This window comes from Mixophyes fleayi, chromosome 2 (assembly GCF_038048845.1).
Source record: "Mixophyes fleayi isolate aMixFle1 chromosome 2, aMixFle1.hap1, whole genome shotgun sequence".
Classification (NCBI taxonomy): Eukaryota; Metazoa; Chordata; class Amphibia; order Anura; family Limnodynastidae; genus Mixophyes; species Mixophyes fleayi.
The window spans coordinates 143,236,253-143,380,431 of NC_134403.1; the positions used below are offsets into that span (position 1 = coordinate 143,236,253).

Genomic DNA, 144,179 nt, shown 5'->3' on the forward strand with positions numbered 1-144,179 from the left:
CTTAAAAACAGCCCCTTTAACCCTCCTCCACCAAAAGTTACAGTTGGCAAAATGCAGTCGGGCAGGTAACGCTCACGCAGCATCTGCCAAACCCAGACTTGCCCATCTAACTGTCAAACAGATAAGCGTAATTCGTGACTCCACAGAACACGTTTCCACTGCTCCACAATCCAGTGTCGGTGTGGTTTACACCACTGTATTCGACGCTTGACATTGGTTTAGGTGATGAGGGTTGCATGCAGCTGCTTGGCCATGCAAACCCATTCAATTAAGCTCCCGCCACACAGTTTTTGTGCTTACAATGATGCCAGTGGAAGTTTGGAACTCTTCAGCTATGGGATCACAGAGCTTTGGCGACTTTTACACACTATGTGACTTAGCCGTCATTGCCCCCGCTCTGTGATTACATGTGGTCTTCCGCTTCATGGCTGAGTTTCTATTGTTCCTAAACGTTTCCACTTTCTAATAATATCACTTACAGTTGACCGTGGAATATACAGCAGGGATGAAATTTCACGAACTGTCATATTACAAAGGTGGCATCCTATCACAGTACCATGCTTGAAGTCACTGAGCTCTTCAGAACGACCCATTTTGTATCACAAATGTTTGCAAATGTAAACTGCATGGCTGGGTGCTTGATTTTATAACATCTGGCATTGAGTCTGATTGAAACACCTCAATTCAAAGCAAGCCTATGTGTGGTGAGGGAGTCTCCCACTAGAAGTGAATTGTGTGTGAGCAGAGAGGGACATCTAGCAAGATCAGGCTTGCAGTTAGTCCACGACCCAACAGTGGCTGAGACCTTCTTCATCCAAAGGAAAAGAGATAAGTAACAACACACCAAACACTGTGACACCATTAATGCTGCATTAAGAGAACACTATAACTATAATTCTACAAGTTAGATCTCTTCACATAAATCTGCGCACACACACACTATATGGTCAAAAATATTTGACCACACCTACAACCGACTAACCACCACTCTGCTTTCAGCATCCACATCAGTGCAAATACCAACAGGCTTTACTTGGTTCTGAAACTTGGGTGAAGTAATATTTAGTTTTTCTCCAGATCTTTGATGCAGTGACAATCCAGTAGGCTGGGGAATTTTAGCCCGGCTCAGCAGTCTATTAGGAAAAGAAAATTCAGATGGCCCAATAACACAGCCCAAGGTAGCCAGCCCACTATTGGACCAGCCCGAGTGGCAGATGCCACCCTGTCCAGACAGCTCCTCCCAGCAGGAACTGTAATCAATAGTCAGTCCCGTATCCAAGTATCCCTCCCATCTTCCTGACCCTGGTCCATATAGATTAGCTTCAGACAGAGTCTCTGCACATAGGCCGACCTTGGTTCTGCTGGGCCTTAAGACAAGGGTCACACACAATGAGATAGGACAGAGGGGGAACAACGGTTTGCAAGTCATTAAAGATAGAGAAGGTTTGGTGTCACATGCTCAGATTAACCACTATATTTTAGAAAATGTCTATTCTTTAACCCAGATGAAACACTTAAGAAAGCCACCAATTCCTGGTACCCTTCTCTCATCACAAATGGTATATGACACAATTGAGAATGAATGCTAGATTGAGCATAGACTGAGAAAAATACTGTAAGCAGTGTCTATGCTGCAATGAACAATCACCTTGCGTTGTCCCAAATGACTATGTGAATGGTTGAAGGGGAATGTGGCTTGATTGCCCATGCACAAGTTTACATTACCAATAGTTTTTCTCTATCCAGACTTTTTTTCCTTTTTTGGTCGTTCTTAATTCCAGTTCCTCTATTAGTTAGACAGCCACCCTTTAAAGTCAAATTATGTTGGTGTATATGATGTATGTGGACACCCAAACATTATAGCCATATGTGCTTATTGAATATCTCATTCCAAAACCATAGGCATTAATATGGAGATTGGCCCACCATTGCTGCTATAAGAGCATCCACTCTTCTGGGTAGGCTTTCCACTAGATTGTGGAATTTGGCTAGAGTGTTTCACATCCATTTACAACGAGAGCATTAGTGCGTTCGGGCACTGATATTGGGCGATAAAGCCTGGCTTGTCATTAATTCTCCAATCCATCCCAAAGGTGTTCGATGTGTTTGAGCTCTGGGATCTGTGCAGGCCAGTCAAGTTCCTCCACACCAAGCATGGAAAACCATTATTTGATTAATTTTGCTTTTTGCACTGGGGTATTGTGTAAAAGTAAAATAAATTGTTGCCCATACCAAATGTAGGCGTTGTAAAAAAAATAGAGGTTTATTACATTTTTAGTTATAATAAAGTACACAGTTCAGTGTCAATATGACCTGAAACAGAAGATTCCAAAGCAGACTGATATACTTGTTGCAGTCCAATAAATAAACTTTAACAATCAAGGGTGTGCTTTATAAATTATGTTCTCATATACTTACTTCAATACATGGTACAAAGAGTTCACAACAAGGCAATAAAAAAGCAATGGTGAATCACTGTATTGATTATCTCAGGAAGAGAGCCTTGGGGTGATGCATACATGTGTTAGCCTGGTTTAGCACTGGCCAAACTGAGGAGCGGAGTCTAACGGGCCAAGAACGGCCGTAAGGCAGGATTGACTTTTGCAATTGGGAACACGCAGGTCACAGCTCTCTAATCAGTCACTACGCGGAACACAGCAGAGAGAAAGGGAAATCCAAAAGCAGGTCAGCAAGCCGAGGACTGGTACACTGCAGGTAGCAAGGTACAAAATCAGTATGCAGAAGGGAATTCGAATAACAGGCTGGGAACTGGTACACAGGCAATAGTGCAGTACAAAATCAGGATCTGAGAGAGAGTGGTCAAAACAAGCAAGGAATGGCACACGAGGGGTTAACAGGCAGAAGCACAATCCAAGAAGGAATCACAAGGGAAGCCAAGGTCTGCAGCAATACAGCATAACAGGGAGTTAGTATGAATACCTGTTGCTTTGACACAGCTGCAATGTCAGAGTGAGCTTTATATTCTCTGCAGGTTTGATTATGCCACCTCCCAGTCACGATCATGTGACTGCCCTAACCAGGAAGTGCTGACCTCTACATAGAAGCAGGGGAAATCAGCAGTACAGGATTGTGTAGCAGGTAAGTTTTGTGAAAATCACCTTTTTTTCGCAAATCTACATTTTTGTCCATCTGCAGCAGCCATTTTGATTGTCAAGTAGTGCATAACATCTAATAGTACTTTTTAGGCTAGTCTCAAAATAATCAATATGTATAATAACGAAATATATATATATATATATATATATATATATATATATATATATATGAGCACCCATCTGATGATGCATGCACAAACAAGTACTTGCTTTGTACTATGCTTTATTTGTTAGGATGGCAGAGTAGCTCATAACAAAGTTCCACACACTTTCTTGAACCCTAATGCTAAGTTAAATACAGGCAACTTCCTGGTCACTGACCAAATTGTTCAGCATTCACATTTACGAAATGGACATCTCAGGATTAAATACTGTACACTCCTCCCAAAGCCCTAGCTAGATGGACAGTGGACACTCCCACCTTGTATTTATAGAGTTCTTATCATGTGCTCTGCTTGATTAGCCTCACTGCAGACACACAGTGTCAGCTGCTGTTAGTTGTGGATGAAGATAACTTACATATTTTTAAATAGTTTGGAGTTAAGTCTCATGCTATACTATTATTTTGTCACACATATGTCCTCTACCTGTGTATCTTTAAACCAGGTGCACTGCTGTACAAATGTGTAACTCGGTCTGCAGCCTTGTCCTGCAGACTCTCGGTTAAATACCTAATGTCAGGCACCATCCTTGCACCTTCCCCGCTGTGCAGTGACACCTCTTTCTTCTGGAACTTCTGTCCAGCCAGACCCATTGCTTGTGCGCATGCGCGTTTTATCACTAAACAACGGGACGCATTTCTCTTGTGTGAGGCGGTGGACAGTGAATTCAATGACCGTTGGGTCAGCCTAATTAAGCCCCTATATAAAGAGAACTCTGCCATCAATAGGGGGCCAGAGTATTAGGTCCCCCTAGCTCCAGCAATTGTATACTTACCTGTTTGAGTGTCCATTTCCCCTCTCCCAATTCCTGTTTGATTCTTCGGTTGTGACTTTGGCTTGGCTTCTGAATTCCCTACCTGTTTCGCCAGTGATGGACTTTGAGAACCACAACCTGAGTGTTCCACGCAGTAAAGCTCATACCCCCTTGTGGGGGACCCTGGCGAATACCGGGGCCGTGTTAAACTCCGCGCCTCTTAGCTCAGTAGCGCTAACTACTGGCAAACAGCTACAATCCTTATCTCCCTTCTGGCAAACATGACAGTATACTCTATTCAGTATGGGTAATCAAAGTGAACTTATGCCCGCGAGCTTCTCCTCCACCTGACACGATGGGTTGATCAGCAAGAGTCCAATCAAGCACAGTTATTACAGTGTTTTCAGGGGGTAGTTTCTTGTCTAGATTCCCTCCAGGGTACCCTGGCAACCCATCAGGCTGCTTCTGTTAGATCAGCCTCACTGATGCTCCCAGCTGTAGCAGTTACGATCGCTTCTGCTAGGAGTATCTGTTTTTCTCCTCCAGAAGAATATGAAGGTGATCACAAAAAGTGCCACGGCTTCCTGGAGCACTGTGAGATCTGGTTCGAGTTGGCTCCAGAAAACTTCTCATTTGAGAGGTCCAAGGTTACATATGTTATTTAACTTCTTAACTGACAGGCGCTTGTCTGGACATTACCTTTCTTGGAGTACAATGTCATAATTCTGCTTCCCTCATTAAAACCTTCCAGAACGTGTTTGAAGAACCTGGATGCGTATCAGTGCTGCGTCCAGTCTGCTGAACCATTACCAGTTACCTCACATCTCAGAGCTGTTTGATCGAATTTGAGGGGCTAGGATATTTTCCAAACGTGACCTTAGGAGAGCCCATAACCTTATCCAAATTTGCCAGGGTGATGAGTGGAAGACTACCTTTAAAACCCAGGATAAGCATTATGAATACGTTGTGATGCCATTCGGTTTATGTAATGCCCCAGCAGTCTTTCAAGGTTTTATCAACAAGATCTTTCGGGATTTACTTTACCACACTGAAGTGATATATCTTGACGAAATCTTAATCTTCTCCCGAGATTGATCTTCCCAACGAACTCATGTGAAGCAGGTGTTCACCCACTTACACCAGAACCGCTTCTACTGCAAGCTGAAGAAGTGTCTCTCTGAACTTCACCAGGTGACTTTTCTGGGTTACTTGGTACTGAGCACTGGTCTACAGATGGACCCGGAAAATGCGGAAGCGTTTCTCAATTCACCAAAATCCATACGTTTGAAAGCTACCCAGCGCTTTATTGGCTTCGCAAATTAGTATCAACAGTTTATTAAAGGTTTCTCCACCCTCATAACCTTTCTCACACGGAAAGGAAGCCTATCCCAAGTCTTGGTCTCCTGAGGCAATTGCTGCATTCAGCATCTTAAAGAAAGCCTTCTCCTCTGCTAGTCATACAGCCTGATCAACTTAAGTCTTTTTTACTGGAGGTGGATGTTTCCTCAGTGGGAGCTGGTGCCATCCCATCTCAACAGTCATCCTCTGAGACTTTTCACTCGTACGGGTTCTTCTCTAAAGAGTTCTGTCACAGCAAGAAGAGTTATGGAGTTATGACATTCGGGGCAAGGAACTTCTTGCAGTCAAGGCAGCCATCATCATCAGCGTCATCTCCTGGAAGGAGCCAAACAACCAGTCATGGTTTTCACTGATCACAAAAATCTTACTTCAAACAGCACAATGTCTCAATACACATCAAGCTCGGTGGTTATTATTCTTTCCACGCTTCAGATTGATCCTGAACTTCCGACCAGGTACCAGGAATTCCAGGGCCAACACTCTCTCCCGGTCATTTGATAACTCCAACCACATATCCACTTCTGAGCTCAAACCTATTATTAATGGACTGATATCACAAGTTCTATTATAAATTACTCCAATATTATTGCTTCACTGGAACGTCAGTGAAGAGACCACCCATCGGTCATTCTTTTGTGACTCCTCACCTTCGCAGTAAGGTCCTAAGGTGGGTCCATAAGTGGTGAAGAACTATTCCCGTAACCTAAATCTCTGAGTACCCTGAATGAAATTGGTTCTTCATTTTATAGGTCTCTTCCGCATTTCCCAGGTCATCAATCCTATCTCCTACAAACTTCATTTCCCCTCATCTCACAACATCCATCATTCCTTCCATATTTCACTATTGAAACTTCTGATCCTCAACAAGTTCATCAAAGAACCTACCTTTCCATCACCTGTTAGGACTGATATTGGAGACAAACATGAGGTGGAACAAATCTTGAATTTATCTTCTGGAGTAAAACTCAATATTTGATCCACTGGAGAGGTTATGGTCCTGCGGAGAGATCCTGGGTTGATAAAGAAGACCTTCATGCTCCTCATCTGCTGGGTAAATTCAAAAATAGATTCCAAGATCTCTCCAGATGAGGAGGAACCGTAAGATCACTGTCAGGCACCGTCCCTGCTGTGCAGGGGCGGACGCCTCTTCCTCCCAGCTTAGCAGCAGGACGCTACTTCCACCCAGCCAGTCCCAGCGCTTTTGCAAGTATGCAATGGGACATGATTCTCTTGTGTGAGGCGGTGGTGAGTAATGTCACTTACCACCGGGGCAGCCTAATTAAGCCTCTATGTAAGGAGGACTCTGGCACTGTTATTTCTCAGCATTGAGGACACCATTAATCCTGACCAAGCCCCAAATCCATTTGCCGAAATGCAGCCCCAAACTTGCAAAGAACCTCTACTATGCTTAACTATTGACTGCAGATAATCATTATTGAGAAATACAGGCAAGTAATTATCCAGCATGCATTACCATCAGGGAGGCGTCTGACTGGCTACAAATTTATTCTGCAGCAGGACAAAGACCCAAAACATACAGCCAATGTCATTAAGAACTATCTTCACCGTAAAGAAGAACAAGGGGTCGTGGAAGTGAGGATATGGCCCTCACAGAGCGCTAATCTCAACATCATTGAGTCTGTCTAGGATTACATGAAGAGACAGAAGGATTTGAGAAAGCCTACATCCACAGAAGATCTGTTGTTAGTTCTCCAAGGTGTTTGGAACAACCTCCCTGCAGTTCCTTCAAAAACTGTGTGCAAGTGTAGCTAGAAGAAATGATGCATGTTTATGATGGCAAAGGGTGGTCACACCAAATATTGATTTGATTTAGATTTCTCTTCCGTTCATTCACTTTGCATTTTGTTAATTGATCAAAACTAAACTATTAACACTTCTATTTTTGAAAACATTCATGCCTTGCAGCATTTTTTTCACACCTGCCTAAAACTTTTGCACAGTATGGGTTGTGTGTGTAATATATAAAATAAAAATGCTACACACCCTTATTGAAATAGCAGTAATAATTTGCTTGGTAGCACTTTTTGCGCAACAAAGTCCGGATTTGTGGAAATGCCACATGCTATCACCATTCTGTGATAATGGACCAATTGCCAAATATCACACCATGTGTGCCCAGCATTACCAGAAATATTTTATCAGTGCCCCATCAACTTTTTTCTTACACTTGTCTACCCACTTCCTCAGTGGGAAAAATATATGGTTACTTAACTGCTTGGAAGGCTTTATAGTAATATAGAAATGGAATGAATATTAATATTTTATATTCCCTAAATTTTATCAGTTTAGGATGAAAAGGTTTAATCATCTGGTCTGATCATAATTTAGAGAGTGAACTGATATCACAAGTTTTTATGTCAGCACCCATCTTGTCTAATTTATGGCTTCCTAATATTAATCTCAAAATTATAGCATGGAGCACATTTTTATTGATCAACTTTGCCAAGAAAACACAATGGGCATAGTCCTGGAAGAAACAAGAACCAAACAAAGTAAATTTGTGATGTGACAAAAGTATTTGTTTTACCCTGATCATTTGTAAAGGATGACAATGAATGGAAAATTTTATACCACTGCTGCAAACAACAAGACTAGTACAAAGTCAGAACTGATTGGATAAACAATGTAAAAATTAAATCTGCATGTTTCAGAGTATGATATGTTTTAGGCTCCTGACAAAGTAGTTATGTGTGTCAAAAAGTATTTTCATTAAGAGAGTAACATTTTATTACATACAGGTATAGTGCAACTAAGATTTTTTTCAGGATCTTAAAAAAAGAGCACAAGTTATCTTTCAGTGTTGAGTATTCCAGGCAAACCTTGATATGGAGCACCCTTATATATAAAGGGAAGGGTATAGCAATAGGTTATGAGACAAGCAAGTGATGATGATGAATTTGAGGCCTATTTATCAAGCCTTCAGTTTCCGCATGGTTTAGGCAAGTTACGGAGCTATTGAACATTAGCCTAATGAAGGAAATATCAGATATTTCCTGCATTAGGCAAACAAGAGAATAATGAGAACAGCTTACCTTTTTGGAGCTTGTCCACATTACTAATTGCGTTAGCAGTTCTAGCCTATGGGGAGAGCATCGCAGGAGAGGAATCTTCTGTTCCTTCCCTTACAGGCTGGACACCCCTCACCTCCTTCCTGTTACTAAACTTCCTCTGTACATGTGCAATAAAGACACCTGTTTAGAACCTTGAAGTTTCTAACCAAGTGGTGCAAGTGGTGAAAGAACTCTGTCGCCATTCATGCCAGGGCAGCCACTTATTGGATAAGCTGTGCTAGCATGACTACTATAATAAATAGGACAGAAAATGCAATCTTTATCGCTGTGCAAAGGAAGGATCTGATACGAGCGATGTTGCAGAGTTGGAAGCAACAGGATTGGGCAAGAGATTGAATATGAGAGGCGAAGGACACCCAGATAGCAGAGTTGGGGCACAGAGGAGATTGTGGTATTGTCAGCAGTGATAGAGAAGTCGGGAGGGGAGGAAACTCTTGATGGATTGAAGACAATAAATTCAGTTTTGGCCATATTCATTTTGAGAAAGCGTATCCAGGAGGAAATGGCAGAAAGGCAACTGGACACCTGAGAAAGGAGGGAAGTAGAGATCAGGAGATGAGAGGTAGATTGGGTGTTGTCGGCACAGAAGTGGTACTGATGGCGGAAGGTACTAATGATTTCACCCAGGTGAAATCACAGGAGGTGTACAGAGGAAAAAAAAAGAGCCAAGGACAAAACCCTGTGGGATTCCTACAGGAAGGATGGTTGTGGGGAGGAGGAAGCAGAGATAGAAACGGAGAAGTAGCACTTGGCGAGGTAGTAGGTGACAGGACGGTGTCAGAAAGGCCAATGGTGTGAAGGGTGTGGAGTAGGAGAGGGTGATCCACAATGTCAAAGACTGCAGAGAGGTCCAAGAGTAAAAGAAGGTAGCTTCTATTGAGTGGAGGCAGCGAAAAGCCACATTGGAGAAGATCAATGAGTAACTTATCAGGTAGTTGCCTAGACGGCTGCAGACAAGCAACTCAAGTATTTTGGAGGCAAGAGGTAGAAGAGAAATGGGGCGGTAGTTACAAAGTGAGATGGGGTCAAGATGGGTTTTTTTAAGAATGGGTGAGAATAGCATGTTTAAAAGATAAGGGGAAGATTCCAGTGGAGACTGCGGGGGAGAGTGAGCAAAGGAGGTGAGAGGGGACAGTGTTCAGTGGGCAGGTTGAGGGTTGAGAGAATAATATATGATAATGGACTTCGTCACCCATAGTGAGCTGGAGGGAGAGGAGGGTAGGATTTGCAAAGAAGTGATTGGAGGAGATCTTTTGTCTGATATCCTCCTTTTCACTTCCAAAATTGAGGCTAAGATCAAGTGTAGTTCTGTCCTAGGAGGTAAGTCAGAGGCGATCATACCTGTCATCCCCCGCTGCATTCCCCTTCACTATCAAGTCGGACTTCATCAAAATCCTTGAAATTGGTTTGGTGGAGAGAAGGCGGCTCTGAAGTGTTGGGAAGAGACTGGCGACAGACAGAAAATTGGACTGTGGAGCCTCAGAAACCTTACCCTCGAAGGGAAAGCACTGGTGCTGCGCAACGAGATTCTTTCCGTTCTGCAGTACACGGCCTAAGCTTGGCCACCTCTTGCTGCTGTCTGCAAGACCATCACAAGGATAGTCTTACACTTCATCTGGGGCTCCAAGATGGACAGAGTGAAGCGGTTGGTTATGTACAAGGAGCCCCTCAAAGGGGGGGAAAGGGATCCCGGATATCCCCACCATGCTGCGAGCCTTCTTTGTGTATAACCGCATCCGCAGAACTCTTTTTCAAAAGAACATTTGCTGTACTGGGAAGTCCATGTCTCGCTTTTTCTTCCTGCCTCTTTAGCGGACCCTTGGTTGGGACAGCTCCTGACCTTATAACTGGACTACACCTTGGTTTTACCTGGATGTTAGACAATTTGTGAGGGAGCACCATCTGGAGGAACTTAAACCAGACTTGTGGAAGTCAAAAACTGTCCACAAGCTCATCGGAGTGAAAGACACTATGGAGTTTGTTCCAGGGCTCCCTGTTGCTACAGCACAACACGTGTGGGAGAATGTGGCCTCTGAGAGGCTGACTAATAGACATAAAGACAGTGCATGGATTGCTATCCAGGGTGGTCTGCCTCTTAGGACATTCATGCACTCCCAGAACCTGTGCAGATATGTTCACTGCCCCTTTTGTATCACCAGAAGGGAAGCACAGCATATTTTTTGGGACTGCCCCACTGCACAGGAACTGTTGGATGCCTTGGAACATGAACTTAAGGACAGTGTGCCCAGGACTTGCCTTCCATGCCATTCGGTATTTTATGGATTATTTCCTGGGACCCAGACCATTGGAGCAATCCAGGAGGCTGGCGCTTTTTGAACTGTTTTAAGGACGCTATGTGGCTTGCCAGGAATTGCCTCATTTTGAAGCGGGAGAAAATGACCATCCAGGACTGTTGCAGGCTGATCCATAGCCTGCTAAGAGACTATAACACCATTGACACTCCTGAGGAAGATGATTGATTGCTGTCTCCCTTTTCCCGTGTGTTTTTTTATCGTTAAAACATGTGGCTTGCGTTTCCTCTCCCTTACCCCCTTCAACCCATTTCATTATCACTGTTTGAAGTGTTATTGAATGTCATGCCTTATTTATGCACCCTTCCCATATTTGTGTCTGTCCTCAATAAAGCTTCGGGCTGGTGACTTCCCCACCCCACCCCTCTCACATCCATTGTTTTTTTTTAAATATTATATTGTTTAAGTTTGCATGGTTTGTGCAGTACTCAATGTATATTGTAGGATACTATATCTTGTACTTTATGCCTTGTATTGTACTAAAATGTATGAATGATTATGTTTTACAGTGTACTGCGTACACTTGAATGTAATGTATTGTGTGTTTTTTGTGCCTTTACGCAAATAAAGTTTCTTTTTCAATCTGTCCTAGGAGGAGGGTATGGTGAGTACCTTGGTCCTTTGACAAAAAGGCTGACAGTTAAAAAAAAAAAAAAAAAAAAAAAGGCTGGGAAGAAGTCCACCACTCAAAGTAGCGACCAGGGAGTGCCAGAAAATCACATGGGAATTGGTCACCCTCACTGTGACAGAGTAAAACGCATGGCATGTTACTCTCACTTTTTTGTTTGCACCATCTGTCCATTGCACTGGCCTTTTGGTTGGCCGGATGACTGGGGCTGTGTACAATTTGTATTTTTTTGCAGAGATGCCCCACTGAACCTCCCAATGTTTTCTCCAGAAGATTTGTTTCTCTGGGGGAAATTTTGGCAGAACTCAGGGTAAATGGAAACCGACCCCCCCCCCCTATGACTCTGGGAATGGGGAATTAGACAAGGGCCTGGCCAAGGGCAGGCTGAGCTGGGGGGCATCTGCCCCCGCTGGGCCAGTCCCATATTAGGCTACCTTGGGCTGGGTCATCTGCATTTTTTTTCCTTTAAAAGTTGAGTCTTGCCCCCAGGGCTATAATTTGCCAGCCCTCCTGTGGGCCTGGCATTACCGTATCTCATGCACTTTCTGTGTTTCCACTTTTTAGCACTAACCAGCGTGATAGAAAGCACCATCCTTGGATTTCAATACTAAAAATAATAAATAGTAAATACATCACAAATATGCATTTGCTATCAGTTCCTGTATATTTCAACAGGGTTACACCTATGTCTAAAAGGTTTTTATAACTTGCAATTCTCCCAGCATACATTTTAATTATAATAATAAATAAAAAAATTCTATTACCCCATCTTAAATTTTACCTTAGCCGAGCAAGCAAGATTGCACCTCCCACTTCTTGCAAACATAGACTAATACATGTATTATATATAGATAAATATATTATTCAGTAGCAATTACAATGAAAATCCAGTCACGCTATAAAAAAGATGGTTTCTCTTTAAGATATAAACTTAATATATGATTGTACTAATATTTGCATGAATGTATTCTAAGGGGCATATTCAATTGTTCCTCCGGCCGCCGGAAAAATGAGCGCTCTAAAACTATTACCGTTTATACGGTAATTACTCGCTGAATTTCATCTCGCAGCGAGTAAACTACTGTTTTAACGGTTTTTGCGCACAATATTACCGTATAAACGGTAATAGTTTTAGAGCGCTCGTTTTTCTGGCGGCCGGAGGAACAATTGAATACACCCCTAACAGTATTATTTCAAGCCTGGATACTACTGCATGAGATACATCTATGTCCATATACATCAATCTATGTCCCATAGATTGTAAGCTTGCGAGCAGGGTTCTCTTACCTCTGTCTGTCTGTATGTATTACCCAGTATTGTTTTATTAATGTTTGTTCCCAATTGTAAAGCGCTACGGAATTTGCTGGCGCTATATAAATAAATGATGATGTATGTATTTCCCTGGTTATCTCCATGAGATGTAATAGAATTGTTACATGGAACCTTCACATAAACAAACTGTGTCACACAAAATAATCCAGTCCGAGCATTTTGCATAAGCCAATACATTCGTCTTCAACTTTCAATACAAACTCCACTGATCCAAGTTCCCTCAGTCTTGTGAGGTGACTTCCTAAGACTCGCAAAACAATCCCTTACGGTGTTTGTATTACCACAGCTGGGTTCTGTCTGGCTTTAAGGGCTTCTACAAACTGCACGACAGACATCATAGCCCCCCTCCACCCCCATCTTCCAAGTGATCAGCGGAAACTATGAGGGACTGGTAATGGTGATACACCGGAGGCCGCGCTCTGGGCTCAGCCATGGGAGGAGGGGAGGCGGGACCTCTCTCACTCTAGTAGCAATCAAAAAGTTTGGAAACGAAAGTTTAAAGCGGGAACCAAAATTATCGGAAACAAATAATAATAATAAAAAAACCACCCAAAGAGCAGCACGATCTGCATGTCTCCTCCCCCCGCCTGTGTGCACCTCGGGTGTAGGTTTTACTGGCATGATGAGAACTTGTGAGTTTGTCTTCTTTCCCCCTGACTTTTTTTTAAGGGGTTTGTGTTTGGAGTGTGACATGCCTAAGAGGAGAAAGTGAACTTTTACACAACTTGGCGATTGTTCGTGGTCACAGAAAGGAGACTCCGCAGGAGCAGAGGAGGTGATGGCGGCGGCAGATGGTGGAGACGGGGACCCTAAGTGCCAGGTGGCAAGAGATGAAGAAGGCAAAGTGAGGAGAAAGAAGAAAAGGAGGAAAAGTAAGAAAGAAAACAAGGCGAGGACGGTTCGCTCCAATCTGCTGTATGAAGCTACGGGCAAGGCAGCGGCAGAGAACCCCAACCGACAGTACGCCGGTAACTCCATCAAGACCACCAAGTACACGGCGCTGTCCTTCCTGCCCAAGAACCTCTTCGAGCAGTTCCACCGCTTGGCTAATGTCTACTTTGTCTTTATCGCCCTGCTCAACTTCGTGCCCGCGGTCAATGCCTTCAAGCCCGAGCTGGCCCTGGCCCCCGTGCTCTTCATATTGGCTGTTACCGCCATCAAAGACCTCTGGGAGGATTATCGCCGCTACCGCTCGGACAAAGAGATCAACCACATGGACTGTCTCGTGTACTGCAGGTAAGAGATGGAGGCTGATGAGACACGGTGTAAGGTACGTGTTGCTATGGGCACCTCACCCAGCCACGTTCATTGTATAGTAGCTGGGAACGTGCTATGGTGATGACATATGTTTACATACGTGGAGATGGATCCACGCGTGACTTTATTACATAGACTTGTGTCAGCTGAGATCCATGTGACGGGATCATGCTAAATACTACAGTGTAGTGTGGAGCTCTCAGCTGAGCTATGGTTTCATTGAGAGGGTTAAACGGGAGCCCACCCAGATCCGCCCCCATGTGAGGCTCTGGACAAGAAGCTGCTTCAGTAGAAGCTGCCACGTTTTGTACCTAGCTTGTAAGTGCTGTCCATTCATATGAGAAGGGAGGGACCCTCCGGTGCCGCCTCTCTCCTTCACCCCCACACTCACTGACCTTATCGTCAGCCTGGGACACTTGTTTGTTTATTTGTCTGGGGAGGGTCATTCATTACCCGTCGTGTTCTCAGCACCTAGCACGTGTCACTTATTGTGTTGTGTCACTCATTGTGTTGTGTCACTTATTGTGTTGTGTCACTCCCCTCCTGTCCAGGAGACAACCTGACAAAAACCTCCGCTGTGAATGAGCGTCTAGGAAAACCAAACACCCTGCAGACAGATGAATAAGCACAACAATGAAGTGTATTCCTCCATTGTGTCTTTACCAGGCTTTTGTTTCTTGGAATAATTTAGATGTTGGAGGGTGAGTGGGTGGTAGACCTAGTTTTTGACATCCGCCTTAAAGTGTTCGCAATAAAATTGCAGTGGAAAGTCTAGTTGTACACCAATACTAGTATTGTCCAAGCAGCTAAGCTTGAAATAGACTTGGTATTTGCCAACTCTTATAAATTGTGTTTCCACTTGTTTGACCCAAATGAAACTTGGCAGTTAGAGGGAGACTTTCCAGTGTTTAAGACAGTGGTTGTTATCACGCCAGTGCAATTTCTGATACCTGTGTACAAGATGTACTTTGGATAAGTTACTTTATTAAAAGTTGCAAGTATACTTTACATGGCAGTTGATTATTTAAGTATATTTATATGGGTAACATGTTTGCGTTAGTACATTTTTTATGAATAATACTATATTGGCTTTATTTAGACATATATAGGCACCACTGTCCTTATTTGCCGAACTTGTATTTACACTATTCTGTTCTTGCTATTGGAGAAATAATGATTTTTAGCAGGTGAGATAAAATAGTAATGTAGACTTTATCTAATATTAAATGGGACTTATAAATACAGTGCTTTGAATTCCATTATATAATAATTGAGTCTGGGAATTTTCATTCACCATAATTGAAAATGTACAGAAAGGGGAAGGGGCTTATCATTTGGGGGCACATTTATCAATCTTATCATAAAGTGAAATATAGTTTTCAATCCTTATCGCATTGATAAGGATTGAAGTATTTCTCACAATTACCCCGCCTCTTCGGAACGCGATGTCTACGGATCTCCTCCTGGTCCTCTTCATTTTTCTTCACACTGGAATTGCGCATGTGCACAGTCATCTCCGCTCTGTATAGTTGCAGAGACAGAGCGGTGAGTGACAGGGAGGGATCATGTGATCCCTCCACACATGCGCTGTCCAGCTCTGCTCTTCGGAGCAGAGCTGACAGCACTGAAATCTTTCAATTATGATAATGTTCACCGGCGTACATTATCATGACAAGTTACTGAAAAAAAACGTTTTTTCGAAACTTGTTAGATTGCGGTTGGGAGCAGTCACCATACTGTAGAATGGTGACTGCTCCCAAAAACGAAAAGGAATGCAAAGCAGTATCTGCTGCAGTGCACCCTTCTTAAATATGCGGGACACACAGGCTGTTTTTTTTTTTTTAATGGTAAGTGCATGATAGTGCACTATCATTATTTGTTAAATATGCTCCTTGAACCTTCCACTTATATAATTAAGGTGTCCACCGCCTATGATGGGGGGATTGAAGGAAATGATCGCCACTAAAACACTCCTGCTTGTTCTACTCCATATCTGATCTAGCAAAAGACGCTATTAAGGGGAATATATTTTGGGGCATTTTTGCACATTAACTTTTGTGATGTTAAATTGTACACTGGGCTTTTTTCACAGTGTATACTTTTGTATTGCTACATTATTTGTACTTGATCTTTTTGTTTGTAACCCTCACATAAACATAGGCCTGACATGTTTTAATACTTTAAAGAGGAAAAATTGAAGCTTGTCGCATTAGCTTCTGTTACTGTACTGTGATTATAAGGCGCAGCTATTATTACTGCTCTTTATATAGTGCCAACAAATTGGCTCACTGCTATTCACAGTACAGTGTTCTGCTAGCAAACCCCTTTTGTAGATCTTTAATTAGCTCCTGGCTTTTGCTCTATAACCAAGGTGGTCAGTGACAAACAATGATTCCATTGTGTGACTCAGGTAGAGGAATGCCCTCCCCAACATGCACAGGTAATAGAAGCTGCCTCCTGATGCATGAAGACTCAAGCAAGACTTTTCATTCAGTGGTCTGAAATGGGTTAAAACAGGTCTGATATACCTTAATTGTAAAAATGGAATAACTTCACACAGTGAAAATATTACAGTGGCAACTATTTTCTTGATAACATTTTATCATTCCTATATTTATGTTACAGTTGCAAATTATTTGTGTGTTTTTGTAAGGAGAAGAGCAGTGTTGGGCAATGGCGGAGGGTTGTATGTCCAGAGGAGGTCCTGTGATGTAATAAGTTGGCTGCCCCCATTCTGATAACATTGGGAGCAGCCTCCTGGGGGGCTGTTGGTGTAGATTGTATGCGATCTTTGGTCTGGGATCACAAGTATTACAGTATCCCTAGCCTATAGTGAATGCTTTGTGTATCTTTCCTAAAAGCACAGATGGCTAAATAATTGGCTAATTTGCATGTGTATATATTCACCTAGGATAATAATAAGCCCCCCTGTGGGAAGATCCATAAAACTTGCATTGTTGCTAAAGCTGGGTACACACTACACTGTTTTCGTCCAAAAATCGGCTCAAACAGCCGACATACGACCGCTCGTTCAAAAGTCGGGTCAGTGTTTGCAGTGACACGATGGTCGAAAGTCTGCCCAAATGGACGATTATCACCTCATTTGGTTGGTCGTACCGTTTAATATTTTCGTTCCAATCTCGTTTCCGCTGTGTAGTGTGTATAAACTTCCGACCGTCCACAACAGTGAGTACGAAATTAGTCATTGCTCACGACAACATGGCTGTAAAAAGTCGCTAAAGGGACGTCCGCTCTTCCCTTTATCGTCCTAAACAAGGCTAGTGTGTATGCAGTCCATGGACCGAGCGATCAGAACATCGATCGCATGTAAAATCGCTCGGCATAAAAAGTTGGTCGAAATTTCTGTAGTGTGTACCCAGTTAAAGGCTTTAGGACAGGTTAGATAACCACTGCCATAGTTGAGGTATATAATGGTTTTTATTCCATTCCTACCAGTTCTATAATGTTAAGGACCATATTAAAGTCCACTACTTTTTATATAGAATACTGCTGTTAGGTAAAGGGAAACATGAACTTTATCGTCAATACCGGTGCCAGGTGATAGTATCTCTGCACTCTGTGGTGTTGGACCAGATGCTGACAAGACGAGGACAGTTTATTGAATGAGTCTGGTATAGTGTTCGTCTAGTAGGCTAGCCCCCAGGATTAAGATATAATGGTCATCAAGAATAGGGAGAGGTATATTGTGCACTTCCCACTAGTAAATGGGGTCAGTTTGTACATACACCACTTGGATTGGAGACTGAAATGTATACTAGCCACAAAGATTCAATAGTCTGATTGGGTATTCTTTGTATATCAGCCATCTGATTTCATTCTGTATTATTATATAGCAATCATATTGGAGCTTGTAATGTGTACTATCTATTATACTGAGTTTTGTAAAATGTGTGATCCTGAGTTTTATTTTCGCCTTCACTTGTGGGTGTGTTGCAGATACTTCTCTGTGTGATGGTTTCATTCTGGCATTGGGAGAAGACACTGAGGGGCATATTTAAGAAAAAACGGTATTGCACTATCGTGCACTTACCGTGTAATTTGGTCCAGAAAGAGTCCAACGCAAATTTATTAAAGTCCCATCGCACTGATGACTGATGAAAATGACTGCTTTTCACTTCAGATCGTTTTTGGGAGCAGTCACCATTCAACAGAATGGTGACTGCTCCTGGCCGCAATCTAACAAGTCCCGAAAAAACATTTTTTTCGGGAACTTGTCATGTTAATGTACGCCAGCTGAAGCTGGCGTACATCATCCGAATTAAAGAAATCTAATGCTGTCAGCTCTGCTCCGAAGAGCAGAACTGGACAGCGCATGTGTGGAGGGATCACATGATCCCTCCCTGTCACTCAGCGCGCTCTCTCTGCAACTATCGTTGCAGAGACAGAGAGGGGATCTGTGTGCGCATGTCCAGTTCTTGGAACTGGACATGCGCAATTGAAGAGTGAAGAGGAGACCCGGAGACAGCGCTTCCGAAGAGGCAGGTAAGTATGATTTTTTTTTAATCACTGAAACAGCAGTTTTTCGGAACTGCTGTTTCTGTGCAGGGCTGTACATAAATGTGAGAAATAGTTCAATCCTTATCATTGCGATAAGGATTGAAAACTACATTTCACTTTATGTGAATATTGATAAATGTGCCCCTAAATACTGTTAATCTTACCTATTGCTTTGTTTACCTTTTCTTTGTGAGCCATATGTCTCTACATTCTAACCTTGCTCAATTTTGGATGGTTAAAGTTACTCACATTTGTATGGCCAAGTTTTATGAAGTTAATAGATTTATTGCCTAGCAATTTTATAATGTTGCATCCCTCTTTGCCTCCTTTATACTTGAGTGTAAAATGAGATATGATATAAGTGAGTGCAATTGTTGCAAAACATAACCAACTTTGGCCTTTATAGAACCCTTTATGCAGGGGCATTTAACATTGTTCATATGTGCTGCGGCAACCTGGTGCAGCTTAAAAAATCTGAACACATTTGTGACTATATTAGAATGTGCTATTAATTGAACATCTTGTGAAAAACAAATTAGACTGTTTATCACAACTATCACACCTTTTGATTCAATGCACACACTATAAAATCCATATCAGACTGCAGATAATCATGCAGTCTATAATACACACATTATAATATACATTTACTACATAGTTAGTGTAAGCTTGCAGGTAAGATTTATGGTAATTTTTTGGTCTGGGAACAGACACAACAAGTGGCTTGTCTACCTGCGCACCATCAATGAAAAATGGACGTGAAGAAAACTGTGTGGTTGTGGTTTTATTCAGCCAATAAAATATATGAAAAATGATCATGGTCCAAAAACTATAATCAAACAATTCCTACCAGATCCATCTGATTTGGTATTCAGTGCAGAGCGAATTCAAGTGATTTCTATACAATACAGACAGTATCTACATATTAATAGCATAAGTACGACTTTTATGAGTGACTTATTTCTATGATGCCGTTGTTTGAGCAGGGCACGTGGTCTTGGTCTGTAGACTTGCAGAAAAATATTGTCGTTGTTATTGATTGCATCGTTTTGGAGTAATGTCGCAAAACGTCCACCAGCCATTTACAGCGATGTATTACCATTGTCCTCTGTAAAATATGACCGTTGGCAATACTCATGTGCACCTGCTGGGTGCTCTGAAAACTGTGACCGTTACAGGGGAATTCAATTGACCACAAGATTTTTTTTTTCCCGCAGCGTTAAAAAATAAGATAAAAAATAAAATAATCCCACGCGGGTTTTTAACTGCTATAGTGACCGTTTTTTCGTTAACACAGCGTTAAAACTCATGCAATTCTATTGAAAAAGAGGTAATGCTGCCCTCGCCCGTTAATCATTGGTGTTTGCGGGTTTTTAGGGGAGTGAAGGGGAGTGTTTAACGTGGTCGTGTATAACACAAAAAAAGGATTGGCATACATTTTCATACATTAGATTGCATTGCACTACCATTCTATTTCATAATATCTACATTACAGTACTTTAGAATATTTTTTTATTTCACTATTTTTTTACTATAGAATCATCCATATCATGTCAATACACATTAGTACATACATATTTCACAGTTTAAGGCGGTTACCGCTGGGTTTCCCTACTTCTAGTGACTAATATACAATGCAGGGTGCATCCTTGTGACTTCCTACGCAGAGGACAGGGACCTTCCCATTGTTAGACAAAACCCCTCCACTTGTCACATTATATGACTGATGCTTCCCGATACCATGCCCCATATTGAGTTTCTCCATATCATGCCCAACATGAGTTTTCTTTCCTAAATAGTTGCATCCCCATATTGATTCTCTCATACCATACCCCCCAGCTCCATATTGTTTTGCTCATGGCATTACCCCCAGTTCCCCGTATTGCTCCAACTCATACAAAGCATGTTGCTCTCATGGACTGAGTGGCTTCTTACAACGGAATGCCACAATTGTTACTTGGAGGTAAACTGGACTTGCCATAACCCTCATAAAGCTACAGCAGTGCTTGTGTAGGTTCCTTTGAGTATACGTACCATGCGTGAACACTTTCAAATCATACATTTGTACAGTCTACTTTTACAATGGTGGGGCTAGCGTTTTCTTGTAGATAACACATTGCATGAAATTTGGAACAAGTTACAGCTCCATTGATTTCGGCAACCAGGGGGACAGTTCACTATATGGCGAACACAGCTTAGATTGTTGTAAAAGTAGAGCTTGTTAAAAGTCATAACTAAAGAATTGACCGTATGCACTGGCATTTTTTTAAAATGTTTAATGGACCTTGAATGATTTTTTTTTTTTATCTTTTGACTTGTCACATTTTAGAAATGTTTTCTGTTTAGTAAAGACTTATAGCGAGTATAACGCACAGACCTGGGTGATAACTGCTTAGTTATATACCTTTTAACGAGGGAGCTGTGCTTGGAGAAGTGTTGAAAACATTTCTTCTTTAACCTGTTAAGATACTCCTAGCTATTACTGGAGCTGATAGCAAGGCTTCTAGTCCCTTAAATCTATTATTGAACAATACAGTCTTTAATACATTTTCCACAGATCGTGTGGTTTGTTTTTTTTTGTTTTTTATTTTGTTTAATATTATCAATTAGTACAGTAACATTTATATCCACCATTCTTTGTTTGTGACTCCACCCCCACACTTTTTATTTCCCTGTTCCTTAAGTTGTTTTGCAACACCTTCAAATATATATGCTTTAATTTTCTTAACTATCCATAGCATAAAACGCTATTAATACTATACCAAGGTTTAACCCTTCATTTAAAGCTGCATTTATTTTCTTTGGTTTCGGAAACACTCAGAAAATAACAAGCAGGTTAACTTTCCATTTAAGGTTGTATTGGTTAATAAACACATCTCTTGGTTAACTGAATGCACTTCAGTATACTCTATGTTTTAGAAATATACACTGTCCCTCTATTTATACACAAATAGAATTTCATACAGCTGTCTCTTAATATTTTCTTCAGTCATGGTTTTCTTACTTACATCCCCCTACATCTTCTTTGGTGCTAGTCTGATTGCAGAGCTCACCCTTCAGTAGAGTTGCCATTGTTTCACTTCCCTCAGCTGTAATCCCATATTGTTCTCCTGTTAAGCTTTTTCAGGTACAAGTGAAATGCAGTCATTGAGCACGTAATTCAGCTATGTAAAGTTTGTGACAGGGATAAGATCCTAAAGGTTTGAATTTTTGTTATGGCGTGCCGTGTGTGTGTGTGTGTGTGTGTGTGTGTGTGTGTGTGTGTGTAATGTGTATGCAATTTATTTTGGGGACGCCTCTTTATTTTTCTAAAGCTTAAGGGATATTGAAAGTTTTAAATATTGCGCCCATGCATTGAGCTACCACTAATTATTCTTTGCATTTATGAGTAGTGGTCTTTATAACAGACTTGTATATTGCGATAATCAGTTTTTTATTTTTTGTTCTATTGATTTTGGACATCTGTTTTGATATTTGACGACAGGCATGCATTGTAATCTGTGGGATATTAGTCATGTTATAACGCCATATTAGGTGAGATTGCTATTGTTCAGTCTTTTAAATGTTGCCCTTGCGCATGTATATGTTGTGATAAGCATGGCTGGCGCTACCACTAAGTGGTTGCCTAGGGTGCCAATGGGTAGGAGGAGCCTAAAACAATGAACGGGTGACGTAATGTCATTCATCCAGTGTTTTTAATGCCCCTGCGGTGCCCCATATGCACCGTCGGCTGCTGACATGATGGAGAAGCAGCTGATAGCCTCTTACATGTGAAACTGTCTCCTGCTGCTCCCCAATGTCAGTGTTAAAATGAAAGCGCGATGCCTGGCTACGATGTCATCAATTTGTGACAGCTACTCACATGACTCATCATCAACATTTTTTTATATAGCTCCAGCATATTCCGTAGAGCTTTACAATTGGGAATAAACACCGTAATGAAACAATATTGGGTAATATAGACAGGGAGGTAGGAGGGCCCTGCTCACAAGCTTAGAATCACCTTGTTTTGACCAGGTTCTATACCACCCAAATATCACACATCTATTGACCTCCATGTCAAGTAGCCCACCTTTATATGTTAATTGCTTAATAGCAATCTTAACATCACCATATAGTAGTATAAATACAAACAAACCATTCAGTCGTCCTAAACAAACACAAGGTACTAAATCTTTACTTTAGAGTACATAAAATCCTTACATATAATATATATAATAGACTATAGTTTAACAAGCTCAATAATAGCTTCTTGCAAGCTCATACCTCACTCTGCACATGCGGTTCCGCCTCCTGTGATGACATAATCGCGGGACAGAGTGCGGGCGTATCGGAGCTCCTTCACACTCCTATTTATTCTTATGCTGGATACAATTAAGTAAGGTCATTTTTTGATGCCTCAGTTCCTTTTTAAATGTCATTTTATTGGTCAAATTATGACAGTTGTTGCACTCAGATTATGAATTTTCATATAAAAAATATATTTTCAAGATTAACCTCTGCTTTGTTAAATGGCTCTGAAATAAATTATGTATCCAAAAAATATAACTACCATTAGAATGAAGCCACTACCACACTTAAAGGTAATAGGAAGTGACAAATCAGGCATTATAAAGCAATGTTTATCTGACATATTGGTTGTTGAGTTATTGAACACTGATGTCCAATGTTTTTTCTTTTTAGCTAATTACCTCTATAGATTCAGCCTATTGCTTCATAGTTTTGAAATGAAAAAACAGGGTCACCATATCTTCTCGGGCCATAAAATCCCACCCATACTTCCTTTTGTGATCACAAATAAGGTAAAGTTATAGAAACCTATACGAAATTCACTTTGGTACAATATTTTATGTTAGTAATGCAGCTTTAAATTGAATACATCAAGAATTTAAATTGTGGGGAAAAAAGTGTTGACTTAAAGATTTCAAATGGGGGGAAAAAAGGAGTACTGTCCTGGGAAAACAGACACATTGATGTACATAGAACCCTGTATTCTAGCTTCAATGACAGATGCTGAGGGAAGGAATATTCCACTGCTTTAAGGTTCAGACAAAGGGCTAGATTTACTAAGCTGCGGGTTTGAAAAAGTGGGGATGTTGCCTATAGCAACCAATCAGATTCTAGCTTTCATTTATTTAGTACCTTCTACAAAATGATAGCTAGAATCTGATTGGTTGCTATAGGCAACATCCCCACTTTTTCAAACCCGCAGCTTAGTAAATCTAGCCCAAAAAGTTTGTTTAGTCCTGAGCACTTTAAGGAAGTGATAAATTAAATCAATCTCCAAAATAAAACTTTATTATATTTTTATTGTTCTTTCTCCCCCATTTGTGATAAAATGTTTTATTGTGGGATTTCTAAATAAGTATGAAGAAGTCACCACTTCCCTTAGGAATGTGTTGGTAAGATTGAACTAGGGAATAGGATGATACGTAAATTAGGTTGCAGACATTCCTCTACTTGCAAACATCATACTGTAAAAGTCCCTTTACCAGACTTCCTTGGTTTCTGGTTTCGCACAATGATTTTTCCCTCCCATCATTATTTTCTTCCTTACAACTTTTTCCTTTTTTATTTCTCATATTTGTGTGCGCGGCAGAAGTATATTCCAAATCTATAAAAGTTGATTTCGTGTGCTGCTTTCTGTATTTGGTTTTGATGATGGTGTCCCTTTTTGTTTTTAAAGCAAATAGTAATTGCTAAACCGTATTATTTTGCAATTGTTTTGTTTTTAAAAAAATAGTAATAATAATTTGACTGACACACACACACACACACACACACACACACACACACACACACACACACACACACACACACACACCTATTTCAATCATTGTAATAAGGTAATTTTCATTGACGGGGCGATCTGTTCGCTTTCAGCGTTTAAGTATCTATACATTAGTGTAATGCTGTGCCACTACATATGCATCGCTGCAAATTCAGCAATGCATATTTAAGCACCGCTGAAATGCAACATGTCGGAGCTACTCTGGGAGCCCCGGCGAAGTGACCCCTCTGGTGCAATCTATTTTTCCTATTTACAGGCAGGCTAGCTCTGCTGGCGAAAGGAGGAAGTGCTATGCGCATGCGTTTAGCACTTCCACTTTAAGGGATTCTGAAGCCGGAGAGGCTTCAGCAGCATCCCATAGGAAAAGACAGGTAACGTCATCTCAAGGCTCCATTCTGCGCAATGCAAACCTTTTCAAAGCTTCATGCATTGCAGAACTTCACAGTCCATAATAAGCTATGGGGACTGCGAAGACAAACGTTAAGTGGGTTATGGCAGGGGAAATCTTTAATTTCTCCTGCCATAAGCCCTGCATGCATTTGTGATGGCCTTTTAATGGAATACTGTTGTTTTCTCTGTTTTAATGGCTCATCACACTTCAATGCATACACCCCAAGTGCAAAGTGATGTCCACGTTTTTCAGTAACTTTATTGATTGAATAGGTATGGCCTAATGCATTAAGGCACGCTAAAAAAAATAGAGTGTTTTTAAAAAATCAGACAAAACGCGTGTAAGTTGGGCATACGCGAGTCCATATTTAACTACAAGCAGATCTGAAAAAACATCTCTTGTTGAATACTGGTTTTGGTATGCTCTGTTCTAACACAACACACTGCAAGATACATCCAATGCATGTGTGGAATATAAAGTCCCAGCAGAACGTGAAGTAAAAATAAGTTATTGTCTAATGATATTAATGTAAAAAGTTTTTTTTTTTGTCCATTTTGTTTTTTAATGAAATACATTTATCATGATGATGTTACAGTTGCTCCTGATTGCAAAACATGTTGCAGTATGCATACACAGTCGTCACTTACACTTGCCTTATAGCTGGTGCAAGTGATACAACATAAAAACAGGTACCTTTAGAGATGCCCAAAACTTGAATCGACGTTGTTGTGTACGCTCGATATTGTTACGCCCTTAACTCTACAGTGTACTTTGCCCTCGAAGATGAATTGAATGTTCTTGCGTTCACTAGCATATAGTCTGTTTCTGGGCTTGCTCAGTGCAAGTCATGTATCCACATTTTCGTTCCTTAATGAATCGGGCCCGTTATGTCTATTTACACTAAGGTCTTATATTTGGAGAACTTTGGGTTTGAAGTGTGTGGGTGTTTTTTTTTTTATTTTTTTTTATTTTATTTAAGTCTTTCGCTGTAATGTTATAGAGATGCTAATGCATATTTTTTTTAGTTTACGCAGGATTATTTATTAAACAAAGTAACAATGATTGAGTTTGAAATTAAAATTTGGTGTATTTTCCTTTTTTAAATGGTGAAGCTAAATCATATTATTTTAACCGCCGTTAAAATGGTGTAATATGATTTTTTTTTTCTTCAATAGTTCAGAGGTGTAATGAAAAAAAAAATGCAGTAGCACAGATTTCAAGTAAGTTATATTGTCTATAATACACATTCCGCTGTAAACACTAAGGGGCCTATATATTAAACCTAATTTTCACGTGAATTCCCTGAAAACTACTGTTTTTGGGGAATAGACGCCGATTGAAGTATTTGCCAAATCTATCAACAGTGCATCGCAGCAGATATCATAGATATCTGTTGCTTTGCAGTTTTTTTCCTAATACACAGCAGTCCCCATAGATGTCTGTGGGGACTGCTATGTACTACAATTTAACAATGAATTAAAATGCTTTTACATATACGGTAATGTATGCCAGCTCAGCCTGCCGTACATTGCCATTTCTGCTATTCTTCAGCACTGTTCAGCTCTGCTCCGAAGTGCGGAGAGCTCTAAAGTGCATGTGCACTGTCGCACACTACTCTCTGCAACAGTGAGGCACAGGGATTCTTGTGCGCATGCTTGAAGTTTTCAGATGGAGCATGCGCACAAGGCTGCTGTGGATCGCAAAGCAGCTTCGGGAACGAAGAGGTAGTGAAAAGGTAAGTTTTTAACTTCACAGGGACAGCAGTTTATTAGGCTGTCACTGCTGAAGTTTTTTCATTAATATGAGAAATAGTTTAATCCTTATCAATGCGATAAGGATTGAAAACTATTTCATTTTATGCGGTTGTTGGTAAATGTGCCCCATAGGACCTGATCATTAAGGAAAGCAAAGCAAAAAAAAAAGAGTAAGTTTGCTCCTGGACAAATGGTTACAATGCAAGGGGTGCAAATTAGTTTATTTTGCACATAAGGAAAATATTGGCTGCTTTTTCATGTACCACACAAATACTTGATAGCCTTATTTTTACACTGACATTTTAAATTTACCTCCCCTCCAATGCACCATGGTTTTTCCAAGGTGCTAATTTACTCCTTTTTTATAATTTGCTCTCCTTGTTGACTCTGGATCTAAAAGTTTCTCATCCTTCATCATCATCACCATTTATTTAGCGCCACTGATTCCGCAGCGCTGTACAGAGAACTCATTCACATCAGTCCCTGCCCCATTGGAGCTTACAGTCTAAATTCCCTAATATAGACACACACACACACACACACACACACACACACACACACACACACACACACACACACACACACACACACACACACACACACACACGCAGAGAGAGAGACTAGGGTCAATTTTTGATAGCAGCCAATTGACCTACTAGTATGTTTTTGGAGTGTGGGAGGAAACTGCAGCACCCGGAGGAAACCCACGCAAACACAGGGAGAACATACAAACTCCACACAGATAAGGCCATTGTCAGGAATTGAACTCATGACCCCAGTGCTGTGAGGCAGAAGTGCTAACCACTGAGCCACCGTGCTGCCCATTTACCATACATTTCATCCTTGCATTATAATGAGCTGGGAATTTGTTAAGGACATTTATTTGATATTGGTAAAGTATTATTTATGCTGTCTTATCTTTCTGCTTTATACTTTGTATGGTAAATGTTTGCTTCCATTTCTTATTTCTGTATTTTCTTTCATTACTGGTATTTTCAGCTGGTTGTTAGATTTTTCCACCTGCAGACAGATTAACTTGTTTTACCAGTAATCTTTGATTAATGCTGTTAACTGATACCATTGTTTTCTATTGTGCCATGTTATTGAGGTATTCTTGTACTTTAAACTTCCACTGATCTACTCAAGCAATTCCAGGTAAAACTCTTGTCTTTTGAAAAATAGGCAGACATTCTTACCATTTGTTTAGAGAGATAATGGTGCATCAGTAAACGTATTGAATGATGTGGCCTCCAATACCACCTCTATGCTGATGACACACAAATTTATTTTTCATCCCCTGACCTCTCTCCCACCTTTCTAAAGCTAGGTACACACTACAGGGTTTTCGTCCAATAATCAGCTCAACCAGCCGACATACGACCGAACGTTTAAAAGTCGGGTCAGTGTGTGCAGTGACACGATGGTCGAATGTCTGCCCAAATGGGCGATTGGCGCCTCATTTGGTTGGTCGTACTGTTAAATATATTCGTTCCAATCCCGTTTCCGTTGTGTAGTGTGTATAAACTTCCGACCGATCCACGACAATCCTCCGATACTTCCTCGACCTGGGGGGTGTGTATGTAAATTTGTGATGCCTGTACCAGTCCCAAGTGATGCGGTATCCGCACATCACAGGCTTGTGTTTTGTATAGATGTGTATTGCACCTGTCTGGCTGCAGACCATTACACTAGTATAAAGCACATGTGTTATTACCCTTTGCATCTATGTTGTGAATCTATTCATATTTACCCTTTATAAACTTTAACCTTTATAAACTATTCAACTTATAAAGTCATATTAACCTTTGTGATTTATTCTGGGCATTTTACAAATATTACTTAATACAGTGTTGCTTCAGTGTGTACGAAATTGCATTCATTGCTCACGACAACATGGCTGTAAAAAGTCGCTAAAGGGACGTCCGCTCTTCCCTTTATCGTCTAAAACACGGCTAGTATGTATGCAGTCCATGGACCGAGCGATTGGACCATCGATCGCATGTAAAATCGATCGCCATAAAAAGTTGGTGGAAAATTATGTAGTGTGTACCCAGCTTAACCCAAGTATATAGCTGTCTTTCAGCGGTAACTACCTGGATGTCTCAGTGCTTCCTCAAACTCAACATCTCCAAATTCGAGCTCATCATTTTTCCTCCTGCCAATGTTGCTATGTCTCCCAATATCTCCCTCTTGGTTAACAACATAACTCTCTCCTGTCACCAAAGCCCATTGCCTTGGAGTCACCTTTTACTCTGTCTTCAGCTTTTCCCCTCATATCCAGTCCCTCACCAAATCCTGCCACTTTCTCCTTCACTGCCTCCTGTGACCTGTAGCGCCCCGAAACTCAATTTAAATAGACCAGACATCTCATTTTAACACTAAATTTATTTATAAAAAAAACCCAAAAAACAGTAATACTCCTCATCCACCAGGTTCTTCACCTGTAAACAATCCAATCTTTTAAGATTTAGACAGGGATCAAATATTTAAAGTTTTAACTCATACAAAGTAATCTGAGGGTTCATGGCTGTCCAGAAACACCCCATAAAATATTACAAGCATGTATTAAAAAAAAAAAAAATTTTTTTTTTAAAAATCTTTTCGTGCAGCTTGAAAAAACCCAAATAATCCTCCAGAAGATGCATGGCAAAAAAAATTGTGGCCTCCCTGCCATCGTGGAAACAGACCCAGACTCTCTAGCACTGGGACTGATTAAGGGTTTAGGGGCTGGGAGCATGCTGCCCATTTTTTTTTTTACAATTTGTTTTTATTACATGACCCTATACATGTAGATCAAGCAAAAGCGTAGATCAAACATAAAGTCAGGTATATAAGTTTTAACCTTGCAGACATTGCTGGTCAGTTCACAACCATAACTTGTTACTGCCAAACCCATGAAAAAAAATAAAAATATATGTAAATATATGTGAAATGTGTCGGCAATAGGAATTTCTTGACAGAAGAGACAATTGTAGTGGGTTCATAAAGACAATTTTAGAAGTTTCTGATATAATCTGTGACCATAAGAAGACACAAGGCTATTTTTAGTGTGGTTTTATACAGAGAGTGGAATATATAATTCACAAAAGTCAGATATCACAAATAAATGATGGTATTTAGTAAGCGACTGAAAATTTAAATTTCTGTTGCACACATAAATTAGTGAACCTGTTCAGTATGCATACAATTTTGAGCAAGTCTCTTTCTGTAAGTTGAATGTCTTAAAAGAGGTCAACATAAAGTGAACAAAGTGTGTTGGTAGAGGTCATGCTGTGATTCTGATCATTCCCGCACAGAGCTCTTGTAGTGAGTGGGCAATTCCTTATTGTAAATAACTGGTCCTAACGGCAAAATGAATTGTCTCTGTTTATACAGATTTTACAGGAATACATATGACATAATACTCTTATAAATTTCTGTAAAATAACTTTATAATTGGTGAGTTGTGATGTCTGAACTAAGCAATAATGGTTTTTACCCGATAACACTTTCAATATGCAGCTGTTATCTAGGTGTTTTGCCTTCAAAATTGTACATTCTGTTGAAATGTATTTATAAAAGGCTATAGAATCTTCCATACATAGTCTGACAATTACCTTCTTCTGTATAGGCTTTTAAACAATATATAACACAAGTTAACCCGTGCATGATACTCATGCATTCTAGTCAAATCAAGCTACTTAGGTGTTAAAAAGGTTCTTGTCATGCATTTGGGGCTAGGCCAGTCCTCCTCAGGGGAAGAGCGTTACTTCCCGACGCAAGCGCCATTTTTTAACGTGGTTTTGTCCACATGTCACCACCTCATCATTTTTCTCCATCACCTCATCCTTCATGTTTATCGCCACATCTATCCAGATGTCTATCCAGACACAGGGATCTCTCTCAGCGGTCCTGAGTATCACACTCCTCTCGCTCTGTCACCCCCGGCAACCACCAATCACTCCCAACTGTCACCCTCGGCAACCACCAACCACTCCCAACTGTCACTTCTCCTTCAAGAAATATATATATATTTTTTTTAAATTGTTATAAACACTTTTAACAATTAACAAATTAAATTAACAAATTAAAAACATCTTAGTATACCAAATTTCAGCCCTTTCTGATTTTTTTTTTTTTACACACACACTAAAGAATTTATTAGGTGAGTGTATAACTTCGCCCAGCAGGTGGCGCTGCAGCTTGGTTGTTTTTTTTCACACACAGACACATGCCACTAGGCTTTTATATAGTAGATTGTAAACTGCATATATAACTGCACAATAAATTTAGTCATAAAACTCTTCAAAATAAGAGGCGATATAAATGAGTGGTACTTTGTAATTTACATAATAGTAGCAGGATCAGACATGCACAATAGGTGCTTCTTGAAAACCAAATTGTCCTCCCTTTTATCAATTTTGTTTTTTTCTCTTATCTCACATGTTTGGGGGAAAAAAGTTGTATTACCCGTAGTTCAAATCTTATGACTTATTTTAAAAATGTAATATCAGAAAGGTTAATGTAATTTGCACTGTTATCTATTCGCTGCAGATTGGGAGTTCTGGGGCCTCTAGTTGGTCACAGAATTCCTTGGTGACTTTGAATATCCTTTTCTACAGTACAGGGCTTACTTCTCAATGTATTAATAATGTTGAAGCTATGCCATCTTTATGAATAATTTAACATTTACTACCTCATCTGCCACTTGTGTTTTTCATTTTTGACCTGCCTACCCCACCAGGCCATACCACTTCTCCTCAGAACCCCCAGAGTTGCACTTCTCATGTATGGTCCTTGAAGGAGAAATGCCATCACCGTGCTCTAGCACTGTATGAGGAGTGCAGCAGTGACTGACAGCGGGAGCAGAGGCGTTACATGGGACGAAGAGCTCTCCCTCCTCCTTTATCTACTTGGTCAAGAATGATTAGTCTGTATATCACTGTGTGCTCCCTCCTTAGGAGTGCAAAAGTGACGGCATAGTGGGAGACTGCTGACTGGGAGTTGATAACCTACTATCTACTGCTTCTGCAATTATGCTTCCTGAGAGGAGTCTCATCACTCTTTATAATAGGAATGGAGCTGACTTCACACTTAAAACTATGTGTTTGGGGAATCCTTTACTTTGCTCCACATATCTTAAGTATGTAAACTCTTAGATATGATATTTTTGCATGGATGTATTTTTACATGTATACATTAATATTTTCCTTTTGTGACATAATGACACATTTGCAATTTTTGACAGTTACTTAGATCATTTTCTGAACCTCTGCCAGACCATAACTTCTTTAACAAGCGGCTTCCTTATAGAGAGGACTGGCACTACCACTAGGTGGACCTGGGTGGTTGTCTAGTGTGCCAAGCTGGGTAGGGGAGTGCTAGAGGGGGTGTGTATGACGGTACCTGGGGTTTGCCCAAAAAAGGGGGGAGGGGGCAACAAGCCAGTTTCCACCAACCCTACTTATAGATTCTTACACCAAGAGTGACATTAAATAATACAACAATCAATAACTTTACAGTGTATTTTTTTTATTGTTTTGTTTTAAGCATTTACTCTTGTATAAATATGTTCTTGTTTTAGTAATGCAATGACAAGCTTAGAATGAATGAATCAATGGAAAGGATTTTGTGATTGAGAACCCATTTACACGTAAATATAAAACAAATATTTTTCATAAATTTGGAAGTATGTGTGAATGAGTTAACATGCATATCTAAAGCTATATGCACATTTTTCAAAAAGGAAAAAAGGTAAATGTCCGAATTTAACTTTTACAAGCATGAAAAGCTTTCAAAATCTGCAGTCAATATTACACTGCATTGTCAGATGTGTGTTAATCTTTATGTGGAAATGTTTACCCAATTTTAACACATACTAGTACATCTTTATAATGCACTATGTAATGCTTTTCTAATATGGTTTATAAAGGCAAAGCTTTACAGAAAGTAAAAGTGCATATAAATCTGCTTACACTAGTTTGTCAGATTTTTGTTTTTAACAGTTATGTTCTATATAATTCGTACCATAAGAAATAAGAACATGTTCACACATCTGAGGTTTTGTGATGGTTTTTTATCTTTGTTATTGTGGAATTGCTACATTCCGTTATCTGAAAATACAAAGTATTTGGCTAGTAGTCTAAAGCACCTTCTGCTTCCTGCCATATACTCTGACAGGGCTGTATGAAAATAAATAGCAAAGATCTGTCACAGAAGTAAAAATATTATGACAACTACTGGCTCCATGGCTGTTAGAAGGTCTTAGAAAAATAGTGAAATTTTGGATGAACAAATGTAGAACAATAATAAGCAGTTTGAGATATGATTTCCATTTTTGGGATAAAGTGAAATAAACATTGATGCCACCTTGAGCCTGGTCTAAAAGTTGACTAATGCTAGTACAAAAAAATAATGATTTTACAAGTACAGCAGATGGGGTTAAATAGTGTGCTGCAGTTTTCATCATGTGCAGATCCTTCTATTTCCTGACTAGTGTGTATGGCATGACCTGGACAGCAGTAGCCAGGGCTGCCAAGAGGAATTCAGGGTGCCAGTACAGCATCTTCATGGGGCTCCCCTTATAGTTGAGCATGGCAAAAACAAAATTGCGACGTTGCATCATACAATTGGGGGAGTGGCTGTGCATCATTGGGGCGTGTCTAGCAGGTGAAAAGCGTTAAGCCACCTGCCTACAGAAAAAACCCTACATTGCTGTGTACACCACTGGCAGAAGTGTGAGTGCCCACCCGTCGGAGTGTGACATATGTCCCAGCACTCCTGACATTCAGGACAGCGGGACAGGGACCTCATAGTAGAGGCCCAGTTAATGCTGTGGTAAATAGTCCTTCCCAAAATTCATAACATACCACATAGTAGAGTCCCTAGTTCATATCATACCACAATAATGCCCCCCAATTCATATTATGCCTCACATAAGTGCCCCCAATTCACATTCACAGGGGGGAATACAATGGAAGAGGTCCACCAGAGGGGGTGTGGCCAGCCACTAGAGAGGCTTAACCAAACCACCTGAGGGGGTCTGGTAAGCACATGAAGGACATCTAACACCGTAGTGTAGTATTTAAAGAATGCAGTGTCTTTAACATTGGGCAGAACAGTCACCAAAAATTGGGATTGTCTCACTAGAATCAGAACACTTGACACACTGTCCTGCTCTCTCCTACCTGTTCTTGTCACTTTCACCACCTGTGGCTGCAGGTTTCTTTAGTTGCGGCTTGTCTGGGTCCTGGAATGTTGGGGGCCCTATTTGGGGAAAAATATGGGTACATTTAGAAAATTCCAACCAGCCCCAGTGTTAAATCAATAGCACCCACGATTAATAATTAGGCCTTCCTCCAGCCCCAACATTAAAATAATAGTATTCCCATTTAATAAAGAAACCTGTTTCCCTCCCTCCAAACAGCCCCAGCAATAAATTAATAGGTATATTTATGAAATGTAAATACTATTTCCTGCAACCATCACTGCCATTAAAGAATTCATAGTCACATTTAATAAAGAGACCGCATTCTTCCCAAACTCACCCCCACATTCAATAGCCCCTAAAGCACCCATCATAAATTAATAGTCCCCACTATTAAATTGCTCCACCATCACCCCACAAACAAAATAGTACCCATTTAGTCACCACCTACCTCACACATACTACATTGCCACAAGCCCCCTGTGCCATCATACACACTACATTGCCACAAGCCTCCTCTGCCATCACACACACACACATTACTGTGCCCCTTCATCATCACCACGCTGTGCCTCCTTATGATCACACTGTGCTCTCATGCTGCTTCCCCCCCCCCTTCTCCTGGCCCCCTTCATCACACTTCTCCCCCAATCTCCTTCATCACACTGTGCCATGCTGCTCCCCCCCTCTCCATCACACTGTGCCAAGCTGCCCCTCTCTCCTTCATTCATCACACTGCGCCATGCTGCTGCCCCCCCTCTCCATCACACTGCACCATGCTGCTCCCCCCCCTTCTCCATCACACTGTGCCATGCTGCTCCACCCCCTCCTTCATCACAGTGTGCCATGCTGCCCCCCCCCCCCCCCCCTTTCTGGATCACTCGGTGCCTTTCTGCTTTCCTTCCCTTGCCTCCGTTTCTTTACTTACCTTTGTATTGCCTTTTTTCATCTCTTTGCTTTTCTTCTCTTCTGTCTTTCTGTGTCCTCTCTGCACCGCTCCTCACTGAATGTCGGGCGTGAAGTGATGACGTTGCGCCTGACATTCAGTGCAAATGGAGCAGAGAGTAGGGAAGACGGACACTGGCGCCTCCATCATGTGAGTTTTTGTGTTTTTTTTTTAAGTACCCTGCTTTTCCCACCAACGAAGGGTGCGGGACATGCCAGAGGTCCCTGGGTTTTCTTCGGGGTGACTGACGCTGCTTGTGTACCTGGGCTGGTACCGCTGACCTCGTCCTATAGATCAGGGTTGTTGTAAATGGATCCCCCCTGGCCTATCCCACTGGCCAGAGCTGCTGGGTAGCGGGCAGAGCCGGTGGTACTGGGTCTATTCTGTAGGTCACTAGCGCCGGTGCTTAACCCCTAACATACTGCAGTGCTGGGTGCTACTCGGTGAGCGCTGCAGCGCACATCTTAAAAAAACATTTTTATTCATTTTTTAAGTATTTTTATTAAAAACCTTTCTTGCGGCGCCTAACGCCTGTGATTTAACTCCCCCAGCGCCGGAGTCAATTTCAAGTGGTAACCAGCAAGGATAGACATATGGGTGTTGAATCTCTTGCTCTGCACAATGTCTACCCCAGTGTCTCCATGTATGTACAACGAAGATCTCCAATGTAGCATTTAGTGACCGCATAGAGAATTTTGTTAATAATTGTTTCTTTGACGTATAAGAAGGGACAAAGGGGATTTTTTTTTGTTTGTTTCTAAAACAAAAACTAAACCTCAAAATCTTAACTTTCAGATATAAACTACAATGGTAAAATATATTATTAAGCGTTACCCTGACAGCTGTTTTCAACAAACAAAGTTCATGAATGTTTTAGAAAATAAAAGGGTTTCATTCACTCCATGATTTCTTATCTCACCTATGATCTTTTTATACTAATCTGTTTAACTACCTTAATCAACTAAAACAATGCATGCACACTTATTATATTAATGATATAGAAACATATTGTAAATTCACAATGTCTCTGGATCCTCAAATTGATGATCTTGGAATGGGTTTATATAGGCGGTACAGTACACAAAATTACTGCTGCTGCTTAGTTGACCTGTGTTCCATTAAATGTGTTGTAATGACGAGACATTATCTGAAATTCCCAGGACGCATCTTGCAAAGAGAGGATGCAAGGACCCAAAACATTGTTAAAGTTGAAAACTACTAAGAATTACTACATGCTTAAAACAAATAATCCTGGAAACATACATGTTGGAAATATCACAAAAGACAAGCGCAATACCGGACAATGATGCAATAGAAATTTATTGAATCATGTTCGGGCTAGACTATAAATATAGCCGACAGAGGATTGCTATTGTCCTGTTTATCTGGCTATCTTTTGATCACAGTATGTTGCCCTGTGCTTTTGGATTATTGGACCCAAGCACAACTGTATAACTTCAATTTTGCCATCCATGTGTTGTTAATTCAAAGTGATTAAATTGACCCATGTGTGGCCAGCATACGTCTCCTAGGACAGGGGAAAACCCTATCTTCATGCTTTTTCCACTTTTTTCAACTAGCTCAAGCCTAGAAATATGTTGGTGATCTACCTTTCTGTTTACTCTTGAAGAAAAATACATATTTGGAAATTTTCTCACAAGTGCACCAAGCTTTTAAATTGTGTACTTATGGCTAATATCTATCTATTATATTTAAAAAGTTGTATTAAATAAAATAGTTAAAACATTCACTGGCTATGACCTCCTGCCAATTCGATTATCTGGCCTAGCATACATTATCTGTGGTTTAGTGAGCCCACATGGTAATTCAAAGAGATGTTTAATAGTCTTTCATGGCTCAGTAGAAGTACCCATGCAAAGTTGGCAACCAGCACAGTAATAACACTAGAATTCTCTGCCTATGTATCTTGCCCATACTGTTAAAAACTGCAATACTACACAGTAACACCTTTTTGTCTGTAATAACAGAGAACTCCCTGTTCTATAGCAAATGTTAAATGTTATGGGTGGGTTTGTTGATGCCTAGTAAAAAGCCATAATTCAGAATGATGGGAAATATTTTAATATATTTTAACATCCAGTACATATTACTCAACCATTTTTTTTTCCCTCGCTCTCGTTTTCGGACATCCATGGGATATGACATTTGCTCAGCCAATGAATGCCACATATTACTGCTGCATGTGAAGAGCTGTTTGGACAGCAGCAAGTGTCTCTCCCTACCCACTAGTTTTTGTAATCTCGATGTAACAGGAGTGGAAATTCTAGTTACAATTCTAAAACAAGGATATATGAGCCCTTCATTTCTATGTCAACATAGAAAACCATAAATAGTAATTATAGACCCCCTTTAGTTGCCAGCCAACTGCTGCTGATATTTTTCAATTGTCTGCCGATATTAAGAGAATTCCTAATTATGTCCTGGTGAAGTTTTACAATCGGAGTTGGAGCATGTGAATCTGCTGCACAACTGTACATTTTTGTATTTTGCATACTGGAGGGTATACATTGGGAAAACAACTGATTTGTGTGGAAGTGTAGTAGATCAGCTGTTGAGTGGAATGCATTGTGACTCACAGCAAGAAATATCTGGCTTTTTATGCTGACATTAAGTCTCTTTTGGGAGGAGCAGTAACTGGAGACTAAATACATTGTTGAAGAACATCTGTAGCTATGCCAAATAAGTCAACATTTTAATCTTTCCGCTTATTGTTTTAAAATATGTATGAACAATATTCCAATTTATGTCCTCATTCATGTAAAAATAAATATTTTTCTAATTTCTGGAAATGGTTTATTTGTTTTGTTATGTACACTTTATTGATGTTCCAAAAGGCCAATCTGATCCTTATTAAGCCAAGTAAAATGCTGCACCTTATTTTGAACTTTCTAAACCATTTTCAGGGATGAGCATTAAAAAGTAAAAAAACTTTCTTTGCACATAAAAAATAATTACATTTAAAGTTCTTTTGGTTGGGTACATGACATGTTCTTCCCAGTACTCTTAACCCACTTCTCTATTTGTACTATTGTGGAAAGCGGCTACATAAACATTTTGCGTCTGACTTTATTGTCTTCAGCGTTTTCATCAATTTGTCTTTGAGTAAAATCGCTTTTTATACAAGTTAGGGTACATTTTCAGAATGTGATGGTGTTCAGTTAATAGGACTTCAATTATTGATATAATATTGTCCCTTTAAAGCAATATGCACTATGAACTGCATGATAAGATTGCTAATGGTTTTACTGTAACAGTGGACATGCTAATAGTAAATTATAACTGAAATATAGATTGTCCTTCTAATAGTATATTTGCATCTACTATGTCAATGCGTTTATATTTGGTCTAAAGGATGGAGTCGATGTATTGTAAATAAAACTTTTTTCTAACTTGTAATGTCAACTGCAGCTGACAGTGTGGGGCAAAGGTGTAACAAGGGGTGCAGCTGTTATGGTGCCCAAAGCTGAGGGTGGGGGGGACGTTCCCTGTCAAAACCCAGTTTGTATATGTGAATTTTTCATCAATGATGTGAAATTGGGCCCTTACAAAACTTTGCTAAGGGGACCACAAATGTCTAGTTACGCCTCTGGTGCCAAGAGTTTAAATTTCTTTTGGCCATATTAGTGGACTAAATTATCACAGTGAAAAATGGATGAGATTAGATTAATATTCTAAGGCGGTACAATACAGATTTTTATGCAAAGAGGATGTCCTCTTAAACACAGGCCAAAACTGACATAAGGGCAGGTGTTACAAAGTGGATGACCCATAAGGTGAGTTCAGTCCAATGAGTTGCATGGAAAGCAATGATTTTGCGGCTGTAACACATTACACATGGGTTTAGGTGTAAATGATCCTTTGAATAGAAGATTAACTATAAGTTAAACAATTTATTCCCTAAACAATCAAATGAAATGTAAGGATATTCAGCCTCCAACTAGCTCTGTTCAGCTGTCCTGCAGAAGTTGTATATGATGCTGATGTAACCTGTAAGCTAAACTCTGAGCACAAAATGCCTTATGTGGTAAATACTCATGTTTATTTCTTTGAAACCGATAATATATGAGCTTTCAGATTAACCATTATAAGTATGATGTGCTTCTAGGAAATTAAAAAATGGGGAAAGTACGTGAATGTAGAGTATGAGTGTACACTGAGAATTTTTTTCATGTAATTATTATTAGGGTTCTCTACATGACTTGCATTAATTGCATACATGAAAACTGCTTTCTGTGCTAGCATGTACCAGATGTTTTATGCTCCATGACACTCATACCATATTTTATGAAACTCCACTGATACTAGAATAGTTCATGTTTTGGCTGTAGCAAGTTTCATTACTTTGTGCAAATTTCAATAAGATACTCAATTAAAACAGACAATTTTAAACAAAAGCAGCCTACACTATAAATGCATGTGTAGATCACTGTTATGACTTTTTGCAATGCTTTTTTTTGTTTGTTTGTTTGTTTTACAACTATTACTATAAATGCTTTAAACCAGGGTTTTCTCAGCTTTAGTCCTCAAATAACTTTTAAGACTTTATACCCACAGATGGTTAAAATTATGCATTTCCACGCTTTTTTTTTTTAATGACCATTAAATGTAATCTGATATGAAAATAAGAGCCACTATGCTTGATGTGAGCATACATACTTGAATTTTTCCATGCAATTTTTCCATACATTATTTTTAATGCCTGTTCTATTTCAAAGTCTTCAATGTGTCGGTGCAGTTAAAAAAACCTATGCATTGCAATGGCAACACATTGTAAACAAGAGAAATGCTTCCTGTTTTGTCAAAGTTGCTTGTTTAAAAAGCAAAAAAACAAAACCAAAAAACAACCAATAGATCACCACATCCAAATACATATGACCAAACGTATGTACATACATCTAAAGGTATATGAAGCATGCATGTAAACGCTCCATAAAGCAATTATTGAACACCTGCAAAAGCACATTGTGGTCTACCTGCATAATTACTTGCATTTTCATGCATTAAAAAACAATTTTAATGCCATTAGGTATGTGACCTTAGGGTGCAACTGAATTTAAAGCCTAGGCAGTAGTCTTATCCTTAGTGTAAGCAAGTATATTATAGCAATACCTGTGAAGACTGTTATTTGTATTCACTGTACTTTATTGAAACACCCAAAAATAGAATCTCAACAACATTTGGCTGAAATGTATTGAGCAAAGGCATTTCCCATGATGATTTGAGATCTGCTTAATTTGAGTTCACTGTACCACAGGCAGACGGCCAACTTCCTTCTTGCTATGTACAGATTAGGCATCTCCTAAAGATAGAGATTATGTAAAATTTTAGACAATTTTCACACTGTCAATTATGTTACTGGTGCAGTCATTGATTTACAATAACAAATTCCTGTGAGCCATGGCTGCAAAATTTTGTTGGTTCCACGAGTGTCCAGGCACCTAGCACCCCCACTTTGCCTTCCAACTTTAAAGTTGCTCTCCCGATTTTTAAACGTTCTATATGAAACAAGCTGTTCCTCTCCCTTATTTGAACTGCTTATTGAAACAGTTTTTCTTGGGACTCTACTGTTGCTGTCGTACAAAAGGTGCTTGAATACCTTTCTAAAATGGTTTCTGAAAATGGTTGTGGGTAAAAGGACAAAAACAGTTTCACTTGGCTTGTAGCTTCTTAAGATGCAGTTCCTTGTTCATTAATGGGAAGGCTAAAGTCTAATGTTTACTTTAACCTGGTGTACAGCTTTAAATTTGTCCTTCCTTCCAAGTCCCAAAGCAGCTATCGCTAGCTGGCGGCATAGTGTTCTGTTCTGTCCATAACTCTTGCTGCTGGAATTCAGGGCGGGAAAGTGCTATAGTTAATATAGGTGAATAGCTTTTTCATAAGATTGGAGGATGGCTTATTTGAACAGTGGAAGGCTTGTGTTTAGGGTCTTTGTACAATAATAAATAAATAATACTTTATTTTATTTGCCTCAAAAATTCTATAATTTCTAGCTAGACTTTACAAGCCCCAATATCTGTGCTCCGTATTTGTGTCACCAGATGTGGCTATCTATTGATGCTTCTCACCAGGTATTGACTATTGCATTGTATTGAAATTTTGCAGATATTTCAGTTCTATTATATTTAGGGATGAGCGCACTCGGATTTCTGAAATCCGAGCCCACCCGAACGTTGCGGATCCGAGTCGGATCCGAGACAGATCCGGGTATTGGCGCCAAATTCAAAAGTGAAACTGAGGCTCTGACTCATAATCCCGTTGTCGGATCTCGCGATACTCGGATCCTATAAATTCCCCGCTAGTCGCCGCCATCTTCACTCGGGCATTGATCAGGGTAGAGGGAGGGTGTGTTAGGTGGTCCTCTGTGCTGTTTAGTGCTGTGCTGTTTAGTGCTGTTTAGTGCTGTGCTGTGCTGTGCTGTGCTGTGTTCTGCAGTATCAGTCCAGTGGTGCTGTGTCCTGTGCTCTGTCCTGCTGAGTTCCGTAGTGCTGCTGGGTCCTGTGCCGTGTCCTGTTCAGTCCAGTGGTGCTGTGTCCTGTGCTCTGTGCTTCTAAGGGCATAGTTATTTCCCCATTATTCCCAAGTTTTTAAAAAATAAGAAAAAAGTAAAAAAAAATAAAAAATTTAAAAAAAAAAAAAATATATAATAATTATAACCAAATTTGCAAAACCAATCCAGCATTATAAGTCCATTGGTACTGCAATATTACCAAGTTCACACATTCTGCAGTATCAGTCCAGTGGTGCTGTGTCCTGTGCTCTGTCCTGCTGAGTTCCGTAGTGCTGCTGGGTCCTGTGCCGTGTCCTGTTCAGTCCAGTGGTGCTGTGTCCTGTGCTCTGTGCTTCTAAGGGCATAGTTATTTCCCCACTATTCCCAAGTTTTTTAAAAATAAGAAAAAAGTAAAAAAAAATAAAAAATTTAAAAAAAAAATAAAAAATAATAATTATAACCAAATTTGCAAAACCAATCCAGCAGTATAAGTCCATTGGTACTGCAATATTACCAAGTTCACACATTCTGCAGTATCTTGTGCTACATATAATGGAGACCAAAAATTTGGAGGATAAAGTAGGGAAAGATCAAGACCCACTTCCTCCTAATGCTGAAGCTGCTGCCACTAGTCATGACATAGACGATGAAATGCCATCAACGTCGTCTTCCAAGCCCGATGCCCAATCTCGTAGTACCGGGCATGTAAAATCCAAAAAGCCCAAGTTAAGAAAAAGTAGCAAAAAGAGAAACTTAAAATCATCTGAGGAGAAACGTAAAGTTGCCAATATGCCATTTACGACACGGAGTGGCAAGGAACGGCTTAGGCCCTGGCCCGTGTTCATGACTAGTGGTTCAGCTTCACCCACGGATCTTAGCCCTCCTCCTCCTCCCCCCCCCTACAAAAAATTGAAGAGAGTTATGCTGTCAGCAACAAAACAGCAAACAACTCTGCCTTCTAAAGAGAAATTATCACAAATCCCCAAGGCGAGTCCAAGGGTGTTGGTGGTTGTCAAGCCTGACCTTCCCATCACTGTACGGGAAGAGGTGGCTCGGGAGGAGGCTATTGATGATGTAGCTGGCGCTGTGGAGGAACTTGATGATGAGGATGGTGATGTGGTTATTGTAAATGAGGCACCAGGGGGGGAAACAGCTGATGTCCATGGGATGAAAAAGCCCATCGTCATGCCTGGTCAGAAGACCAAAAAATGCACCTCTTCGGTCTGGAGTTATTTTTATCCAAATCCAGACAACCAATGTATGGCAATATGTAGCTTATGTAAAGCTCAAATAAGCAGGGGTAAGGATCTTGCCCACCTAGGAACATCCTCCCTTATACGTCACCTGAATAACCTTCATAGTTCAGTGGTTAGTTCAGGAACTGGGGCTAGGACCCTCATCGGTACAGGGACACCTAAATCCCGTGGTCCAGTTGGATACACACCAGCAACACCCTCCTCGTCAACTTCCTCCACAATCTCCATCAGATTCAGTCCTGCAGCCCAAGTCAGCAGCCAGACTGAGTCCTCCTCAATACGGGATTCATCCGAGGAATCCTGCAGCGGTACGCCTACTACTGCCACTGCTGCTGTTGCTGCTGTTAGTCGGTCATCTTCCCAGAGGGGAAGTCGTAAGACCGCTAAGTCTTTCACCAAACAATTGACCGTCCAACAGTCGTTTGCCATGACCACCAAATACGATAGTAGTCACCCTATTGCAAAGCGTATAACTGCGGCTGTAACTGCAATGTTGGTGTTAGACGTGCGCCCGGTGTCCGCCATCAGTGGAGTGGGATTTAGAGGGTTGATGGAGGTATTGTGTCCCCGGTACCAAATCCCCTCGAGATTCCACTTCACTAGGCAGGCGATACCAAAAATGTACAGAGAAGTACGATCAAGTGTCCTCAGTGCTCTTAAAAATGCGGTTGTACCCACTGTCCACTTAACCACGGACATGTGGACAAGTGGTTCTGGGCAAACGAAGGACTATATGACTGTGACAGCCCACTGGGTAGATGCATCCCCTTCCGCAGCAACAGCAACAGCTGCATCAGTAGCAGCATCTACAAAATGGCTGCTCATGCAAAGGCAGGCAACATTGTGCATTACAGGCTTTAATAAGAGGCACAACGCTGACAACATATTAGAGAAAATGAGGGAAATTATCTCCCAGTGGCTTACCCCACTTAGACTCTCATGGGGATTTGTGGTGTCAGACAATGCCAGTAACATTGTGCGGGCATTAAATATGGGCAATTTCCAGCACGTCCCATGTTTTGCCCACACCATTAATTTGGTGGTGCAGCATTACCTCAAGAGTGACAGGGGTGTGCAGGAGATGCTTGCGGTGGCCCGCAAAATTGCTGGACACTTTCGGCATTCAGCCAGTGCCTACCGCAGACTAGAGGCACATCAAAAAAGCTTGAACCTGCCCTGCCATCACCTCAAACAAGAGGTTGTGACGCGCTGGAACTCCACCCTCTATATGCTGCAGAGGATGGAGGAGCAGCAAAAGGCCATTCAGGCCTACACAGCCACCTACGACATAGGCAAAGGAGTGGGGATGCGCCTGAGTCAAGCGCAGTGGAGACTGATTTCCGTGTTGTGCAAGGTTCTGCAGCCATTTGAACTTGCCACACGAGAAGTCAGTTCCGACACTGCCAGCTTGAGTCAGGTCATTCCCCTGATCAGGCTGTTGCAGAAGCAGCTGGAGAAAGTGAGGGAGGAGCTGGTAAGCCATTGCGATTACAGCAAGCATGTAGCTCTTGTGGATGTAGCCCTTCGTACGCTTTGCCAGGATCCGAGGGTGGTCACTCTTTTAAAGTCAGAGGAATACATTCTGGCCACCGTGCTCGATCCTCGGTTTAAAGCGTATGTTGTGTCTCTGTTTCCGGCGGACACAAATCTACAGCGGTGCAAAGACCTGCTGGTCAGGAGATTGTCCTCTGAAGAGGACCGTGACATGCCAACAGCTCCACCCTCATTTTCTTCCACATCTATGGCTGCGAGGAAAAAGCTCAGTTTTCCCAAAAGAGGCACTGGCGGGGATGCTGATAACATCTGGTCCGGACTGAAGGACCTGCCAACCATTGCAGACATGTCTACTCTCGCTGCATTGGATGCTGTGACAATAGAAAAAATTGTGGATGATTACTTTGCTGACACCATCCAAGTAGACATGTCAGACAGTCCATATTGTTACTGGCAGGAAAAAAAGGCAGTTTGGAAGCCCCTGTACAAACTGGCTCTATTTTACCTGAGTTGTCCCCCCTCCAGTGTGTACTCAGAAAGAGTTTTTATTGCAGCGGGGAACCTGGTCAGTGAGCGGCGAAGGAGGTTGCTTCCTCACAACGTTGAAAAAATGATGTTTATAAAAATGAATAATCAATTCCTCAATGAAGTACAGCACTGCCCTCCAGATACTACAGAGGGACCTGTGGTTGTGGAGTCCAGCGGGGACGAATTGATAATGTGTGATGAGGAGGAAGTAGACACTGTAGGGGGAGAGGAATCAGAGGTTGAGGATGAGGACGACATCTTGCCTCAGTAGAGCCTGTTTAGTCTGTACAGGGAGAGATGAATAGCTTTTTTGGTGTGGGGGCCCAAACAAACCAATCATTTCAGTCAAAGTTGTTTGGTAGGCCCTGTCGCTGAAATGATTGGTTTGTTAAAGTGTGCATGTCCTATTTCAACAACATACCTCTCAACTGCAGCTCATCCCTCCTCTGCGGGGATAATGTCTCCTGTGCTCTGACACGTCACTCTGTGTACTCTCAGCCTCAGGATCTGACACTACAGCTACCATGCCTCTTGTAGCAGCCCTCACTCCAGGGCCTCTTCCATGTGCAGTGTCCCCCTCTCTCTTGGGTTCACTATAGTGGCATGGAGTTCTCCCCCTCATCCAGGGCACACATTCCTTGCCCTGGCTCAGTCACCACGCTCAGACTTCCAGGCAATGCTGGGGGAGCCTGGGAGCTTCCACCCCAGGTCCCCAGCTACAACTCTCCTCTCCTGTGTCTTCTCTCTCTTTCTGACACTTTAAAGATCGTGCCTTTAAATGAAAAAGTCAGTCTTCATTGCACGACTATGTGCAAGTGCAACAGGGACATTTTTTTGGGTTTACAAAGTCAAACAATAACACTTCGACCCTGTCTGTCTGGGGTCTCTCAATGACGAATTGTCTGTAGCATGTTTGGAGGAGGTATTGTGGCCCCGGTATCAAATTGGGTACCGGGGCCACCCCACTATGCAGTCCAGATACTTGTTTGGTGGAATTCCGACACGTGGAGGGTTTTTTAATTATATTGTGGCCTCGGTACCAAATTGTGTACTGGGGCCACCACACTACGCAGTCAAGATACTTGTTTGGTGGAATTCAGACCAGTTGAGGGTTTTATTATTATATTGTGTGGACCACTCTATCTATACCACACTACAACTCTATACCACTCTATTTCCTACTTTAATTCTATTTAATTCTATTTCCTACTTTAATTCTATTACTAATTAATTACCATAAAGAGGAACAAAAAAAACCAATTTTACCAAAAGTATAATATGACTTAGACTTACAAACACTACACTTTAAAGATCGTGCCTTTAAATGAAAAGGTCAGTCTTCATTGCACGACTATGTGCAACAGGGACATTTTTTTGGGTTTACAAAGTCAAACAATAACACTTCGACCCTGTCTGTCTGGGATCTCAATGACGAATTGTCTGTAGCATGTTTGGAGGAGGTATTGTGGCCCCGGTATCAAATTGGGTACCGGGGCCACCCCACTATGCAGTCCAGATACTTGTTTGGTGGAATTCCGACACGTGGAGGGTTTTTTAATTATATTGTGGCCTCGGTACCAAATTGTGTACCGGGGCCACCACACTACGCAGTCAAGATAGATAGATGCGTATTGCGTATCATAGATAAAGTACATTCAGTGGTGTGGGGCAAATTGAAAAATATTCCAAATGCACTGACATTATCAAAAACAAGAGGTTGTCACACGCTAAAACTCCAACATGTATATGATGGAGAGGATGGAGGAGCAGCCGTATGTGTAGTGTAATGCAGATCTGTTGAAGGTTTTTTATATATTTTATTGTGGTGCCCAGTGCCCACTCCTCTACGCAGTCCAGATACATTTATTGGTGCGAATCATAAAAGTTCAGGGTTTTTAATATATATTGTGGTGACCCACTCCTCTACGCAGTCCAGGTACATTTATTGGTGCGAATCATAAAAGTTCAGGGTTTTTAATATATCTTGTGGTGACCCACTCCTCTACGCAGTCCAGGTACATTTATTGGTGCGAATCATAAAAGTTCAGGGTTTTTAAGATATTGTGGTGACCCACTCCTCTACGCAGTCCAGGTACAATTATTGGTGCGAATCATAAAAGTTCAGGGTTTTTAAGATATTGTGGTGACCCACTCCTCTACGCAGTCCAGGTACAATTATTGGTGCGAATCATAAAAGTTCAGGGTTTTTAAGATATTGTGGTGACCCACTCCTCTACGCAGTCCAGGTACAATTATTGGTGCGAATCATAAAAGTTCAGGGTTTTTAAGATATTGTGGTGACCCACTCCTCTACGCAGTCCAGGTACAATTATTGGTGCGAATCATAAAAGTTCAGGGTTTTTAATATATATTGTGGTGACCCACTCCTCTACGCAGTCCAGAAAGATACCTTGTTGCAACGTTTTGGACTAATAACTATATTGTGAGGTGTTCACAATACACTGTAAATTAGTGGAAATGCTTGTTATTGAATGTTATTGAGGTTAATAATAGCCTAGGAGTGAAAATAAGCCCAAAAACTTGATTTTTAAACTTTTTATGTTTTTTTCAAAAAAAATCCGAATCCAATACCTTAAATCCGAACCGAGACCTTTCGTCAAGTGTTTTGCGAGACAAATCCGAACCTCAAAAATAACGAAAATCCGGATCCAAAACACGAGACCTCAAAAGTCGCCGGTGCACATCCCTAATTATATTACTGTGTAAAGCTGTGCTCCCTTGTAGAGATGTCACTCTCCTGTTTATATATGTTGTGCATAATTTGGTGCCGCACATATATATATATATATATATATATATATATATAACACCTTTATCAAATATCTGGCTATTAACTTTTTGGAGCGAACTTCTAGATTTGAACACATTTGTCAAGGCCTCACTCTAATTTTCAGTGCAATGAAGGCTAAGAGTAGCTTGTATTCGTATGGACCCATACAAACTTTTGTGATAGGGACAGTTATTTATATTTATGCCTCTGGCTATAGCCATGCTGTCTCTGAACAGAGGAGCTGCATCTGTATGTGTGCTTATTTCCTTGCCTTTTTTTTCTTGCAGTACTCTAAAACTTTAATTGCATAGAGTTGTGAGAATAAGTTTGTGAAAACTATTAGAAGTCTATGGATTCCTTAATTAATTTAAACCAAAATATGATTTGATCCTTACTCCTGCTCCAAATGTACTTATTTGTACAAGGATTGCAATTTATATAATTTTCCTTACCAATGATTGAAGCAGCATTCTCACTTAGTTTTCACTGACCAAGTGCTCCCCATTATTGGAGCCCTTGTACCTGCTTGCTGAAACAGGTTTTTCCCTGGGCTCCTCTGCTTCAAGGTTAGAGCACCAACAAATCTTTTAAGCTTACCACTTAGACATTTTTGTGAATTGGGGTGTAAACAAGAGGACCAATATGAATGGGCTCTGTGGCTGTTTGGAATTTATGCACCTTAAGTGTGTCAGCAAATAAACAAATAGGTTGGCAACCCTGCTCTGTATATCCTGTTAGATCTTGTCATTTTTTTTAATCTTACTAAAGTATGGTTCTTGTCAGTTAAAATGCCACACGCTGATTATAAACTGGTGAATGTGTAAAACTATAAAACAAAACCCCCTTGGTCGTGGCTTATTTCCTCACTGTCTTAACTCTAATGTTGTTAGCAAGTTCAAACCATGTCAATAGCTTACCCCTGCGTTGGGCCATTCTCATTTAAAGGTAACTTTATTAATGTGTTTCTGAAACGTTACACTTGTGGTTTTACTGTTTACATTTTCAGTAAGCTTAAATAACACATTACATTGTCAAGCAAAGAATAATGTTCAACTTAAGATGTGCTGGGGGGGAACCAATAAGACTATTTAAACAAATCCCTCCATCTGTTGATAACCTACATTTATTTAATTTTTAACAAGGCTCAAATTTAGCCATACTACACTACCTGTCTAATATGTAGTCCGCCTTCTGAAAGGAAATCTCTTAAGAACATATTTAGTAAGATGGATTTTTCACCCTGTTGTTCTGTACATATTTGTGTATGATTTATTTGAGCTTAGTCAAGCAAATACATTTACCAATCGTGTTAACATTTTCAGACTGCATTGAGAGTTCTTCCAAGGGCCAGTCAAATGGCAGATGGCTTTGAAATCCCCTTGCATGCATTAATGTTTACGTGGGGGGCTGGTTTACCTGGTGCATAGCGGGTACGCATTGTGCCCCCTTGGCCGCGCCTGATTTATAATCCATGTTGGAATATATGACCTAATCGGTATTACAAAATGGCTGAGATTCTAACAATTTGATTCACTCTAAAAGTGAGATGATATTATAGGTGTAGTCTTAAAATTTTGGAATACGCTGAACTTTAAACTTTACATTTATGGACCAAACATATTTTCCCAAAAAATTCTGTTAGACCAAAACCAGAGTTAATTTTAAGAGGCAGGTGGTTTTTTAAAATAAAGTCTAGCTATACCTTCCAGCCTTGTTGCTGTGAGGCATATATTGGCTTGCTGTCAGGTGCCACCATATTATCAGTTGGCACCCAATGGCAAGTTGGCCTTCTTTGTTCCCTATGAAGTGATGGAGGTCTGAGAGTAGTCATCAACTAGGCTGTAACCAGGGGAGTTAGTGACTGAAAAAAGTGCTAATACACAAGTCCTAAACAAACACTGATATAAATATACCTCCACAGATTATTGTTCATATCACATGCCTTTATGAGTTGTAGCGTTATTAGTATATAAGCAAACAATTCACCAAGACTTCTGACGATGGACCCTCCCTTTTTTTTTTTTTTTGCACAAGCAAATGGGTTAATAAGTATATATAAAAAAAAATGGCCGGTCTTCCAAGATTAGCAACAAAATTTTCCCCTTTTGGATTGCTTAATGTTGAACATTGCATCTAGTCAAGAGTGAGGGAATGGTTAGTGTATAAGATTTCCCACGCTTGAGTGGTTAGAAGCTGGCATTCAAGCCGAAGAACAGGAAGAAATCTGAACCTATTGTCTTTTGAAATTTGAAAATTAGTTCTGGGGCTAATTTCCAATGACTGTATATCGCAGCAACACAAACTCAGTTATTGACGCAATGCATCAATAAAATATATTCTGCTGTGCTGGCCCGGAGTGGTGAGGGTTAACTTACAGCTTAACCGGGCCACTCTCAGGGGATCTGCGCATATGTGACCTCGCTAGCCGGTTTAGACATCAGGGGGTAAATTTATCAAGCTGTGGGTTTGAAAAAGTGAAGATGTTGCCTAAAGCAGCCAATCAGATTCTAGCTGTCATATTGTAGAATATACTAATAAAAGATAAATAGAATCTGATTGGTTGCTATAGGCAACATCTCCCCTTTTTGAAACCCGCAGCTTGAAAATTTAACCCTTGATGTCTTTCAATCTCCACTTTGTAAAAAAATCTTTTACGTTTTGTAAATTCAAAGAATAAAGAATTTTTCCATTATGATAACAGAAGAAGGATTGTGCTGGTACTCCTACTGCCATGATCCCTTTTAAATTGGCTTCCTTACGCAAATGATCCAATCCTCCAATACATTTAAACATTGCTCAGCCAGACCATTTGTTTCTTTTAAGGCGTCTGAACACCTGACTTTATTATATTTAAAAATATTTTAACAAGTATTTTATCTTTCTACATTTTATTTGGGTATAAAATGGCAAAATGCTAGTTATCTTGATAATATACAGCAAATGTTGGTGTCCTTACTAACAGAAAAAATACCAAGTGAGTATGATTATATCGAATTGTAAACAATATAAATGCTTTTAGAGGAGCGCTTCAATAAAGATTTCTATATAAGTCCAAAATAAGGGCAGTTTGGTTAAAAAAAAGGCTTCCATATCGGGGAGAGTTGGCAGCTTTTGTAGGCATATTTATCAAAAGGGGAAGAGCTCTATTGTCAGTGAAAATGGTGATGATGGAATTTTTTTTATTTTACCTTTTGCCAATTAAAATAAAATTAATATATATAAAATACCAACAGCTGTTTAACAAGGATCCCTGCATCGCTACAGAAAAGTATTTCTATTACAGTCACCTCAGAATGGCGATAACAGATGAAAATCATTGAAATGTGTTCGCTATTAAAAGATTTTTTTTTCTTGTTTTTTTTGTTTTTTTCTTATGGAAGCAAAAGCCTATATCTGGCCTTCAGATGAAAAATGCCTTACAAACGTCAATATTTTTACATCTGATTCTCTTGCTCTGTCCATTGATTTGCCGCTACTGTACAGCTTTGTAGCCCCTTGAAGTATTTCTACAAGCTTCCAAACATTTTCTGTTTTATTCCCTCAGGAGTGCGAGGAAATATGTGGAGAGATACTGGAAAGAAGTGCAAGTTGGTGACTTTGTCCAGCTGCGGTGCAATGAGATCATCCCGGCTGATATACTTCTGCTCTCCTCCAGTGATCCAGATGGGCTTTGTCACATAGAAACTGCTAACCTGGATGGGGAAACCAATTTGAAGCAAAGACAAGTAGTAAAGAGGTTCACAGAGCTGGTAAGAAAAATTGTTACATTATTTTAAAAAGGGCCATGTACACCTTTAATGGGGTCCTGGTTAGGTTTAACGAATAACACTATTAACGGTAACAAACATAGGTTTGTTTTTCTCATATTAATTATTCCAAAAATATTTAAGTAGGGAGTAAATAATTAACTCGATTCTATATGGGAATTTTTGCAAAAACCATCCATAATACTATACAATTTAATTCCCACAAACACACTTATGAATCGTTTCATAGAGGTATCTGATAAGTTAGGCTGGGTACACACTACAGTGTTTTCAGCAGATTATCGGACCAATTAAACGATAAAACAATGGATTGGTCCAATATCGCAGTAGTGTGTACCCTGCAACGAGAAACGATTATCGTTCGAAAGCACATTATATAGTTTCATTTAATTTTCAAACTGAACTGAAAATGTCGTGCAACGATGGAACAATGTGGTTCCAGTTCTGCAGTGTGTATGCAGGATCAGGATCTCCATAGAGTTTAGAGTCATGATCTTTTCAGCCAATGATTATCGACAGATGAAGAGCACAGATCTGAAGGTAAAACATGTATAGTGTGTACACATGAATCTTAAGCTGATTCTTTTTTTTTTTTTTTTTTTTTTGTTTTCCAGTTGTTGGTAAAATCATTATAGATAACACATTGTTTGAAAATTCCTGTAGTGTGTACCTAGCCTCAGACACCATTAGAAGACTATCAGGAGTATGCCTGTGTTAGCATCACACTATGGTTGTTATCTTCAGTGAGCTTTTCATATTTGCCTTTTGAGAAAGCATGAGTAACATGACAGGATAACGAAACAAAAACAGATTTCTATGAGCCCTATGAACTATGGCCTTACTGACCTGTGCATCTTTAAATCTTTTTAAAAAGCTATACTTTTCACACTGATTGACATGTCTGTTCAGAATCTATATCAAGCCATATATCATGACAAGTTAACCCGTGCATGATACTCATGCATTCTAGTCAAGTCAAGCTACTTCATTTCTTAAAAAGGTTCTTGTCATGCATTTGGACCTAGGCCAGGCCTCCTCAGGGGAAGAGCGTTACTTCCCGACGCAAGCGGCCTTTTTAATGTGTGGTCATGAGGTAAAATTACCTCACGAAAATTAGTTTGACGCCTCAACTCGTAAATTTAGCCTTTACTACCCCTCCCACGGGGGGAAGGGGGGGTGATGGAAGTTAACTGACTTGACTATTCTAATTTTTTTGTCAAATAATGTCAGTATACCAAATTTCAGGTCAATTGGATGAGCCCTTTCTGAGAAAATAGTTTTTTACACACACACACACACACACACACTAACGCACGCCTCTACACATGTGTGTTCATGAGGTAAAATTACCTCACGAAAATGAGTTTAAGCCCTACCAAATTTCAGCCCTTTTTGAATCTTTTTTCCCACACACACTAAGAATTTAGTAGGTCAGTGTATAACTCTGCCCAGCAGGTGGCGCTGCAACTTGTTTTTTTTTTTCCACAGACAGACAGACGCCACTAAGCATTTATATATTAGATTGTGTAAACATGTGATTAAAACATGAACACATTCCTCTAGCTTTACTTTAGTATTCAACAGTTTTATTTTAGAACCTTGGTTTTTCACTTTACATGAGGAAGTATGAGACCTCTATCTTTTAGTTTACAATATACATCTTCTATTACCCCTGTTTGTGTCACCCCTGCAAATGTGTCGTGGTGTTTGTTTCTTGCACAAAATCCAACACAACCTAGGCTTGTTACTGGGACTAAAAAAAAAACCTTTTACCTGTTTTGTTTTTTTTCTTCTGTTTTTATTTATCCATGCTTTTTGTTATTTTTCGCTTTTCCGGATTTTCAAGGAAGCACTTTTCTTAACTGATAAATGTGTTTGTGTTGATTTGTAGTGAAATATGCTGAGCTCATAATTGATAAGCAGTGGAAAATTCAGGGCGGATTCGTGGAACACTTTGTAGCCAGCTGGTTTCTGGGTGTAGACAACATTGTTTTTTAAAAATAATGGGGCTGTGCACAGCAGGTATTCATAACCTATAACAATTATCACTGTACATGAGCATACATTTCAGGAACTTCACACCGTGATCAAAGTTCTCTGTATATTATGAGGATTCTTTTATTCCAGAGTGGAAGAAAGGCTCATATTTCAGAAGAACATGTTTTATAATATTAGAAATGAATATAGCAGATAAAGTATTCTAACTTGTATAACATCAGCATGTTCTGAAGTGCTATCCAAAACCTTCATACATTACAAAATAACTGCTCTTAGGAGCTCCTCTTGTAGAGCATTAGTTACTTAAAAAACAAGGGTTATTATATGTATTGGAGCAGATCCTTCAGAGGTCAAGCCCCAGCGAGGAATCCCTGGTGCGTCATGATCGCAGCAGGGAGCCTGCCACTACTTCCACTGCTGTTATGAGGGATGGTAAAACTTGCAGGGCAGGAGAAGAGCAGGGGGATGTCTTTGGAGCGAGTGGCAGGGATATCGCCAGTTTAGGTGCAACAGAAGTGAGTAGGAGAGACAAAAAAAGAAGAGAGCAAGGTGTGTGTGTGAGCAGCATCATCCCCAACAGGGGAGGTCATATGTAAAGAAGCAAAGGGAAAGCTCACCTCCTTTGCTTTTCAGAAGAATACCTGGAATCCACCCCATCCAGTATAGGTTAAAAAGGGAATAGAAGATTTTTTTTTTTCAATGCCAGGTTATGCTGTTTTTGTACATTGTTAGCTTTTAAAAAACAATTATAAGATTAATGCCAAAGTGGATAAAAAAAAACTGGTTACTGCACCCAGCAGATAGAAACAACTATTGGTGTATTGCAGTCTGGAATACGCTTTCGGATCTGTTATGATTTGGCGTGGTTGGTTTGTGATGCAAGCAAATCATTGTCCCTATGTCTTCCTGTTGCAGCCTGCAGCTATCCAGCTGTTCCCAGGCTCCAACTCCTATAACTGCCAGCTTGCAGAGGATTATGGAAGATGTAATTATGATAAGAATGTCAGGGCCATTGTTTGCAAACACAGATCACTGTGAAGAATTGCCATGTTCATTTAATTATTGCACCAGCCCTCAGGCATCCACCATTGATAAGGCTACTGATAGGCATATCTGTTTGCAGTTATGCAAACACGCCCTTGTTGTATTCTGCCATATTAGACCGCCCTTCCTTTCTTCAGTCCTGCCTCTCCAGTTGCAAGAAGGTGCCAGTGTCAGATGAAAGTAAATCTGTGGGCATGCACAGTACAAATTTGTTTAATTTACACTAAGCAAATGGATTTTCTGTCTTCGCCAGTCGCCACTGTTGGGTGACTTACTGCCAGAAGCCCATGGTAGGCTGTATATTATCGCAGAGGTCACCAATCTCTCATAGTACTAAAATAAATTCAATCTCACACTAAGAGTGGCTTGAAGAACCGGAAAAATTACTCCTAAAACTTGTGGGTGTTGATGTTATGAACTAAAATACGAATGATTACTATCCCATATAAGGGACTGTATAGCCTCTATAGCAAAAAACTGTATTGATGTGAGCACCCCTACCAGCTACCATTTGATAAAAGCAACCATGAGGTTATACATAGTGGTGTTTAACATGGACCATGCCAAATATTACCAGTGTGGGGGGTTTTTTGTTTGTTTTTTTGCCCAGCTATGAAAATTTAATTGGTTGAAGAAATATGCATACTAGAACAGTGATCAATGAACCTATTACTGTGAAAGGCAGTAACTAAAACACCGCCAGAAGCTGAGCTATTGCATGCTGCAATATCAAGCCAATTGGCCAATATTGTGTGTGCATGTGACAGGTTTAACAAATTCTTGAGCCTATACATGCTGAAGTTATTTAGAACTAATTAGCCAGTAGAATCTACAGCATTTGAAAATGTTAATGACGTCCTTAAAGCAGCTTTCAAGTGACAGGTTGAAAGTGTAAATTTGTTTTTTAATGCCCCCCCCCCAGCTGTTCCTTGTCACCCACGCAGCACTTACCCACTGACAGTACGATGGACTGATGTCCCTCCCCCAAATAAGGTACAGCACAACATTTAATCACCATTACATGACAAGCAGCCTGACAGCAAATCAGATGCTGCCTGCTAGTGTGAGTCACGGTTCTTGTGTTTATAAGGATTAGCACATTTCACAAGACCAGACTGAGAACCCGGCCCACGCTGACAGGCAGCATAACAGCAATCTGATTTGAGTCAGGCAGCACCCGTCTTCCAGGACAAAAAAAAAGAAAATACCTAGTAAGAAAATCTGGTGCCCTAGGCTGCATAAATCAGGCATTGCTGAAAAAAGTTGTGGTGGTGGGAAAACTTAAGATTAACTTCTTTGTGTGTACTATAATTTTAAATTGACATTTACTTTTCCCTGCTAATTACTAGATAGTACTTTGTATTTATTTTTTAATGATTACTGGAAAGAACAAGAAGCGAGTGTTGTCAAAACATCAATTTTAACTGTGTCCCACCTAGCTACATTCCAGTCAATTGGAGTTTACCGAACTATTAAACAGGATTCACATTGTGAGAGAGACATCAATGCTTTTTCTGTATTGCAAGTGTTTTGCTACCGCACCCATAACTACTTATGGAATGTTTTGCTCATATCATCAGCTAGACTTCAGAATAGTAGTCTGTGTGCAGCATGTGAATGTGCTTCCCGTATGCTTTGCATTAATATGAACATCTGACAGTTATTTGAAACTGGTTGCTGTTTTCCCCCAGTAACTTCTGGCCTCTCTCTTCTCAGAAAGTTTGTCATATGCAGGAAGATAGCCATAGTATGCTTGATTCCCAGTATATTTAATTAAATTACTAGTGTAATATACTTATCAACTAAACACAGAGTTAAACATTGAAGTCTAAAATAACAGAATGGAATTACTTTTTACACTGCATGAAAAAATGATGACCTATTTCTATTTTCTATTCTATTTTTTTTTTCCATTCTGAATATTATTGGGTTTGCCTCCATGTACTATATTAATCTGACAGATGCTTTCTGGTGCAGAGTAATAATGTGTTTGAGAGTCTTAAACCTTCTTTCCCAAACTAGTCTCGCACTTCTCTCTCTGTCTCTCTGTCTCTGTCCCTCACTCCTTCCCTCCTCTCTGTGTCCCTCACTCCTTCCCTCCTCTCTGTGTCCCTCACTCCTTCCCTCCTCTCTGTGTCCCTCACTCCTTCCCTCCTCTGTGTCCCTCACTCCTTCCCTCCTCTCTGTGTCCCTCACTCCTTCCCTCCTCTCTGTGTCCCTCACTCCTTCCCTCCTCTCTGTGTCCCTCACTCCTTCCCTCCTCTCTGTGTCCCTCACTCCTTCCCTCCTCTCTGTGTCCCTCACTCCTTCCCTCCTCTCTGTTCTTCTCTGTATCTCTCGCTCATTCACCTTTGGTACACCAAATCTCTCTCAATATCCACACTGAAGAGCAGTATTTCTTCTTAACTATAATTTCAGGGAGTCATAACTCCTGGGTAGAGCTCATCATGCTGGTATAGAAATGGGACAGCTGGTTGTGGTTCTGCAAGTTAAACTGCACCCACTGAGATGCTTCCCCAATTTCCCAGGTGAAAAAGTCATTGTACATGACCAATTTGCTCTCCACCTTGGACTGGGCAAAGGATACCTGCAGTTGCTCGAAGCAGAGCGGGACAGAGGGAAAAAGTGTTTATCACTCCATTGGGCCTATAGGAATTCAACTGTATGCTCCTTTGCCACTCAAACACCATGGTGACATTTCTGTGCCAAATGGAAAAGATTTTGAAATTTTCGAAACCCTCCTGATATAGCTAGATGTTCTAATGATGTACTCCAAGACCAAACAAAACACAATGCCATGCAAATTAATCGGCAAACAACCGTTACAAGTGCTGCAAGGAAGTTCACTGGTTTTGCAATAACGAGGCAGCAAAAGAGTACGTGAAAATGTGTGCTAAAAACCATTATCATTTGGCAGACTAGCTTTTAAAATTTCTGTACGTGTGTTTTTAAAAACTATATATTGAGCAATAGTGACACACAGACAGCAGTTAGATGACTGCACATTATATCAGCTCTGTGCCCTACCTTCCACATTTCACCTTCTCACAAATATAAACTAGTCAAGTGTGCAATCCATGCCATACACAGGGTTGTTCTGAAGATCTAATGGAATACCTTTCTGCTAACCAACTGCATCCAGTCATCATAGCTATTTATATAGTGGTACTAATTTCGCTGTACAGAGAACTTGCTCACATTCGTCCGTGCCCCATTTGAGCTTAGTCTAAATTTCCTAACATACACACACACAGACAGACTAAGATCAGTTTAGTAGCAGCCAATTAACCTGCTAGAATATGTTGGGAGTGTGGGAGGAAACCTGAGCACCCAGAGGAAACCCACGCAAACATTGGAAGAACATATAAACTACACACAGAGAAGGCCATGGTCATTAATCGAACTCTTGACGCCAGTGCTCTGAGGCAGAGGTGCTAACCACTAAGCCACCATGCTGCCCAGTTCAACTGGTATTAATTTTGCCATTTCTGTTCCTCTTTGTGGACTAACCTATAGTCCCATTTGCCGCTATAACTTCTGCAAACATGGGAAAACGTGTTCTCGTTCTATGTCTAGCATGCTGCTAAAGGAAAATGTCAGGCACACGTCTACTAAAAGCTGGCATATGATTCCACATTAGTGCTTATACAGCAAAACGCAAAAGCCTACAGTGACTGGTTCATCTTTCATATCTTCGCCTTTCACTGTCTCTGCTCATTCCTACTGTGTCACACCACTGGCATCTACAAAGAAATGCTAATCCCCAATGGCTGCTTTTAATATTGATAGCTGATAATGTTTCTGCTTTACAATAGCCACACATTATACCCACCAACAGCTACAATTGTTATTCTGCTGCCTTATGTATTGGTTGTTCCCCACATCTCTTAGATTGTAAGCTCATTTGGCCAGGGTCATCTTTACTTTCTGTTCCATGTAATTTAACGTTTGTTTGTGTCATAACTCCCTTAAGGGTCTATTTATGACTCTTCGTTTTTTTTCTGTAGAAACTTTTCAATCCTCATCGCATAGATGCGGATTGAAAAGTTTCTCATATGTATTAAAAATCAACACATGAACAGCCGTTCCGAAAAAACAGCAGTTTTCGGGGATGTACCTCTAAATTACAGGGGGGAGATCTTTGATAAATAGGCCCCTTAATGTACAATGCTATTTAATATACTAGTGCTTTATAAAAAGATGATAATAATCTAGTGTACTCTGTTCCAGCTCCTGAACTTGTTAACTTTCCCTTCTTCACCACAATTTACAGTGGTAGAAGTGATAGTATGGAAAATGTAAGTGAATGGAATAGGACATGTGTGGTTTACCCTTTCAAGAGCCTGTTCTTTCCTCAGGCACAGATTTATAGTGCACATAAAAAAAAATTATTCAGTGTTTCATCAATTTAATTGGGATTATATATAGCAGATTAAAAACAATATGGGTATGTATATAAAACACAATGGGCAACATTTTGGGTTACAACCAGGGAATAGGAGACATTAAAGTGTCTTTATTCCATCCATTCCATTAGTGTGGACCAGTCAGAGTGAGTGAGGTTCAATACGCTAAACCTCATGCCGATGCATTTTGACTCAATAGGATGAAGAAAGAGTGATCAAAGTATTAACAATAGCCGTATGTGTTTCTCGTGCATTCTCAAATTCTTTTACTAGATCTGTCCCCAGTACAACTTCTGAGCGAAAGTTCCATGGATCTCTTTCGCATTCAATGAAAAATTAAGTTAACAAACTTCTTCCTTCTATTACTTTTCAGTTTAAAAAAACAAACAACCAAAAAAAACCATTTTGAAATCATTACATAGACCATTCCAACAAAATCTGTTTATGGATACAACTTTTTGCCAAGTATGTGTCTTTTTTGCTAAAGGCCTCAAGTTTTTAGGGGGGAAAAAACGTTAATTTCACAACTTTGCAGATCATGTAAGGTGCAATTGTATAAAGTTTCCCATCCAACTTTTGTGGCTACGAAGTTAGAAATTTATATCTACAGAAGACCTTAATTACACATGTTTCGCATTCCTAGAATTTAAGTAGTTTTGTTAATTTGAATGGTAAATTTGACTTGTCCTAATAATGTGAAATAAAGCAATTTACATTACCACCATTTATTTATCTAATGTGCTACAATGTGAACTATAGCTGGGAAAAATCAAATCGAGAACTAGAAATTAAAAATAATGTAAACAATGTTTTTTAAAAAAAATATGATGCGTTTCTCAAATTACAATGTGGCATCCACTGGGACTTTTAAACAAAATTCATGTGTAATCTATTGGTGCTTTGTACCAGTATTCATAGCCCCTGTTTACAGAAATATGAATGATGCACTACAAAACACATTGAATGTTTATGTTGTAAGTGTTAATTAATCCTCAAAACTATGCTAATACTTTAATAATTATTTCTATAGTAATCACATGTGTAATGGTCAACTAGTGGGAATTAAAACTGGATTAAAAATACATTTGCAAAATGCTTTGAAAAGTTCTGACACCACTGCTTGGCACGAATGGTTTGCGTTACTTGGTGCCATGGGAAAATCTTTCTACAATAAATCCCAAGATTCAGGCTTACTGTGCATCTAGACCTGTCAGCTCCCTGTTTTTAGCTTTGTTATAAAATTGAGACTTATGTCATGGCAGTTTTTCAGCAAAGGATATTGTTGTCGAAGAGGTACTTTTACCTCTTCATTGGTTGGATAACATGGTTGTTTCTTAATTTATACATTGAAAAATATTTGGTTGTCGCCCAGAATACTGATCACTAAAAACCATGTCCCATTTGCTGCATATCCGCCTCGCGCTTCATAAACCAATTTATACTACCACTCTTTAAATTCTCGATATTCCTCAAGTCTCTTGTCCATTCTGGTGACCGTCGCAGCATTACCTCAACTGTTATGTTAATGCTATAATAGTATGCATATTATAACAGACCAGGTAACATAATCTTAGGATGGTTACCCTTGTTTAAATGACACTGATGCTACCCGGCAAATGCAAACTAGCACACAGCGCATGGTATCTAATGCTTATGGCCAGCGGAGGTGGGGTCAGTGAAGAATATTCCATTGACCCCCCCCTTGTGTTCGCTTACAGTGTACACAATAAATGGAGTAGTCTGTGTCGAAAGTACTGTGAGTATAGGGCCATTAGAACTAATAAGTTGGATCCCTATACTCCTCTGCATGCTTTCATTAGTGTTGGATAAAATGGCCTTAAGTGCATGCATATAAATATAAAATACATGTATACGTATTTAGCGCTCACAATACCAGTGTTTATGTATTTGTGCTATCTATAATTTAAGATACATTTGTTTTGTGCTTGTCTCTATATTTTTGTGCATGTCCTTCTTATTTGTATTTGCACCTGTGTACTTCTGTGTGGATCTTCTATCCTGGAAAATGTTTAATTTGTGTCTATTTGTATATATATATGTGTGTGTGTGTGTGTGTGTGTGTGTGTGTATATTTCTCTGTGTGTGTATATATGTGTATGACACAGATGTTTGGCATTTTTATTTATATTTACTGTGCAGTTGTGTACAAGCTGTTCTATTATCAGCCATGCTCTGCTTGATGTGTTTATATTAGGCTGACTGCTTTGATTTTCAGTAAGATTACCCACAATAACAACTTTATATGAAATATCTCATGTCCTGATAACCTGAAAAATTTTAGGCTCTGCCATATGAGCGGATTCTGAAGCTGCAGTTATGTTATCTGTGACTCCTTTAGGCAACTTTTATTTTAGTCAAGTGGTCCTTGTAGTTATAATTTTGTAAATAAAGAAATAAAAAACATAAAATGCGACTTTTTTTTTTTTTTTTTTTGTTCTGTCCTCTGTTCTTTGCACTTATTCGCATGAGTCAGATGGTACCACTCGTAAAAACATAGTTGTACATAAAACATTTCCCTTGCATCGTAAATTCTCTCCGTATAAAAATTACAGGAGAAACATAATGTGCAAAAAATACCTGTTAAAACATGCATTAAAATATAGGTGTGTGTGTGTGTGTGTGTGTGTGTGTGTGTATATATATATATATATATATATATATATATATATATATATATATAATGAGATGTAGATTATTTTATATACTACAGTTCATCTAAATCATTTTTAGTCCACAAACATTGTGCATGTGACATGGTTGAAATACTAATAATGTTTATATGTTACATAACCAATTAAATGCAATAGTTAAAATTACCATGCTTTTGTACATTTCCAGACATGAAATATTTCCAAAATCCATCATGAGAAATACTAAAAAGTGGCAATCCTAAAACATAACTGGTTCATACAAAGACAAAGATAGAGTTGGTTTTAGAGTGCAATTTGTGGTATCTGGTGCTTGGTGTTTTACATGCACAACCTTGGATTGTTAATCACATGTTACACATGTCAGTTTAGATAATATTTATTGTTTGAGAAATCACACAATAGAACAATATTCACAATGCTTGTGCTGGTTGTTTCAGTGCCTACAAACTAAAAAAAAATTAAAATAAAGGTATCTGTCCACTGTTTTGTTGAATGCATTTGCTTTTACCCCCACTGCCTTCCAATTTCTCCACCAATATATTTTGGAGGCAGCAGTACTGTCTTTAATGTTGAATAGCAGTCTGTAACCTTTAGCTCTGAGCTCCTGTGCTTGGATAGAATGGAAAATCTGCCCTGGTGAAACAGATGTATCCCAAAATATTAAAATTGACCTGGTCAGGAAAGAGTACATGTATAAAATTTTGGTTGTACAGAAATCCAGAGTCTAACATCTAAAATCTTAGACTGCAAATAGGCTGAGCTATTTTACATTTTTGGATGCTGCTGGTATATTATTTACCTTGGAATATAGTACGCTAGGCAACAGTGGCACTTCCAGTTGTCAATCTTTGTATATATAACATATAAGCAGGCATTTTAAACAAGTGTTACAAGCTATAAATAACAAATCTGACAATAAAGCAGGAAGGAGCTGGGGGCCACAGGTGAAGGCTCGGAGGGCCATCTTTTGCCCATCACTGTTTTAGAATATGAAGTTATTTATATTGCCTAGATGTTAAGGTATTTTCCTTCAATCATTTTTGTTATGGTTTCCATCATTTTATTTATATACAAGACAGATTTAATTTACCCATCTGAAGCAGCAGGACTTCTTATGCTTTTCCCAACAATAGGTCTAAGACTATGTCTATATTTTTCTGTTTGTTTCAGGAATCTGAATTTGACCCAATGAACTTTAACAGTGTTATTGAATATGAGAAGCCAAATAATGATTTGAGCAGGTTTCGAGGTTACATGTGAGTATTTTTCATTAAAATATGTATTGTTATTATTATCGTTTATTTATACATAACCTATTACTCAGAGCTTTACAGAGTATATGTAAGCATTCACATCAGTCTCTGCCCTAGAGGAGCTTCTTCTAAATTCACAAGTACACACATTAAGCCAATTACCCTGCCAGAATGGATTTAGACTGTGTGGTCTGCTTATTAAAGGGTTAAAAGCCCTCTTTCCGGGATACCATGGGAGCCCCAGTACTACTCTGCATTGGGCCTGCACGGTCTACGTGCAGAGACATGACCTTCCTATTTCCCCATCTAGAGGACTGGGTCCAAAGCTGAATAGGCTATGCACTGTAATATAAGGGAGGGGACTTTTTATTTATATTTCTCACATTTGAGCCTGGTGGGGGTGGCTCATGCCTGGGTTCACCTTACCAGGCCCTTCACATTGCAAACCCCTAAAACGCATGCAGTCCAGGCCATGCTTTGTGGTTTGTCTAAGTGCCACACATGGGATGTGTTTTGAGTTTTTAGCTTCCACACCGCAGGGTAGTAAATCTTGCAGTTTGGATCTGAAAATCACATCAGGTGTGTGGTGGTTTGCAAACCCCTAAACCACATGCAATCCAGGCCATACTTTGTGGTTTGTCTATGTGAGGGGACTGCATACTAAGACTCTGCATCGTGAATCTTCTCTAGGTCTCAGTCCTACTCTTACTCATGATGGCAGTACAGGTAGATCCCCCAGATCATAATGTCAAGCCACTAGGCCCATATTCTTATGATAGTGCTGAATGCAGCCTGAAATTTCCCTCAAGAGATAACTGATCACTTGACTGACTTGGCAGACAGATAGTTGTGGAGATTTCCAATCATGAGTAATGTGTATCCTTGCAGGTGCATATATGATTTCAATCAACTGTATGTCCTCCTCTCCAGTGCCTTTTGGGCTCAGGCCAATAGATAGTTGGATTCTGGTATGATCAGAACTACCGCAGTAGGGAAAGAATCTTAATGAGCTGCTGCACCCTGTCCCAGCATCTAAAACATTTTTGGTGCACTCTGCCAGATGTTTTAGGGGAATGCTTTCTCAAAAGGAATCCGTGTGGTAGGATGGGAGCTAATCGTTGAACTGTATTAAACACTTTAAAGTCTTAAAAACCAATACAAGTTTACAGTATTATTGAAAAGCATATACCTTACACCCACCATCCAACCAAATCATAGAAATCCACAAAAACTGCTTATAATTTAATTAAACTCAAATTCAAAGCTTGAACTTTGGATGGCTTTTCTGAATAGAGATTATAAAAAGGGTCAGAAAAACAAACCAAAACAAATTAATTGAGAGCATCTGCATGGCAGTATAAGTGTAACTCCCCTCCAGTTGGAATATGTAAGCTTTGAATATATGCTGGGGAAAATTATAACTCTGTACAGAACTAAATGAACAATATTATAGGAAAGTGTAATGTCATAAACACTTAATAAGGCATCTAAGTAAATTAAATGTTCCCCTTTTCAGTAGTGTTTATTATCACCTTCATGGGAGCAGGGAACATGCCTTCTCTGTATATTGACTGCACTTATAGATTGTGCAGTGCCATGTGTTGGGGATGGAAGTGGCTTTCAATTTTGGTGTGTTCTTAGCATATGGGCACCCAGGACGATGGGCATAAGGACTTGTTTTATCAAAGGGCCAATGCCCTGTTGGCGGGCCCTCCCCTTCGGTACATACTCATTTGAGCACAATGGGTGTTTTGAAGTGATAAGTGACCAACAGAGTATTGCTCAGCTGCCATGGCAATAAAATGTCATATTGCTGATATAAGTGGTGATAATACATTGCACGTAGCAAGGAGTCTAGCTATTGTACTCCTACTTCGCTGGATAGGCTTAGGTAAGGGTGGGGTATCTAGTAAGAAATAAGCAGTTTGCATGTAGTGCTGAGAAAATAAATGGGGGCCTATAACTGCAATATCATCTTGTTTCTCTGGAGGCAAAGTCCATTAGTCCACAAGTGGGACACCAGCAGAGAGAGAAGTACATTGGTCAGCCGCTGGCTCCTGCCCAAGTCAAGGAGATAGACTTGCCAAGAAAAGAGAGGGACAGTTTCTCATCCATGCAACTGTAATTTTGCAGTTTGAAAAAAGTTAATTTATGTTTTTTTAATATGTAGGACATGTAAGTCTACCTGCACATGTAGTTAAATGCATTGAGAACAGCCCAGATATGTTTGCCATGAGTGTCCCTTTAATTTGTTGCTAATTCTAAAATAAAATTTGATTCTTTATTCTGCATGTTAAATATTTTATGGCATGTCTAAAATTATCTATAACCGCGTTATGTCGTTTAATGCAAGCTATTGTCCTTAATTTCCTGTTTTAGGCACTGAATTTGTACATGGAGTTTCAGTCAATGGTCTTAAAGACAGGTGTCCAAAAAGTAAATGGCATCAAGTGCACTTCAACCTTATCTGAAATGTCTTTAAATGTAAGAGTTGAAACTAAAGTATCCCTTGAAAAGATTTTAAAGAATAAGTATACCCATGATCCGGCAGGCCCGTAGAAGGCTCTGATAGTCCAGTGCACTCCTCTGTTCTTCTAAGGTGGCGTTTTATCAAACGTGCTTAGCAGGGTGTTGATGCCCCGAATTAATTCACAGAGGAGGGGCATTCACTACAATGATGCATGTTGAAATCAGGCTGTAGTTGGAGAGATGAGTACAAAACTGGATCACCATTAAAGTGATTTGTTTTATTTGCAAAAAATTACTTGAGTTTCCCTTAACACATATAAACATAGACATAACCAGGTTCCATATCTTTCTTCTATGTCGTCCATTACTATGAACTAAGCATAACAAATGTTATCTACTGTTTATCTGCACACCCACCCCTTTGTGACAGTAGCACCTGACACTAAAGCTAGGTACACACTACACGGTTTTCGTCCAATAATCGGCTAAATCAGCCGACATACGACCGCTCATTCAAAAGTCGGGTCAGTGTGTGCAGTGACACGATGGTCGAAAGTCAGCCCAAATGGACGATTGTCGCCTCATTTGGTTGGTCGTACCGTTTAATATTTTCGTTCCAATCTCGTTTCCGCTGTGTAGTGTGTATAAACTTCCGACCGATCCACAACAGTGAGTACGAAATTAGTCATTGCTCACGACAACATGGCTTTAAAAAGTTGCTAAAGGGACGTCCGCTCTTCCCTTTATCGTCCTAAACAAGGCTAGTGTGTATGCAGTCCATGGACCGAGCGATCGGAACATCGATCGCATGTAAAATCGATTGGCATAAAAAGTTGGTGGAAAACTCTGTAGTGTGTACCCAGCTTTAGTCAACACATGCTTGCTGTATCTCAGTGGTTCCCAAACTTTTGCAGTTCGCGGCACCCTTAGTCTCCAAATTTTTTCAAGGCACCCCTCCAAAATAATTATTGAGCAGTCCTGTTTTAGAAGTAGTTGGGTCAAAAAATTGTAATAAGTATTTAGGTCAGGACAGAAATACTTATTTGGTTGTATGCAAAAATGCCCCCTCTGCATCCAGGCACGCTGTTACCCTCCTCTGCCGCTGTCACACTCCTCTGTCCCGTTGTGCGCCCCTGTCACACTCCTCTGTCCCGTTGTGCGCCCCTGTCACACTCCTCTGTCCCGTTGTGCGCCCCTGTCACACTCCTCTGTCCCGTTGTGCGCCCCTGTCACACTCCTCTGTCCCGTTGTGCGCCCCTGTCACACTCCTCTGCCCCTGTCACACTCCTCTGCCCCTGTCACACTCCTCTGCCCCTGTTACGCCCCGCTGTCACCCTCCCCTGCCCCTGTTACACTCCTCTGTCCCGTTGTGCCCCAGCTGTCACGCTCCCTCTCACTCCTCTGCCGCGCGCCAGCCATAGAAAAAAAAGAAAGAGCACATAAACTTACCAATCCGCCGGGCGCCGGGACCCAGCAGCCTCCTCTCTCCCGCAGCTGTCACTGACGTCGATATTCGGTGACAGCTGCGGGAGAGAGGAGGCTTCTGGGTCCCGGCGCCCGGCGGATTGGTAAGTTTCTGTGTTTTTGTTTTTTTTTTCAATGCTTGGCCCGCGGCACCCCAGTGACAGCGCCGCGCCACCCCTGGGAGCCGCGGCGCACAGTTTGGGAACCGCCGCTATATCTTATTTTTATTAATTTTTTTTATTATTTATTTTGCTTGGTCGACAGAAGATACAGGCCAAACAGTAAGGGGATAGAGGTATAAAAATGTGAACAAAAAAAACCCCAAATAACACTTAACAAACATCACATGGCATTGGAGGTCCATATAAAAATAGAGTGTATAATGGAAACAGAGGTTGGCCCAACAGGTACCAACAAATGCCATGCTTGCTGTATTGGCAAGCAGCACATGTACTTTCTCTCCTCTCCTACCACGATTAAGTCCTTTATTAAGAAAGTGTCCTTAAATGAGTCCACATACTCAATCAAAAGACATTCCTTATGCACTTCTATGAACACAAATTTAAGTCCACACATCAAGCATCCATAGGCAAAAATTAAGGCTCTTTACTGGTTTTAGTGCAAAAATCAAACATTTTGCATTTGTTTATCCACATATTGACCTTTTGTAGTTATGAATTATGATGTTTACCTTTACTTACATGTTTGTAGTCATGTTTACTTTAATTTGTGTATTTTTGACATTTTTATCGGACAAAGGGTTGCCTCATTGCATACTTTATTACAGCAAGCAATGTTTAAAAACATGAAATAGTTGTAGACCGTTATGTCCCCATCACTGTTTTGTACTTCACGCTCAAGTTTGTGGATAAACATAACCAATTACTGCAATTTTCATTTCTGCATATAAATGTGCTTTGGTAGAGCAGAAGATTGAGATATTGTGGTCACTTATGCAAATAAGGCATTGTCCAGGCATCTCTGAGCATAACGCTCCATAACAAAGGTAGTTTTAGTTTTTCTACAGCTCAGACTTGTATATGCATCTCTGTCTTCATTATTCAAGTAAAAGTGTGTGTCAGGGCAAATATGTAAGTGTTTGTGTCTAACACCTATGTGGCCTTAATGAAACAATCTCTTTGATACACAAACAATAGCTATGTTCACTACACAGGGTACAGTGAAACTTCTCCTGTTTGTAATGGATGCAGCTAAATCTTAGCATAGATGAGTGTTACAGCTGTCATCTTGGTATGTGTTTAAATCCATCATTTGAATGCAATTCAATGTTGATGTGTGTGCCTGCATACTGCACTCTGTAATGTTGCTTGGCATATGTGGGATAATGTAGCATTCTGAATTTTTTTGTGAAGAACGTAGCATTCATGAAAAGGAAAAGGGTTTAACACATAAAAAATGACAGAAGCAGATTGGCTGTTAAGTACAGTTTAGGAAATTAAAGCTAATGTCTGCTTATTCCAGTTGTCTTAAATGCCCCCCCAGAGTCTCACAAAAGCACTTCAGCTGTCAAAATATTGCATGTATTCTTGATGTGACTCCCCATTTATTTCTAATGGGCCTCTTTTAAAAAAAAAAAAAAAAAAAAACAGCAACAGGGTTGATTTTCTATCAACGCTTATTGCATCGATCAACATCCTTCTATAACCATAATTTAGGAATAAAATAGTCTCCGGGAGCAGTAAGGCTTAACTTATTGTTTCGCCAGGTCAGTCTTAAGGGATATGTGCGCCATCCTGAGATAGCGATGGCAAAAGAGGGATTATGATGGTACTTCTACTGTCACAATCCTTGTTAAAAAGACTTCCCCCATGGGAAGTGTCACGAACAGCACTCACCTGAGTCTGCGTGATGCATATGTGACACAGGGTTAACCAAACAACAACCACCTGGTCTGTCTAAAATGATTAAATCCTTCCCTATCTATGCCACACACAAGCTTTGCGATACTAATTACCACCACCAAGGTTTTTTCGGACAAGGGCTGACACTCTTATTTAGGAAGCCTTCGGTTCTCCCTAGCATTAATCTAACACAATTTACTTTAATCAGAGTTCACATAAACCACAAGGTTTGCACAGTTTCAATTAGGTAGCGTCTGGACCAAACTGTCACGTGAATTCGTAAGAACACAGAGACTAGAACTTTATTAAGTGTAATTTAATATGGAAAATACATCCACAATGCTTAAGATAAAAAGATAATAAAAGACATACAAATATAGTGCAATAGTTTCTTATAAAATAAAAAGGATAAAACACAGAATTGATACCTCACTTAGAATCAAGTTTCTGGTGCTGGGAGAAGCAGAAAAAATGGAACCTCTTCAATCAAATGACTCCCTCAGAGTGAACCACGAGTTACATTTTCAATACAGTTTTAAAACCAAGCTACAGGGCCCACAGCCCCCCTTCCTGTGACCTTATTCAGCTTGAATCTGTCATTACCATACAACCCTGTCTCTGCAGTCGGCATGTCTGGGGCCTCCCAAACAGGTGTTCGATTTCATTGTCTTGCAAGAGATATCCTCAAAGGCTTTCACATTTGCGTCCTGCCATAAATGGTATAAGGTGCTTCCCTTATCTACCAGCCCCCTCTGGGTAGTTTACCATACACAAAACCCATTGATCTAACAGCTTCTAAGAGAACCATGTCACACTATTTCTAGGAAGTAATTCACAAACATATATTTGCAGATTTATGCCTAAAAATTAGCTTGCACATGACACCTCCCCGTTCTAGAGGGTGGCATATTTTAAAACTGAATTCCTTTTGTCTATACAGTATTACATATAGGCTATATTAGCCCATGGCCTCATTGAGCCAGACCACATGCTGAGCAGTACCGAAGCCTAGTCACGTGTCACAAATAGTCTAGATCTCACCCCAGGAGTCCTTTGAACTGCCCCCAGGTGACACTTATATCTGTTCACACTAGGGTGGGCAAAGCCTTCAAACACATTTACATCCGACTCTGCGTCTTTAACTGTTACACTAACTTATCAATGGATTCATTTGATACAACCTATTTACACTGCAGTTATGAATTATCCCTTATAAATAACTGCAAGCTCTCTATGTTCACGACAGGGAGCTTTTGCCAATTGAACCCATCAAATATTATTTTCAGCGAGGCTACCACCGCTGATAAGGCTGCTATCGCTGACATCGGAAACGCAGGACAATACAATGCAGTACTTCTTGCTTGGATGTTATGTCTAATTTTGGGTTTTTTTCAGGATTAATAATAATATTGTCCCTGTTTAATTAACATTGTGGCACTAACCCAGTGCATACTTTTATCTCCATAATGTATATGTTTTACATGGACTTGCTTTCCCAAACAAACCACAAGTTAAAGCTCTCTTGCACCCATTCAATAGTATCCACCTCTGACCTAAACATGATCATGTTATGCTGATTCAGATTTTAGGCACATCTAATTAATTACAGCAATGTTTCTTTCACTGCTTTTCTAAGTGCTGAAGTTGACAATTGTTTCTATAGGATTTATTTTATATATGGCTATTATATTAATGCTTAAATGTTAATTTTCATATATTGGCAAGTATTCTTTGTACTTTCCTTTTTTAGGCTTGCCAGATTTTTATTTACCATGTGTTTCCATTATATTCCAGAATTTATAAAAATGGGAAAAAATCTGGTCTTTCCAAGGAGAACCTCCTGTTACGTGGATGTACCCTTAGAAACACAGAAGTCGTCTCTGGAATCGTCGTTTATGCAGGTATTGATTTCTACCAACATTTTAATTGGCTAATGATGAATACATTGAAGATCCGTGTTACCAGGCACTCACTTCATGAATAGACACATTTCAGATACAAACTTACACAGAACACTGCTTGGTTTATACTTTATACTCCAAACAGTTTAAAGCAGAAATCCCACATACATTTTTTTTCTTTAAATAGCAAACTAAGTACCTTTTTTAAGCATGTATCTTTAGAATGATTTTTAAAAGGATAGCTAAGAGAAATTTATATATCCTTTACAAAATCTCTCTGTAGAGGAGTTTAGTATAGCTGCCAGTCTCTCTCGCTCTCTCTCAAGGTCTCTATCTGGAAAGCAGAAAGGTGGACTTTAGAACATGCCGTTCTAATGCCTCTCTGCTCTCTAAATCATGTGACATTGGTTAGTCACATGACAATGCAGAATTATGAAAACACTAATAGCAGCCTGCAGAAACACCAAGGAAATTGGCGTGATTCTTCTCATGGCCTTCCACGGTGATTTATATTAAACAAACAAAAACCCACGTTTTTTTCTAGGGATTGCTGCTTTAAAGCCGTAAAGCTATTATTTTGAATTTAGAAGGCAGATATATACTTTTGTCAACCACTTTACAAGACTACCTGTATTTCGCTGTATATTACACTAAAAAGAGGGACAGTTTGAAAGAAATAAGGGACAGGAGGACTTGGATTATAATACCATGGGTCCTCCAAATAAAAAATAATTAATATTGGCAGAACATGGAGCGTTCTTAATTTTTAATTTTATTAAGAATCCATTATTAATTTCTTTCTCTTTTGTAGGACATGAGACCAAAGCTTTGTTAAACAACAATGGACCTCGTTATAAACGTAGTAAGCTTGAGAGGCAAATGAATACAGATGTCTTCTGGTGTGTGCTGATACTCCTAATTATGTGCATGTTTTCTGCAATTGGTAAGAATTCCTCTTCATTAAGGACTCAAGTCTTCAATTGCTACAGCACTTGCAAAAATTCAATACTGTGTGTGAAACGGAGATTGCAAGTCAGGGTAGCTGTGACATGTAGAGGAGATGGCAGATCTGTTGCTGGCTATAGCAGTGTGCTGGGGGAAAAAATGTTGTGTGTATGTTCCTTGCAGGATAACCCCACCCTTTCAAGCACCTGTTATGGCCTATAAATTGATTTGAGCAGCTTCCACTTTTGTACATGTAGAGGAGGCCAGCCTAGGTGAAAGCATAGTGCAGTGCAACCAGATCCTGATTATCCAGTAGGCTGATTAGATTGCAGCCTATGGAGCAAGGCCATTGTAATTATTCCGTAGTTTAGTGATGTTTGGTTGCCTTAATTCGGACTGACATTCATGTCACCATTCACAAGTGGCTAGATCATATAAAGGTCTCCATTAATTTAATCAATGACTGCACACACAGTTTGACTGTATTTATGGACAATTATGTTAATTGCCCAAATTTCCCTGATCACTTACAATATTGGTGTGTTTGGCAGCAGTTAGAGGAACAAAATTTTAATTGCAAACCTATTGCATTATACACTATATGGACAAAGGTATTTGGCCACACTTGTTAATTATTGAATTGAGGTGTTTCAAGCAGACCCGTTGCCAGCGATCTATAAAATCAAGCACCTAGCCATGCAGTCTCCATTTGCAAACATTTGTGATACAAAGTGGGTTGTTCTGAAGAGCTCAGTGACTTCAATCATAGTACTGTGATAGGATGCCACCTTTGCAATAAGACGGTTAGTGAAAGTTCATCCCTGCTGGCTATTCCACGGTCAACTAGAAGTGATATTATTAGAAAGTGGAAGAAGTTTAGGAATAACAGCTCAGCCATGAAGCGGAAGACCACGTAAAATCACAGCGGGGTCAACGACTGGTAAGGCGCATGGTAAAAGTCTGCAACGCTCTGCTGATTCCATAGCTGAAGAATTCCGAACTTCCACTGGTATTAATGTAAGGACAAAAACTGCGGCTGGAGCTTAATGGAATGGGTTCCATGGCCGAGCAGCTGCATGCAAGCCTCACATCACCAAGATAAATGCCAAACGTCAGATTGAGCGATGTAAAGCACACCAACGCTGGACTGTGAAACAGTGGAAACGTGTTCTGTGGAGTGACGAATCACGCTTCTCTGTTTGGCAGTCAGATGGACGAGTCTGGGTTTGGCAGATGCCGGGAGGACGTTACCTGCCTGACTGCAGTATGCCAACTGTGAAGTTTGGTGGAGGAGGGATAATGGTATGGGGGCTGTTTTTCAGGGTTTGTGCTTGGCCCCTTATCTCCAGTGCAGGACAATCTTAATGCTTCAGCATACCAAGTCATTTTGGACAATGCTATGCTTCCAACTTTGTGGCAACAGTTTGGAAAGGCTCTTTTCTATTCCAACATGACTGTGCCTCAATGCACAAAGCAAGGACTGCAAAGACATGGTTTGGGGAGTTTGGTGTGGAAGAACTTGACTGGCCCGCATAGAGCCATGACATCAACCCCATCAGGCACCTTTGGGATGAACTGGAACGGATAGTGTGAGCCAGGCCTTCTTGTCCAACATCAGTGCCTGACCTCATAAATGCTCTACAGAATGAATGGGCACAATTTCCCACAGAAACACTCCAACATCTTGTGGAAGGCCTTCTAAGAAGAGTGGAAGCTGTTATCACTGCAGAAGGAAGACCAAATTAATATTAAAGTATATGTATTTGAATACAATGTCATTACAGTCCCTAGTGGTGTAATGGTCAAGCGTCCGAATACTTTTGTCCATATAGTGTATATGCAATATTTCATATATAATACACATTTGCCCAGGTAGTGTATGAAATTGGGGTTTTTACAGCGTATGCCATACCACCACTTCTCCTACTGCCTTCATTGTAAAACTATCAATTTCCATTCACTTACATTCCCATTATATTTTCATACCGCCAGTTACGCAACGTAAACCTATATAGAAAGAAAAAGAAAACTGAAAGCTAGTAAAAACAAGAGTGGGTGACATTAGAAGGTGACATTCCATAGGTTGTAAGCTCGAATGAGCAGGGCCCCTCTCCCCTCCTGTCTCCATACCCATTCTTCTGCTCCGTATTTACTCTATTTGTTTGCCCAGAGTTACTGAAGCATTGGTACTTTGTGTTTACTGTTCTGTACTGTTTCACCCTGTATGGTCTACTGTTTGTACTATGTACGGTGCTGCGGATACCTTGTGACGCCTAACAAATAAAGGATCCTCAGTTCTGTTTACACGCATTGTACTCGTGTTAAAAATTGGTAGGAAAGCTCATGTAACGAATGCCAGTAGGTGGTGTAACAGACATATCTAGAAGGAATTGTATTGCAGATTTTGTGATTGTTTTAATTGGGAAACTGAAAAATGCATACATTTTATTATATTTATGTTTTGGCTTTACACAACCGTACAAAAAAAATCACATTTGAACAGTAATATAATTTTTTAGATGCAAATATGTTCAGTCATTGGTTTAGTATTGTGATTGTAACAAGATTATATTTGTGCTCAGGTCATGCGCTCTGGGTGTGGCAATATGGAGAAAAGAGACCAGTGTTTGATGTCCTGGGGACTGATGGAAGTTATGTGAAGCCGATTCTTTCTGCAATATATCTATTTTTCACTATGATTATTGTTTTACAGGTAACTTCTTTTTTTTTTTTTTTTTTAAAGAAAAAAAATTATTTCTGAATTAACTCCTGCTATAGAACTGCACAGACATGTTAGTTGTATTCTCTGATTTATTATAATGCTACAGACTAAGCATACTCTTTGTATAAAGCAGGGATAAGGACAGCACTGCTAGTGGGATTGAGTCTGGGGATTCACTTGAGTGCAGTTGAAATGAGGAGCTATCCAGACTCTTAATACGTATAGAACAGAGTAATATTTTGTGCTTGATTCACACTTATAGAGTAAACAGTATATGTTAATTGTACAGGTATTTGCAGTTTTTGTATAAATGTATCTAAAATACTACAAATTATTGTGTTAGTCAGATAATTTAGAATGTGTGTATATAAACAGGTTTGTCACTTAATGGTGATAGTAATGCTTTTAATAATAATAGTGAAATATCGAATACTTCTATCAATAAATAGAAGTCCAGACAAACAGTGTTTATTAGCTGTGGTCAACACATCAATTTATCCAGAACTTGTGCATAACATGGGGAAAAAAAGAAAATAAAAGGAAACAATGGGCTGGCTACATGCAATCAAGAAAATTATAAACATTTTGATTATATTGCTTCAATATGTGCCAGTTTCTTTATTCCCGCTAACATGCATCCACAATTTTAGTATGTCCACAGATACCCTGGCTCTCAACCCAAGAGTAGAATGACCAGATTATCATTCAGTTAAACTACACACGTTGACTTCCTGTGTTGCTTTAGCTTTTTAGTATAGTCACATTTTAAGTGCACACAGGCCTATTAGTGGTATCTTGCTTTTGAGTCGCATAAGCATATTTGCTGCCTGCCTGAAAGCACATTTATATACAAAACTATAAAAGTTTTGATTTCAGTGGAATTAAATTAGATAAAATACCAAATGTAACTTCCATCAAATGATTCAGTGGGTCTCCCGATGCATTTACCCTGAGGCCGGGACTCCTGTTCACATGAATGGCTGAACAACGGTGTTCTCTGACACCGCTTCAGTTCTTTCTTCGTCTCCTCATACTACAGACACATTCACGTGGTAGTTTTGACAGGGAGGCGAGTCCTGTTGCAGCTAGTTTGCTCTATTATAGCAGCTGCACACACAACTACAACGATAGACTGTTCACAGGATCGCTATAGATACTCGGCACATTTATTACTGTAAAACAAGACCATGTGGAAAAAATAAATCTGTCGATCTTAGAAAATACAAAATGAATATTTCTTTTGGAGACAGTTATTTCATGGTTTTAAGAAATTAATACCTTGACCAATTTATCATGCCATATTATTGCTTTTTATGTACTTTATGACAGGTGCTCATTCCAGTGTCACTGTATGTGTCCATTGAAATTGTTAAAATCTGCCAAGTGTACTTTATTCACCAAGACAAGGACCTATATGATGAAGAAACAGACTCTCGTTTACAGTGCCGTGCTCTGAACATTACTGAAGACTTGGGTCAAATACAGTATATCTTCTCAGATAAAACTGGAACTCTAACTGAGAATAAAATGGTATTCCGAAGGTGCACAGTCTCTGGAATAGAGTATTCTCATGATGCAAATGGTGAGATTTCATAGTTCTTGGTTTTTTTTCTTCTTCGATTATACAAATATAAACACATGACTGAGTCAACATGGTACAATAATGGAAGAATATAGTATTCCAATTGGTCTTTAACTGATGCTATTAAAATGAAAGTTTTTTAAAACATATTTTAATATTTGTTGTTCCGAAATGAAAAATTATCCTGTAAAAGTGACATATTTATATGTAAAATTGACACATCATTACTGTACTTGGCATATTTTCAATTGAAGGTAATTCCATAGTAATTTTAGGCTTTGAGTAGTGTTCCTCTGAAGCCTGATTTGCCAATAAAAAAATGTAATCTAGTGTTCTAAATTTTATAAAATGTTTAAATATTATCAATGTTTATTTATAGGGTGCCATAGTTTCCATGGTGCCATAGTTTCCATAGTGCCAGACAGTCATCATACAAAATTACATGATTAATGATACACTTGCAGTTTCTTATAGAGTGACCTAACTGAAAACAACAGCATTCTATATGTATTGGCCAATAAAACAGTAACTCCTTGCACTTGCTGTTTTTAGTCAGCACTGCTTTGAGACAAGTCATCTTTGTGAATTATAGCAAATCATATGTGCACAAAGCGCAGTCCGTAGTGGTAAAAATCCTTAGGCAGCCTTAAATGATGAATACCTTAATTTTCCTATTCTCATTAGGGAAGCAATTTGTGGGACAAACGCATACTAAGCTACCTGAGCATCACTGATATCTACAAAACAGGCCATCTGTGAAAATAACGATTCAGCTTTCAGTTCTTTCATGCGCACTCTAGTACCCTGTGAGATGGGCATCTGTTTTACTTTTCTCTTGCTGCTAGTGTATAGCTGTGCTTGCTCATAGCACTATTATTAGGCTTTGCTGCTGTAGCAATATATTTCTGCAAAGAAAATGGCATATTAGTTTGTCACTCATCTGTATTTATCAACATATTTTGTTTTTTAAAAGTCCACATTTAATTATAAATATACTTTTATAACACATTGTGGCAGAGTTGCAGTGGATATATTTTATTTTGGTGCTAAACCCTGCATTTTGTTCACTTTCCCCCACCTTGCTTGGTATGAACCATGAAATAAAATGTTGACTTCTGGGCAATAAAAGCATTTTAGAGGGAATAAAAGCAGGACAGTGATGTGAGATTTGGAACCAATAAACTTTACCGAAGCAGTAACTACCCGCACTCAGCTGACTTGACCATTTTTATTCATCTCATCTGGTGAATGTTACGTGGTCGTACCGTCTGTGCTTTATTGCTTTTCTACACAATACTTTTATAGTACATGTTGTTGTATATTTACTTGCTTTCCAACAATAAACAAAAAAAAAGAAAAGAAACATATTTAGTATCAAGATGATTTGTATGTAAAATTTGACTCAACATTGTGCTGCTTTAACCTGTTTCAAAAAAGTGCAGTTGTAATTATTCAGAATTAAGACGTGATTATAAACAAATAATACTATAACACATCTATGTATCATGATAGCTGTCTGTTGCAGAAAAAAAAATATTTTTTAGAAAGTACTTTATATGTGCACTGTCAGTTTGCTGGCAGTCAGTAGGCATTGTAGTAGAAAGGAAAGTTGGCCCATTTTTTTGAGAGGCAAAAGAAATAAAGTTCCACTGAAGTGGTATAGACCATTTAAAGATCCCACTTTTGCTTGAAATAACAACTTGGCTTTTTTTTTTTTTTTTTTTTTTTTTTAATAAAGGCCCACACATTATTACAAAGTAAGCTGGGCCTTGTGGAACTCCTATCACAATGCACACCAATCAGTAATTAATTAATTAATATATTTACTGTATGCAGGGCTGCCATCAACGTTATTGGTGCCCTTTACAAACTGCGAATAGGGGCACAGTCTGTTCCATATCTTATTCTGGTAAATCAAATATAGTCCTCACTTGTGGCTAGTATACACAGCCATGTCATTCTGGTGAATAGAAAACCTCAATCTGGTGGTTAAGACTTAAAGCGGCACCACCAATCTAGTGGACCAGTGTATGGAAGGGCCTCCAATCTGCTGGCTGGTGAATGGCAGGACTTTGAAAGTAGTGGCTACTGCAGGCCTGCAACTTCCACATTTTTTTTTCTTACAGTGAGGTTGTCGGGAACAAGTTAGCGTGCTGTCAGAGCAAGAGACAAAATTACTATGGTGAGCAAAGTGCACAGTAGAAATTGTCCTTTGACGCTGCATGAGACCTATATTAAAATGGAACAAAACAGCTAAATGAAGATGTCATGGCAATATTGATATGTAGTGAATAATTCTACATTAGCATGCCATTACTGTGTGTGTGTGTGTGTGTGCATATATAGATAGAGGAATATATTACATCTTTAGAAAAAACCTAACCATGGTTTTGTGTACAAATACCTATTTACTGCAGCATAGAAGTGAATACTTGACATCCACACTGTGGTAAAATTCAAATATGGTGAAAATATAAATAATGTGCATGGTATGACTGCAGCAATACCATGTACATTAGATTTCTCTCCTCTCTTCTCCCTCTCCATCAAGTGTAACCACATACACAATGAGCCTCACATGCCTCTATATTGGTAATATTCCCACTTGTAGTCAATATGCCCATATACTTTCATATACTTCCATGTAGTATATGGAGACCTCTGAAATTGTGATCATAGGACTCCATATATCAGTAAGCGTTCACTGACACTGTGCCAGATTTAGTCCTCTGGAGCAGCTGTGATGGTAATCTGGGCTTCCTCCCCTCTCTAGTTCCTTATACCCCTACACTATGCATTTAAATAAACAGACTCAAAACAGATGTAAACTCTGATCATCACTTTTGTTTCTGGGTGAAACTGTCTGCGATCAATATACGGATGACGGGGCATTGAGACTTGGCACTAGTGAATGGCAGGACCACCAGTCCGGTGAAGAGTGTATGGCATTACTTTCAGCATGGTGGCTAGTTTATACCAGCCCTTCTCCCTCCTTCAGTGTACTAGCCATATGTCGTGCTTCTACTTGATCTTTATTTGTAGGGTGCAACCATTGTTTGTGGCAGTAACATCTACCTGATCACTCCCACTGCACATGCTGACTTGTAATTGGTGTTGATCATGAGCTATTTAAGGGTTGGATAAAAAGACCCAATTGTTTTTCAGTCCACAAATCCACTCACATAATTCTCATATACTGCTGATGTGTTGTGCTACTACTTACTTACTAAAATCAGTTTGACTTAAGCGGTGTTGTGTTAGTTACTTTATTGTATGAACATAATGTAGTGTTTACTAATTGTATATTACTTTTAAATTCTAATAAATTGTGATCTTTCAATTTATAGCAAAGCGTTTAGCAACCTATCAAGAGGTAGATTCTGATGAAGAAGATAATGGTGCAAAAGCAGCAACACTTACTCGACGTGACAGTGGTGGCAGCCATCACAGCGTTAAAGTGGTGCACAGAAGTCAAAGTACCAAGACTCACAGACGTACTGGCAGCAGAGCAGAAGCTATGAGGGCCAGCATCCTCTCTAAGCACACAGCTTTCAGTAGCCCCATGGTCAGTGAAATAAATTTCATAAGACAGCCTGTTTTTTGTTTTTTTTTTTTTGTTTTTTTTAAATTGTACATTCTGTGTGACCAACCTACTTCTCTTTTTTTTTTGGTAAAGGGTCAGAAGGATTTTCAACTGCTACAGTAGTTTTATAATTAGAGTACTTCAAATTGGGAAAAGAACGTTTAACAAATGTATGCATAATTCAAAAATCAATTCTACTACAGATTGAGTAAAGTTAAATTAGACCGATAGTGCAATGTTACACCTCCCCAAATAAATATAAAATATCGTTATACACTATACTCCGTTAATAAGGCTGTATGGTACACGTACATCATAGTTAACTCCGCCCTGTATTTATTCAAATTGATTAGTTATGTCGACTGAAAATATCCAGCTCAGGGGCAGACACGATTGGCCACGATGCTCCTTAGAACATTAATTTTTACCGTAGTAATGGTTAAAAAAAAAAAAGTGCAGGTTTTTTTCGGTTTTTTTTTTACCATTACTACGGTAAAAATTACCGCTCATTTTTGCACCTCAATGGTGTGCGAGCGAAAATGAAGGAGACTTCTGTTGCAAAACAAGGCAAAAAAAACCACACAGTGTCTCACAGCCATTTCGGAGGCACCTCGTGCGGTTATTTTTTACAATTTAATCTGCCCCTCAGAGCCTGAAGTAGATAAGATGGTTTTTATTTATAGAATATTGAAATTTACATTTTCTGTCAACTACACTAAATCAAAGCAGAAATTTTTAGATCAATGTTTGTACATTGGGGAGAGACTCTGTATTGAAGATGAGTTTTTTCAAAGTTCTTTTTTTCTATATTTTTGTTTACTTTTTTTTATGGTCCTTTTGTTTTCAGGAGAAGGATGTCACCCCTGACCCAAAACTTCTAGAAAAAGTCAATGATTGCACAAAAATCTTGAAGGTTGTGAGAAACCGTGAAGAGTTATTCTCCCAGCTCACCCCAGAACTATTGGACATATTTGACTTTTTTATTGCTTTGACTATTTGCAACACTGTTATTGTCACCGTTCCAAATCAGCCAAGACAAAAGGTAATCTTCACATGACAGTGGTGCTAGATGACCCAATTGTGTTTTAGACCTTTGCATTAATTGACCACATGGCAACCATTGATTTTGTATAAGGCAAATGTGTTTTGGATTTTTTGCAAAGTTAAAATAAATAAAGTTGAGTCTGTGGCAAAATCCACCATGTACATTGGGTCTTGGTCATAAGAGAATTGATCTTCTGGAGATGTTGATAATAGATTCCATTACTTTCTTCACTATATTTTCATACAAGACATGTAAGCACTATTCATGTACAACATGATAGATTTCTTTTAAAATACATCTACAATTATGATTTAGGTTTACCATCACTGTTTTGGAAAATGTGGATGTATTCCCAAGTTACTTTTCAAACTGACTATCATTTGAAATTTGGAGGATGTAACAGATTTGCAATAAGTTTGTAAGGCTTTAAGATGCTCCAAAAATGTCCCAAACATCATGTTAATGTCTTCTTTGCTTGTGTTTTTTTTTATTTTTTATATTATTTCTCCTCGTGTTACTTTGTAGGTGAGAGTTCGATTTGAGCTGAAATCTCCAGTTAAAACCATTGAGGACTTCATCCGAAGGTTTACTCCAAGTCGACTAACTTCTGGATCAAATAGTAGCAGTTCATCAAGTCTTACCACTAGCAAATCTTTGCAAAGAATTGGATCCAGTATCTTGTCCTCCAGTTCGACTGAGGGCAATTTTATGAAGTTGGAAGGAAAACGGTCCAGCTCGCCACAGATATGTTTAAATGGCCAAGGTTCTCAGCAGAGTAATAGAGTGACTGCAAATGGCCAGGAAGGGGAGTTGCGCTTTGAAGCAGAGAGTCCTGATGAAGCTGCACTTGTGTATGCTGCCAGAGCATATAATTATTCTCTGGTTGGTAGATTGTCTGACCAAGTAACAGTGGAACTGCCACACATGGGAAGATTAAGCTTTGAACTCTTGCACACCCTGGGGTTTGACTCCACCAGGAAAAGGATGTCCGTTGTGGTCAGACATCCTCTGACAGATGAAATTGTTGTTTACACTAAAGGAGCCGACTCTGTCATTTTGGATTTGCTCCAGCCATGTTCTAAAGGTAGATCTTGAAGTTACATCCTCTTGATTTTCCTGTAAACCTGTCTTTATATTACTTCACTAACATTTTAACAAAAATCTGCTGTCACCTTTCAATATGCTGCAAAATGGCAGCTAGCTGTACTATCACTAATGAGCAATAGTTTTGACTGTCAGGGCTGTCTATCTGGCAGCCTGTATTTATGTTGCAGTTAGGATATTCAGCATGAAAATGTTGCAGTAAGAAGCAGAGCCTTTATGTTTATCACTGTGGCTTGGGGAAAAAAAACTGCAGTTGCTGTTTGCCTAGTGTAAATTCATAGTTTGTATTGGAAGGGGTTTAGCAAATGGGAAGGGCATTCCCTCAGTTATCTCCTCTGACAGCAGGAGGAATGTTTGGTATTAGCTGGAGGGATATGGTATGGATCTGAGTAATTTCAGACTCCCAGTAAAAATCCCTCTCCTATGACTTCTTTATCAGTTGGCATATGGTGCACTTATGATATTATCATACATTATATTATACTCTTACACTGTGTGCCGCCTCTTGATGTTTGTCGAAGAGCAGATACGGTGACAGGAGGAGGCGAAAAAGTGCTGTCCCCATTCATAGACCATCGTAAGATAAGTAATTTTGTTGAGGTTTTATGATAATGTACATCTACTGTATATTTTTCTACTACATGCGTAATTCCCCAGTGGTCTTGCTAGCTGGGGGATATATATCCACAGGACAGTTTGCTCACATGTTAATAGATAATATCCTGCTAATGACAAAAAATAGTACTAATTGGGCATGCACAGTAGGAAGAAGACCAGCTTAGAAATGCTTTTTATAATGTAATTGAGTGGCTAAATAAAACAAACTGTATTTGTATATTTGCATGTTTCTGCCACACTGCTTCCTTTTCTATAGTAAACTGAAGTACTGTAACCTCCTTGGATTCAGTGGAACAGTGATTTTAGTGTAGGGCGCTCTCATATTTGTGAATTTGAAAAATCGAGGCACCCATGTGCCCTGAAGTATGCTCAGACCATAAACTCATACCATAATTTTGTACGATACTAAATAAGATAAAACAATTGTGGGAAACGTCCACTTAGTATTTGGGTACATTAATAGTACTATGGGAAAATAAACTTTGAGACATACCTTATGTTAGTGGACAAATCATCGTGGGAAATTTATAGAAATATTAACCGTTTACATTTGGATAAAGTGTCTGTTTTTAAAATGTTTTATTCTAATGTGTCTTTAATTCAGTGATCCTGCATATTGGGTATGTTTTACAGCTACCCACAAGAAAGGAGATCAGTACTTTCAAGTTTTGGCATATGGCTATAGCCCATGAATTTTAACAGGGATATCATTATAAAACACATATATCACTGACACAAGTATGATATTGGCCATTATGTTTGAGTGTCTCATTCACTGGTCACTGACATGTACCCAATATGCACAATATATTTTACTAGTCCTTGAATATAAATGGGAGAATTTAAAGGAGTGCACTTTGTCTCAAGGACACAGGACAGAATGTTATCCCACAGGACTGTAAACAAACCCTCAACCAAATTGCAGCTGGTATTCAATACAAATAGTAATAATTGTGTTCCACTACAGGAAGCAGAACATGCTTCTCTGTATAACATTGCATTGTGTGATATGTGGGGAAATGAAATACTTATGTTAAGGAGCATGTTTCCAGAGCTTTCATGTAAGACGTATGCAGAGGAAAACAGAGGCTGTATTGGAATCTGATACATGGTCAGAAAATACCAACAAGATACATATTGATGATACACTCTTCATATATTTCTGTAGATATTGCCTTTACTTCCTGATTTTAAACCCTAAATCAGCAGGAGAGTGATAAGACAAGCTGTCACATGGGATTCATTTATAAACCTGTTCCCAGTGCAGAGAGACATAGCAGATGGCATTCTATGGCTAACCATACATATATATGGGCAGCACAGTGACCTAGTGGTTAGCACTTCTGCCTCACAGCACTGGGGTCATGAGTTTGATTCCCGACCATGGCCTTATCTGTGGAGTTTGTATGTTCTCCCTGTGTCTGCGTGGGTTTCCTCCGGGTGCTCCGGTTTCCTCCCACACTCCAAAAACATACTGCTAGGTTAATTGGCTGCTATCAAAAATTTACCCTAGTCTCTGTCTGTCTCCCTGTCTGTCTATCTACCTCTTTGTGTGTGTGTGTGTGTGTGTGTGTCTGTCTATATTAGGGAATTTAGACTGTAACCTCCAATGGGGCAGGGACTGATGTGAATGAGTTCTCTGTACAGCGCTGCGGAATTAGTGGCGCTATATAAATGATTATGATGATGATATATGTTGAGCATAAGTCAATATTTTAAATACAGGACAATACTGTGTTTCTTTGCTTAATGAACAATGGAAAAAATGGGAAGATGCACAAAATATTTTGTTAGCCTTTTAATATAAATGACATATCCATACCATGTCCACATGTAAATATATTCGCTATCCCTACCTCAATTGGAGCATTCCATCATTTAGAAAATGGAAGGCACTCCTTGCTATAATTTGGGTGCCAATGTATTTACAAAAAGTTGAAGCAACACATTTCCAACAATCTGTCAATAGCTTTCCTCTCTGGCTAGGTGTTGAATCAATAGTGATATTTGGATAGTGATGCAGATGGGCAAAAACAATATATACTTGTTCCCGTACAGATCCATTTCTCATGGAAAAACTATGACAATATATGACCATATTTTATATTTAATTAACTTTAGTTTTGTTTAAATTGTTGTTTTTTTATGAAGTAGAGTTGGCCTTTTAAGTATTACCTACCATTTTAGATACAAACAGATGTGGTAATTGGCGAACCACAATTAGTGACAATAAAATAAATAAGTAAAAAGGTCTGAATTAAATAAGAAAAACATGACCTGCCTGCTTATTTAGTGCTTTACATCTATTGTTATGCAGTGGCATTACAGCTTGATATACTGTTGTCCTGCTCCTTACCTATCTGGTCATCTCAAATCACATTATGCAGCATGGGTGCAAACGCATAGGTATCTTGAGCCATCTGGGTCAAAGGTTAATGTTTCTCTCCCCATGCTCGTTACACAGTACGTGAACATAGATCAATAAAAATAATTATAATTTTCAGTCTTCAGAGTCCGATTCACAATCTAAAATTTTTCTTTGACAGAACGGCTTTGCACAACTCAGATTAGACACTTCACTCTTTAATCTATGTAAAGCTCCACCCTTATTCAACATGTTTTGGGCCTGAAATTTTTTTATTGTATGAGTAGAGATGGATACAATGTTAGATTGAATAAACTGGGCCTTTCCTGTGTTGCATATTTGTCATATGCATGCAGTACTATTATGTGCTTTCTGATATATAGATATAGATATATAAATATGTATTGAAGGAGAACTAATATATATATCAAGTTACAAAACTCACACAATATATTGTGATGTTTTTAATCCACTATGGGAAATAAAAGGAATTATGCAGTACAGTTTGTCAGTGCTGAAAAATCGTAACTTGTCCAGGTACTTTTCGTAACCGTCCATGTACAAATTGCATCTGGTAGCAAAGGACCATTTGTTTTTGCTTTTGCCGACAAAACCCTTGTTGTTTAACTTATCCTATGCAATTGAACACTTGGCTTTGCGCGATAAAGTGTACATCTATTCTTTAGATAGCCTGTTGTGCAATAAAAATACACTACAAATCATATTGCAACCTATTTTCTTTCTTGGAAAAGTACTACACTACTAATTTAGTCATGTTTATTTTTATTTAGATAATGCTGTGGGAAAGTACCAAAGAAGAATTCAAGCCAAAACTCAGAATTACTTGAACTGTTATGCTGTTGATGGATTACGAACTTTGTGTATAGCAAAACGAGTAAGTATATATAGAGTTTGTTTTCTCAGGCAAGATTTATATTTTTTACATAGCCTAATTTGTCCTGGTTTTCCAATTGGAAATGTTGACAGGAATGGGAGTGTATAGAAAGATAACCAGTTTCTTACTAGGATGGATGTGCTCCATCATAGCTGCCAACTGTGAGTAAACGTACATTGGTTGAAAGAAAAAAATCAAAGTAAGAAAAGGTGATCAATAAATGAGTTCATACTCGTACAATAGTATTAAGTAATCTTTGAAAAGATCGCTGGGACGAAAGTAGGACTTTAAACGTAATCCTTTGTAGTTTCAGATTCACCAATCTCCCCTCCCGCCCCATTTCTAGTACTTCTCACAATCTCTTGAGGTCAAGTGTTTCAAATTCCAAAAAGAAACAAAATGGAATCACTGGTTACGGTCATTCATAACCCAGGTTTCATAGGGTCATAATCTGGTTCTAGTTGACAGATAGTGGAAGCTACATCTGCAACATAGAAAATTCTACTTATTAATATGCATTTACACATTTCACATGGTTAACTCTGAAAATGCCTTATTCCCTCCTTTAATTTGTAAAGTCATTTAATGACCATTTATTCCAACTTCTGTAGGCTCTTTCTCATTTAACTTCTGGTACTGGAATTGAGGACTCCTCATGTACATCAACCTATTTGGAGATGTAGTAATGTTTGCATATATACATGTTATCACGCAATAAAGACTAGAGGATTTGGCAGGGAAGTAAGAATATGCAGTACCACCATAAACATAAAATACCCCTTTGGAATGTACATGTAAGCTTTTCCAGCAAACATTTGTCATAGTAACACAATGTGATAAAATGAATTCTTCTGGCTGCTGTCCTCTTTTCTTTTTACAAAAAAAAAGGCTCTTTATTTAGAAAGGGGACATAAGAAAACAAAAAAAAAAATATTTAGCATTGGCATAGAAACATACAAGTCATTCCCTTTCAACTTTTTCCTATATAAAGGGGTATATAGGATGGTGGTTAGGGATGGAGCGGGTGGAGGAATAGGTAGGAAATAAATTAAAATAGAACACTAATTAAATTAAAATAGACACTCATAAAACAATGATAAATGCTGGTCAGTTCATTGCAGGCCTACATGTATATATCAGCATAAACAACAAGAAGACATACTGCATTGAATTCCTTCAATATAAATGGTGAAATGTCCAGGCCAGAGGATCCCGAGACTGCTTATGACTAGGTTTGCGAATATGGCAGGGAATTGTAGAACAGTAGGCGGGGCAGAGGTGGACAGAGAGTCGAGGCTTTCCCGTAGGTACCAGGGGGCCCAAATGAGGTGGAGTTTATGGCGTTTGTCATGGAGTAAGTAATGGATTCCATGCTTGCGATATGCCAGACATGGTTTTTAAGGGCTGCTAAGGTAGCGGGATCTAGGGATTTTTCTAGTGGTTGGCTATTAAAGATTTGGCAGCCACAAGGATATGGGATATTAACTTATTAGAGGGAGAACTCTCTTCAGGCCTAGGGCAGGAGAGGAGGAAGGTCTAAGGGTCCTTGAATAACGGCTGTTCAGAAATGGAATTGAGGACAGACAGGGCCATGTCCCAGAAGGGTACTATACGTGGGCAGGTCCACCAAATATGAAGGAGTGTACCCCTCTGACCACAGTTCACCAGCAGCTCGGAGTAGAAGTGGGGAACATTTTGGAGAGTTCATCAGGGGTGTAATACTACCTGTAATACAGTGTGTAAGTTGTTTCTTTGATATGTGTGTGGAAATGGAGCTAATGGCAATTCCCTCTCTGACCTCTTCCCAATATGACTCATCCGGAGGGGGCCCAGGTCCCTTTCCTCGTCCTGCGCATGACAGCCCTAGGAGTCAAGGGTAATCTAAATCAACCAGTTATAAATGGAAGAGATCATACCCTTGGAGAGTGCAGGCATAGCTCTTCAAAAAAGTTGAGGGCTCAAAGTGTGTCTGCCGAGGGGAGGGACATGAGAAAGGGGCTGACCTGGAAAAAGGCGAAGAAAAGGGGTCCAAAAGGGCTATATTTGTGTTTGATTCCTGCAATAGATGCCCAAGCAGTGCCCGGTAGTCAGGTCGTGGGCCACCCTGATCTTAGCCCAGATCCATTTTGTAAAGTGAGGGGAAGAGTAGCCACTAGAGAGATTTTTTTCCGCAGGGGCACCAAGGGTGATATAGTGGATGACAAACGAAAGTGTGGTGTGCAAAAATCCCAGATGGATTGGCAGAATTTAAGGGAGGAAAGATAGTTGGCCATAGGCACTGGGGAGGCCCCAAAGTGGAGCAAGGAAATGAATTTCAAAAAAATGTGTTTCTAATTCCACCCAAGCTATGATGTGATAAGGGGTATAAATGGCCCCCAGTTGACATAGATGAAATGCATAATAATAGAGCTCGACACCTGGGAACCCCCACCCCCCTCGGATCCTGAGTTTAAGGACTGCTAGAGAGATTCGGGGAGTCTTACCATTCCAGATAAATTTCAGAAAGGAGGATTGCAACCCCTTAATTGTAAAATCGGGGACCTTGACAGCAGGGCCGGATTAAGGGAAGGGAGGCCCCTGGGCTAATGGTACTGTGAGGGCCCCCCCATGAGCTTACCTCCTTCCGTTGTTCAACTCCCTGTAGTGCTTCCACAGCGTGCTGTAATCTCCTTACTGATGAGATCTCGTGAGAGTGAGACTATGACTCATAGTCTCACTCTCACGAGATCTCCTCAGTAAGGAGATTACTGCGCGCCACGTAAGTACTACAGTGACAGCAGGAAGCTAACAGCATAACATTTCCTGTTAGCTGACTGCCATTCTCCTTGAACAGGTGACAGTCTGAGCCGGGGGGCGGGGACACTCCCGATCCAATGAATGCTGGCGGCCCCCCAGCTTCCTGAGGCCCCTGGGCTGTAGCCCCTTTAGCCCTATTGTTAATCCGGCTTTGCTTGACAGGGAGAGTTTGAAACAAGTTTAGGAATCAAGTTCATCTTGATAACGATAAGTCTCTCCAGTCACAAAATTATATAACCCTTCTAGGTAAGATCCGGTTTAATTCTGGTTAGAAGTAAGGGAAAATTGTCGGGGTAGAGACAGTCCTAGTGAGAGGTAATATATATCCTAATTTTTTTAATCCAGTGTTTTTGCCATTTCAAAGAAAATGACGACTAGATAACGTCCTTCAGCAAGGATGGCGGTGGGGGACATGTAGCAGCATGGCCTCGGACTTAGAAAAATTGATATGATAGTTAGATAGGGACCGTCCAAAAACACAGAGGAGGGGGTGGAGCGGTGCATGCTGGGAGGGAAGGGGGCTCTGGGAAACAACTTTATTCACACTGTCTGTCAGTGACAGACAGTGCGAGAATATGGGGGGGGGAGGCGCGGACAGCACTTCATGGATCAGGAGTCCTGGAAGGAGGCGCCACCGAAGAGGGCTAATATCACACATGATCACAGCAGACCTTTTACCTGCTTAATTAATGATAAAATTACGAGGGAATAGCCCACACATGTCCATGAAATAGCTTTTGAGTCGATTGTCCCATTACTTTTGGTCCCTTAAAAAGTGGAAGGCACATATAGAAACCGTTGTACTGTTCACCTGATTTGGATGTAAATTCCCTCAAATTAAAGCTTAAAGTCTGCAGTTAAAGCATATCTTGTTTGTTTCATTTCAAATCCATTGTGGTGGTGTATAGAGGCCAAAATATGAGAATTGTGTCGATGTCCCAATATTTATGGACTTGACTGTATATTAGTTTTTCATAGCCACAGCATAATGTCCTGTGTTGTGTAGGAGTTTCATTAGGAGGTCACCCCGAATGTTTGCCGAATGACTAAAGTATTCCCCTACCTTTTTTAGAATACTGTGAATCAGTAATGTATACCTCACACCAGGATGACCAGTCCATATAACTAAATGGCCTACATCAGGGTTTACCAAACTCAGTCCTCAGCCCACTAACAGTGCAGTTTTCCAGGTGACAAGTGAAATAATTAGTACCACTTGTGTCAGCCAGTAATGAATACATCTGCGCTCCAGCAAGGACGTTTTAAAAAAAGTGCACTGTTAGGGGTCCACGAGGACTGGGAAACCATGCCCTCTATGGATATCTGGCTAACTCCTCTCTAGCTACTGGGTCAAGACATAGTCCCCTTAGGGCAGAGTAGGCAGCCTCTTTAGTAATTCCTGCAGTTTACAAATAAGCTGGCCAATATTTTTTTACTAGCCTGGAAACTTTGCTTTACCATTAGGAAGACTGTCGAAAGAGAAAAGCCTGAGTTTCTCTGAAAGTTACTTGCATGTCACTTCATGTCTTCCAATATAGTGGCAATAAGATATTCACAGGAATGATTTATCTAGGTTTACTTAACTAGTAATCTAGAAATTGTGATTACTTGCTTCTGAAAAACTATGTATCTCACGGTTTGCATAAATATACATCTTTGCAGGGAGCAAAATGTAAACCCATTGTTAATCCATATTCATACCATTCTTATTTGCAGTGTCTAAACAGAAACCATATATTATGCAAGTAGAGTTTACTTTGGAGATTGTACTCCATAAATAATACACATTTTAAATTACTTTTCTCTCCTAGGTTCTCAGTAAGGAGGAGTACGCTTGTTGGCTGAAATTTCATTTACAAGCAGAGTCTTCATTAGAAAATCGCGAAGAGCTACTGTTCCAATCTGCAGTTCGTCTGGAGACCAATCTACATTTGCTGGGTGAGTTTATTAATCTTTCACAGAAGACTAGGTGGAAGCTATTCTGTTAATTCTATAAGGATATACATTTTATTGCATTAACTGATAATATTCAGGAAGCCTTTGAAACAAGAGAGATATTTAGATTAGGACACTCTTCGGCAACTTTTGTTAATTATTCCCATTTAAGAGTGAGCATTCTTGGAATCATTCACTATGAGCTATGTAACCATTAACCCAGACTGCAAGATATAATTATTTTGTGATTGCCACAGCATATCCAGAGCAAGGGAATTTAGTATTTTGTGGTTCTGTTGTGCCTTGATTTGAAAGGAAGAGACTTTAATCACAACCACTGGTGGGTATTTGTAATCAAATGAAGAATTAACAATTATGTTTGGCCTTAAGCAGCATCATTTCAACAACACTGTTTTGTTTTTGTATTTTTCCTTTGTGATTGGATATAATTAAAAATATTTAACTACTAAAACCAGTCATTGATGGGAAATAAGTAATGTGAGCAGATACTGTTGATATTACATGGACAGTATTTAAGATTTAGTGCTAGCAAGTGACCTGGCATTGCCTTGTGTTAATGTATTATTGAAAGGATGCATCATTAACTGTTTTAGTGTAGTGTGTGAGCCCTGGCTGTAGAGATCTCCGTAAGAACACAAAAATGATCATTTGGACTTTGCTGCTAATGCTCAAACAGTGGCCAGTTCAGGAAAGGATTGGGTACTATTAACCTATTACGAGTATTCTGACATGGAGAACCCCTATAAAAAAAGACAAAAAAAAAAACAACGAAATTATGAAACAACGATTGGAAAATAGACAGACTTACCCTCAACCCGACGCTGGACATCTCTGATGAAAAGCACCACGCTGACAGCAAGTGATTCCAATTGAACAAGTGTTCAGCAGTGCAGGCTGACGTCATTGCAACGTCTGTCAATAGAAAAACAATTACCACCGCAGAGAAATATGTTACATTGAAGGTTGTGATGGACTAGATGTTGGCAATTTTTATTTTTTAATTTTTAATCAAGAGTCTTTGCAGAAAACACTGGATAACACTGTATAGGGGTGTGTGCATTATGCTCCCTTCTATTACAAAACAATAAAATGGTAAAGATATCATACTGCAGGTTCAATAAATTGTGAATCAGATTGATTGATAAATCACCTAATCATGGATTACTTGCTAGAGTGGCTGGGCAACTGCATAATTGGTAATTGCCATGATAGAAAATTACTTGTTGCTGCAATTGTTCAATAAAATATTGTTGGGTAATTTTCTTCTATTTATAGTCCTACTGAGGTGGCAATAACAGAGGGAGGATTGTAGTGGTAATTGTTAAATAGACTTCCCAATACTTTGCACCCAGTGATTTTACTGCTGACGGAGCCAACTGCACTGTGACCACTTGATGTATAGAGCGAAGACACCAGATTGTGCCAGAGATAGGGCTTTATACCCTATAATTAATAGACTCTGGTCTGAAAAGAAAATTATTCTCATTCAAGAAGGCTGCTTATACACAACCTTAGGTCCATTTTATTGAACACCACCAGTCTAGATCATAAAAATTGGTTGTGCCTGGGTCCAGAGTTCTGCGGCGGCCATTTTTAAATGTACTCAGCAGCCGAATGCTTTTATATTACTGTCGCCGTGTGTAAAATAATGATTAAAAGTGTATTTTATAAATAAATGTATTTTGACTGTCGTGACAGTATTACCAGGCACAATAGAATTGAATTGGTTAAGAGCAAAAATGTAATTTCAATAGGTTAATGCTAATATTTAATGTATGAGGGGTGCAGCACCGATAAGTAACCAACAAGTAGCGCCAAAAGGGTTAATTCGGTGTAAAAGTATGTACATGTATATTAAACTTAAATGTAATAAAATGAAAATGTTTCTGACTCTTCCCTGGTGATCCAGTGGAGTTTATGGTTCTTCCTGTGGGCTCTTGAAGCTCCAGTCTGGTGCAATCAGAGCCATGGGGGTTCCAAGGTGGGTAACTCCACTCCCTGGTGATATTCTAGTGGGGTTTCAGGAACAGCCCAGGTCCAGCAGTGGCCAGAGTGGACCACCTCACCTCTGGTACTGTTTTCGGACAGAGGTAAGTGGCGCCTGAGACAGGGTCCCAAGAATTATTTTTTTAGGTGCAACATTTAAAGATAGACTCCTCTCCAACCCTGGTGGCACTATGTCTAGGTTGGGAGATTTGAGTCCCTCTCCCTCTCAGCTCGTCGAAATCAGGGAAGTACACTTCCTGCTGCAACTTGCTAGAGGTGTGAAACCTTTCCAGGCTGATTCACGCGCAAGTTCCATGTTGGTGTTATTTGCCAATGTTGATATGCAGAAACTCTAGCCTAGAAATAATGGAAAGGCAACAATGTATTATACCATGCAAAATATTTTTGTGTCTTCGGATCTAGTAGCATATTTGAATTTCCACACATGTCATTTGTTTTTTTTATATGGATATGAAATGCTTATACATCGGTTTTCTTTTATGTTTTGCTTTTTTATATCCACAACATTTTTGTTTGGGGAATTTAGAGCTAAAAATACAGCATAAAGAACTGGTGATTTTTTTTTAAATTTTTTTTAGCTTGCTTAGGGATTTGAGAAATGAATATAGTATAATTTTTTTTTTATCTAAAAATATATACTGTGATTATATTTGCTGAACTGCAGTTTTGTTCAAGGTTCAGCTGAGCATTCTGTTAATGAAAAAAACAGTTTGTGTTCTAAATCAGGATAATGTTAACTGTATAGGCAGCATGATGGTAGAGTGGTTGGTATTGCTTTGTCATAGTGCCATGGCTTCGAGTTTACCAGAGCATTATCATTGTGGAGTTTGTACGTTTTTCTTGTGTTTGCGTTGGTTCCCTCTGAGTTATAACTGGGACTGATGTGAATGATTATTTATAGAGCACCTACATATTACACAGCGCTTTGCACAGAATAAAGATTAATAAGACCAGTATATGCTCCAATTTACTAAGGATTTGGTAGTGAGGGGGTTAAATTGTCAATCATAAATGCTAAAATAGATAAAACAGCTGAAGAACTGGTAAAACATTGACATCGCACTATCCTTAGCAATTTTCATAGGAAGTTGCCCACCCTCAGTGCAATGCCCTCTTGGAATGGATTTTTATCAATAATATGGTACCATAAACAATTTGTTAAAGTGCATTTTACTAAGACTTAAAATCATTGCACATCAGATCAACCAGGTATGTCCATCACCCATCTCAGATTTTTAACAAAAAAAGCGAGGATGGCCCAAAAAATATTTCTGCCAAAATATTGCGATTGTCTGACCATTAGTTTCAAAAATAATGATTTTTCAATATATTAAACTATTTACTAATCGCAGCTTATTTATTTTAGTTTATTTGTAGTATCATGGCGGGTGTTTATTAAGGAATGACTACAAAATTTGGACCCCTAAGGTAACTTTTTACCCTCCCGAATCCTGATGACAGAGCGGTATATGTGTAGCTCATCATTACTAATAGGCCGAAATCTGTGATGAGTATGTGTTCCTTTGCTGTTTCTAGACGGCTATGGTTTTCCAGTCTTGTATTTCACTGTGTGACACATAGAAAAACTTTATGCCATGCAAATTATCAGTTGCCCAGTTATACAGGTATAAAGATGTCAAGATGTGATGGGTTTCTACTGCTTGCAGACTGGTGCGGGTTGCTAGACGTTTAACTGTCCCTCCAATGCCGTCACACGATCTCTTACCATGAGATGTGGGGAAAAAAAAATCTATTCTGCTTGAATGTTGAAGTCATCCTTATGGAAGCATAAGTTCAAAGAGTTAGTGCACAATAGTTGAACTGCAACAACACCATCACTAAGGTAGTGAACAAAATTAGAACATACTCTAATTTTGATAATTAGAAATATATTGTGAAATTCAAACAGCGCTTCACTTCTAAATAGCTGCCAACTGGATTTCAATGGGAGTATGCACTAATCCCCAAAAAAATACACATACACAAAAGTAATATGACATTATACAGGCGCTAATAGATATTCTTAACAAAAAAAAAAGTATAGGGAAATATTGTATGATGATAATCCTCAGATCCTTGATTTTCCACAGGATATAAATATGATCATATAACAGAAAAAAAGAAAATACAATAGTGCAATATTGCAGGTGCTAATACACATATAAAACACATCTAAATAAAGTTTTTTCCTTTAAATATGGACGCCCACTTTGGTGGGGTACTGCCAAAAAACAGAAGAAATATAGGCACATCAGATCTATCTCTTCCTCTTTTAGGATCTTTCTTCATAGATAGAGATTATTCCTCCATCTAGCATGTGTGTGTAACCATAAATAGAGAAAAAAATGTATCTAGTGTGATATTGCTTGGAAAAATTTATTCACACAAAAAGAGATACAGAAACAATAAAATTGGAAGACAATAAATAAAAAAAAATAAAAACAAAAATAATATTCTGTACTCCTACCAGATGAATAGGATATTCAGGCAGTTGGTATTTTTCCACATGACTCTGGATTTATCATATGGTAGAAAGCCAAACAAACAACCATTCAGTGGAGGAGGTCCAGCAATATTAGAGTAATATTAATATTAAGGAAGTGGTTCCTATTGGAGGACTGAAGTATAAATTATTCCTAAGGGAGATCAGCTTGTATACACCTTGAGAAAGACCAGTGTCTTTCTCAAGGTGTTTTCCGATAAGTGTTTCATAACTACCTTAATGAAGGTATGCACAGTTATGACTAAATGGTCACCGGTATCACTTATAATGCACAGACTCACACAGTTTAAAGTGTCACAATCATCTTCCCTAAAATATACAGCAAATAAGTGGAGTGTTGCTTGTGAAGTGTCCCAGTGGAATCCTTGAATTACATTCTGATACATGAATGAATAATTTTCTGCAAAATTTAGTAAAACATCATCTGGCATAGGTATTCAGCCTGGGACTTTGCTGTGTACAAATGGGCTGTTGCATCATCAATAGCACTACAAATAACTTCACGGAATTGTTCCACAGTTCTAGTGATTGTATCCAATTTACTTTGGTCAGTATGGATCAATTGCTTATAGACAATAGTGTCGTTATCGTCCATGTCATTACCATGAAAACGTTTTTCAACTATTTTCTGAAGTGCTTCCATATCTAGGCATTTGTTACATTGATGAAGCATACAAGTTTTTGAGACTGAAGAACAAACAAGGATTTCAGTTAGGTCTCTGTACTGTCATGGCCAAAAGTTTTGAGAATAACACAAGTATTGGTTTTTCACAAAGTTTGCTGCTTCACTGTTTTTAGACCTTTTTTGCAATCTGTTACTATGGTATACTGAAGTAAAATTACAAGTATTTAAGTGTCAAAGGCTTTTATTGACAATTACATTAAGTTTATGCAAAGAGTCAATATTTGCAGTGTTTACCTTTCTTTTTGAAGACTTCTGCAGTTCGCCCTGGCATGCTCTCAATCAACTTCTGGGCCACAAACTTACTGATGACCGCCCATTCTTGCATAATCAATGCTTGGAATTTGTCAGAATTTATGGGTTTTTGTTTATCCACCCACCTCTTGAGGATTGACTACATGTTCTCAATGGGATTAAGGGCTGGGGAGTTTCCCGGCCATGAACCCAAAATTTTGATGTTTTGATACCTGAGCCACTTAGTGCTCCATCGTGCTGGAAAAGGCATTATTCGTCACCAAACTGTTCTTAGATGGTTGTGAAAAGTTGCTCTTGGAGAAAGTTTTGAAAACATTCTTTATTCATGGCTGTGTTCTTAGGCAAAATTGTGAGTGAGCCCACTCCCTTGGCTGAGAAGCATCCCCACACATGAATGGTCTCAGGATGCTTTACTATTGGCATGACACGGTCAGCACTCCCCTTTGCTTCTCCAGACAAGCGTTTTTCAAGATGCCCCAAACAATCTGAAAGGAGATTTGTCAGAGAAAATGACTTTACCCCAGTCCTCAGCAGTAAAATCCCTGTAACTTTTGCAGAATATCAGTCTGTCCCTGATGTTTTTCCTGGAGAGAAGTGGCTTCTTTGCTGGCCTACTTGACACTAGCCCATCCTCCAGAAGTCTTCGCCTCGCTGTGAGTTCAGATACAGGCACACCTGCCTGCTGCCTTTCCTGAGCAAGGTCTGCACTGGTGGTGGTGCCCTGATTCTGCAGCTGAATCAACGTTAGGAGATTGTCTTGGCGCTTGCTGGACCTTTTTGGGCGCCCTGAAGCCTTCTTCACAACTATTGAACACCTCTCCTTGAAGTTCTTGATGATCCGATAAATGGTTGATTTAGGTGCAATCTTACTAGCAACAATATCTTTGCCTGTGAAGCCCTTTTTGTGCAAAGCAATGATGACTGCACGTTTCCTTGCAGATAATCATGGTTAAACGAGGAAGAACAATGATTTCAAACACCACCCTCCTTTTAAAGCTTCCAGTCTTTTATTCTAACTCAATTAGCATAACAGAGTGATCTCCAACCTTCTCCTTGTCAACTCTCTCACCTGTGTTAACGAGAGAATCACTGACCTGATGTCAACTGGTCCTTTTAAGGCAGGGCTGAAATGCAGTGGAAATGTTTTTGGGATAAATTTCATTGTCATGGCAAAGAGGGACTTTGAAATTAATTGCAATTCATCTGATCACTCTTCATGACATTTAGGAGTATATGCAAATAGCCATCATAAAAACTGAGTCAGCAGACTTTGTGAAAAATAATATTTGTGTCATTCTCAAAACTTTTGGCCGTGACTGTAGTGGTAGAGCCGCAAGCAATAATTTTAAGTTTTGGTGAGTTTCGCAAAGACACAGAATGCATACCGCTTGCAGCAACACTAAAACACCAGGGAGGTCATAAGGAACAAAACGGTCTTTGAAAGCAAGAGCTCCTTCAAGTTTACTAGGAGCAGCCTTTTCTGTTTTGTGAATTCTTTTTCCGCCTGGAACTTTTACAGAAACAAACTTTCTTTCCAGGGCACATCCAAGAATGTCCATCATCGGCTGTACCTGATGAACGATTTATAGAAGGGCCTTCCCTTGTATAAATCGACCCATGCCAGTATGCTATGTGTTGCAGGTTGCTTTAAGTTTTCTTGATTATTTTACCATGTATTCTGTGACATTAAATTCTTTTGCAGTCTGCTTAATTGTCCAGCTGTTTGGTGCCAGAGTTAATATTTGTATTACTTCTTGTCGTGGCGCCTCTTCAAACTTTTGCATTAATTCAGACTCTGTAAATCATCACAACCTGAACATTTGCTTACTTTCTGGGGTGATTCTAGTGATGTGCTGGGAAGGGACAATATTTGAGTAAGCTTGTCTTGAATGGCTGTACTTGCCTGCTCTTTCTTTCTTTTTGGCATATGCCTCTCTCTGTCTTCTCTTTACCCTATGCAATTTCACTGGTGTACAACCTAGCTTTGTAATACTTTGATACAGCTCATTTGTTTCTGCAGGTTCATATAAACTCTTTGCCAGGGATTCAACTTCTTCTGTTGGCATATCTACGTCTGTTTGTTCTTTACAGTGTGACCGTTGGATTCTGCATTTTGGGCAAAGTTTCTGTCCTGGCTTAATAGCCACATCAGGTTGACACTTGCCATGTTCTTTGGCCCACTTCAGTGACACAACTCTTAAGCTTTTTCTGATTCCTTCTTGTTGAGACAAGTATTGATTACAGCATGTTTTCTTAAATTCCTCATAGTTTAACAGCAGTACCTTTTCATGATGGTAGCTGATTGAGGATCCAGAATCACTGGTTGCATTTGAAACTTCAGTTCTCAGACTCAAGTTATTTATTTTTTTCATCTGTAAATTGGTCCCAGCAGTGTAATCCAGTGTTTTTTGAGCAGATAGTAATATGGCAGTCAGTATTTAAAAGACTTCCGAATGTGCACTTTGGAGGAGCAGCTGCCACGATTGATCTTTCTGTCTGTCTCCCTCTCTTTCTCTGGAAAGTTTCAGTTTTGAAAGGTTTTCCTGATGGGAACCCTCATCAGTTTCTGTTATGTTTCACTTTATGTATAGGAGTTATACCATTGTCTCAGTTTTGTTCACTTTTGGGTATGGTTTTTTAACTTCAATAGTATTCTTTTTATTTTCTTCCAAATTTAAGGGATACTGGGTATGGTTTTTTACCTAGCCTGGTTTGTTGTGTAAATTATGTATGTGGGTGGTAGAACAGTAATCGAACGTTAACTTCATTATTTTTTTTTCTCCACTATGAAACAGAGTGCCATGAAAATTTGGGATGGCTAATGTTGATTTAACCTAGCGTTTTAAAATCTGTTCCAAAAGCTTGCATTTTTGCTGTAACTAAAAAAGTAAGGCAGATGCAGTAATTTAGTTTGCATTTTTGGATTCAGGAGGAAAAATTACCTCCAAAGGTCCATATTTTGTAGTGATTCCTTAATGAACACCCATGATACGTCATATAAACTGGTAACCTGTAATAAACCACAATTAGTAAATTAGTTTAATACATTGAAAGATCAATAGTTTGGAAACTAATGGTTAGACAGTAAAGATATTTGGCAAAAATATTTTTTTGGACATCCTCTCAACTAAAAAATTTTTTGTTAAAATCTGAGATGGGTGGTGGACATTTCTTTTCCTTTTTTTGGGGGGTGATCTGATGTGGAATGACCCTGTAGATATATTGTTGTGCATTCTCCGTTACATGTTAAACTTTAGCTGAGCTGCTGCTTCCCTGTAGTGGACCCTTGGCAACTGCATACTGTTTTTACTGTGGCTTCTCTGTTTCTGTAGTACATACTGCAGCTTCCAATTGGTCCTGTTACTTGCACCTATTTTCAGTGGCCGTTTTTAGAATGGTGAAAAAATAAAAACTTTTTGCAATACAATACTAGCAAAACAGGAGCCCTGGGGAAAAACTGTTTCAGCTTGCTGTTCCTTTGACTCCACTAATGGGAAGCAATAGCTAAGAGGAAATAAAGTAATTAATTGGGTATGCCATTGTAAACAAAAACATTTGTTCATCAGTGTTTACACATACTATACCTGTTTTTCCATGTTTTCTGCATTGTTTCCTCTTGTTTTCATGGTCTCCCCCATTGTTACTTTTCCTGTTAAATTTATAATTTTATGTATGTATCATCGTACAAATTCTGACTGGAATATTTGTGACTTTGACCAGTCAAGACCATGAAATCAGGATGTTGAAAGTGGAAAACCTGTTTATCTTATGATTTAAAACGTGTCCGTAATGGATTTGTTTGTTAGTGGAAACATTGCACAGCCCAGTTATTGTAAGCTTACATAAAAACGAGGGAAAAGGGAAAATAGATGGCAATAAATTTTAATAAACTTGTTTCATATATTGCATCATCATCATCTATTTATATAGCGCATAAAACAGCCTGTAGGGTTCACTGTTGCTGCAGGTGTTTTAAGAGGTTTTAGTTGGCCACACACAAAAATATAGCACTCTACACAATCTGCAACCAGATATGTAGCTAGTTTGGTCAAAGGCAGCAAGCACACCTGATGTGAATGTGTGTCAGTTCGTACATGGGAAAAAATAACAGCTAGCACTAAAGTGCTAGCTACTATATAGGCATTTTATTATTGAATACACAATGTTAAAGGGGTATAGATTTAAAATTTAAAAATGTTTCTTCTCCAGGTGCTACAGGAATAGAAGATCGCTTACAAGAAGGCGTTCCAGAGACTATAACCAGGCTACGTAAAGCGGGAATACAAATCTGGGTACTGACTGGAGACAAACAGGAAACTGCTGTAAACATTGGGTATTCCTGCAAACTTCTGGATCACGGGGATGACATACTCACTTTAAATGCAGAGTCTTTGGTAAGATTTCCTTGTCTCATGTAGCTTTTAATGTGCAAGTCCTTAATAAATGTACAGATTTAAGTAGTCTTAATTGAACTAGCCAGGGGATCTAAATTTATTACCGTAGATTTGTAAGGCGAATGTGTTCTGCAGCGCAGTACAGCAGGGAAAACATAAAACAAGGACATACAAGGTAGGAAAAATAAATGCAGACATGAAAACAAAAAAGTATGGAGGTCCCTGCTCATTGGAGAGCTCACATTCTGAGTGGAATAGGGCACAGCTGAAACAAGAGGTGAGAGTGTGGCTTAGAGTGGAGAGGGACAGCTGTGAGGGCGTATTAATGTGGCAAATTTATTGTGTATGTTTTAGGTTCATAATAATACATTTCATATATATTTACATATTGGTCTCTGCAATTTTACATTTAGCGCCGGGGAATTTTTGTTTGTTTACTTGTGGATACCTGGAGAGGATTTAGGATCACCTCCCCATTTGGCAGCTTGTTTACATTTGGGTGAGCGCTGGTATATCGTTTTATCGTATTAATGTGAATAGTATCATCAGGGATAAGGTAAGCTTTAAAAAATAGATTGTTTTTTAGAGAATATCTATACACTTTACATTTTAAGGCTGTGGAAAAATCTGATAGGGCGTGGTAGGGAATTCCATAAGTGGGGAGCAACATGGGAGAAGTCTTGTAGGCGGGAGTGAAAGGTGGTTACCAGAGACGAGACAAGGCGCAGGTCAGAGGTAGATTTAAGAGGATGGGAAGGAGAGTGTTTTGATTTGAGATGTATGAAGGGGTGATGGTGTTGAGGGCTTTGTAGGTGAGGGTGAGTAATTTGAATTGGATTCTGGAGGACACAGAGAGCCATTGTAGGGATTTGCAAAGTGATACAGTGGATGTGGAGCGGTGAGAGAGGAAGATCAGCAGCATTTAGGATGGATTGAAGGGTGCATGTATGGGTGTTGGGAATGCCAGATAACAGGCGGGTGCAGTAGTCAAGACAGAAGATGATGAGAGAATGGATATAAGTTTTTTCTTAGCATGTTGAGTAGGAAACGGGTGTATTCAGGCAATGCCTTAGTAATTTCCAGAGCGGAGGGTAGTGCATCATTTCCATTAAAAGGATTGTAGCAATGCTAATCTGTAAAAAATCTGGATTAAAGTATATATCATTTTCCACTCGGCACCCTCTCCCTCATGTGCCTGGATTTTTAAGAGAGCTAATTGGGAATAGATTTTGTGAAATGTTTTGCATTTGCCATAATCTCCAGACATTCCCAGTTTTAGAGATTTCTCCCTGAAAAATTCCGCAGTAGACTTGTTCCTGTTTTTTGTTGTCATGATCTATCCTAATACCTGCCAACAATCAAAGAGTTAAAGTATTTTGATGAGGTAAACGGACCTGTTTCTCAGGCCTGATTTCTGTCACCTTAACATTTATTTCTGAATAAATAATCAGGTTATCACAGGAGAGAACTCAACCCTTTTTATTGCCTGAAAGCTCCACAAATCCTTAAAGATTGGATAAAATTCCTTTTGACAGGTATAATTGACCTGAGTTAACGCAAGGTAATGCCTTAAAGGAAACAGAACAGATCAAAGCAGTGCTTCTCATAATACAGGTTTGTGAAAACCTCTGTCACTGACACAGTATCTGGTTACAAATGTATATATATGTATATGTGTGTGTATATATAACATTGTAACACATATAGGAAGCCCATAAGGCTACTGTCAGAGGCAGGCTAATTAGCAGTGCCTCATACAGCTACAAAGCTCTTGAGTGGTAGATCTCTGCTCAGTGATCACAGCACAAAGCTGCTAATACCTTGAAAATTGCAGCCAGTAAGGCTGACTCAATGCTAGTTGGCAAACTAAGGCAGCAGAGGGTACTTGGTCTGATCAGCAAGTTCAAAAAGGGGGATGGAGCTATGGTCCCACAACCTACAATCCCCAGGAAATTGTTGCAGTATTTCAGGACTGTTCCGCCCAACTATGACATGCTCAGATCCTCAGTCCATACCAACTCCGCTAACAATGACCCAGTCCCATGTATCCATGAATTCACTACCAAAACTAGCCGAGGAGCACCTTTTTGTCCTTAAATGGAAACATTACTTTGGAATAATCTCTTGAATATATCAAAGCCCTAAAATCCTAATCCAACTTTGTCCCTGATGGGCTAACTCCCCTATTAAACCATTAATTGAATGTCCATACCTAGAGAACCAGGAACATTAGAATTGTATAAAAGGTTTTATTTACAAAAATAGTCACATACGCATATCATAAGATATCTTATTTTCAATCCTGAATATAATCTAAAAGTTTTCCTATGTCCAAATAATTTTAACATATTTTGGAGAAGGGAGTGGTTTAAATATCGGGCCATTCAGTTGTTTATCAGATGATAAACAACGGATTGGCCTGATATCACAGTAGTGTGTACCCTGGAACAATAAACTGTTATCATTTCAAAGCACATGAAATCGTTGATCGAGATTTTCACACTGAGCTGAAAATCTCGTTCAGCAATGCAACAATGTCATTCCAATCCTGCTGTGTGTTTGCACTCACGATCAGGATCCCCATAGAGTTTACAGAGTCATTAACTTTTCAGCCGATGGTTATGATCGATGAAGAGCACAGATCTGAAGGTAAAACGTGTATAATGTGTACACATGAATCAGCATGTTGATCAGGAATTTTTTTTGTTTGTTTTTTATCAGTCGTTAGTAAAAATCATTATAGATAACACATCAGGAGAAAAATTCTGTAGTGTTACCCAGCCTTGGTTCGAGAACTAAATAAAACCAGCTATCCTTTAAAACACATATGGACTTTACTTTTTAAGTCACTTGCATATATGTGTCTATACGGACATTTCGGTGCTCAAGAGACACCTTTCTCAAGGGCTGCAATACAGTTGGTGTGTAAAGACCAGTTAATAAATAATGGAATTATATACATACATGCATAGGAATTTTAAGATACTTTCTGCACAAAAGTACATTAAAATACACCTGGTGGCATTTTAAAGGGCATGGGAAGGTGTTATCGAGGTGAAGCACTGAATATAGACAACATTATAAAGATCAGTAATAGACTACATTGTACCATTTTATAAGGATCTGTAAACAAATGTTGTAGCTATAAAAGAACCTTTAACAATTATCACCTTGTGATGTACAGTAGCACTTGGCTGGAGAGTTTAGATTTCTTAGGGCTTCAAATCCTCAAGAACCAAAATGACTGATAAAGTAGTGGTAGGGGTCCCTGGGGTCGGCATTGTGAGAAGACAGATGTCTGAATCTTGACATCCCCTGTAACACGGGGCCGTAAGAGTAGCTAGAAAGCTGAAGTGGTAGTCGTGTCAGTCGTCAATAAAAACTAATTTCATTGTTAATTAATTACTGATCTTATTACTTGCCATCTCAACAGTTTCCAGTCCAAGAACACAAAGGAATGAATGCTGAATAACTGCAAAATGTGATATATGTTCCATGTGCTTAAAGATCATGCATAGAAATTGCTAATTACTTTCTAGCATTAACAGTTGGTGGAGTGCCCATTTCTAGCAATTCATTTTTAAAAAGCACATTTTTTTTTTTGCCTGCTTGTGCTGACTTTTTTTTCTCGGAACTTTCACAGTTAGATGCTGATCTGATATTGTCAATTTAACATATCTTTATATTAAGGCAAATAGCTGAGACAACATAGCTCACTTAGCATGGGACTACACACTTTATGGGTTAGCAGAGTTTTCTATTTACTTATGGTAATGCCAGATGTTTTCCTCTCTCAAAGTACATTTAAAATGATAGCTTCATAAAAGTGATATAACACTGGATATTTTTCAATATTCAATGGAATAATCACACTACGTTATTGAGTAATACATATTGAAACATAATATTAGTTGTTTGATCCATAAATATTATCATTTATTATCTGCTTCTTAAACTGCTTCTCAATTCGAACAATCTGGCTAAAACCAGTGGCGTTCAGAGTAAAGAAGGATATTTTTACTTGGGCATTCTTGTTAGTGTAAGAAAGATGGTTTCTCCCATTGTTGGATGCATTAAAGGATGGGAGTAAAATAAAATCTAATTACTAAAGAACTTCCTGTTTTATGTGGGGTTTTTTATATAAATGTTGATTTTCTGTCTAGAATATAAAAACACCACTTTCAAGTTTAACTGCGTTGTCTTTAAAATGGCACTTTATGGCCACGTATTGAAAGCTGACAGTGTTTTATCAGTTCTTACACCTGTTAAAGGTGCTCAAATTAAATTGTGAGCAACACAAATTCTTTTCAGGACCATGTGAGATTTGTTAACTTTTTCTCAGGATCCGCAGGTGAGACGTATAATTGAAATACTAAGTCGGAGGATACAACTTTGAGAAATAAGTTGAAATCATTAATTTTTTTTTATTATGTAGATGTAGCTATGGATTACTAGCCGCACTTTTCTAATGTACTCATTTGGCAATGTGTGTAGCTTTTGATGCTTTGTCAGGACATAAACACCAGAGCCGTAACTTAGAATTCTAGCGTCTGGGGTGAGAAAGACAAATGCCGCCCCCCTAGCACTCAATTTTAACCAAATGAACCTAAAACATTCCTAAATTGCACCCCCCCCCCCTTCAATGTTGCGCCCTGGTTGATCGCCCCTGTTGCAGAGCCCTAGTTATGGCCCTGTTAAACACCAATAATAAGATTCACCATGGGGATGTCTCATAAAGGCCAATAAAGTCTGATCAATGTAAACAGAGTGGTTTCTGTTCTTGTGGTCTCAGCTGTCATCCCAAATCAGTGACATGTTGCCCATATTAATACCAGAAGATGTATAAATCAGGTCTTGCCATGTAATTTTACTTGCCTCATAATGCACTTGACAAACTGTAACTTGTCATTTTAATCTAATATAACATACCTCATGTTTTACTTTCCCTCTTCCATATTTCCCCTTTCATTGCTATTGCCTATTCCTTTAAGGTATAGCATTTGACATGACTGCACATTGAGGCATAGGGCTAGATTTACTAAGCTGCGGGTTTTAAAAAGTGGGGATGTTGCCTATAGCAACCAATCAGATTCTAGCTTTCATTTATTTAGTGCTTTCTACAAAATGAAAGCTAGAATCTGATTGGTTGCTATAGGCAACATCCCCACTTTTTCAAACCCGCAGCTTAGTAAATCTAGCCCATAGTGTTACAATTTGTTACCTACAGTCCAGCATAGACTTTCCATTCTTTGAATGTACATTAACACCTTCAGTTGTGTTGATCTACTATTTCCTTAATCATTTATAATATTCAGGTTTTTTGTCTAAGAGGATAAATAACAGCAATTTTCCTAAAGTTTGTTAAAGAATAGTTACCAAGATTCAAATTTTTAATGTCTTGTAAAAGTATAAACAATGCAGTATACTTTATTACAAAATTGCACTGATTGAATTACAGTATAATTTATTATAATGAGCCTCCTATTTATTGTAATGTTAACTATTTAGAGCTGTTGGTTATAAGACATCTAAATAATAAAATGCCCCCAATGGAATTACAGACAGAAGTCTACTTATTGGGGAAAATATTTCTACCCCACGATCACACTCTCTAAGCTGCTGAAACTTTTGCAATTAAATTCACGTTAATTTGTATTCCTAGCTCTGTTACGTAAAATAAATAATATTTTCAGCTGCTTGTCCTTTTTAATCTCCACATAGTCTGACAGGACATAGATGCATGTCCCATACAAGTGGCTGTAGTGCAGGGCACTCTACTGCCGAGATTGGGCTGTAGTTGACAGGTTCCAACCTGGTCAATTCTTCACTCAGTACATAGCATGCAATATTGAATGATTTGCAATGTCCAATTTGGAAGTGCTAGGTAAACCCGAGAGCATCATAACAACCTCTTCCGTCCTTTTTTTTCTTAGATGGCCAGAGTAGGTGTGGTCCTGGACTTAAGCATATTGCTTGTAATTGTTATCTAATGCTAGCTGGCATGCTCACAATTGCAAGAAATCTAACAATGTTGAAGAACTGAAAAATACTTAAAAAGGATAGTAAAAGGGAAAACTACATAATCTGTATTATGGAAATAAAGATTAAAGCTTAAATAGTAATCGTATAATTGTACATTTGTGAGCCCTAGCACACTTGGGGTAAACTTCTAGAGTTGCATTCATTGCTTGAAAGTAATTGTGGAAAGAGTTGCTTGTTTTTTACCCTTTATATTGCTGAAAATTTAAAGAAATGTAATCCTTTTATGCAATATGCTACAATAACAAAGCAACCACATTAAATTTATTTTATTTTCCTCCAGGAAGCTTGTGCTGCTTTGCTTGACCAGTGTTTGCTCTACGTAGAGTCTAAGATTTCAAATGATTCAAAGGAACAGTCTGCTGGGAATGTTGACATTGGTTTTACCCATAATAAATCCCAATGGTCTTCATCCACAAAGCATCAGAATCTTGGACTTGTGATCGATGGGAAAACGTTGGCTTTTGCATTAGACGCAAGCCAAGCCGATAAATTTATTTCACTGGCTCGACAATGTCGTTCTGTGCTCTGCTGTCGATCTACGCCCCTTCAAAAGAGCATGGTGGTGAAGCTTGTTCGAGATAAACTTAAAACTATGACATTAGCAATAGGTAAGCTATTGTGTGTTCTAAATTGTATAGACATGCCCACAGAAGGGTCTTTGTTTGCAAAGCTATTCACTTTGGTTACACTAAAACAGCCAACACTATTTGCGTTAAGTTGGCCACACATTTTCAAAACGAGTCAACCAGTTTTATTACAAAAAAAATGGTAGATTATTGCACAGGGTATGGCCCCTATAGTTATCATTTAGAACAGGCCTGGATAACCTGTGGCACTCCATGTGTTGTGAAAGTACAAATCCCTGCATACCCTGCCACCTATGCTATCTATCTTCTGACAAAGCATGCTAGGCTTGTAATGTTACAACACCTGGAGTGCCACACGTTGAACTGATTTTGATTATTCTACATCCGGCTTTGACACAGTGGGAAAATTGATTCAAACAACGACCTTCATCAGCACATATGAGATAGTAGTAGCAGTGCAATTATATTGTGATCCATTTGTTCAGTAAAACCTCTGAATGACCAGAAATGCATAAATTGCTCACAGAGGCAGTTAGGTGCATGGGCATTATTACGCATTTTAGATAAAACTCCATAATATCACAGTAATGTGATCCTTAAAAATTTTGTTTGCTATGGTTTTTGAAGGTGACGGAACGAATGATGTCAGCATGATTCAGGTGGCAGATGTTGGTGTTGGAATTTCTGGTCAGGAAGGAATGCAGGTAGGTTATAATTGTCTTTATGCACTTTTTCACATGAATGTTCACTCTGAATGTACAATAGGCAATTACATGATTCTTAAACGGATTCAAATGTAAAAGAATTAGCAGCAAGATTTAAAATTTGAGGACCAAGATAATTTTAAGTAGACCTTCAATTACCATCAAGATGCATTCAACTCCTAGAGCTCAACATTTATTTTACCTGTTCAAATATGTTTTTCCTCCATGTTAAGATTTTTCAACAATCATACTTAATTGTTTAGAATTTCTTTGTGAGCCAATAATTTAAAGCTGTTGCTTAGATGAGAAAAAATTAGTGTTATGGTATATTGGAATCATCAAATATGAAAGACTTTAATCAATGCGATCTTATCAAGCAGTTGTTTGAAAAGTATGATCACCCAAGTTAGATCCCTTTCATCTGTCAGTACTTAAACCAGGTGTATTGCTAATAGTTTATCATATTTAGCTTGTCCTGTATGAAAAGGTCTTTTAATTACAACTTGCAAATTGTTGCATGTTTAAGTTTCTTTATAGTGAACTAACAAGTGACCAAGCGATTGTCAATTATTTTGGAAAGAGTTACATCTAACATAACTTTGATTGACCCTATTTGTTGCACGCAGGTTTATGTGTGCAAGGTGGTGTGTACCTGTGTGCAAGGTGATGTGTACCTGTATGTGTTTATCATCTATTTCTTTTGTGTGTATGTTTTTGTGTATCCAACAATAGAATTCTGGGATGGCAATGCAGGAAGGCTTGAGGGGACCCCGCAAGCTAGTGCACGATAATTATTTTGTTAATTCTAGTTACATGCGCAGACCTATGACATTGCTACAGACATGTTCTTTCACAATTGTGATGTCAAGAGTCTGTACATGTAAATCTTATTAACAAATGTGAAGCAGCCTTTTTAGGACCTACCAGTCCACCATGCAGTAAGTACACATCTTCCATTGGTGTAGTGCCTGACATTGCTAACTCACAGAAAAGCTATTCTCATGCACTGATATTGTTTACCAGATTTAGGACACACAAAAATATTGTCGCGGTTATGGGGATATAAAGAAATAAAAACATTTATCATGTACATGTGGCTTGGTTGTCCTGTAAGTATTGTTCACTTGAATCAGAATTTGTGCACCAGGTACCCTCTCTTTGCCAAACTAAATTACATTGAATTAACCTCTCTTTACACTTCATTATACTCAATAAAGCAAATGTATTTATATTTGCATTGCATTACACCTATCAGAGCACATTCTAAACCCAGCAGATCAAACTGACTTCTAGCTGTGTGCCATTATACACTTTACAGAAAAATGTAACATCTGATTGCACAGTGTAAAAAGGCCATCTGCTCATTTCCATTAAACATGCAGCATATTCTGTGAGTGGAGCTGTAGCGTAGCACTACTCTGCATCTCTGCAACGTAACGCACATTCTGCTTATTTGATGGGGAGAGTGCAGTAGGCTCATGCTGGCAATGCATATATAGCTGAACAACCACTCCAGGTTATGTCTTTGATATGCTTTATAAATTAGCTGCTTTTCTCTATTCTTTGCTGGCTCAAAATGAAGACTTCCTGTGACAAACTTTCTCAGTCATCTCTTCTTGTTTAACAGCACTGACTAAAACGGTGATGGGCAACGTACTATATACTGTATACTTAAAGGCCCTTTTTAACAGATGGAGGGCTGCACATTATCTTTAATTTCAAGAATGAAAATGCACTCGGAGCCCCCACTTGCCACAAAATACACTCGCAATCCCTCAGATCCTACATGTACTCCCCCACATGCCCAGCTTTAAAACAAAGCCGAGAATAAGTCAGACTGGGAGCAGCTTCCTGGAATCGCCAGGAGCACGTGGCCCACGGACCACCTGTTGGCCGCCACTGGCCTAAAACACCGACTGATACAGTTGCACTACAAACACACAAGCTTTCATGGAGGCTTTCCTGTAAGCAGTAACACTGCCAAAAATGTATTTATGTAATGCTTCAAACAATTTTTCAGCAAAGATGGAAAAATGTTATACCCTGTAGTGAGCAGTTATTAAAGGAAACTTCAGTACGTTTTATATTGTCGTAGACGGCATTTCTGTAGTTGGGCTTTACAACACAGTGCATAGATGTTTAAGTTGTGTATGTTGTATTTTTTAGGTTTAATGCCAGGTAGCATGGGTACCTTTCTTCAGGTTCCTGACTGTAAGGGGCATATTTAATTGTCGCGGGTTTCCACGGCGTTGAAATACTACTGTTATTACGGTAGAAGTTAGCTGGATTTCAGCTCAGGGAGCTGTAAGCTGAAATCCAGCGAGAAAACTACCATAATAACGGTTTTTCCACGCACTATTACCGTAATAACGGTAATAGTGCGCGGAGCTCGAGATTTTCACCTTTTCCGCCGACAATTGAATATGCCCTTAAATGTCATTATAGCAAAATGTGCACCAAATATAGCTACATTGTCATTGCTATAATATTTCTGAAGGTAACCTATTTAACCTAGAAATAGAGGGATGATCTGGGAAAGAACAGCTATTAAGAAACCTGAGTGCTACACATCCAAAGACTAAAAAGAAATGAATTGACGTACAGCCTCAATAGCCCATAGTTTGAGGACTTTCAATTGAGTTTGCGTTTGGTGGAGGGTTGGTGGTAATTGACAAGAAATAAAAAAAGAATTGTGTTTTTCTTCTCTCTTTACATTTTTTTTTATATATATTTTTTTTACCCTTAAGTCAGGCATGTTATTTATCTGTAACCGTTCATTGGAAACTGTTCTAGAGTCACGGTGTTTGTGTCTTGTAGACAAATTTGTTCTGCATGTGAACACTATCTACTTTTCTGCTCCTTCCAGGCGGTTATGGCCAGTGATTTTGCTGTTCCAAGGTTTCGATACTTGGAGAAGCTGCTGCTTGTTCATGGCCGATGGTGTTATTCTCGACTGGCCAATATGGTGTTGTATTTCTTCTACAAAAATGCTGTAAGTGATAATTAAAATATTATTATATTGATCGTATGAAAGAGGCAATGACATGCTATGTTTATAATGTTGGGCCTGCATTTATATTTAATATGTTTGTTATGATTTCTTTCTTCAGTGTTTTCTAATGCATCTATTTTTAATCCTTAGATTATAGATTATATTTGACTTTTTCAGTATCATATAATGTGTAGATGCCCACATTTTTAGAATGAGAGTATTCTTAATACATAGTTTTCAAGAAGTATTAACTGATTGACTAATGTTTTAATGAGAAGAGATGAATACAGTGTATAGAATTACACGTCTGAATTATATTATGTAAATTGTTATACAACATTAGAGAAACGTAGGGTAGCTGAATGCTTCAGAAAAGCTTTGAAGGGTCACATACAGGCCAAAGGCCACCATTTGGACAGTCCCGATATATAACCAACTTCCGCCATGGCAGTACTCATTCATTTCTGTGCAACTCTCGGGTCACTCAAAGAGTATGTAACTGGTGCTATATTTTTCTCACTGAAATTCCACTGTTGACTATCCATTAATTTATATTTGGAGGATGGGTGGGGGGTTTGAGAGGAGGCACAGGGGTGTTGCCCCTGAAAACCTTTTAAAATCTTTACCTAGGTTTTAGATTTGAGTTGCACATGGATTAACACAGTTAGTAGAAATAGGTTCCTATAATTATTTTATTGTAGTTCATATGTGTCCTTTTTTTTTCTTTAAAGCAAAAAAAAAGGACACCTATGAACTACAATAAAATAATTATAGGAACCTATTTCTACTGTGTCCTTTTTTTTGCTTTAAAGAAAAAAACTAGTCCAATTAAATATTTCTTTTATTGAAGTAAACAATAGCTACTTATACATCGTTGGTATATTTGGCAATGTATGAAAAATCTTTCTGACTAAACGGTCAATCTGCTTTGCAATTTCCACATCGGCAGTTTAAATATAGATTATTGGGTTTTTTAGCACCACTGCATGCTTGAGTGATTGTTATATAATGCCTGCATGCTTAAATCTAGCCAAGTGAGTTCCCTAAGCTGCTCATGAAATAAAAGTAAATGCTTGTTATAATTTTTAAAACATCTTTTTGTATGGATGTATGCTAATGTCTTTGATTTAATAACAAACTCAACACGAAGAAACTCATTTCTAAGATTTACTTCAAACTTTGTATTTATGAAGGTACAAAGGAACTAAAATTGGACAATATGTAACTTTAGTTAATTCAATATCTGTTAACAAACTATAGATGTGGTAGACCTATGTGAACAAGAGTATGCTGCATTAACATTTTGAAATATTTGTTTTGCATGAGTGAACACTGACATTGTTCTCAATTAATTTTTACTTTCAAACTAGATGTTTGTGGCTCTCCTGTTTTGGTACCAATTTTATTGTGGATTCTCTGGATCGGCGATGATTGATCAGTGGTATCTGATCTTTTTTAATTTACTGTTCTCATCTACTCCCCAACTTGTTACTGGGATTCTCGATAAAGACTTGCCAGGTGACATGTTGATTGCTGTTCCGGAGCTCTACAGAAGTGGACAGACGATGGAGGTAAATTTTAGCAGTGTTTGGGAGTGGGGAGGATGGTTTGCATCTGAGAACTATAAATCTACTGTGATGTTATTTATTGTCAAATGCCTTTTAGAATAACATTAAGGGGTGCTCGCGACTACACGCCACTGCGTGTGTAAAGTGACCATACGGTACCGCAATATCGCGGATTTCCCTTTGCAACCCTATGGGATGCACACGGAAATCCTCGGTGTTGCAGTAACAAGGCAGCCGAGCGTAATCACGAGCGCCGGGCCGAATTGAATATGCCCCTAAATGTTTTATTTCCAATGAACTGTTATAACAGGTTAGGACATTTTTATTGATGTTACAGCCAATTGGGTGACAACAAAGTGTCCAGAAGGAAACATTGTGCAACAGGGGGATTTGACTAGCACATAATACACTCAATACATCTAATACTCCCAAAGAGTAAAATCAGCTGTAGTTGGGTCTTGAAAGTGATACAGCGGGTTACAGACATGCACAACTTGTTGAAAAATAGAAGAACATAATGACATACTTCAATCTGGGTATTACACCACATTATTATTGGTGTGTGATCATTATTTCCAGCTCCAGCTATGGAAGCATAATGGATCATTGTGGTACATCTGGACACAAGCAATAATCTGAAAGTGAATAAATAGACATGTTTTATTTCAAGTTTAAACTTAAACTACAATATAAACATACACAGGACATTTGTTCAAGTTATAAATTACAACACCAACATGGAGCACAGTAATAATATACAGCAGTTTTCTTTTAGATCCACACAAAACATCCAATCCAACTATTGTCACCTGTCTGCAATTCCACTGACTATATTAGGAAGCATACAACATGAGATTTTGCTCATTTACTTCAAACTAGCAAGTACCTGATCCTTCCGTATGAATACACAAGGATAACAGTAATGCTTACATATTTACGATCTCCTATATTCTATTTTCCACATACAAAAAAAACCACACGCTGCGCACACTTTTAGAGCTGGTGGACTTGGTCATCCTTTAACCCATCTCTACATTCTGTCTTGGTTATTTTTGACAAGGAAATGCAAGAGTGATAGATACTCACATAGAGATCATTGATCAAACTGGATGATTGAGCAGGAACAATGATCCCATATCCTTGGTCCATCTTCTGCTTTGGTAAAACGTCTATGTGCTACACATATGTCTCTCCCCATAGATTTATACGTGGTCATTCATCTCTCCTTTGTTCAGTTGTCAAAAAATAGGAAAGAGATCCTTGAGCACAAAAGCATGAAGCCAATTAGTTCTTTATTGTAGTCTATTTCACTAACAATCCCACTTCGGTTAATGACTAAGTCATGGTTGCAGGATCGAAGTAGAAGTAGGAGTGATCTAGCACAAAGATTAGATGCTGTAACATTCCTGTATACCACTGCATTCTGTGTTGAGATTTCAAGATAATGTTTGTTGAGGAAAATTGTATGTTACTCTTATTCTAATTTTTGTGCAATTTATTTCTCTCTAGGAGTACAAGCCACACATGTTTTGGCGTAATATGATTGATGCTTTCTATCAAAGTCTTGTATGTTTTTTCATCCCATATTTTGTAAGTTACCCAGATTTCATTATATAAAATCTATTATTACAGGCTTTTGTACTTTTCTCTAGTAAAATGTATTATTTTATTTAATAGACATTCTACGATTCGGATATTGATTTGTTCACATGGGGCACTCCAATAGTCACATGTGCTCTTTTCACCATCATGCTGCACCTGGGAATTGAGACCAAAACCTGGGTAAGATAAAAGTACTTGGACAACTTGCTAATTATTTTGACATTGGTAATATTAACATAGATCATATTTATAATGCCGCTTATTTTGTTTTCAGACTTGGATCAATGTGTCATCCATTGCCTTCAGCATCCTCCTATTTTTTTCTGTGGCTTTGATTTACAATTCAGCCTGTCCTACATGCAACCCTCCTTCAAACCCATATTGGACTATGCAGAAACTCCTCACCAATCCTTTATTTTATTTAATTTGCATCTTATCACCCATCGCTGCTTTGTTACCCAGGTATTTTAAGTTACAGATTGTTCCTTATTGTCCCACTTTTATGATGCTTTATACAATACCCTTTTCTTTGTCTCCATCATGTTCTCTAGCTGCTTTCATTTCTAATTGTATTTATTAGTATCTAGATGTAATACAATATTGTTGAATCTAGACAACTAAAGAAAATGTTAGATATTCTTAGCATCCTATTGTGTGCAAATAGCTTTCAATCAAAATTCATTGTACCAATATCCATTTCCATGTAAGCACCTACCAATACAAAAATAACACGTTTTTTAATTTTCTGTAGGACCTCTTGGAGTAAAATCTTTATGGTTCATTTCCTTCTGTAGGACAGCAAGATACATCTCCTAAAGTTCAAATAAATTATATTGGCTTTTAAATAGCATACTGGTTATTTTGATACTTCCTGTTTTAAACTATCTGCACTGCTGTCCTTGTTTACACTTTTTAATGTGTCTTTTGGTTTGGTTTGGTTTTTTTTTTTTTTAGGTTTTTATACAAATCCATCCAAGGGACAATGTTTCCAACACAAGTGCAGATAGGGCGCCAGGTGATGAAAGCCCGCAAACTAAACTCAAAAACTGCATTTATTTCGGAAAAACAAATCAAGACCGCCATATCAACTGTTAGTGACCTCCATTCATTTAGGAACCAAAGTGAAACTAATATGGGCCAACAGAGAGAGTTTCAAAATATTTGCTTTCAAGATCAAGAAGAAAAAGGATCAACTGATCAGTGTCTTTGCTCCAATCCAATTCCCTCATTTTCTGTAACACAAAAAGACCAATCGTTGGCATGTTTCCAGCCTTACACTCATGACTCTTCTGTGGCATCGAAAACTTTGTATGTGGATGAGATGATTGAATGGAACTCAAAGATGGACCGATCTGACTTTGACATGGGTTTGATAAGCTGGGTGACGTCTACTCCTTTGTTTAAGGATTCTGTTAGACCAAAACAACTATCAGTTAGTGTTCAAGATGCATCAATTGATTCATCTTTATTGCCATCTGGTTTATGTATTACTAAAGACTCTAACAGAAGCCCAAGATGCAATACAAGTGGACTTTCAGAAAGGATAAGTAGGAACACAAGGAATGGGGAGATGCAAGAAACAACATTTTTATAAATGTGTATATATATATAAAAAGACACTATTTATATTTTCTATTTGCACATTAAATTTTTTTAATTTACTTTGTTTATGAAACAGGAAATTAGCGGTACAGGAATAATTGTGTGTTTTTATGTAAATAGCCTGTTATAAAATTATGTCAGAGCTTTAGATAAAAATATATACAGAGTTATTTTTAACAGTTTACTGGTTAGCTGGCTTTACCAAAATTCTGAAAGATACAAAAGAGAGAAATCTATTTGTAGAGATCGAGTTTATATTTTATTTCACATATTGTGCAATTGCTGGTCATGGTGACCATCGTCTGGAAGAAGAGGACCTGTCCGTTCCACTGATTAATTGGACCTGACAGACCGTAATGCATCATCTCCTAAATTTGATTATTACGCACATTTATTTATTTTTTTTCCCTTCACACACAACCCAGATTTGACAAATAGACTTAGGGGCATATTTACTAAACTGCAGGTTTGAAAAAGTGGATATGTTGCCTATAGCAACCAAACAGATTCTAGCTATCATTTATTTACTACATTCTACTAAATAACAGCTAGAATCTGATTGGTTGCTATAGGCAACATCTCCACTTTTTCAAACCTGCAGTTTAGTAAATATACCCCTTAGAATGAAATTATGAAAACAGCGGCTTTGGTACACAAACCTTTTTTTTTTTTCGTGCACAATAGCTGTTCATGCGGTAAGGGTATAGGTGCCAGTTAAAGTGAAGACCACTAAATCTAAAAGATACGTTTGTTTATATAAAAGAGCAAACACATGTTCTATGTAAAAGCATCAGGTGCTTGTGAGAACCATAGATATTGGAGATGGTTATAATTTTGAGATGAGATTTTTCTCTACACAGTAGACTACCTTATCCAGTAATTCGATTGAAAGATACTGCAATCAGCCTCTTGTAGCCATTTCTATCCACAAATGGCTGATTGCAAAGAACAAAAGTTTGTATTTACATTTACTACGTAATTTAGTGCAATGTCATACATCTCAAGTTCTTCCAAGGTTTGAAACCGTGTACGTCTGTGAACTGCAATGCTTTATGAAAAAACATTGTTGAGGTCACATGTTGAAAGCATGCTATACTGTCCCCGATTTTCATGTTTTTATGATATGTAATGGTGTCAACTTTTCCTATCAAAACCTATAAGAAACATTGCAAAGTATTGTTTATTTTTTTACTGTCTATTGTCAAGTATTTGTGCTTTATAGGTTACAATGCAATACAATGTTATGATCATGTCTGCCTAGGTTTTGTGAATGACACTACATATGAGAGGATTTTTCTTTTTTCAATTGTTGCCATCTGTTTAAACTTTATCAGTACTTCTTGAATAAAGTTAAAGTTGCATTGGAATCCAATTTCTAAAAAATGACATACATGGAATGAGATCTGTTCGTTTAAATGTCTTATTTGACTTTCTAAATTTATTTTATGGTTATTTTTAAATGTGTGTTTTTTTTAAAAACGGAAATAAACCTAGCATTTAAAATATAATCCTGCAAAAATGTGTTCTATATAGGTTGGTTTGTTTCTGAAATATAGGACTGTCTGCCCTAAGTTTCTACTACTGCACCAAGATTGCTGGTCAATTCTGTCTACTTGGAAATTTGTAGGACTATTTCAATAGTTGGCAATCTGCAGATTGCCTCACCTATCTTATTCTGACATATGAAGAGCTTGTTCTCAAAGTTAAAATTGTTTCTGCAATAGGACAACATTGACATGGCTCAGTGTAAGAAATTTAGTAGTTCAGTGATTCTACAGAAAAGTATCCCATTTAAATAGGACACAATGAAGATATTACCCAGAGTATCACTGCACAGCATTTTACTTCAATAGACAGCGTTAACATTAACAACTTAGTTTTTCTTCTAGACTCTGAATATATATACTGCTGTCTGGCAATACACAAACATGCTGCTTGGCTACATTGCAATATATTTGTTGTATACTTGTGAAGCATCATAGCAGAAATGTTCCATTTTTAATGTTTTATTTAACAGTCTTGGATTACATGCACAAAAGACAACTTAAAGAGTACAGAATGTAATCACAGGGAAAACGGTGTGAAGTGTTCCATTTTAAATGACAAACCTGGCGATCAATCTTGCACATAGTAAAAAAGAAATTGCAAAATTGGTTATATGAAATGAACGTACAGGCAACCAATGAACATGGCAGGTTTTGACTTCTCTTTTCACCAAGAAGCCATACAATGTCCTGAAAAAGCATTTCCTTGCATAAGCCATAGTATGCCCCTGCTAGTCTCTCAGTGGTATATTCCAGAGCCACCAGATAGAAGATGTTCACCTAGTAACAGCTGGTTTTGTGAAATTAATAAAACCGATTACTTTATCCCTTTATAATTTTGCAGCTGTAGTAGAACAGGTGAGTAGACAATCTAAGTGCCTTAAATCTGCGAAAATGGCAAAATTGTTTTCTTCATCTCGTTCTAAAAATGTAAATCAGCCAGTGACTACTAGGTAAACTTTTTTTTGTAGTTACATAAATAAATAAAATAAAAAAATCTCTTTTTTGTTTTGTGTGTGTAGCAGGGAGAGAAGGGACTTGGCTTTTTTTTGCAATTGGCAAACAACTGCTTCCAACAGATGCTGCAGTTCTAAAGAAATCATTGCAGAACAGTAAGTTTATTATTGTTAAGTTAATAATAGCATACACTTCTAATTGTAAAAGGAATAAGAGGACAAGTTTAAATACAGGAGTCTATAACACTAGTGATATTTATTGAAACCAGATGCACAGGAAAAATGTGCTGCCAATTACACATTTGCCTTTAAACTACTAAAAATACCATTAAAATCTGGTTGCTGTGGGTTACAGTACCCTTTTCCTAGTTCCCATAAATAGCTACACTAGAAGTATAAACAATATAATAGATGCTAATATCTTGCTGTCAGGGTTGTAGTCTCCAAACTACTAAAAACAAAGCCATTTCATATACACTCACAGATCTTAAGGTAAATTAAAAATGTAACTTGAGGGGGCGTGGCCTGGACGCCACAGCTGCAGGACGTATCTAGTAGTAGCTCTGGCATCGTGCTCTCCCAATCTACAGCTTTTAAATAAAATATCCACAAATTTTGCCCACCAAAACAGTGGGAAACTAAGTGGCATACCTTAGTGCAGGGGTAGGCAACCTGCGGCTCTCCAGGTGTTGTGAAACTACAAGTCCCAGCATGCTTTGCCAGTAGATAACCAGCAGAGAGGTGGCAAGGCATGCTGGGATTTGTAGTTTCACAACACCTGGAGAGCCACAGGTTCCCTACCCCTGCCTTAGTGCTAACTTTCATAGCTCTTGGGCTCCGCTATGAAGATCTACCCTGCGGAACAACATCCTGGCCTATCTTCCCGCCAAACGAACTGCAATGGGACACGGATCCCATACTATCTGCTATACCTACTGAGACTTGGTATATACTTCGAAAATAAGTCTCAGCCTACCAACTCCAATAAACAAGTCTTCATTTTGTTGGGAAAGGAAGGACGCCGACTGTTCAGCTGACCGCTGCATTTGACCCGCTGCAGCTGCTCTGCAGAGCCCTGTCTGACATCGATCGCAAGCACTGGACCCCTTTAGCGAAATCCGAGAGAATAGGTCACAGCAAAATTCTTTGAGAATTCAGCATGTTCCAGAGTCTGTGACAAATTCTTCTCTGCCTGTCTTACTCTCTGGCCTCTTCAAACACCTAATCCCAGACCTAACAGACAGAGAAATTCTGATGGATCGCGCACATCGAGCTCTTCGAGCCAAACCAGCTGCCAATCGAAGACAGCGAGACATAGTTGTTGTTCATTTTTATCAAACGAAAGAAACACTGCTTAATGCAATTGGATCCATAGATTTGATTGACTTTCAAGATATGCAACTTCAGATATTTCTATTATCCAGAGTCGTAGAGACCATCAGTCAGTGACGAGAATACTACATCAACACAATTTCCGATATCGAAGGGGATTTCCATTCCAACTACAAGTGGCAATTCTGTCCTATATGCCAAATCCCTAGATCAAGGACAAGGCATCCTCTCCAAGCTTGAAATTCTTTTGGAACCAACCTTGTCTACAACACGTAGTAATTCATCCAGACCTGCAAGATGTGACACCGCCTCCCAACTGGACAATGGTGGAACGCAGACCTACAAGACTACCCACAGATCCAGACCGATTGGATACCTTCAAAAGTTCATAACAGTCTCTGAACTTTTCTGTGGACTCAGGTTTACACACGATGGACATTCCATGCCAATTTCACAGAAGTTCTTTTTCCTGTCTCCCGTTTGCCTTGTAGTTACTATGAGCACCCAATAACCAAACAGCCTTCTGCTATGCAGCCCAAGTAGTCTATTGTCCATATATTATTTTCCTTTATGGGAGTAAAAATGTAAACAAATCACAGTATTACCAGCAACCTTATTGGGAAATTGGCCTGATGTTACTTGTTAACGATGATGTTGATGTTACAAATTTTAACATTGCATAAAAGTTGATATTGCTTAGTATGTTTTCTCTTCTCCGTCTGTCCAACCCATCTCTACCTCTCTCTCATCCTCCTGCTCCCCCCTCTCCCTCCACTACCTCCTAACTCTCCCACCCCTCAACCCCCCCCATCTCCGCGTTTTTTTCCTCCCTTGTCCCCCTCCCATCCCCACTCCCTTTTCCCCTTTTTTTTCCCACCCCCTCCCTTTGGTCAATAGTCCACTTCACCTTTGTTTTGATTATTCCAGCCAATTACTATGGACCGTTTTACATAACCTCTTAGGCCCCCCCCCCCCCCCCCCACAAGCACCCTTACTTGTATTACAATTTTTTTGTTCTGTTGTTAAACTATTTCATTGATGACCCCACTCGCAGTTTTCCACTCCGAGAGTATTGGCCTAAATAGGCCTCCTTCTCTTTCTTCGCTCTATCCTCCTCTCACCTGTGGCACCCCTCCCCGCCCCCGATCCTCCTCCCAAGCTTCCAGATGTACTGATGAAAATATTTCCTTTTTATTTATTCATGTCATCTTTTTCACTAATATTATGTAGGACTTATGTTTCCTCCTGCACCCATGGCAGTTTAGGTACTCTCCATTAATGTCACCATCCTGAATTCACCTACTAAACATGCAGTGTTCCTGGGAGCCTGCAAGAGAGAGTGAGTCGATATAGCTTTCCGTCAGGAGATCCACCTCACGGGACAACACACTCGTCTTAAAAGTAGAGATGGGTGGGCTCGGTTCCCCGAGATCCGAATTTCGCCGTACCGAGCCGAGCAGGCTTGGTACTCTCCCGCCCATTCAAAATCGAGGCAAAACGTCATTGTGACGTATTCGTATTTCTGAGCTCGGTTCTCGCGAGATTTGAAAAGCATATATACCAGCCACCACAGCAATCCATCGCCATTTGACAGGGAGAGAGCAGGGTTAGGTCACGGGCTATATTAGCGCAGGGACAGAGCAATAATTGTACACATTTTTGTTTCTATTCTATACAATTCTGATATCAATACCAATTGTTAGAGCAATAAGAGAGGAGGTTTTTTTTTTCTTTCAATTTCTGGCACTCCAAGTGCTTTTGGAGTGTCCCATATTCCTGTGTTTTACAGTAATTTTTCTGGCTGTCAAAAGTCATATTTGTCAGCAATATCTAAAACAATATTTTGCACTACAAGTGCTTTTGGGGTGTCCTATATTCCCCAGTGTTTTACAGTAATATATCTGGCTGTCAAAAGTCATATTTGTCAGCAGTATCTATCTAATACAATTTTTGCCACTACAAGTGCTTTGGGCTCATTAAAATGGATTCAAAGCAGTCCACATATGAGCAGAATCAGCAACCAGGTTCTGTCACCAGTCCTGATGGTAGTGTTCCCAGTACATCATCTGGGAAAGGCGATGTCAAAGTACATAGTCTTTTTAAATCGGGGGGGAAAAAAACACCCCAAAATTTTTTTTTACCGTGTTGAAGCAAAAAAGAAGTGTAACTGAGGAAAAGTTAAGTGCCGATAAAATAAAATTGCCAACATGCCATTCTACATACACAGTGGCAAAGAAAGAATGAGGCCTTCGCCTTTCTCTATTAGTGGCAGATCAAAAAATGTTACCGAGCCTTCTTCTTGTACGGTCACTCGTGACCTGGCAAGACCAAGTAATTTGGAGTCTAAAAGTGGTGCACAACTACTGTTACGCGACAAAGCCAAGCTGCAAGATAACAGTAAGGCATTAGAGGATAATGTATGCTCTGAATCAGAAATTACACCAATCCCTGAGGAGAGTCCATCCACCAGTCGTATGTCTAATCGTGAGCATTCTGTTAGTGACAATGTACCCATAAAGAAGGGTCCTTGCAGCAGTTCTGCTGATGTGTGCCTTAACAGCCTGAGTGTAGCCGGTGATACACCAATTGAGGATGCCCCTTTGGAATTAGAAGAGGATGAGGGTGATATTTGTGTAGGCGACGAGGGCACTAATGATGATGTTGATGATTATGATGCAGACAGATACCAAATTGCCTTTCTCAATTTCTATTTATATTCTAATTCTACAGTCTATGCAGGCTGCTTTTTTTCTATTCAACTACAAGTGGATGGGGGGGGCGGGGGGGCTATAGAGACAGAAACCAAACTGCTTTTGTCCATTTCACTTTATATTGTACAGTCTTTAACAGCTGAATTTTTTTGTATTTTCTACAAGTGAAGGGGGGCCTGGAGAGACACAAACCAAACTGCCTTTGTCCATTTCTTTATATATTTAACTATAGGTGTAGGGTGTAATATATTCCCGAAGACGATGGCTGCATTGCCAATAGGGTAAGATGGAGAGGAAGACAATCGGGTTTGTGAGCAGAATTAAGGACGGCCTACCAGGGATTAAACTGTTTTCTTCCTAATTTATTAGCTTTAGAATTACCTTACTTTTCCAAGAAACAGGTGGAGCACTAAATTTGTTTATTTTATGCCCAAAAACATTGATTTTTAAACAAAATTGCAAAACAAAACCAAAACACGCAAGGGCGGTTTTGCAAAACCAAAACACGACGGTAATCCAGATCCAAAACCAAAACACGGGGATCAGTGAACATCTCTACTTCAAAGTAAGCTATATACTCAAGTGTTTTTTTGCCTCTGCAGACTGCAGGAAACGTGGAGTGGCAATTTTAATACACAATAGGGTTCCCTTTCTTCTAACTAAATCATATTCAGACCCAGATGGTCGGTATTGAATTTGGATTGGCACACTTCGCTCTGAGCAAATTGCACTTATTTCTATTTATGCACCTTATCAGGGTCAAAGTTCCTTTTTTTGAACGCCTTGCACAGGGTCATATACTCATCGCTGGAGGCTTCACTACCATGTTACATCAAACATTAGACAGATCCTCTGTTCCCCCAACCAAAAACCCTCACCCTCTTCCTTAAAAGACTCCCAATTTCTGCTGACATGTCTACACAATTTAACGCTACACGACACCTGACGTCTTAACGAGAAAGTGAAAGACTTCACATGTTATTCAGCCCTTCATGGCAATTATTCTCGCATAGATATGATTTTTGTTGCTCACTCTCTTACTCAAATATTAGATGCAGTGATTATCCCTCTCACTTGGACAGATCAGATATTACTTTTGACTTGATAAAACTAGCGCAATGATCTCACCGATGGCGCCATGACAACTCTTCAGTTATCCCACTCAACCCATCACAAAATTAAAGATGCAATCAAAGAATATATTTAACTGAATACCTGAGAGGAGATCGAACTAGGTATCCTCAGAAAGGCCCATAAGGCCACCATTCAAGGCAGAATGATGAGCAAAGCCTCCGCAGCTAAAAAATTGACATCTCAAGAAATTCTTTCCCTTGAGACTAAATTAACCTCACTGCTTACCCAAAATAAAATACACCCATCTGCGACTCTTCTAGCACCAATTACCGCACTGAGAGGTCAACTCAACACAATCCTCTCTCGCAGGGTTGCAAATACTCTCAAAAAATTAAATCAGCAATACTTTGATAAGGCCGACAAAGCCAACCCTATACTCGCTAACAAACTGTGTCAGAGGAAAACTTGAGGACTGATCACTAAACTTAAAAAAAGCCCATCTCTCAACCAGTTTTTGAGCCAGTGCAAATTGCTCAAGAATTTCATGATTATTAACAAGTGCTATACAATCTCCCTGGGGCTACAGCCTCTGCCACCTTTCTAGACACGGAGATCACATCCTTTTTAACATCCCTTGCATTGCCACATCTTTCAGACGATGACGTCTTCTTCTTAAACGCTGATGTCACCTGGACCGAGACGATCTCGGCAATTAAGATGATGAAATCATCCTCTACCCCAGGCCCTGACGGACTCGCCCCGAAATATTACAAAAAATTTGCTTAGCACCTTGCCCCTCACATGACAGACTTTTTCAAAAAAATCTTAACACTTGTTCTCTTTTTAACAAGGCGACGACTTTAGCCACCATTGTTGTCATATCAAAACCCTATCCCCTAACCCTACCTCCAGTTTCAGTTACAGACCTATATCACTACTAAACGTAGATCTTAAGAAATATGCCAAAATTTTAGCTAAGCGATTGAATGTCCTCCCCTCCTCCCTGGTCCACCCGCATCAGGTAGGGTTTATTTCAGGCCGCCAAGCCATAGATAACACCATACGCACTATTGACCTTGTATATTCTATTCATACTGACAAACAGGCAGCACTAATCATGGTGCTCAATGGCGAAAAAGCATTCAACCAAATTTCATGGACCTTTTTTATGTCTAGAGTCTTAAGGTCAATGGGCTTCACCAGTAAATTTTTTGATGGTCTGCTAGCTCTATACCAGGGGTAGGCAACCAGTGGCTCTCCAGGTGTTGTGAAACTACAAGTCCCAGCATGCTTTGCCAGTAGATAACCAGCAGATAGGTGGCAAGGCATGCTGGGATTTGTAGTTTCACAACACCTTGAGGTTGCCTACCCCGGCTCTATACCAATCCCCTAGGGCAATGGTGGTGGCCACCAGAGTTGCATCCTCCACCTTTTCAATTTCCAATGGGACATGACAAGGTTGTCCGCTATCATCTTAGCAGCAAAGATACAATCTAATGAGGTCATTCTTGGTATTAAAGCAGGGAAATCCAAACATAAAATATAATTGTACGCTGACTATGTTCTCCTAACTCTCTTGGATCCCGCAGCCTCTCTAATCACCCTCCTCGCAGATGTCAGCACCTACAGCACCATCTCAGGATACAAAATAAATCCTCAAAAAACAAAAATTCTTGATTTCTACCTAACAGATAAAATTAGATCATCCCTCGCTCAAAAATTCCCCTTTAAGTGGCATCAAAAAAGATTAAATACAAGTTAACCCGTGCATGATACTCATGCATTTTTTTGTCAAATAATGTCAGTATACCAAATTTCAGGTCATTCGGATGAGCCCTTTCTGAGAAAATAGTTTTTTCCACAGACACACACACACACTAACACGCCGCTACACATGCAGGGGCGGATCTAGAAATATTCAATTCCGATCCCTAATCCGCGGTAGGCTGCGTACGAAAATCCGTGTTATTGCAGTACCGTATTACCGGCAGTACTGCGCATTTTCCATGGTAACGCGCGTTACCGCGGATCGGGTCGGAATTGAATATGCCCCTAAGAATTTAGTAGGTCAGTTAACCCGTGCATGATACTCATGCATTCTAGTCAAATCAAGCTACTTAAGGTGTTAAAAACTCCCCACTGTTACCCCCGGCAACCACCAACCACTCCCAACTGTCACTTTTCCTTCAAGAAATATATAGGTCAGTGTATAACTCTGCCCAGCAGGTGGCGCTGCAGCTTGGTTTTGTTTTTTTTTTTCACACACACACAGACAGACTAACACACGCCACTAGACATTTATATTATAGATTTAGGCATCCACATCACTAATTAATACAGTCAACTTTTCCAGGCCAATTACCCAAAACTGCTCTCCCGATTAAAACTGACCTAGAAACTTGGAGTCAATACCTTATTTCATGGATAGGCCGCATTAATTCAATCAAAATGAACATCTTACCTAGATTACTATATCTTTTTCAAGCCCGACCCATACACATTCCTCCATATGTTTTCAAATTTTTGCAACGCTACATATCACAATTCATATGGGATAGAAAGCACCTAAGGGTTCGGCTCCTCATCCTAGAGAGTTCGGCACGAGGTGGTGGCTTAGGGGTACCCAATTTTAGACATTATTTTTTAGTGGCACAACTTGCCCAATGTGTATTATGGACCTCTCCTAGCTTCTCCAGGGTTTGGGTCTTGATTGAAGCAGAATGCTTGGGTATCTCTTCCACCTCCTCTCTCCTGTGGCTCCCTTGCACTAATCGTCTGCCACGACCAAGCATATCCAGCGAAACGCGCGTCGGTGTTTCACTGGATGCTTTTTGCCTATTGCTTTAATTTTGAATGGAGGTTTTTCCCATGGACTTGTGAATTTGCTCAATTAAGCCCAGAGTTAGTGGAGCAGTGTTGAGGTAGTCAGCAATACACCCCCCATAATTTGATTGAGCCGGGTGCTGTTCCTCCACTTGATTAACAATAATAGCCAAACATCATTTAGTTTGGTGGTTTATGATTATCCAGATAGAAAGGCTGTCTGGTTTCGTATCAGGATTTTTCTCCACTACTCTATATACAATTGAAGGAGGCTTATTATAGCGGTTATCCATCCATGGTTCTCCTTTATTATATATAGCTAGGCATGCATCCAGTTAGTTTTAATTATACATTGGTTTTAACTTTTGATATTTTATATATCTCGCTGTTTTAGTGGACAAAATAAAAGTTATATTTTAAGTTATTTCTGAACCCACTCTCTGAATTGGTGACATCTCAGCGAGCTTCAGTGCACCTCATTATTTCTTTCGTTTTCTCTCTCAGTTTTTCAGTATATAATATAACGAGAGGTGCACCCCAATTAGTTGGATATCACAGATTGTTTCCTATTTTTCATTTATATATTGGGTTGATGCTCGGCACTGGTGCGATCAAAATACTTTTTCTCCTCTCCTCTATCTAGCTCATCCTAATGAACTAATCGTCTGTAGTCTGCTGCTCATCACCCAATTGTAGCACACTCGTTAACTATCTGTGACCGAGCAAACGCAAAATTTAAACTCGCCACTGCCCCCAGCCTGATCATCCCACTGTTTGATAACCCTAAATTTCCACCAGGATGTATAATACCATCCTTCGAGCATTGAAAGCAGAAAGATATTCGCAACCTTAGCAATACTGTTAGTAGTCGCGGCGGCCGCGGGCACCGCCGCAACTCTCCTTGTCTTCCTGCTGGCGTCCCGGCCTCGCTATGGCGACCGGGACGTCACTTCCGATCCGGGACACCTGTAGTTACATCGCGCAGCACCCGGCCAGCCGGGCGCGTGCGCACAAGGGCCATAGTACTCAGCCAATAGTGGCTGATTGAGGAGGCTCTGCTACTCTTTTACTGGCTGTATGCCAGTAATTCATCATGCAGCCACCTAGCTGATTATTCCTAGCTGGGCACCCTGTAGCCTCATTGGCCATTAGCAAATTAATCATTAGGCTATTCCTGTGAATGCTGGTAGGGCTCTGTTCTGATTGGCTCCTTGTACTATTTAAGGCAGTGAGGACTGAGCCTCACTGCTGGTTATAGCGTCCTGTTACAGTTCTGCTGCCTGCTACTCTATTCCTGTGATTGGTGTTTAACCTGAGATTGACTACACATGTATGACCTTTGCCTGTTTCTGGACCTTGAACCTACGCTTCTGAACCCGACCTATTGCTTGAACCTGGACCTTGAATCTCTGCCTGTGACCCCGATCTTACGCCTTTCCTTGGACTCTGAACCTGTGCCTGTGACCCCTGACCTTGGTTTGTTCCTTGGAAACGTTTATCTGCTGCCGGCTGACCCTTGCCTGGACCCCACGCTGCTGTCTGCCGTAGCACTCTCTTCCTGGGTTCTCCTTCGCCGGTACACATCTCACGACCTTCTGTTGTCTGCAGCCAAGTCTGTCTCCACCACTAGGGGCAACAGTGAATACCAGGCTTTAGAGCAGACTCCGGGTTTTGCTGTACCGGCTGGAGGAGTTCCTAACAGATACCACCAAAAATACCTCTTTTCCCTCATTTGATGACTTAAAAAGAAAACTTAATACTCCAAACACACTCTTTTTCCAGTACCTGCAATTAAGAAATTTTCATTCTGCCACTAAATTAACTTTAGTAGGCCATTGACCTTTTTCGAGTCGCTTTCTCTCCGGCGGTCCTCTACTAAAAGTCTCATTTCCCTACTGTACTGGGAACTCAGGATCCCCAATTCGGACACCTTAAATCCTCAAGAGCCTGCTTGGGAAAAGGAGCTTAGAGAACCACTAGATACCGAAGACTGGGAGGAAATAAGAACTAACACAGCCTCCAGTTCAATCTCTGTAAAATTGAAAGAAAACGCATATAAACTTCTTTATAGATGGCACTTGGTCTCAACCAAACTACAATTTTTTTTCCCAGACTCGTCCAGCACATGCAGGAGAGGTTGCAGGGCAGAGGGATCCTTCTTCCATATTTGGTGGCAGTGTCCCAAACTTGCCCCGTTCTGGATGGAACTTTGCATCACAGCTACTGCAGCTTGATATCCCCTACTTGTTACGAGCCGCGGCGGTGCCCAGCCGCCGCGACTCTCCTTCCTGCGTCCCGGCCGTCGCTATGACGACCGGGACGTCACTTCCTGTACACGGGCCGGCCGTTGCCAGGGCAACGGTCAGACGCCGAGCGCTCTGTAAGCACGCCCCAGCATCACTAATCAGCTGGGTGCGTGCGCTAGCGTTCCTCAAGCCTGTGGGCTGATTCACCCCTTATTAATTAATTAACTGGGTCCTGGTAGCAATCACAGAGCTAAGCTCTGATTGGAGAGTCTCTGTATATAAGGCTTAGCCTCCCTGCCGGTTATAGCTTCCAGTTTCCTGTGTTGCTGCCTGCTGCTGTGTTCCTGGTGTTACCTTTGGATTGTTGCCTACCGTGTATGACCCCTGCCTGTTTACTGGATTTGCCTGTTTGCCTGTGCCCTTGACCTTCTGGCCTGTACCACCGTTTCTGCTGATTTGCCTGTGACCTCGACCCTTGGTTTGTTTCCTGACTATTCTTCCTAGCAAGTGACCCCTGACCTTGGCTCGTCCTTTGGAAGTGCTGCCTGCCATTATTCTCTGCTCCTGGGTTCCCCGCAGCTGATACATGCCACACGACCCTCTGTAGTCTGCAGCCAAGTCTGTCCCCACCAATAGGGGCTCCAGCGAACACCTGGCTATCAGAGTAGACTCCGGGTGGTGTTGTATTGGTTTGTGGGGCTCCTGACACTACTCTCTCAGGTTTTTCTTTCTCCCTTTTGAGATTCCATCTGCTATCAATCGTCAAATGAAGGTGTTTTGTCACATAGGGCAGCAAAGACTATGTCAAATAGCCACTGATTGGAACCAGCCCATTGTGCAGACACTGCAGACTATTATCCGCAGAATATGGTACACGTATCAAATGGAATACATGACATGTATCATCTGCAATACCTCTAAATCATTTAATAGGGTGCGGGCGCCTTGGACCTCATACCAAATCCAAACTTCTTTTGTGATGTGACTCCACAGCATTACTCCATCTGGACCCTCCCGACCTCACCCTTCCAATCTTTTCCCCTTTATTTTCCCCTCTTTTTTTTATATTATACCCCACTCCTTTCTTCCTTTCATCCTCGGGTAGATTGCCACACCGCCTCTCCTCCTTTCCATCCTCTCTTGTCTAACTCCTTTCTTTGATGTTTCTTCTTTCTCTCTTTATTGGAAACCAGGGCAACAGCTGTACTCTTTATCTTTTCTAATAAGATGCTGTATGTTTTATTGCATGTATATTCATTTGCTGTTTGTAACACATTTGGTCACAGAATAATACTTATTATTGACCCTTGCAAAAATAAAATCTTTAAAAAATCTGAAAGCCAATTTGTTGACAGATAATGGGCTAAAACTTTAACAGAGCAACACTTAAAGTATATTAAGGTTAAGATTTTGAAAATGTTGGACTTTGAGACCAGAACTTATTCTATACTAATTGATTAATATTTCAAAATGTCTGTTCCATAACCAACTACCTCCAAGACACTACAGTTCTATTAACGTAAAAGACATTGTTCCTCTTCACTCACCAAAGTCATTGTTACAGCTATTTTAGCTACTTTCAGCTGTTCTTTGCATTAAAAACAGGGAATGGTTGGTTCACATATTGCAATACATCTTAAGCTAACCAACTCATGCTTACATTTTTCACTTCAGGCCTGTTCTACGCTAAATATACTGTAAATATGAATTCAACCTGAATTTGAACATGATCATTACTATGCTTTTTAACTGTGATGAGTCCTACCTGCACCCAGCTTTTAAAGGCAAGTACTCTCTAAGCAATAGCAGGTACTAGACACCTAAGGAATCATCTGTCACAAGTTAGATAGGAAAGCGAGCTACAATAAGGGTTTGGTCAATATGTTTTTTTGTTAAAGAAAGTACATGAAAACTTGGGCGTAAAAGAGGTGTACTAGAAAACTATGTATTATCCAACATACCTCAGATGTGTCCACTTCCTGCTATGCTGTAATCCACAGTCAATCTCATCTACAGTCAGGCTCTAAAGTACAGTCATATTTTTTCTGACACTGTGGACAGGTCTAACCCCTTGTTTCCCTGAAGAGGATTTTCTTAAATCCAGGCTGCCATCCAATAGCAATTGACAACACACTTTCAGAGCCATTGAAGATTCCCAGAAACAAACTCCTCCAATACACATTGCGAATGGAAAACAACAGGGTATAGTTGGTAGCAAAAAGAGGGGGTAAACCCAGCGCACCAGTATTGACCTGGAGAGTATGTACAAGATGTTATATACCTGATATGACATATATAGATAAGTGTATAGGATTATTTATTTTTATTTTTGTTTACTTTTTTCTCTTATTTGCATATTTGGATATATATATTCCTTACCATTTGTAAGGAATCACCCTCTTTATCATTGTAATATGCTATAGCATGAATAGGTCATAGAAACCGAGTAGGAGCTTCAATGTGTTGCTACCTAACAATACCAAGCCCTCCCCATCAGCCAATAAGAGGGCCTGTGGAGAATTTTTCAGAAACACGCCCCTATTCTTCCGGGTTTAAAACGACCTATGAACCGGTAATTGGATAACCCTGAAGAAGCCTTTTTAGGTGAAACGCGTTGGTGGGAACAAGCCTTTGACTTTGCTATCTTTTACTCACCTGTCACACAACATTTTACAGCGAACACAGGTGTTGGCTGTAGTGGACGGGCCATGCACATGCGCATTTGGAGGCCTGAGATGCAGCGGCTCGAAAGAAATCACCTACACAGCACTGCAGTGAGAGTCAGACACTGATTATATATGAGAGAGATGTATGCACCAAGGACTGGGGGAGTCCAGGATACTACACCTAGAAGGGGATGAACATCACCCCATCCTGTCCTACCTTCAGCAAGGCACTCGGCGACAGAAGATCAGGCACTAACAACGACCGGTCAGTTGCAACGGTAAGCTTAACTACTTTGGATATTTAAGCTTATTCTACTCATCTGTGACCCACATGGATTTTTACAACAGTATTTTTTTTAATTTGCATTGTTAAGAGGTATATTTAATATTCCTACTGATCCGTTTAGACTTGACATTTTCTAAGTCATTGCAAGTGATTTAGATTTTTATAACTCTTATACAATTCTTTTAGAAATGTTTTTTTTTTTACATTCTTTGTGGTATACAGTTCTTTGAGACAAGGTATAAAGCAAGTTATTTCAGAGTCTTGGTACTCTAGTTTATTTATCGTCACACAGTTTCATATTCTGGGATATTTTTAACTCCCATTTCATCCATAATTGATTTAATTTTGTTTTTTATTTGTTTTTGGATTTTGTGTTTTTTTACTATTTTTAGTTATTTTTGTTTTCTGGTTTGGTTTTTCACAACCTATTATACATTCATCTATGTATATCATGTATATAACATCTTGTACATACTCTACAGGTCAATATTGGTGCACTGGGTTTACTCCCCATTTTTATGTCTTATTTAGCCTGATGAAGAGTATATAAATAATCTATTATTTTATATATGAACATAATATACGAACAGATTCAGCCACAATTGAATTAGCACACTGATTGGGAACAACCCATCCTTCCCCCACTGGGAAACATGATACCAGATAATCAGGTTTTTGGAGCAGTTGGCCAGTAATTAGCATATGAATGCTGTGAGTGGTTCTTGTAAAAGATAGTATCCGCCCACAAGAAGGTTTTCAACATGATTCAAAAATAGTTCTGTCTCTTCATGCTTGATCCCCAGACTGAAGACATGCTGCCTTTTGCTCCTAGGTGAACAGGCCTTAGGCCCTGACTAGTGTGAATGATGGAGTTTGAATGGAATGAAAGGCGAGTGAGTCTGGATACATAAATGTTACATGAGAATGAATGATTATTTGCCATAAGTGATATGAAAGTTTGAATACAGATGGTAAATGTGATTGGAAAGATTTTGGTTTGGTATGGACATAAATTCATGCCTTGTTGGGATAGATTGTTGGTTTAAATGAAAGCATTTATGTTATACATAGTTCTGTGGTTCAGTGTTGGTTTCATGACTTGTAATAATGTTGCAATGCTGTGATTCCTGTAGTGCTGTACAATTCTTGGAATTCCTGTTGTGTTTGGGATAGATTGTTGATATAAATGGAGGTGTTTGTGTTATACATGGTTCTGTGTTGGTTAAGTTTTGGTCATGGAAGCATTGGTGTTATACATAGTTCTGTGTGATTCTGTGTTGGTTTAATGCTGTAACGGAGTTATGGAAGCATTGGTGTTATACATAGTTCTGTGGTTCTGTGTTGGTTTAATGCTGTAATGGAGTTTTTGAATGGAAATAGTTTGCTTTATGCAGTTTAATGTAAATGCATAGAAAGTGATGGATTATTGTGGAAGTGATCAGATTGTTAAATAAAACATTTTGTTGGACTGTTAGTTTATAGGGAAGTTTGTGGATCTGAATCTCTGAGTATGTGGTTGAAATACCATGTGTTAAAAATGGCCATTGGACTTTGAGTGAGATGAATGGAGTATGTGTGTTTGGTCTCCCTACCCCCAGGTCAGATGGGTCTTCTCCCTCCTCCCACTGCATCACACACAATACATTCACACACATACACTTACACACACACAATGACTTATATATTTATATTACAGACAATAAGTGTGATATATGGCACCAAAATCTATATTTTGTGTAAAATATTGTTACGCTGTTTATTGTTCTATAATATAATATAACACACTTTAAATAAAGTTATATCTTACTGTGGTTATTCTTGAAGCTTGTCAATTTAAGGGAATATAAGAATGATGTTTCTTAGGTTAATTTAGAAGTACCTTTGTGAGGAGTTGGGTGACGGTAATAGTCATATATAACGGTATTAAATGGTCATACATACATTTGCCAGAATATTAAGGAGATTAAAACCCATAAAAGGAGGTAAAAATCCTTTAACATAGCCTACTGGTGGGAGGGTTACCCCACCTGCCCTAGCAGCATCGAAACTTGTCCTTACCATTCAGTGATCATAGGCATTGCTTGGATATCCCACTTTAACTAGAAGTTCTAAGGAAAATAGCAAGGGACTTATAATCAATGTATCACAAGGGCATTACCTCCACTTGACTGTTACAGGCAACCCCCACATTTGAAAGAACATAATTTCTTGAGGCTTGCTGTCTCATACTACAGAAACGGCTACATTTCTATGTACAGTCGAGGCCAAAAATATTAGTACCCTTTCCACCAAACAATAAGGTTAAATTGTAATAGTAATTGCTCTCCATTTTTTTATCCGTTAATATTACAGAACCTATGTTTTTCATTCTGAATTTAATACCGTATATCCTTTTAAATCAGAAAATGAAAATGAATTACATTGACAAAATTGACACCCTACCCTAGATGTAATATTTAGTAGCACAGCTTTTGGTCAAAATAATTGTAATTATTTCCTATAGCCATGGATCAGCTCCCTGCACCTCTTTACTGGCAGTCTGGACCAATCTTCTTGTGCAAACGATCTAGTTCTCTCAGATGCCTTCTCCCAACTGTTGTTTTCAGATCTCTCCAAAGAAGTTCTATGGGATTTGGATCTGGACTCATTGCTGGTCACTTCAGAAGAGTCCACGGTTTGTCTTGAACCATTCCTGGGAGCTTTTTGAAGAGTGTTTGGGGTCATTATCCTGAAAGATGGCCTTCAATGAAGACTCAGGCTTCTGACACTGAGTTCAACATCGTGTTGCAAAATGACCTGGTAATCTCCAGATTTCATGATGCCATGCACACGTTGAAGGTAATCAGGACCAGATGCACTACAACAGGGGTTGGCAATCCCCAGCAAGCCTGCCAGACGTGACACGCGGATCCGTTTTCAATGGCACGCCAACCCCTAGGTCACATCCAGACATCAAGAGGGAACGCTGTTTTCGTGAGCTCTGAGCTTCCGCTGCCAGTCTCTCTGGGGAACAGGCATTTTCTGTTGGACTGTAGCATGCGTGTGGTCATTTATACAGATACCGCAGCACAACATCTATCGTCCAGCTATGTCCCTCTTTTTCCCCTCTTCTCCTCCCTTCAGACTCATTATTGGCGAGTGCCTCTCTCGCAGTGCACTGTAAAAGAGACTCCTGATCCAAGTAAGTTAGATCTCCCGTCTGCATTGCAACCCTACCTTTTCCTGTCTCCATTTTTCTCTCCCATGTGTGCCTCTGCCCCTCTTCTCATGTGCACCTCTGCCCCCCGTGCCCCATGTGTGCCTCTGCCCCCCATGCCTCATGTGTGCCTCTGCCCCCCGTGCCCCATGTGTGCCTCTGTCCCCCTTACCCCATGTGTGCCTCTAACCCCTGACCCATGTGTGCCTCTGCCCCCTTTGCCCATGTGTGCCTCTAACCCCTGCCCCATGTGCCTCTGTCCCTCCAGGCCATGTGTGCCCAAACTGTCTGTGTGTATCTGTCTTACATTATTGCTGCCTGTCCCTTTCTCTCTCCCTCTTTGTGTGCATGTCTCCCTTGTCCCCCCATCTCATTTGTTTCCCCTTTTTTCCTATGTGCCCCCACAACCCACAGTCCTATTGCACCACACCTTCTACCCCCTTGTCTTCCAATACACACAAGTTAGATCTCCCGTCTGCATTGCAACCCTACCTTTTCCTGTCTTCATTTTTCCCTCCCATGTGTGCCTCTGTCCCTTTTATCCAAGTGTGCCTCTGACCACCCTGCCCCATGTATGCCTCTCCCCCCGTGCCCCATGTGTGCCATTTTCTCTGATGAAGTTGTCTGGTAGCAATGAAATGCGTTAAAATGGTCTTACAAGTTTTTTTATGATTGGATGTTCATTGTTTCTAAGTGTCTGAGGACAGAAGTAATCAACGCATTTTTTCATCTTTTTGCGTGAGGTTCCCTTTAATCTTATCATCAGCTACGGGATCAACTAATCACAGATCTCCAGCAAGTGCTGTGTAAACACAACTAGTAAACTTACTGAAGTTATAGCCATTTGTCTACATGAGTGATTGAACCTTGATCCTCTGCAAATGTCACAGAGTTTTTTCTATTGAGATGTCACTTGGTCAGAGTGTGATTGTTCCTGCAACTCTGACTAACAGCAAGTACTATGGGGGTTATACATATATACATATCGATGTGGAACAAAGGGAACATAATATCAGAACACTAGTCCCTGGAGGAATCTAATTTGGCAAACAGGCAGGGTGTGTCTGTCTTAGTACAAAACTAAGGCAGACACACACTGTCTGTTTGCTAAGAGGAGGAACATTTCAAACCATGCATCCAGCTTTGTATCCTGGTATGGAGAGTGTGTGACCTGTTATCAGCATTCCGTTGGACATTTATACAGATAAGCTGAAAAGATTTTATTTCTGGTACGCACATATATATACACAAGTGTGGCCTGGGTGATTTTTGGAGTAATCACTGCACTTTGATCTCTGGTTCACTCTCACCATTGGTGACAAGGATTGGTTGTGTTTTGGATCCGTGTGATCCTATTATGCACTATTGACTTCCATACAGTATTACACTATTGTGCGCCTCCTCATTTATTCTTTTCTAGATTACTTCCACGCTACACTGCTTGGTATATGGAGGATTGGCCGCCTGCCTGCACAGGGGAAGTGTTTTTAAGAACTTTTAAAGGACTTTTTTATCATTTGGACTCTAAAATTATTTCTTACTTTCTTACTGGTAATTTGTTGAAGTGCCATTCTGTATCTTGTTGTTTTTTCCATATATATATATATATAGTGTGTACATATGTATACACGTGCGTGTATACATACGTATGTATATATGTGTGTATATGTGTATATATATTTGTATGTATGTATGGCACACCTGGGCTTGATAAGGTTAAAGCCGGCACACTGACAGCAAAAGGTTGCCAGTCCCTGCACTACAACAAGCCCAAAACATTACTGAACCTTCTCCAAATTTGACTAGGAAAGACTTTGAAAGCTTGATTTTGCTTTCTATAAACATAAGGATAACGTGCTTTACCTAAACAAAAAACAAAACTCTAATACAGGAAATTCACCCAGACAGAATCTGCCTTGTTCAGGTGTGTTTTGGCAAACTCCAGCCAGGCTTTCATATTTCTCTCGGTCACCCTCTTTCATCGACTTGCTGATGGATGGTGCAAGTTGAAACTGTTGTATCTTGTGTCTGAACATCAGCTTGAATCAATTAGGCATAAAACAAAAGTACTCCCTGGCGCAGTGGTTTGAACATAAGATGAATCAGGATATGTGGGTATAAATTGTGTACATCAGTTATTTATTAAACAGAATACTTCCAGTGCACTGGGTATAAACATAGATACAGATCAAATATTCATCATCATCATCATTTATTTATATAGCGCCACAGATTTCGCAGCGCTGTACAGAGAACTCATTCACATCAGTCCCTGCCCCATTGGAGCTTACAGTCTAAATTCCCTAACATACACACACACAGACAGAGAGACTAGGGACAATTTTTGATAACAGCCAATTAACCTACCAGTATGTTTTTGGAGTGTGGGAGGAAACTGGAGCACCCGGAGGAAACCCACGCAAACACAGGGAGAACATTCAAACTCCACACAGATAAGGCCATGGTCAGGAATTGAACTCATGACACCAGTGATGTGAGGCAGAAGTGCTAACCACTGAGCCACCATGCTGCCCAAATATTAAAAACAAAGATGGTTATATATGGTTTAAGGATCCCTTTGGTTAACCATAAACAGACATTCAAAAATAACAGTGTTGCTGGTATTAATATGAGTATACCGATATGTCACTCCTTTCTGGTTGATCAAGTCCACAGTTGGAGTTTTTTCTAGTTCCAATATCAGTTTTAGGCAATGACAACCTGACCAATTAAGTTTTCTATTGAAATAATACTTTGCAAAGCCAGTCTTCTGCCCAAGTACAGTATGTAATTCGGACATCCCAGCTAGCTGCCAGCCCTGACCATTTGGCCTGTCCCTTTACTCCTCTTATTGCTTTGGACCCCTGACCTCAGCTTACGTCTCACCACCCATTATCATCTGGATTCCTCCTCCTGCCTTTCCACTGCGATATTGTTAATAAACTTGCACTTTATCAGAGTTAAGACCTGGGGGCATCAGAGTACCTGTGAGCGTGTCAAGCTCTACGGGAAAGGTGGCTGCTACAGGCGAAGACCTCTGCCACTAGTTCTGCAAGTTTATTACAATACCTGTCAGCCTAACAGTATCTCACTTAAGTTATCATAAGTCAATTGTATCAGGTATTTCTACTGAAGCTACTGAAATGACTTCATAAAGTAAAAAGACCAATAAATGAAGTCCTAAAGATTGTTCATGAGAGAGAGAGCGATCACGTCACGTTACAGGTTTTCGGTACAACTGGCCTCAGCCAGTTTTATTAAACAGAAAAAACAAAGAAAACTTCAAAATAAATAGTGGCTCTAACTAAACACACAGCAAGACCCTCTCTCCTGAGCAGGACCTTGTGTTCCATACACATACAAAATATGGAGGTAATTGCTTGACGTCTCTCAGGAGGCATCCAACCTCCTCCCCAGGTCTGAGAGGCTGCATGTCCAGCCTAACTACTTTCTATACACCTACACACACAGATGCAGTAGCAAAGCAGCCTACACTTGGTCTGGAGGCTCAGAAGGCCTGAAATGGGCCTGATGAATGGAGCCCACCCTCTATCTCCATTCATAATTCCAGTATATATATATATATATATATATACTTTCTCTGTTAATAAATACTCCACAAAATTAGTTTGCCAAAATACACCTGAACAAGCCTTCAAATTCTTTCTGGGAGGGTGTCTTGTGGACAAATGAGACCAAATTAGAGCTTTTTGGGAGAGCACATCATCCCTATGTTTACAGAAAGCAAAATTAAGCTTTCAAAGAAAAGAGCATCTTCCCTACAGTGGAGGAGGTTCAGCAATGTTTTGGAGTTGCTTAGGCCATTTCTAAACATTAGAAAGTTCATAATTCTACAGAAAGAAAGGTTATTCACAAACGGAAAACACTGAAGACAATTGCCAACTTTCCCCGCAAAATGGTGTCCCAGCAACTTCACCAAAAGTTCAGGCCATATGATGGTCAGAGAAATCTTAAAGAACCCAAACATTACATATTGGTGTTTAGAGCAGTGGATCCCAAACTTATTCAGTTCAAGGCACCCTTACGGTCTCCATAATTTTTTCAAGGCACCCCATAGCCAAAATAATTACCAAGTAGTCCCCCGTCTTGCTTACCATTGACCCTGGCCAAGGCACCCCTGTGAGATCTCCGAGCCACCCCAGGGAGTCTAGGTGCACAGTTTGGGAACCACTCGTTTAGAGGTCTCTCTCACTCTACCATTCTTGAATCTACCATCAGAAAAAGACTGAACAAGAATAGTTTCATAGAAGGGTAGTCCGGAGAAAGCCAAAACCCTTCCAAAAAATCCAGTATGGATTAGGTTTTCAAATTATCTAAACAAAACACAAGCATTCTGAAACAATATTCTTGGACAAATGATACCAAATTGGAGTAGATTGGTTTCAATGCACAATGGTAGATTGTTTTCTCACTACAAAAACCTCATGCCAACTCTCAAACACAGTGTTTTAGAGCTACAGAACTTGGACACCTTGCAATCTTTGATAATTTCCTATTTTATTCTAGAAAAATCCCAACAACGTGGTCAATCAACAGAATACTACTCCTAAGAACACCAGAAAATCTACCAGCAAATTGCTGGAAAAAAAAAGATTTAAGGTTTATGAATAAATCAGCCAAATTCAAGAACACATTCTGAACACTATTGAGATACTGTGCATACACAAATGGCCGCAAACATCAATTAATTGAAGCAGTGTTCTATAAAGTAGTAAGTAAAAATTCACCAGATACAATGAAAGAGACGGATAAACTCATAAAGAAAATTATTACTTTCATTTATTGCTGCTAAAGGTGGGTGTAAAGGCTATTAAATCATGGGGTGGTACTTACTTTTTTTGCGCATGAGTTTCTCATGTCTGCTTAATATTTTTGTATATATAATGAAAAAATAAAATCTGGTATGTGTTGTCACATGAGATTTATAACATTTTAGGACTTCTTGAAAACTTGATGATTGTTTACTATGTCCTGCTATGTAAAACACAGATATTTGAAAGGCATATACTTTACACGACTATACATAGATTTTTAATAATGCATTATTTCTTCCAGAAAAATTGTTTAAAATATTTGTCATCCACATATGTATGTATTTGGTTTGCAGTGGAATAAAACACAAAAATCACTTAATCAGCTGTAATAAAGTAAAGGTCTCATTTTCGTATCTTGTGTCACTATGTCTTTCTTCTGTAATGACTATACAGAAAATGAAAAAAAGCCATAAAATTGTCTTAGGAGGTCAGACAGAAGATTGTAGCAAAGCATGAAAAATCTTAAGACTACAAATCAATTTCCAGACTGTGTGATGTTCACGTGTCATCGATACGAAATGTTACTAGGAAGTTTAAGGCCCATGACATTGAAGTAAGCAAGAAAATTGCAACACAGGATTGTCTGAATGCTGGAGAAAGCACCTCAATCAACTGCTAAACAGATTCAAGTGTGCCTTCAGACACAAGACAGTTTCAACTCACACTATCCGTCGACCAACTCAGTAAAAAGTAGTTATATGGTAGGAGGGCCCCCAAAACTAGTTTGTCAAAATACACCTGAATAAGCCTTCACATTTTTTTCTGAGAGAATATCCTGTGACCAAATTAATACACTTCAAACAGCATCCAGGAATGGTTGAAAACAAGATGCTGGACTGTCCTGAAGTGGCCAGCAATCAGTCCAGATCTTTTTAAGTGTCACCAAATAAAGACTATTTGCTCTAGTCTTCTTAATAAGTAGCGGTTTTATTTTCAGCATAAAACAGCATGTCACAAACATAAAAGTTCCACAGCTTCCTGACAAACTAACTATGCCCACAACCCCTCGCTATTGTCCGGCTGCTTGTCAGCATCGGAATCACCCACCAGATCCCACAATCCTTATAAACACACACCACAGCAATCTCACCCATGTTGTGCACCTGTGTGTCTGTTTGCTGTGGAAAAGATTAAGTGGTAATTTAACCCTGTCTGCAGCCTGTACTTGCAAACTCTATGGGAATTTACTTTTCCCTATACAGGAAGGGTGTGTCAAGTAACCCTCCTTGCCAATATATATATAAAATTTATATTATATTATTGTAAACCTATGAGCAAATTTCAAAAACTGCTGTACATATATGATAAATTCTTAAACCTATTTGGATGTGAGCTAGATATAATACATTTGTGATAGCTTATGATGATAACATTTGTTGTGAGAGATCATTGTGTTTCCTTATGGCTTGGAAAACTAATAGTAAATTTAGATCTTTTTCCATCTCAATCATAAGTAGAAGTGGCTAATATCCATAACTATGAACCAAGTTGCTAGTACACCTAAAATGTAATAATTTATATTGCAGTAAGAAAACTTGCAGTTAAAAGTCATACATCCTAGTATACACTTTACTGCAATGCCCTGTTGGACTGCATTTATTTTAAATATCATAAGCAAAAACTATAAACATTTTCCTAACATAGCTTAATACTGTATAACAAATAAGTGTACCAATATAGTCTAACATGTACATTTAAATTCCCAGCAAACCTAGCACAATTTTTGTTTAGATCAGAAAATGTGAAATTCGTCATAAGTTTGTTATAGCATTTGTATACAACCAGTTGTGGTTGTTTAACTCTCAGTTGATTGTTCAAGCTTCTAATGAAGAACAAGAATAATGAATAGCAATTGTAAAGCACTGCAGAGCATGATGAGGTATAAAATAAATGTTAATAAACAGTGCATGTAAAAAATATTGCACTCTCTAGAGAAGAAGTAAAAAGAAAACTGATCCTAAAGTGATTTTCACTGGTTCTTTTAATATACATTTCATATCGTTTTCATGTAGCTGTTCATGGCAAGCTACACCTATATAGGAACTTCAAAATGTGCCTTTACTTAAACATAAATTATCGATATTTAAATACTAACCATAATCAAAGTTGCCGGACTAACACTCAAAAAGTATACCAAGGCTGAATATATTAGAATCTTGTCATGTTTAGTACTTCCGAAAATCAATAATCCAATTTCACCACATTTATGGTTATGGGTTACGGATAAAGATCAGGTGGTGTCCAGGATATAGGTGAGGGGGCTGGAGCTGCATTCATTCTCATCCTCCTTTCTCTAGAGGAAGCGTGGAACAGCTGAGGACCCTGTGACATCACAAAGTAGTGTAAATGGGTAATTTCAGAAGGGGCTGACTGCTATCCTATCTTTGGAAGTGGGGGAGGCCAATTAGTATCCATTGTCCTCCACAGGACTACTGCAACTCAACAGGGGAGCCCAGGTGGAAGCACAGCTCATCTCCCCTCCCCCTCCTATCCCCTGTTCCAACACCCACCAATGTTTAAGAGGGAGAGAGCCAGGAGTTTGCCCTTGAAGGGGAAAACACTGTGTAAATTTGACCCTAGATATAAGAAGCCACTCCAGGGAGGAGGGGGCGTTCATTTTAGGGGTTGATGGCTGGAAACTGCAGAGTGGCTGGTTTTGAGTAGCCGTTCTCTACCAGTGGACTACATCTGCAAATCCATGGGTCTTCAAGTCAGGACAGCCAGGTGACTGTAACGCCTCAAACTAGTGGGGTAAGGGACAGATTATGTAGAAAATCTGCCTGCCATTTATTTACTGTGTGTATATAATATTATAGTGATTGCTTTTATTACAATCAATGTATTGTTATACTTTCTAACTGCATTTGCTATACTATAGAAACCTTAAAAGGTACTGGGTAGGCTTTGCTGGCAAAGTAAGGCACCTGTGGTTGGCCAGCTAGTGTGAAGTGGATAGATTTGGTCCAGATAAACCAGGTATCTTCACAAATATTACTTAGTATTTTTTGGTTAATGATTAACAGTGATTGTATTTGTAAGTCCTGTTTAATTTAAAATACACTTTCATAGGTAGGAATAGATTATATTTATTTAAATTAATAAGGTGAATAGACAATTGATTAATCTAGTATTGTATATGTACGTATACATGTGTGTATGTATATTAATATATTTTATCTATGGATCTGTGTGAGTATATATACACTACATGACCAAAAGTATGTGGACACATTTTCTAATTAGCATGTTGGGCCATTTCAGCCACACCCACTAGATAAAATCAAGCATACAGCCATGCAAACTTCATAGTTAGACATTAGCAGTAGAATGGGTCGTACTGAAGATCTCATTGACTTTCAATGTGGCTGCTACATTTCCAGCAAGTTACTTCATTGAATTTCTGGCCTGCTAAAGCTGCCCTGGTCAACTCTAAGTGCTGTTATTGTGAAGTGGAAACATCTAAGAGCAATAACATCTCAGTCACTAAGCATTAGACCATACAAGGTCACAGAATGTAACAGACAATTGCTGAAGAGCATAGTGCGTAAAAATCATCTGTCTTCATTTGCAACACTCAATTCCAAGTTCCAAACTGCCTCTGGAAGCACAAGATCTGTTTCATAGATTGGGCATCCATAGTCGAACAGTCGCACACAAGCCTAAGATCACCCTACTCAATGCCACACATAGACTGGAGCGGTGTAAAAGCACACTGTCATTGGACTTTGGAGCAGTTGAATCCTGTTCTCTGGAGTGAAAAATTAAGTTTCATCATCTTTTGTAGTCTGAATCTGGGTTTGGCAGATGCCAGGAGAACCCTTCCTATCTACATGAATACTGTAAAGTTTGGTGTAGGAGGAATAATGCTGTTTTTCTTGATTGGTATACAGAATACAATAACAATCAAGAGAATTGAGTTCTTCCAATTTTGTGGCAACAGTTTGGGGCAGGCTCTTTCCTGTTTCAGCATGACAATTCTCCTATGCACAATACAATGTCATATGGTTTCCCGAGTTTGTAGTGATGGAACTGAGCCCTGACCTCAAATTCAACCAATGAATTGAAATGCTAATTACAAGTCAGGCATTATCATCCGCAACATCAGTGTCTGACATCACTAATGCTTTAGTGGCTGAATGTATGCGAATCCCGGCAGCCATGTTCCAAAATCTAATGGAAATCATTCCTTGAAGAATGGAGGCAGTTATAGCAACAAAGGAAGGACCAAATCTGAAACCGGCATGCCTATGTCTATAAGAGTTAATCCTCTAGAAAATAGAGTTACTATTGGAATGTTGGAATTTTTATTCAATAATATCGTTACCAACTGTCAAGGGACACAGGATATACCCTGAAACAAATTTTAAGATAACCTAATTCAAATTTCACCTGGAGACGAGCAGTCTGATAACACTGTTTGATCATTGGGGGGAAAATTAGATTAAGTGATAGATATGGTGTAACTAGAACATAAGGAAGTTGGAACAGTTAATGCAGTTACAAGTAGGGTGTAAGAGAACTTCTGGGAACCATTAAGAATTGGGCAGGAGGATATGTGCAGAAGGATAGAAAGTCAGGCAGATATCTCATCCATCAGGTAGATAAATTGAGCCCAAGAAAAAAAATATGTATGTATATATATATATATATATATATATATATATATATACTAGCAGAATACCCGGCGTTGCCTGGGATTTAAAGAATGTTTATTTACAAAAATCAATCTAAATATTAAACATACATGTAAATATCATGTTAAAATTGGACCAGTAGAAGGTGAAAAGTGAAAATGTCAAACTGTATTTGAACTGTATATGATGGAACGAACCGATAAACAATTACTTCAAAACAGCTTGATAAACTATATTTCTCGTTTCTTCATTTGGGGCAAATACATACAAATTTCTTGGTGATCCAACTCTTGAGCACACAACGTAAAACTGTCCATGAGAAAAGCAAGGTGATTCCAAGTTGACTCCAGCTACATGTAAAGATTGTCCTTGGGCCTTATTGATAGACATGGCAAAAGCTAAACGAACTGGAAATTGTAGACGCTTAAATTGAAATGGCATAGCAGATGGAATGAGAGGTATGCGTGGAATGAAAGCATTGTCACCTTTTGCACAGCCTGTCAAAATAGTTGCTTCAATGACATGAGAATGGAGCTTTTGGACTACTAATCTTGCCTTCTTTCATGCATGGAGAAGTAGGATTTATAGTTCCGCAAGGTCCATGTATCATATTTTTCACGATGACTTCAAATAGGACAGGATCTTCTTTAGGATCTGGAATTTCAGCTGATATAATCGTATCAACGTCACTCGATACAATCTTGTTTTTGAGCCACACCAAAACATGTGCATGAGGCAAACCTCTCTTCTGCCACTCAATAGTGTACATCCAACATCGGACTTGACCGAAGATGTTTAATTTTGTAATGAAGTTCAGGAACTGTATGAGCTTCTGGCGAAACACTCTTGCGGTCAAATAATGCCGATCAAATTGTTTCTGGCCTTCCATCAATTCTGCTTGAATTTCATGCCAACTGGGATTGCAAGTAAAAGTTATAAAGAGGTCAGGTCTCCCATAATTCCTAACATACGTCATAGCATCTTGTGTATATTCGTGCATGTGACGTGGACTTCCAGTGAAAGTTGAGGGCAAAATAACCAATTGACCTACTTCTGTAGAGTAAGCATCGTTGTTCATAGCATCTCGGAGATGGATGTACTTATCTCCACGGAGCTTCTTCTGGTTGAGTTTGACATACAAAAGTCGTTCACTTTCTATTTTGGCGAACATGTCTACAACAAATTGAAGGAAAAGTCGGCGGCATCGTACAATAAGGTTGAAATCATTTTCTCGCACCATCAACCTATAAGAATAAAAATTCATAGCAGATACTTTTTTAGCTGAAGGTGCTCCTGTTGTTGGATCTACTTGCTTGA

The 144,179-nt window shown here is 39.4% G+C and overlaps 1 protein-coding gene across 1 annotated transcript; it reads left to right on the forward strand.

The window, feature by feature from the left end:
- Window positions 1-13,188: 13,188 nt before the first annotated feature.
- On the forward strand, window positions 13,189-116,014 carry ATP10A (ATPase phospholipid transporting 10A (putative)). The gene is made up of 21 exons (XM_075200115.1): window positions 13,189-13,990; window positions 50,719-50,923; window positions 62,232-62,317; window positions 69,904-70,010; window positions 70,822-70,953; window positions 73,538-73,668; window positions 75,007-75,259; window positions 78,607-78,824; window positions 79,690-79,884; window positions 80,413-80,971; window positions 84,766-84,869; window positions 89,477-89,603; window positions 99,278-99,462; window positions 105,785-106,112; window positions 106,719-106,795; window positions 109,662-109,787; window positions 111,158-111,358; window positions 112,865-112,945; window positions 113,033-113,137; window positions 113,232-113,419; window positions 113,912-116,014. The coding sequence occupies exons 1-21, from the start codon at window positions 13,533-13,535 to the stop codon at window positions 114,549-114,551; spliced, it is 4,506 nt and encodes a 1,501-aa protein (XP_075056216.1). The 5' UTR covers window positions 13,189-13,532; the 3' UTR covers window positions 114,552-116,014.
- Window positions 116,015-144,179: the final 28,165 nt, after the last annotated feature.

What these genes read in the sequence shown, in the direction of transcription:
- ATP10A (XM_075200115.1), top strand. Translation starts at nt 13,533, where the DNA reads ATGGCGGCGGCAGATGGTGGAGACGGGGACCCTAAGTGCCAGGTGGCA. An exon ending in TGGAATCGTCGTTTATGCAG is followed by an intron (nt 70,011 to 70,821) that starts GTATTGATTTCT and finishes TCTCTTTTGTAG; the next exon opens with GACATGAGACCAAAGCTTTG. An exon ending in CAGCTTTCAGTAGCCCCATG is followed by an intron (nt 78,825 to 79,689) that starts GTCAGTGAAATA and finishes TTTTGTTTTCAG; the next exon opens with GAGAAGGATGTCACCCCTGA.